This window comes from Anomaloglossus baeobatrachus, chromosome 5, assembly GCF_048569485.1.
Source record: "Anomaloglossus baeobatrachus isolate aAnoBae1 chromosome 5, aAnoBae1.hap1, whole genome shotgun sequence".
Lineage (NCBI taxonomy): Eukaryota > Metazoa > Chordata > Amphibia > Anura > Aromobatidae > Anomaloglossus > Anomaloglossus baeobatrachus.
In genome coordinates, this window is record NC_134357.1 from 525,322,922 (window position 1) to 525,461,935 (window position 139,014).

Genomic DNA, 139,014 nt, shown 5'->3' on the forward strand with positions numbered 1-139,014 from the left:
ATCACATTCCACGGGTGGCGTCACGAACATAACCCCCCCCTTTTATTGTGGAACCAGGGAGCACAGACCGGGTCACGACACCGTGATCCCCTTTCCAGAAGCGACCCCTTGGCCCGGTTCTGGGTATCTCCTTAACCCCTGGCGACACAACTTTGGCGTCACGAACAGGATGCGGACTGGACCCGGCTGCAACCCGGGTGACGTGTGCCTGTAAAGACTTATTGCATCGCATAAAAGACTTGCACTGTGAATTGTTGCAACAAAGAACGGACTTTAAACTTTGCAAAGATACCTGGAAAAATCCAAAAACATCATTGGTAACATTTTCCAGGCGCCATCTTTAATCGCGCCATTAGCTGCTACGCGCGGGAGAACAGCGCGCCTAAACTAAGACTCCGCCCACCGCTTGCAGAGGAGGTGCGCTCGGTGCTGCGACCTGAACGAAAACGCAGAAAAGTGTCCCAGGCTTGCTGTCAAGAAGACTGGTGAAATTAACTAAGGGGGCGCAAAGATGTCGCAGCAGGGAGACGCTGTTGTACCCGGCGGTGCAGCGGCACCTATCATGCCGTTCCTGATGCCGTACACCCCGGGTGCAGTGTGGCTGCCGCAGTACTCAGGCGAGCCCAACACACTTAATGACTTTATCGGAAAGCTAAAAATCTACTACAGCATGTACCCCCTGACAGAAGCTCAGCGTGTTGGTATGCTTATGGGACAGTTAACCGGCAATGCCCAGCGGGAGGCTACATCCTGGCTGGACGATGCAAAGGACACTGTAGAGCATATAATAGCTGGACTAAAAGCAGCTTTTGAATCCACTGCTGGCAGCCGGGCTAAAATGAGGTTCTTTGGATGCAAGCAAAAACCTAGAGAGAGCGCAAGAGACTTTGCCTTAAACTTACAGGAGGCGCTCAGAGCACTTAAATTAGCAGAACCTGCCTTAGCCCCTGGAGCAGATAAGCTGCTGATAGACCAATTCCTGGATGGACTCTCATCCCCTTCCCACCGGGGACAACTGAGCATGATGGTGATCCAGGATCCAGGGCTAACATTTGCCCAGCTAAAGGATAGAGCCATCCGCCTCCAGCAGGTGGAGGAGCCGCAGGATATAGACTCTGTTCAACACCTTACAGTGGCACCCCAGCAGCCAGTAGTGCCGGTGACATCGGCCATGTCAGCGGCTGTTGCTAACCACCTGGAGCCGATCACTAATGAGGCTCTACATCAAAAGCTTGAAGCCCTTACAGACACCGTTGCTTCCATGGCTAGAATCGTCCAGGAGCTGCGTGGATCCAAGTCTGCACCCAAGATTGAGCTGGCGACCAGCAAGGAGGATGTCCCATGGATGAGGCCTAGGAGATACCAAGCGACGAGAGGACGACCCAGCGACCGCTACCAGCCGGATGGACAGCCCATTTGCCGCCGTTGCAATGAGCCAGGTCACTTTGCCCGTGAATGTGCTTTAAATGGGGATGCCCTGGGGAGGCGGGCCGCTCCTCAGGAATGAACTCTCAAGGTCCTTCACCCTGGCACGACAAGTATGTGGGGGGACGTCCAGTCATCCCCATCGTGCTGGATGGCATTCCGCTCAACGCCTTGCTGGACACTGGTTCCCAAATATCATCAATTCCGCATGTCCTTTATAAGAGGTACTGGGCTGATTCAGACGTTAGCAGTGGTCCATCTAATGTTGCATTGAATATATGGGCTAGCAATGGTGAATTAGTACCACAGGTTGGTTTTAGAGAAATGACCATTAAGATTGGGAGAGTAGAATTGCAGAATCAGGGTATTATCATTGTTGATGTTGACCGACGAGAACGTGAACCAACTATGCTGCTAGGAATGAATGTAATTGAAAATTGTTTTGCAGAGGTAATTACTGTCTTGCAGCAGATCGTCGAGACTGCCAAACCTGGGCAACAGAGACTCCTGCAGAAGGAAATTAAAGCCTTGATGCTGAAGCAGCAGGTAGAAATGTCAGGAGGTGAAATTGGCAGTGCAAGGGTAAGTGACCCAATACCTATTGTAATTCCTCCCAAAACAGAAATGCTGGTCTGGTGTAGAGCCGCAATAGGCATCAGAGGGCGAGACTATCAGGCCCTGGTAGAACCCGTGTACTCAGACAGTAGGCCCACTGTACTGACGGCCAGAGGAATAGTTGAGGTACATCGGGGAAGAGTGCCAATACGCCTTCTAAATTGTGGGGAAGATGAGGTCACCCTACCTAAGTATGCTACCATGGCTAAGCTATATACGGTTGATAACAACGCCATCACCACCGTTGAGCCCTTGAAGCCGTCAAATCAGGCGGAGGACAATGGCTCAGAGGGAAAGCTGGAGGATTGGTGCCAAAAGCTACATGTAGGTACCGATTCTACACCCTCCCATCAAAAGCATGGAGTATACCGAGTAGTGAAAGAATATGAACAAATATTCAGCAAACACCCATTAGACTTTGGGCAGATCAAAGGGGTAGAGCACACTATACCCACAGGTAACCATCCACCCATAAAGGAGAGGTATAGACCAGTACCACCAGCTCACTACCAATGCGCCAAAGACATGCTCAAAGAAATGAAAGAAGCAGGGGTAATAAGAGACAGTTGTAGCCCCTGGGCAGCCCCACTAGTGCTAGTTAAGAAAAAAGATGGGACCATGAGGATGTGTGTAGACTACCGACAGATCAACCGCATTACACACAAGGATGCATACCCATTACCTAGGATAGAAGAGTCATTGGCTGCATTAAAATCCGCTACTTACTTTTCCACCCTAGATCTGACTAGTGGGTATTGGCAAGTTCCTGTGGCAGAGGCTGACAAGGAGAAGACAGCATTCACCACGCCGATGGGCCTCTGTGAGTTCAATTGTATGCCGTTTGGACTCTGCAACGCACCTGGTACCTTCCAGCGAATGATGGAGTGCTGCCTAGGACATAAGAACTTTGAAACTGTCCTCCTGTACCTGGATGACGTCATAGTCTACTCCAAGACCTATGAACAGCATCTACAAGACCTGGCAGAAGTGTTTGAAGCCTTATCCGGATACGGCATGAAAATCAAGCCATCCAAGTGTCACCTTCTAAAGCCAAGGGTACAGTACCTGGGACATGTCGTGAGCTCAGAAGGGGTAGCACCAGATCCTGAAAAAGTTACCGTGATCAGAGATTGGCCGAGACCCACCAGCGTGAAAGAGGTGAGGCAATTCCTGGGACTGGTAGGCTACTATAGAAGATTTATAAAAGGGTTCACGAAGCTAGCAGCTCCCCTACAAGACATCCTGGTAGGACAGTCAAAGAAGTCTGCAGCCCGAAATCCTCCTTTCCAGTGGAGTGATGAGAGAGAAGAGTCCTTTAAGAAGTTGAAGTGGGCACTGACAGGAGAAGAGATCCTGGCATATCCAGATTACCATCAACCCTTCATTTTGTACACGGATGCCAGCAACGTAGGACTGGGAGCAGTATTGTCTCAAAAGCAGGAAGGCAAAGAGAAAGTTATTGCCTTTGCAAGCAGGAAGCTCCGGCCTACAGAAAGAAACCCAGAGAATTACAGCTCCTTCAAGTTAGAACTACTGGCAGTAGTTTGGGCTGTAACAGAGCGTTTCAAACACTACCTGGCAGCTGCAGAATTTACCATCTTTACTGACAACAATCCGTTGACCCACCTGGACTCTGCAAAATTAGGTGCGCTGGAACAGCGATGGATAGCCCGACTGTCAAACTACAACTTTGTCATCAAAGAGAAACCAAGGGAAAAATTGTGAAAACATACCCTGTTGTAACTAAATAAAAGCATAGTGCATATAAACATAGGGTACTTAGTAAACACTGTTTTTGATCAAAAAAAGCATAAAGCTATCCCACCAACGCCAAGGTGTACCCAGTTGGGATAGTACCTACACTCTCTAATATTAAAACCTTACCATGGGTCTAAAATAGGCCTCAATGTGGCTAAGGGCTGAGAGCGACCGGGTCCCAACAGGACACACACAGTCAGGGGGATTCACAGAATGAAATGTCCAGCTCACCAAGAGGGAGGGCCACACCCCATTTGTACTGAATACCTCTTGGTGAGCTGGACATTTCATTCTGTGAATCCCCCTGACTGTGTGTGTCCTGTTGGGACCCGGTCGCTCTCAGCCCTTAGCCACATTGAGGCCTATTTTAGACCCATGGTAAGGTTTTAATATTAGAGAGTGTAGGTACTATCCCAACTGGGTACACCTTGGCGTTGGTGGGATAGCTTTATGCTTTTTTTGATCAAAAACAGTGTTTACTAAGTACCCTATGTTTATATGCACTATGCTTTTATTTAGTTACAACAGGGTATGTTTTCACAATTTTTCCCTTGGTTTCTCTTTGTCTAATGGCCAGTGTGAACATGAGCTCACAAGCTCCATGTATACCATCTCATACTCCGGCTCATTTTTTTGTTTTTATGTAACTTTGTCATCAAGTACAGGGCAGGCCACAAGAATGGGAATGCAGATGCCTTATCCCGGATGCCACACTCGGGGAACGTGGAAGAGGAACCGGAGGGACTGGAAGAAATTGAGCTGCCGGCCTTTCACCGTCCTAAGGTGGGACAGTATCAACCAAGTGTCTACCAAAAACAACAGCAGGCAACTCTCAACCCATTAGCACACCACGGATGGGCTGACACACAAGACAGCGATCCAGCTGTGAAGCTAGTGAAAGAACTGCTTACACAACAAGGTGCATACCCTAATCAGAATGCCCCAGCTGAGACACAACATCTCTGGAAGGAGAGAGGTAAATTGTTCCTGTACCAAGGGAAGCTCTGTAGAAGGCACACCAATCCAAAAACACATGAGTTGGTCTGGCAGATCATCGTGCCTAAGAGAGACGTCAAGATGGTTCTGGAAGCTTACCACGACGGTGCTGGTCATTTTGGTTGGAAAAAGTTGGAAGTGCTCTTAAGAGAAAGATTCTACTGGGTTGGCATGAGAAAATCAATTGAAGATTGGTGTAGAAAATGCGGACCATGCAACCTCAGAAGAAAGGATCAACAGAACCAGAGAGCTCCACTCCAGTCCATAGTAACCAAGCAACCACTCGAGCTAGTCGCATTAGACCACGTCAAGTTGTCACCAAGCCGGTCCGGCTATGTCTATGCCTTAACCATCGTGGACCATTACTCACGCTTCTTAGTGGTGGTACCCGTGAAAGACCTTACAGCTAGAACAGCAGCTAAAGCATTCCAGACGTACTTTTGCAGACCCCATGGTTACCCAGAACAAGTCCTTGCAGATCAAGGTCCAGCTTTTGAATCACAGATTTTCCAAGAATTCTGCAACATGTATGGCTGTAAAAAGATCCGCACAACAGCATACCATCCCCAAACAAATGGCTTATGTGAGAAGATGAACCATATTGTGATTGACCTGTTGAAGACCTTACCAGAGTCAGAAAGAAATCAATGGCCAGAGAAATTGCCAGACTTGGTGGACTTGTACAATCATGTCCCGGTGAGTTCTACAAACTGCACCCCCGCTTACCTTATGCGTGCAAGGCCCGGTAAACTGCCAATTGATTTAGATATGGGAATTCTGAAGCCAGATGCAGAAGTTCAAGAATCCAATTGGGATACCCTACGTCAGCAGCAGTATCGCCAAGTACAAGAGTGCGTAGAGAAAAGTCTCCAACAAGCTAGGGGAAGACAGGAGAGAAACTTCAACCAGCATGCTCTAGCAACCCCATTAAAACCTGGTGACCAAGTTCTCAAGAGGAAACGGCGCACAAACAAATTGGATAATCAGTGGGAAACCACCCCATATACAGTCTTACCATCCAGTATGGATAATCCCAAAGTGTGTCTCATCAGTAAGGATGAAGGAAGGACATCAGCTGTCGTGTCAAGAGATCAACTCAAACCATGTCCTGAAACCCTGAAGACACCAGAAGTCACCTTACCCATACAGGTACAACCTGTCAAGAAGGAAGAAGATGTATTCCATACAGTCTTAGGAGATTTCCCAAAAACATGGCCAAATTACTATGGAGCAGTAGTAGTCCCAATGATCGCCTTCCCTCAAGTGGTGGAACCACCATCAGAACTCGTACCACAAGAAGTCCCAAGACAAGAAGAACTGGAAGTTGAAACCGTAGAGGAAGAACAGATTCCTGGTCCCAGTGAGCTTGCCAGTCCTACAGTCAGCCCCCCATCCTCACAAGTACCAGAAACACCAAATAGGTACACTTCCACCCACACCATTATGCTAAGTACACCCAGTACAACAGCAGTACGCAGGTCACAGCGTAGTACTCAGGGTCAGATACCAGCAAGATATAAAAACTAATGTGGAATTGCATATAAAATGTACATATGTTATAATGTTTATATGAAAAACCGTAACAGTTTAGTGTACAGAAAAGGTGAGAGAAGAGTGGTATAAGGTGGCAGCGCGGAGAGTTACAACTTGATCACATTGTTGGTGGCCCGAGGGCCGTGAGGCCTACTGCACTTATGACCAGAGTAGAGACACCTTTAAGAAGCGTTTGGTTGTTTAAATGTTTTATATAATTGCAACGTTAAGACCAATAAGCCCAGTACCTACAGAGACTATACTGTATGAACACTTATATATTTTTGAACATTTTGGACTCTTTTTGAGCTTTAAGGTTTTTGTACTTTTTCCTTTTGAGACTCTGTATATATATAATTGTTGTGATAACTTGTTTGTTTGTTTCACAGTCCCGGAGTACTGTTCTTCACTAAGGGGGAATGTGGCACCCCAGGGTTGCCACAGTAACAACACAAAGGGTTAACTCCCCACACACAACACCAAGACCTCCTGGCCAGAAGGGGGAGACCAAGCTGCTTCCCTGTACATTCTGGTGGGGGGAGGAAATGGTCGGTAGTAGTTTCAGTTTGTGAGTTCAGTGCAGAGCACTGAGGAGAAAGGATCTGTAGGTTGGAAGCTGGCTTTAGCTCACCTCAGGATCCACTGACCAATTCCAGGCCTAGCTGAGGGTCTGAGGAAAGGAGAAAGCGTACACAGAGGAACATTCCTGGGAGACAGAGCATTGCTGAGTTCATCCCAGTGGAGCACACAGAACGGATGCTGGATCCGAGACTGCAGGTTACATACTGCATAGTTACCACCAGAGAAGTGAAGATTCCAGATCTTTCACCTGTACCACAGACACAAGCAACATAGGAGAGTTCAGGAACATACAAGTAAGGACTCGAGTTGCCTGTCAGGTCGGTACCTAGGAGCAGAGCAGAAGCAGAGCCGGCTGCATAGTTCACACATCAGCAGGGCCACAAACACACAGTGCAGGCAAGGAAGCCAAAACGGCCCGGCTGGGTGGGAGAAACCCTGAACCCCTCACAGACTCCGTGGACAGTACTCTGCTGAATGCCATCTACAGTAAAGGACAAAGAAACTGCAAAACCGTGAGTCTGCCTGTTTATTGTGCTCGTGTCCTGCTCCCCCCCCATAGACTAACATACTGCCCCGGGGAAAAGGCTCTACCCGTGGGGAGCCGTCCCATCTCAAGCTGCCTTCCATCACCCCGGAGGTTCTGCAGCAGCGGTGGTCATCTCTGATCACATTCCACGGGTGGCGTCACGAACATAACCCCCCCCTTTTATTGTGGAACCAGGGAGCACAGACCGGGTCACGACACCGTGATCCCCTTTCCAGAAGCGACCCCTTGGCCCGATTCTGGGTATCTCCTTAACCCCTGGCGACACATAAGAAATGTGTGAAGGAATGTGTGTAAAGAGCATGACTAAGAAGAGGGGAGGGTGAAAGGGTAGAAAATAGTGTGGGCATGTGGCACTCATAGGTATATGTGCAGGGAAGGGGAAATTAGGCGGTAAATTAGTTTGCAGGAGGTAGTGTGTATGTGTGAGGTATGGGAAGACGGAGAAGCAGGGGGGGAAACGATGTGAAGGAAAGGGAGAGAAGGGGGGTGAGAAGGGGAGAAGGGTAAGGGGGGGAGAGAGAGAGAAAAAAAAAAAAAGGGAGGGGGGAGGTAGGAAAGTAAGTAAGGGGGAAAAAGATACTGATAACGTTATGTGACGCCCTGGACAAGCCAGGTAGTCACAGATAGAGCCCCGCATTACACCAGGCCCCTAACAAGGTGTCAGCAGCCAACCATTTAAACCCTAGTCACCCCCCCTCAGGGCTTGATGGACACACCAGGGGGCGGACCCAGGTGGTTGGCCACGCCCACCGAGGAGTTCAGAAAGCCTGAGGCGGGAAAAACGGTAGTTCAGTTTAGGAGGTGAAGTAGAGTGGAAGCAGGCTGTGTATCAGGTCTGCAACGTACTGACAGGTGCCAGGGTTGGAGCCCGGGCACCTTTGGCTAGGAGACATACGGAGGCCTCTGTCTGCAGGAGCTGGGAAGACGGCTCGGTGGAACCGTGGTGGACTGGGAGAGGGTAGTGGCCCGCCGGTACCAACCCGGGGAACCGACGACTCGGAAACTAGAGCACAAAGGGGGGTACTCAGACCCTGAAGCTAGGTCCAGAAGCTACTGGGGCTAGTTAATTCACTGATTGCGGCCAAGACTATAGGTTCTGTCCCACCCAAAGTCCCGACTGAAGACAAAAGCCCAACGAGGGGGATAGAAAGCCACCGCTATGGCAGAGAGATTCCATGGGCCAGCGTCTACGGGCAAAGGGCTCCTTAGGCAGCAACAAGCCGGGGAGCGGACTCCTTACGCTGCAGGTGCAGGTAGTCCACCATCACACAAATGGTGCAGGAGAAAGGCAGAGACCACCAACCGGATGGGGGGACCAGACTGCAGCCGGCTGCGGGCACCGACCACCATCACCTTGGTTTACCAGAGACTTGTGTGTGTTACTAATCGTGAGTACATCAGAGCCCTCCGGCTGCCCATCTCCCTGCACCACCCAACTAACTACTCCCCCAAAGGGTCCCGGGGCCACCATCCCTACCCACGGAGGGGTTAACAACTTGCTGCGCAACATCTCCCCCGGGTGCCCCGTACCGGGGGTTTCCTGGATCCTCACTCCACGACTCAGGTATATGTTATATTATTACTGAATTTGAGTGTTTTTTTGCTTTTTTCAATTGCACCTGCTTGATGTCCTCCAAATACCACAATTTTTTTACCTTGGATACCTAATCTCTATGGTATGTTGCAGTAGCCTTTTACATTTAACTTTGTAAGTGGTGGCTGGTGGACATTTTTGTATGGTGCTTGTGTCTAGCTGCAATTTTATGTCTCTTTCACTCTATTTCTTCTTACAATACTACTGAGCTGTGGAGCGAGTACGCCACCTGCTGGTCCTCTCACCAAGGTCTCTTTTAATCCTTTTATGCAATTTTCCTGTTTATATTAAATACTCAATAAACTTATTTTCTAATTTCACAAAATTGCCGTTGTACAGTTTTTCTTCCTTTTTTCTGCATTTATGTTCTGTATATGGCTCTATCCATGTACACATTATGGCACGGCTCGATAACCCGTGTATGTTGTTTGTTCTTACTTCTAAGCTGATCATAGGCAGTTCAAAAGTCCCTAAGAAGTTGGGAAGATCTCCCAAGGACCGGAAGACCGCCGACTTCCCATTTTTCTTTGCTATGAGTTGGAAAGGATATCCCCAGCGATATGGAACATCTTTATCTTTAAGGGACTGGAGTAGTGGTCTTAAGGCCTTGCATAGTTGCAGTGTCCTCCGTGCTAGGTCTGGTAGGACAATCAAGGGTGTCCCTTTATATGTACCCGCTCCTTTCTCTCTGCATCTTTGTAGTATGGCCTCCTTTTTTTATAGAAGTGGACCAGACATATCACATCTTTTGGTCTGGCCGGATCGGGGGATTTGGGACCCAGGGATCTGTGGATGCGGTCCAGTTCTATGCGTTGTTCTGAATCACGTTGGAGGAGACAGGTGAAGAATTTTTGTGTCCATTCTTCCAGCTGTGATGGTTCCACTGCCTCTGTAAGGCCTCTGATCCTTAGGTTATTGCGGCGGTGGCGGTTCTCGATGTCATCTAAATGGGTCAGGATGTCCTGTATCTGGGCTGTGTGCTCTGATAGGACTTGTTGATGTGATTCTATATGGGAAAATATCTGTTCCTGTACTTCTTCTGTAGCTGCTACACGCTGGCCAATTTGTTTGATCTCTGATTGTATAGAGGCCATGTCTTGCTTATGGGATTCCCTCAGTTTCATCAGTAAGGAGTCCATTTCCTGCCTGGTTGGAATTGATCTGATATGTGCTTTCCAATCCCAATCTTCCTCTTGTTCCTGTGTCTGGTCTGGTTTATACTTTTCTCCCTTGTTTCTGCGGGTGGTGGTATTTGAATTGGGGGGTCTTTGCTCTTTAGGTGATGAATGTTGTTGTGGTGGCATTATAGGCTCCTCTCCGGGTGCTGCAGGTCTGTTCCCTATGGCTGCCGGGGTCTGTTGTAATATTGGGCTGGGGCCTTGATCTGCCTGTGACTCATCTAGGGATCGTTGTTGTGGCTGGGGCAAGGGGTTCTCAATATTCCCCTCTGTGGTGCCCTGCTGTGATGCGTCTGTGTTTAAGGCTGTGCTGGCTGCTGCCACGTGTGGAGGCGGTGAGGCCGCTCCGCTGTATGTTTGCTGAGCGTTACCTCCTGCCTCAGTGTCTGCCGGCGCCACCTTGGGGAGAGCAGCGGTGTCAGGCTGGGAGGCTGTGGCCCCGAAAAGCGGGCGATATCGGCACCTTCTCCCTCTGGGATCTGTGTGCCCGTCCTCTCCTGCGCGCCATTACCGACCTGGGACCCGGTGAATGCCTTTGGAATGAGGGAATCCGCCGCAGGTGTGTGGGAGCTTCGTCTCTCAGCGTCTTAACGAGCCATCGGCTAGCTCCGCTCCCCTTGGCATTAAACTTTGATGAATTGGGACCAGAGTGTCTTAACTTTCACATATCTAGGTGTCGCGGGTGACAGACAGTCATGTGGTTTCTTGCCATCGACAATCAGTGTCTGGCTGTGCAGAACGCTCCCTGACTTTCCATTGTTCCTGCTGTCAGTATTTATTGGTATAGGTAGCTTTCCTGCTGGATTCATCTCTCTCCCTTTTGGAGCCAGCAGGAGCTTGACTTTCACCCAGCTGTTGATTATCAGTATTTCCTTGGTGTTTAAATAGTTCCTTCCTTCCTTTGGATTGTGCTGGTGATATTTTCAGTTCTTTCAAGCCGAGGTTGCAAGCAGGTGGTTTGTGGTATTGTTGCTGAAAGCTCTGATGAACTTCTTTCTACCTGAGTTATCTAATGATAAGTAGTTCATGCTTTTCCCCGTGTCCCCTTTGTGTTTCTATAGTTGTTTATTAGTGGGGTTGACGAAGAGCTCATCCCACCAGTTCCCTATTCATGGCCCAGCACTAGAGATACCTAGGGTCAAGTATCTAGCACGGCGCATAGGTACGGAACCTATTTAGGGTGTTGATGGACTGCAAGGACCAGCATTAAATTAAGTCAGGGGTCACCATTTTCCTAGACACAGGGTTTCCCTCCCATTCCCTTTCGCCATGCGCTTGGTACTTCCCCGTACCTAGCGTGACACTAGGATGCAGTGTGATTCAATTCTCCCCTCACTATTTTTGTGTGAAAGGTCTACAGCTATGCCTCAACTCGAGGTTCTGAGGCTAAATCATCACATCTAAACAATAGCTAAAACAGGCGTGAAGAATATATATTTACAAGCATTTATTAACAAAACAACAAGCTATGAAATACAATTATATACAATGTGATATACCTAACAGTTCCTATCTCCAATCTGGGGCTGCGCTTTTTAGTAAATAAAGCAGTGGGCAACCTGAGATTAGTGAATTATCTAAATATAATCCAGTATCAAAACCTTTCACAAATGTTCCTAAAGGCTCTCGAAATACCCAACTTACTAGCAAAGTTGAGCCTGAATTTCCATTTTGTGGGATCTCAGTGTGCAGAGCGGGATCCCACAAATCTCTGCAGCTGCTCTAAGCACGAGACATTGCTCTCTCAACTAGTCCAGCGCGGTCACATACTTTAAGATTTTAATGAACTGCTTAAGAAGGATGCGGCAGAGCTGGGGTCGTAGAGCTCACTCTTTCACTGTGAGACTGATCGCTGAGGGTTGTGGGATCTCATACCCTGGAAGTTTCTTTTGGGGGACATTAGGGACACTTCTAAAAATTGGCAAAGAAGTTTAGTGAAAGAGGGTGGTGCCTGAAACGGTCAGACAGATTCAAGATAATTTGTGCCCTTTTATGATATGTGATTTTGACTATTGTACTTTTACTACTTTTACTATTTGTTAACCAATTACCATATTTTTCAGACTTAAAGAGACATTCCCCCCCCCCAAAAAAAATGTGTAGGAAGTGCGGGGTGATGTCTCATAGTCCGAATGCTCCCGAATAAGGCTGAAGGGGTAGTGGTGGAGGAGTGAGTCACAGGAGGCAGGAACCAGCACCAGGGCCAACAATGCGCCCGCTAATAGCGAAAGTGAATATTCACTGCTGCTCACTCCTATAATCCTGTCTACCTCTAGACACTGAAGCTGGCATCAAGGGGTGGGCGGAATTATGGGCGTAGGGAGCACTGACTATTCATTCTCTTTAATAACAGGAACATGATCACCCAGCTGCCAACTTAATGCTGTGGCTGGGTGATCACGAGTGTCTGCTATTAGAGAATGAATATTCACTGCTCCCCAAGCCCATAATCCTGGGTGTGGGGAGCAGTGAATATTCCGGCAGCCGACGTCCGCGTGTACCTGTAGGTGCATGGCAGTGACGTCATGCGATGTGCCGCTTATACACTGAAGTCACTTGCCAGCATCAAAGACAACATCGCACACTGGGGGAGCAGCGGGATGGTGAGTATAATCAGTTGGTTTTTTTATGTCTGCAGCGTGATGAGAAACATATATACTAGAATGACGGCAGGGGCAGACATATCATTGGTGCAACTTGCAGTCCAAGAGGTAAGGGGGCAGATTTCCACCTCTAAATTAGGTATAATTGTGCATTATGATGAGCTATTGGACTTCAAAAGGGCCCAATTACTATTCTCACACAGGGACCCTCTTCTGTCTCCACAAGTTGATGAAGGACATATATAGAACAGGATTGATTTATATATACCAGGATGGGAATCAAATCTACCAAGATGAAAGACATAAATTCCACAATGGGCCCAGGGTGAGATCATATATACCAGAATGGGCCCACGATGATATATACAAGGATTTGGCAATATATATATATATACACATATATATACAGTGCCTACAGGTAGTATTCAACCCCCTGCAGATTTAGCAGGTTTGATAAGATGCAGATAAGTTAGAGCCTGCAAACTTCAAACAAGAGCAGGATTTATTAACAGGTGCATAAATCTTACAAACCAACAAGTTATGTTGCTCAGTTAAATTTTAATAAATTTTCAACATAAAAGTGTGGGTCAATTATTATTCAACCCCTAGGTTTAATATTTTGTGGAATAACCCTTGTTTGCAATTACAGCTAATAATCGTCTTTTATAAGACCTGATCAGGCCGGCACAGGTCTCTGGAGATATCTTGGCCCACTTCTCCATGCAGATCTTCTCCAAGTTATCTAGGTTCTTTGGGTGTCTCATGTGGACTTTAATCTTGAGCTCCTTCCACAAGTTTTCAATTGGGTTAAGGTCAGGAGACTGACTAGGCCACTGCAACACCTTGATTTTTTCCCTCTTGAACCAGGCCTTGGTTTTCTTGGCTGTGTGCTTTGGGTCGTTGTCTTGTTGGAAGATGAAATGACGACCCATCTTAAGATCATTGATGGAGGAGCGCAGGTTCTTGGCCAAAATCTCCAGGTAGGCCGTGCTATCCATCTTCCCATGGATGCGGACCAGATGGCCAGGCCCCTTGACTGAGAAACAGCCCCACAGCATGATGCTGCCACCACCATGCTTGACTGTAGGGATGGTATTCTTGGGGTCGTATGCAGTGCCATGCAGTCTCCAAACGTCACGTGTGTGGTTGGCACCAAAGATCTCGATCTTGGTCTCATCAGACCAGAGAACCTTGAACCAGTCTGTCTCAGAGTCCTCCAAGTGATCATGAGCAAACTGTAGATGAGCCTTGACATGACGCTTTGAAAGTAAAGGTACCTTACGAGCTCGTCTGGAACGGAGACCATTGCGGTGGAGTACGTTACTTATGGTATTGACTGAAACCAATGTCCCCACTGCCATGAGATCTTCCCGGAGCTCCTTCCTTGTTGTCCTTGGGATAGCCTTGACTCTTCGGACAAGCCTGGCCTCGGCACGGGTGGAAACTATCAAAGGCTGTCCAGGCCATGGAAGGCTAACAGTAGTTCCATAAGCCTTCCACTTCCGGATGATGCTCCCAACAGTGGAGACAGGTAGGCCCAACTCCTTGGAAAGGGTTTTGTACCCCTTGCCAGCCTTGTGACCCTCCACGATCTTGTCTCTGATGGCCTTGGAATGCTCCTTTGTCTTTCCCATGTTGACCAAGTATGAGTGCTGTTCACAAGTTTGGGGAGGGTCTTAATTAGTCAGAAAAGGCTGGAAAAAGAGATAATTAATCCAGACATGTGAAGCTCATTGTTCTTTGTGCCTGAAATACTTCTTAATACTTTAGGGGAACCAAACAGAATTCTGGTGGTTTGAGGGGTTGAATAATAAATGACCCTCTGAATAAACTTTTCACAATTTAAAAAAAAATAAATAAAAAAAGAAATAACATTCTTTTTTGCTGCAGTGCATTTCACACTTCCAGGCTGATCTACAGTCCAAATGTCACAATGCCAAGTTAATTCCGAATGTGTAAACCTGCTAAATCTGCAGGGGGTTGAATACTACTTGTAGGCACTGTATATATACCATATATAAGCTATATATACCAGGATGAAGATCATGTATACCAGGATGGGACAAAGATGGGGAACATACAGTATATACCAGGATGAAAGACATATACACAAGGATGAAAGAAACACTTAACTAAAAGGGGCCAAAAATGGGGGACATTAGTACAGAATTGGGAATATATTACTCCCATAACCATGTCAGCAGCAGATTCCCCCATAACAGTGCATCATGACTACATGTTTTGCTTCAATTTTTTTCCTATTTTCCTCCTCTAAAACCTAGGTGCGTCTTATAGTCATAATAATACAGTAAGCTTAAAAAGAAAGAAAATGGTGCTTTCCCTGACCAATTCTTACTTGAGCAATTGATTTTTGGATAAAACCCTTTGACTCACGGTACATCATGATGCCTTCTCCCATATGACTCATCTGACAACAAGACATGATTAACGATAAAAACATTTGCCAAATTCTGAATGCAATAATGGCTCCTCTACTGTGTGGGTTTTCTCATGGTTGACAAGATTTTATTTACCAGTTAAACATTTCAAATGTTCACAAAATGAAAAAGGTTCCTTCCCTGTGCGGCTTTTTCAGATGTTTAATGAGATCTGATTTCTGAGAATAACATTTTCCACATTCAGAACATAAAAATGGTTTATCCCCTGTATGAAGTTTTCCATGGTCAACAAGAGTTGATTTCTTAGTAAAACATTTACCACATTCCAGGCATGAAAATGGATTCTCCCCTGTATGAGATCTTTGATGACTAACAAGATCTGATTTCTGAATAAAACATTTCCCACACTCTGAACATGAAAATGGCTTCTCCCCTGTGTGAGATCTTTGATGCCTAACAAAACCTGATTTCTGAATAAAACATTTCCCACACTCTGAACATGAAAATGGCTTCTCCCCTGTGTGAGATCTTTGATGCCTAACAAAACCTGATTTCTGAATAAAACATTTCCCACACGCTGAACATGAAAATGGCTTCTCCCCTGTGTGAGATCTTTGATGCCTAACAAGTTCTGATTGCCGAGTAAAACATTTCCCACATTCCAAGCATGAAAATGGCTTCTCCCCTGTGTGAGATCTTTGATGACTAACAAAACTTGATTTCTGAATAAAACATTTCCCACACTCTGAACATGAAAATGGCTTCTCCCCTGTGTGAATTTTTTGATGTCTAACAAGGTCTGACATCTGAATAAAATATTTACCACACTCAGAACATGAAAATGGCTTCTCCCCTGTATGAGATCTTTGATGACTAACAAGATTTGATTTCCGAGCAAAACATTTCCCACATTCTGAACATAAAAATGGCTTCTCCCCTGTATGAGATCTTTGATGACTAACAAGATCTGATTTCTGAATAAAACATTTCCCACACTCTGAACATGAAAATGGCTTCTCCCCTGTGTGAGATCTTTGATGCCTAACAAGTTCTGATTGCCGAGTAAAACATTTCCCACATTCCAAGCATGAAAATGGCTTCTCCCCTGTGTGAGATCTTTGATGACTAACAAGAGCTGTTTTCTGAATAAAACATTTCCCACACTCTGAACATGAAAATGGCTTCTCTCCTGTGGAAGCAGTTTCATGTTCCACATCCCTTCTGTAACTTTGATTTTGCTTACAATTCTGTTGGGCTTGCTCTTCATATGTATCATGTGTGATACTTTCATCATCTCTTATAAATTCTGAAGATATTAGATTTCCATCTGAACTCCCAATACAGTCATCTGCTAAAATTAAACACAATGTTATTATTTTTTTAATGATATTATCTTGAAAGTACATTTATTTTTTTTAAACAATATCAAATATTAAATTAGGAGAAAATGTATTCTGAATCTGTTGTCCAATTTCAACATCTAAAGGCCGCTTTACACACGAGATCGCTAGCGATCTCGTTAGCGATGTGACACGCCCAGATCGTTGCTACGATTTGCTGAGATCACTCATAGGTCGTTTTGTAGCGGTCACACGTACCCATCTCACAAAAGACGCAACATCGTTCAGCGATATGTTGTTTGACCAAGGCAGTCGTGTGGATACCGTCACACAGCATTCCTCCCAACGATTCTGGCAACGACGGAGGCGTATAATTTTCCATAGCATACACCCTGGCGTGTGATTGGCAGGAGTATGATGGAAACACAGATTAAGACAGACGAGACAAATTGCAAACACACAGAAATAAACAGTGAGAGACTAATGAGAAAAGCAAGAGCAGGAAGGCAGCAACAAAAAGACAACAAGAGTTAACACCACAACAGTTCACAGTAATAATGCACAGCAACCACTCGTAAGTCTGGATCACAACACCTCACCAGACCAGTATAGGTAAACTATAGCTGGCATTAATGTAATAGCCCAGCCAGCATATACAGGAGGGGAGAGAATGATACTGGCTTCCCGCAGCATTTGATCAAATACACTAACTAGCAACTCAGCAGTGGTTAACTCTTGCTAGCCTGCCTAAATCTGTGGTTTGATGCCTGTGTCTCCCTGCACTGCTCAGAGACATAAGAGAAGTTAGCAGGCAGAGTGTAGTTTCCACAGATCCTGACACCGCCTTGACAGTGGAATAACCTGCAAACATCTCTGTGACATTGATCCATAACATAAACAATTTTAAAGAGTTTTTTCCCAAGACGAAAATAAAATAGTTAAAGACAGATGGTGGAAATTTAACAGGGATGTCCAGGACTGTAACGTTTATGGCCTATCCTTAGGCTTTGTAACCAAAGCAGGTAGCAGGGTCTTGCTGTCTGTGCAGATAAACATTTGTGCTCCAATTTATCAAGACCGGCTATGTACACTGAAAAATGACATCAGGGACTGGAGTGAGATTTCTGGCATAGGGAACGCCGCAATTGAAATGAATTAAAGAAGCAGTGGCATCACACCCTTGTTCTGGCCAAGCTCTGCCCATTTTGACAAAGCTCGATAGAATTGGCGTGAACACTATTGATGGGAAATCTAGTTCATTTTGGTGATTAGTTCACTGAAAAGATTAGTTCAAAAGATGAGTTCATTTAGTTCAGTATTTCTCTCCACCCTATCCTGAGGAGCTGACAGGAAATGCATCATGTGACCTGTGAACTAAATGAACTGCTGAACTAAATGTTCTACTGAGAATGAATCAGGACGGCCTTGTTCAGTCTGATGCATCTCACTGAGCCCAGCAGCGCCCCCTGTGGTAGTGTAGAGTACTGACTCATAATGAATGTGTATGAGGGAGCCCAGCAGCGCCCCCTGTGGTAGTGTAGAGTACTGACTCATAATGAATGTGTATGAGGGAGCCCAGCAGCGCCCCCTGTGGTAGTGTAGAGTACTGACTCATAATGAATGTGTATAATGGAGCCCAGCAGCGCCCCCTGTGGTAGTGTAGAGTACTGACTCATAATGAATGTGTATGAGGGAGCCCTGCAGCGCCACCTGTGGTAGTGTAGAGTACTGACTCATAATGAATGTGTATGAGGGAGCCCAGCAGCGCCACCTGTGGTAGTGTAGAGTACTGACCCATAATGAATGTGTATGAGGGAGCCCAGCAGCGCCCCCTGTGGTAGTGTAGAGTACTGGCTCATAATGAATGTGTATGAGGGAGCCCAGCAGCGCCCCCTGTGGTAGTGTAGAGTACTGACCCATAATGAATGTGTATGAGGGAGCCCAGCAGCGCCCCCTGTGGTAGTGTAGAGTACTGACTCATAATGAATGTGTATGAGGGAGCCCAGCAGCGCCACCTGTGGTAGTGTAGAGTACTGACTCGTAATGAATGTGTATGAGGGAGCCCTGCAGCGTCCCCTGTGGTAGTGTAGAGTACTGACTCATAATGAATGTGTATGAGGGAGCCCAGCAGCGCCACCTGTGGTAGTGTAGAGTATTGACTTGTAATGAATGTGTATGAGGGAGCCCAGCAGCGCCCCCTGTGGTAGTGTAGAGTACTGACTCGTAATGAATGTGTATAAGGGAGCCCAGCAGCGCCCCCTGTGGTAGTGTAGAGTACTGATTCATAATGAATGTGTATGATGGAGCCCAGCAGCGCCCCCTGTGGTAGTGTAGAGTACTGACTCATAATGAATGTGTATGAGGGAGCCCAGCAGCGCCACCTGTGGTAGTGTAGAGCACTGACTCATAATGAATGTGTATGAGGGAGCCCAGCAGCGCCCCCTGTGGTAGTGTAGAGTACTGACTCATAATGAATGTGTATGAGGGAGCCCAGCAGCGCCCCCTGTGGTAGTGTAGAGTACTGACTCATAATGAATGTGTATGATGGAGCCCAGCAGCTCCACCTGTGGTAGTGTAGAGTACTGACTCATAATGAATGTGTATGATGGAGCCCAGCAGCGCCACCTGTGGTAGTGTAGAGTACTGACTCATAATGAATGTGTATGAGGGAGCCCAGCAGCTCCACCTGTGGTAGTGTAGAGTACTGACTCATAATGAATGTGTATGATGGAGCCCAGCAGCGCCACCTGTGGTAGTGTAGAGTACTGACTCATAATGAATGTGTATGAGGGAGCCCAGCAGCGCCACCTGTGGTAGTGTAGAGTACTGACTTGTAATGAATGTGTATGAGGGAGCCCAGCAGCGCCCCCTGTGGTAGTGTAGAGTACTGACTCGTAATGAATGTGTATAAGGGAGCCCAGCAGCGCCCCCTGTGGTAGTGTAGAGTACTGACTCATAATGAATGTGTATGATGGAGCCCAGCAGCTCCACCTGTGGTAGTGTAGAGTACTGACTCATAATGAATGTGTATGATGGAGCCCAGCAGCGCCACCTGTGGTAATGTAGAGTATTGACTCATAATGAATGTGTATGAGGGAGCTCAGCAGCGCCACCTGTGGTAGTGTAGAGTACTGACTCGTAATTAATGTGTATGATGGAGCCCAGCAGCGCCCCCTGTGGTAGTGTAGAGTACTGACTCATAATGAATGTGTATGAGGGAGCCCAGCAGCGCCCCCTGTGGTAGTGTAGAGTACTGACTCATAATGAATGTGTATGATGGAGCCCAGCAGTGCCTCCTGTGGTAGTGTAGAGTACTGACTCATAATGAATGTGTATGATGGAGCCCAGCAGCTCCACCTGTGGTAGTGTAGAGTACTGACTCATAATGAATGTGTATGATGGAGCCCAGCAGCGCCCCCTGTGGTAGTGTAGAGTACTGACTCATAATGAATGTGTATGATGGAGCCCAGCAGCGCCACCTATGGTAATGTAGAGTATTGACTCATAATGAATGTGTATGAGGGAGCCCAGCAGCGCCACCTGTGGTAGTGTAGAGTACTGACTCGTAATTAATGTGTATGATGGAGCCCAGCAGCGCCCCCTGTGGTAGTGTAGAGTACTGACTCATAATGAATGTGTATGAGGGAGCCCAGCAGCGCCCCCTGTGGTAGTGTAGAGTACTGACTCATAATGAATGTGTATGATGGAGCCCAGCAGTGCCTCCTGTGGTAGTGTAGAGTACTGACTCATAATGAATGTGTATGATGGAGCCCAGCAGCGCCACCTGTGGTAGTGTAGAGTACTGACTCATAATGAATGTGTATGAGGGAGCCCAGCAGCTCCACCTGTGGTAGTGTAGAGTACTGACTCATAATGAATGTGTATGATGGAGCCCAGCAGGGCCACCTGTGATAGTGTAGAGTACTGACTCGTATTGAATGTGTATGAGGGAGCCCAGCAGTGCCACCTGTGGTAGTGTAGAGTACTGACTCATAATGAATGTGTATGAGGGAGCCCAGCAGCGCCACCTGTGGTAGTGTAGAGTACTGACTCATAATGAATTTGTATGAGGAAGCTGAGGAGCAGTTCAGCATCCACCATTTTGAGAACAGAACAGGAGCCAGTGGTAAAGATTTTAGCAAGACTGATCTTCTAAGCTACAGGAGGCTGATCCTCTACAGGAGGCTGATCCTCTACAGGAGGCTGATCCTCTGCAGGAGGCTGATCTTATCACAAAGACAGGTGAGGGGCATGAACCACACACACAAACTCTCTCTCTCATACACACATATGAGCTGTGTCTGTCTACTGTTCAATTTCAGTTTTTATTAATATTATTATTATATTTGTATTTGATGTGTAATATAGTGTTACTACCTTCTTTTCCAGCATCAGGAGCTATAAAGAGCCAGTGTGAGAGCAGGAGCTCCTGGAGCTGTAGAGGATCACTCTCTGTCTCCTCCCACTGCTGTTTAGTTCATAATGAAGTAATCTCTGTCAGGATGGTGACTAGATGAACTAGTTCACTCTGAGGAGTAGTTCATTTTGAACTACTTATTCACGAACTACCCATCACTAGTGAACACCCACAGATCACACACACACACACACACACACACACACACACACCAGCCTGTCTCCTCTTCTGCTTGAAACTCCTGCAACTGAGACATTTGGTCACATGACGTGATGCCAAAAAGGTCCTTAAGCAGTCCTATAATTGGCATCAGGGTGGATAAAGATCAATGTTTTTTTTTAAAAAAAAATCAAAAAAATCGGATTTTTTTTATTTAAATCAGATTTTTTTGATTTAAATCGGATTTTTTTGATTTAAATCGGATTTTTTTCAATAAACTGCTTTTTGAGGAAAATATTTTACCATCCAAAGTTCTTCCATCATGAGATAAAGCTGAGTTGTTTAACTCAGTAGAATAAAGGCTGTATATGTGTAACATTCACAATGCCATGCTCTTCCAGAGGTTTCTGTAGGATTAGTGGGCAGTTTCTCTCCTATATTATCACAGACGCTCGCTTTACTTACGCAGTTCTCAAAACTGAATTAGACTCCGCAGAGGTCCCAGCCTCTTCTTCACGGCAAAAATATTACAACATGAACAGAGTTGAGAAAAAGACCTTAATCCTATTGTTCTACAAACCTATGAATACAGAATCAACCCCTTCAGTGCCAAGTCCAAGAAGTTAGACAATATGTTTCTGATTGTTTGGAGTGGAATAGATCTGCACAACACAAGAAGAATGTGAATCTAAGTGTGAGGAGGAAGGGCAAGCAGACAAGAAAATGAAAGTGAAACTTTGAGCACAATACTGCAGCATAGCCACAGACAGACAAGTCTGGATCTGTTTGTGTGTACGATCTGAGGTTTATTACATTATTTCCTTATAATGGCAGCAGGCTGTAAAAGAGACCCAGTTTGGGAATATTTTAATGAAGCTCCTTCGCCTATCGGTATGGCAGGCATGCGTGCAAAATGCAAATGATGCAACAAAGAGATGCAAGGCCTGGTGGCGCGAATGAGGCAAAATCATGAGAAGTGCGGTGATGAAGATGACCAAAGAAACACTTCTGAACAGGCAGGATCTTCAGGTTGGTAAACATTTTTATTGAATCCTATTTCTAAAGACTGAACTGTCATGTGTGAGAAAAATTATATTTCTTATTATTACTGCATGTTACTGTCATTTGGTACAGTTATGAAGAAAAACAAATATTCCTTTTGGGGCAGGGGCAGTGATGTGTTGTGTACAATAAGCAGAAATTGTATAATAAACAATAAAATAACAGCATTGACTTTTTTTGTTTAGGGGAATTCATGGATTCTGGAAACTATCCACCTCCAAGATCACCATCATCCTGTTCTAAAGTTTCAGAGTTATCCATCCAGGATAGTGCTTCATTAGCAGCATCATCATCATCAGACACCCACAGCCACATATCACCATCACCCAAAAGGAAGAAAAAACCTTTACCTCCTGGAACCACCATAGATAGGTTTGTGATAAGAACTAGCAGATTAGAAAAAGAGTTGATTGATGAAAAAATTGCCCAGTTTATTTATGCAATGAACTCTTCTTTCCGTCTGACTGAGAACCCACATTTGATTAATATGGTTCAGTCACTGAGACCAGGATACAGTCCACCCAGCAGAGCTGATGTTGCAGGGAAACTGCTGGATCAAGTGTATGACAGAGAAATGGAGCAATGTGCAACAGCTCTGGAGGGTAAAATTGTTAACCTAAGTATTGATGGGTGGAGTAATGTCCACAATGATCCTATTGTATGTGCTTGTAAAACAACAGAAGAAGGTAAAGTCTTCCTTGCACAAACAACTGATACGGAAGGAAATCGGAAGGAGACCTTTCCAAAGATCTTTTTACACCTAGGCCTGCGACTGGAACACGTGGGCATCCGCTACGTCTTGAGGAAAGAAGGTTTAATCATAATCACAGACGAGGATTCTTTACTGTACGAGCAGTGAGACTATGGAACTCTCTGCCGCATGATGTTGTAATGAGTGATTCACTACTAACATTTAAGCAGAGCCTGGATGCCTTTCTTGAAAAATTTAATATTACCAGTTATGTATATTAGATTTTATGACAGGGTATTGATCCAGGGAACTAGTCTGATTGCCGGATGTGGAGTCAGGAAGGAAATTTTTTCCCCATTGGAACTTGTTTGCCACATTGGGGTTTTTTGCCTTCCTCTGGATCAACATGTTAGGCTACGGGTTGAACTAGATGGACTTAGAGTCTCCCTTCAACCTTAAAAACTATGATACTATGAAACTATGATACTATGAAATGCAAACACAGCAGAATACTTACAAGAAGTGGCAGTAAAAGCTATAACGACATGTGAACACAAATTCAAATGTCTAGTACGCAGTTTGGTCACTGACAATGCTGCAAACGTATCCAAGATGAGAAGAGATTTAGAAGAGCAGGGAGGGAATACAAACCTGCTAATAACATATGGTTGCAGTGCTCATTTGCTGCACCTCTTAGCCAAAGACTTAAGTGTTCCAGAAATAAAGGCTAATGTTGTTGGAATTGCTAAATACTTCCGTAATAATCATTTTGCTGCAGCAGCTCTGAAAAGGATGGGTGGAACCAAGCTAACGCTCCCACAAGATGTTAGATGGAACATGGTGGACTGTTTTGAGCAGTATATCAAAAACTGGCCTATTCTGATGACACTTTGTGAAGAAAATCGAGATAAAATAGATGGCACTGTCACGGCCAAAATCCTCAACATTGGGCTTAAGAGAAATGTTGAACATATGCTGAGCTTCCTGAAACCCATCTCTCAAGTTTTAAACAAAATACAGAAAAATAGCTGTTTTCTTGCAGATGCTGTTGATATTTGGAAGGAACTGAGTGAACACATAAAAACAGAACTACACATGGACAGAATTAAATTACAAGCAGTAAACAAACGAATGGGACAAGCACTGACTCCAGCTCATTTTTTGGCAAATATTGTCAATATCCAATATCAGGGTCAAAACCTAAGTGCTGAGGAAGAGGAGTTAGCTATGACATGGGTATCCAGCAATCATCCATCTTTAATGCCAACTATAATAAACTTCAGAGCTAAGGGGGAACCATTCAAGAAATATATGTTTGCTGAAGATATTTTAAGGAAGGTCACACCAGTAAACTGGTGGAAGTCACTTAAGCGCTTGGATTTAGAGACTGTTCAAGTAATGATTTCACTTTTAACAGCAGTAGCTTCTTCTGCAGGCGTTGAAAGAATATTCTCTTCCTTTGGACTCATTCATTCTAAATTGAGAAATCGGTTGGGACCCAATAAAGCAGGAAAGCTTGTTTTTCTTTTCCAGATTATGAATAGGAACAAAGAAGAAGATGATGATGAAGATGACGACAAGTGAGCTACAGAGGACAGCAGGGACAGTAGTATTTAAGTTTTTCATGTGTCGGCTGGGCTGACAGTCTAAGTTTCTTAAAATATATATATATTTTGTTAAGCCAAATTAGTTAACAAACATGGATGTTTGTTTAAGCAAATAACTTATGCTGTAATGTTGTTATTGTTTCAGTTGAATAAATCTATTTAAATTGTTATTAAGGTCAGGATTATTTTTCTCCTTCCTAAGTACAACAGAACAGTGGTGTCCAAATATGAATGATTAACCCATTAAACTGGGGAGAAAAAAGTAATATAAAAAGTGATTCTAAAAATCTTCATCTACTTGCATGTTAAAGTAGCAAGAACTAGTTTAGGTAGAAACTTTGATTTAAATCACTGATTTAAATCAAGCCTTACTGACTAGTGATTTAAATCATGATTTAAATCGTGATTTAAATCAGTTAGATTTAAATCAAATCAACCCTGATTGGCATATAAACACTGGGGCCACTAGGAGAATGGGAGCCCTCTGAATTTGCCCAGTTTGCTCTCCCTTTCCCCTAATACCAGTCCTGCATGCCAGCCTCTGTCCTGTTCAGTTCAATTAGACTCCTGCAATTAAAAGACCTTTCACAGAGGACTGCATCCATCTTCCAGGTGCAGGACTCACTCCTCCTTGGCCTTCCAACACAACCCAACACAGGTACACAACACCAGCCATCAAACCCTAGTCAACCCCTTAGGACAATAGGGACACACCAGTGGGCGGGGCCAGGCAGATGGTGACGCCCACCTAGGGGTTCTGAGGTGTCAGGGGAGGGAAACACATAGAACAGTGCTAGACAGTTGAAGTGAGAGGACCGTGAAGTAGTGGTCAGGTGTTGGAGCCCCGGACTACTTAACCTGACTAGGTGGCAGACGGCAGAGCAGGGCCACAGGCGACGGAGATCTGGTCGCGGGAGACCTTAAGTGGACCGGGGCAGGAATGTAGCCCGCCGGTGCCTACAGCGGGAATCTGGTCCGGAGGCAGTGCACAGTCGGGGTGCATGGACCCTAGGGCGAGGACAGCTTCAAGCACCTTTCTGATTAACCAGCAGGGGACAAGATTCCAAGTCTTGTCCCACCGACAGTCCAGATAGAGCGAGACAGAAGCCCAACGAGGGGGATAGGGCGTCTGCAAATGCCTGTTAAGATCCCACGGGTCAGTTCTCGCAGGCCATAGCTCCCACAGAAAAGACACAGGGAGTGGACTTCCCCGTTTCATGCGGACTAGTCAACAAACAAGACACAAACCAAAAGTGCAAGAGGAAGGGCCCCTGTTCTGTCAACCAGTGTGCAGGACCCGAGCACACCCCTCCGGAAGCTACCGATTACCGGCAGTTGGTTTACTATCTGGACTCTGTGTGACTTTATTCAAACAGTGAGTACACCGGTATCATTCGGTCCAACCCCGCAGACTGTGCCCCATCACTCCATCCCACCAACACCTGGGCCCCGAAACAACACCTCCCCTACCCGTAGAGGGGATACCATCCTGCTGCCCCGTTCCATCAGCCCCGGGCATCCCATACCAAGGCAGCGGCGGTGTCACAAACCATCACCGCAACCAATGGGTGGCGTCACTGACAAACCTCCCCTGTATAATAACTACCCCCTTTTCACTTGCGGGCGACGGACAGCTGTGCGCACCCGGGTCCGGCTGCCACTCGAGCCACATCAACCACCCGGATCCGAGCGTCTTGAGCAGCCCCCCTGCTGAAGGTCAATTTCCCGCCCGCAACATCATCAAAGGTCCTTAAACAATCAACCTTAGAATACAACTGATGGGGTCCCAAGAGACTCGGGTTCCTAAGAAATAGCGCAGTTTGACTCCTCCCGAAGCTGGCCCTGACTGTAACTAGGACTTATTTTCAGGGAAACAGGGTATTCATGAACCCGCTGTAGGTCTTTGAGTTCCCTTTATATTGACATAGAGAAGGCACTAGAAACAAACAGCAGAAGAAGCAGAAGCAAAGAAAACACAGCTAAAAAAAAAAAAAAGCAGAAAGTCTAAAATAATCTCTTACTGGATAGAGCTGGAGGAAACACATCCTGAGGAACATTGGGAGCTTCTTGTTTACAGTCCTGTGGGAGAAGAGGACGGGGACATCTCTCTGGTGTTGTCCTCTTACTGGACAGAACTGGAGGAGACACATACAGGGACTGAATTCATTCCTTACATACAGATAATTATAGGCCGTGTGTATTTAGTCCTGTCTATTACCTGGTGATGTGAGGGGCTGGGGAACCTCCATCATGACGTCCTTGTACAGATCTTTGTGTCCTTCTAAATACTCCCACTCCTCCATGGAGAAATAGACGGTGACGTCCTGACACCTTATAGGAACCTGACACATACAATGATACCGTCACCCCCCGATCCCTTCATAGCGTTACTGTATAATGTCCCAGCATTCCCAGCAGTGTCACCTCTCCAGTCAGCAGCTCAATCATCTTGTAGGTGAGTTCTAGGATCTTCTGGTCATTGATGTCCTCATGTATCGGGGGGTGAGGTGGAGGCCCCGTGATTGGGCTCAGGGGTCTTCCCCATCCCTCAGACAGAGGGGCCTGACAGCGCTCACTAGAGGTCTTCTTCACTACTGTGTAATCCTGGTTATGGAGAGACACAGTAATAAATCTCACTACAGACATTTCCAGAGTCCTCACCTCTCCAGTTCTGTCCATCTGTTATTCCCATAGATAAGAATGATGTAATGTGACGTCATCAGAATCTCTCACCTCTCCAGTAAGCCGGAAGAGGATCTCTAGGGTGAGGTGTAATATCCTCTCCGCCATCTTGTCCCTGTCCATATCCATCCTTGATGGGTCAATCAGGAGAATTCTCTTATATAGAAGATCTCCACTGAGAGGATCCGATATTATAAGGACCTGAATGGGAAGGAGATGAGCCCATATGTAACATTAATGGAGATAAGGGAGGTGAGATATCATTTGAGTACTTACAAATATTCAACATGAAATGTGCTATGTAATTACAGTAGGAAAATAAGAAAGTGCAAAAACAAATAATTTCCCAGTTTTTCGGTTAAGAACAGGGCAATGGAATTAGGATTTGATGTATTCTTGTTTCAAACGAAGAGGATGAAGAAGAGGAGCCACAGATGGTGTACGGATCTGTGCACTCGCTGAGGCACAATTTACCACCCATTTCTTGTATGAATGCAGCAAAATAGTGAAAATTACTGTATTTTTCGCTTTATAAGACGCACCTGATTATAAAACGCACCCCCAAATTTGGTGAAGGAATAGAGAATTTTTTAATAAATGGGGTCCGTCTTATAATGCCAGTGTCCGTCTAACAAATAATAGGGTATATGTCCCTCATAGCCCCCTCATCCTAAAATTAGCCCCCTTAATCTGGATATGGCCACCTTATATTGAACACATCCCCCAGTGATGCCACATTTCCCCTATGGCTGGCACACATCCTCTATGGCTGGCACACGGCCCCTGTGGCTGGCACACAGGCCCACTGTGGCAGGCACACAGGCCCACTGTGGCAGGCACACAGGCCCACTGTGGCTGGCATACAGGCCCACTGTGGCAGGCACACAGGCCCACTGTGGCTGGCACACAGGCCCACTGTGGCAGGCACACAGGCCCACTGTGGCAGGCACACATCACCCTCTGTTAGATATCGCCCCCATGTTGCTGCTTTTAGTAAAATAAACTCTTTCCTTACCTTCTGCAGCACTGTCCTGTCTCGTGTCTCCCTCCTCGGGGTTGAGCTCCTCCTGTCTCCTGCACTTCCTACTTCCTGGTTCTAGTCCTGGTCGTGTGATCGGGACAGCAGAGAGATATCTCTGCGTGCATGATCACAGCACCAGGAGGGAGACCGGGCAGACACGCTGGAGGAGGTGAGTAAAGAGTTTATTATTTTACTATGGGCAGCAGCATGGGGGCCATATCTAACACAGGGGTGCATGTGCGATCAAAGGTAAGCACAGGCAGATATAATATGCCCCGCTGCCCCAGGCCATCAGCGCGATGCATTTTCAGCACCACGCTGCTGATGGACAGCGGCTGTGCATATTATATGAGCGGGAGCAGGAGATCTAACGCAGCCGCCGCAGCTTCACCTGCCCCCACCAGCCCCCAGCACCGCTCCAGAGCGGCCCGCACCTCCACTGGACTCTGTATATATATACACACACCCCCTCCCGTATATTCGGATTATAAGACGCACCCCCTACTTTCCCCCAAAATTTGGGGGAACAAAAGTGCGTCTTATAAAGCGAAAAATACGGTAACCCAATTACAAAATGTGCCCACATTATATTTCACTCCTAAACTAGAGAAATTATGTAAATAAAAAAGTTTACATATTCTAAACTGGTTTCGGAGCTCCGGGAATGCCCACAAATATGAAACATTTGGACAGAAGCTGCTAATTTGATAAATAAAATTACTCATTCTAAAATTAAAATAACACCACAAATGGCTCTACTCTCAATGGACCTAGAATCCATTAACCCATGTCATACTCTAATTATTATACATATTCTCCTCATAAAAAAATTCCATTGCAGCAAATTGGAATAGTGACAATATACCAACTATAATGGAAATTAACAAGCTGATACTACATCACAAATTTGAAAGGAAACATGCTATATTTAATAACTCATTCGGCTCTTACCAGAAAAGATGGGGAGTATGGTTAGACAATTCAATAGATACTGGATGACTATTGAATCCCAAATATATAGGTTGACTTCTACTACTCTCTGACAGCCTTATATATTTATAGATTTTCTCAAAGACACTGTACTCCAAAGATACAAAAACCTCTGTTCCTCCCTACCAAACCCTCTCTCTTTTTCTATCTTTTCTCCTTTCCTTCTTTTCTTTACTCTTATACATTTTTTTCCCCTCCTTCTTTACTTAAGGTTAATTCTCCCTTTTACTACTTACCCTTCCCACCTTTTTCCTCGATCTTTCCCAGGTTTGCCCCAATAAAGTTGTTCTTTCCTAATTTATCCTCCCTAACCCCTCCTTTCTTACCCATTATATATACTAAATGGTTAATGTAAGTATACTTATTCATAACGCAGTCAAACAAATTAATCAATGAAATTAATTCTGTTTTATTTGTTCAAACTTAAAATACAGTAAAATTGATTGAAAATCTGGTTTCGGAGCTCGTAGACTTTAACCCCTTAAATACTGCAGGCAGTAAAATTATGTCCTAGCGGTCAGTGTTAATCCCCTCCCGCTGCTGCCGGCAAGCAATAAAGAAATCAAGTGTATACCGCCCCGCAGCATCGGAAAATTTCCGTGGTTTCAGCTTCCAAGTGTAGCTCAGACCCACCCTGAAGATCACAATTCGGGCCGAAAAAAAAGATTTATCTCCCACCATCAATCATGTCAAATGTGAGATAAGTCGCCTACCCCGCTCCCCCGATGTGGCCAAAATGCCTCCCCACCCGATCATCTAAAATGGATCATCCTTCTCCTCTGAGTTCTGTCGTATCTGTCAGATGCGACATCAAAGTTCTCCCCAGGTCCAACCAGGTCACCCCATGTGCAGAGCGGCTCTCAGCCGGCTCCCTGCTAGTAGTGACACTGAGTTCACTGCAGCTCACACTGCCATGCTGTGGACCCGGGGAGTGCGAGTGCAGTATCACTGCAACCAGACTCCTCACATGGAGGATTTGCACTTCCAGAAAATGGGGGATACGTTCTCTGAGTGTGCCCCCCATATTCTGGAAGGCCCAGAGTCGTCATAAGACCTCCAAAATGGATTACGTCGGACCGGATTTTTTTTCTTTTCAATAAATTAATGAAAGACCCGGGAATGTGTTGGGGAGTGTTTTTTTTCAAATACATTTTTTTTTGTCTTTTTTTTATTACTGACCAGGTTAGTGATGTCAAGTATCTGATAGATGCCGTGACATCATTAACTCTAACCCCAACAACCCCATTTACAGCACAGACCAAAAGTTTGGACACACCTTCTCATTCAAAGAGTTTTCTTTATTTTCATGACTCTACACTGTATATATATACAGTTAGGTCCAGAAATATTTGGACAGTGACACAAGTTTTGTTATTTTAGCTGTTTACAAAAACATGTTCAGAAATACAATTATATGTATAATATGGGCTGAAAGTGCACACTCCCAGCTGCAATATGAGAGTTTTCACATCCAAATCGGAGAAAGGGTTTAGGAATCATAGCTCTGTAATGCATAGCCTCCTCTTTTTCAAGGGACCAAAAGTAATTGGACAAGGGACTCTAAGGGCTGCAATTAACTCTGAAGGCATCTCCCTCATTAACCTGTAATCAATGAAGTAGTTAAAAGGTCTGGGGTTGATTACAGGTATGTGGTTTTGCATTTGGAAGCTGTTGCTGTGACCAGACAACATGCGGTCTAAGGAACTCTCAATTGAGGTGAAGCAGAACATCCTGAGGCTGAAAAAAAAAGAAAAAAACATCAAAGAGATAGCAGACATGCTTGGAGTAGCAAAATCAACAGTCGGGTACATTCTGAGAAAAAAGGAATTGACTGTTGAGCTTGGGAACTCAAAAAGGCCTGGGCGTCCACGGATGACAACAGTGGTGGATGATCGCCGCATACTTTCTTTGGTGAAGAAGAACCCGTTCACAACATCAACTGAAGTCCAGAACACTCTCAGTGAAGTAGGTGTATCTGTCTCTAAGTCAACTGTAAAGAGAAGACTCCATGAAAGTAAATACAAAGGGTTCACATCTAGATGCAAACCATTCATCAATTCCAAAAATAGACAGGCCAGAGTTAAATTTGCTGAAAAACACCTCATGAAGCCAGCTCAGTTCTGGAAAAGTATTCTATGGACAGATGAGACAAAGATCAACCTGTACCAGAATGATGGGAAGAAAAAAGTTTGGAGAAGAAAGGGAACGGCACATGATCCAAGGCACACCACTTCCTCTGTAAAACATGGTGGAGGCAACGTGATGGCATGGGCATGCATGGCTTTCAATGGCACTGGGTCACTTGTGTTTATTGATGACATAACAGCAGACAAGAGTAGCCGGATGAATTCTGAAGTGTACCGGGATATACTTTCAGCCCAGATTCAGCCAAATGCCGCAAAGTTGATCGGACGGCGCTTCATAGTACAGATGGACAATGACCCCAAGCATACAGCCAAAGCTACCCAGGAGTTCATGAGTGCAAAAAAGTGGAACATTCTGCAATGGCCAAGTCAATCACCAGATCTTAACCCAATTGAGCATGCATTTCACTTGCTCAAATCCAGACTTAAGACGGAAAGACCCACAAACAAGCAAGACCTGAAGGCTGCGGCTGTAAAGGCCTGGCAAAGCATTAAGAAGGAGGAAACCCAGCGTTTGGTGATGTCCATGGGTTCCAGACTTAAGGCAGTGATTGCCTCCAAAGGATTCGCAACAAAATATTGAAAATAAAAATATTTTGTTTGGGTTTGGTTTATTTGTCCAATTACTTTTGACCTCCTAAAATGTGGAGTGTTTGTAAAGAAATGTGTACAATTCCTACAATTTCTATCAGATATTTTTGTTCAAACCTTCAAATTAAACGTTACAATCTGCACTTGAATTCTGTTGTAGAGGTTTCATTTCAAATCCAATGTGGTGGCATGCAGAGCCCAACTCGCGAAAATTGTGTCACTGTCCAAATATTTCTGGACCTAACTGTATGTGTATATGTCCGGGATTGGCATCTGCACCGTCGCAGCTACAGCCATAAAATTTTGCACACTCACAAGTCTGGACCCCGAGAGCGTCATAGGCTATGTTGTGAGGCGAAATTTTGACCCCGCGTGTTCCAATTTACCAATCAATTTTGCCCCTATCTACATAATGGGGAAAAAGGGAAATGAAAAGTGTATCCGCACCGTCACATTTACAATCACAAAATTTTGCACAGACACCTCATGTGACCCAGGGAACGTCAAAGACTATGTTTTGACAGGAAAATTTAACCCCGCGCTTTACAGTTACTCTCCAAAAAACATGCCTCTATTAAAGTAAATGGAGCCTGGAACTACAGGTTATTAGTAGGAGCTGTGATTGGTTGCTATAGGAACAAAAGACATACATAGTATAAGAAGCTTATATGTGAGGTAATAAGATGTCGGTGGGGAGCCGTATATAGAGAGAGACAGAGAGAGACAGACGGGGAAAGAGAAAGATCTGGAATGAGACAGACGGGGCACATTACTTGGCCAATTTAGTTAAATCTGTGTGGAATATTTGTGGTGTTGAAATATATGTTGTGAAATGCTTCTATTAGCTTAGTTTTTGCCTTTTAATAATTACATTTCTATCTATTTGTTTTGTGGTTTACGTGTGCAGAATACATTTTTGTTAATACATTCCATTTTGTTAAGAGCAGTTATTAACCCAGGTGTATGTGTGTGTATATATACAGTATATATATATACACACACACACACACACAGTGCAGACCAAAAGTTTGGACACACCTTATTCAAAGAGTTTTCTTTATTTTCAGGACTCTGAAAATTGTAGATTCACATTGAAGGAATCAAAACTATGAATTAACACATGTGGAATGAAAAACTTAACAAACAAGTGTGAAACAACTGAAAATATGTCATATTCTAGGTTCTTCAACGTAGCCACCTTTTACTTTAATTACTGCTTTGCACACTCTTGGCATTCTCTTGATGAGCTTCAAGAGGTAGTCACCGGAAATGGTCTCCCAACAGTGTCACCAGCAAAGGACCCCCACACCATCACACCTCCTTCTCCATTCTTCACGGTGGGAACCAGGCAAGTAGAGTCCATCCGTTCACCTTTTCTGTGTCGCACAAAGACACGGTGGTTGGATCCAAAGATCTCAAATTTGGACTCATCAGACCAAAGCACAGATTTCCACTGGTTTAATGTCCATTCCTTGTGTTCTTTAGCCCAAACAAGTCTCTTCTGCTTGTTGCCTGTCCTTAGCAGTGGTTTCCTAGCAGCTATCTTACCATGAAGGCGTGCTGCACAAAGTCTCCTCTTAACAGCTGTATTAGGGCTCATTCACATGACCGTTCCGTTTGTCCTGGTCAGTTCCTGTTTTTTTTCAGACCCACGGACAGGACCATCTTTTCAATGTCTTTTGTGTAGGATCGGATGCCACACGGAAGAACTTCCGTGTGCATCCGATCCTAAAAAAAACACATCGGATGCTGTATGTCCGTTCCGTTATTATGGAACATGTCCTATTCTGTTCCATAATAACAGACCGTGACTGATTAGAAGTCAATCGGCCAGTAAAATCCCTGGAAGCCGTAAGGAAGCAGTTCCATGTGACCTCCGTCGGGTGCTCGTGCAGTCTGTGCAGGCAGCCGCGGGGATGACGATTGCTGCTGTCAGGAGGTTAGATGAGATCCTTACCTGCTGTGATGATCCCCTGCTCTCCCGACATCAGCACTGTCACTGCCTTCTATGCCCGCCGCATTCTCACGTCACGCTTCGCGGGCCGCCCGAGACTGTCACTAGCGGTGACATCACGGTATCCCGCGATTATTCGCTGTGAACGCGGCGGGCATAAAAGGCAGTGACAGCGCTGACGTCAGGAGAGCAGGGTAACCATCACAGCAGGTAATGATCTCATCTAACCTACTGACGTCGGCGCTCGTCATCCCCTGCAGTGGCCTGGGCTGACCTATTGATGTTAACTCAGGTCACTGCACTGCTCACCCAGCCAATGGGGAACATTCTGTTCTTCATTGACTGGGATATTGACTATGGTATGGATCGTCGTGGGACCTCCTTATTGGATTACGCCGGACCCGGATTTGATTGTTCTTTCCAATAAATTGGTGAAAGAGGGAATGGTTTGGGAAGTGTTTTTTCAAATAAAACTTTTTTTTTTGTTGTCAATTTTTTGTTTATTACTGACTGGGTTAGTGATGTAGGGTATCTGATAGATTCTTGACATCACTAACCCCAGGGCTTGATGCCAGGTGTCATTACACATCTGGCACCAACTCCCTTTTATTACCCTGTTTGCCACTGCACCAGGGCAACGGGATGAGTTGGGGCGAAGCGCCAGGATTGGCACATCTAATGGATGTGCCACTTCTGGGGCAGCTGTAGCCTGCTATTTTTAGGCTGGGGAGTGTCCAATAACAGTGGACCTCCCTAGTCTGAGAATACCAGACCCCAGCTATCTGCTTTACCTTGGCTGGTGATCCAATTTGGGGGGGACCCCATGTTTTTTGTTTTAAATTATTTATTTAATTTAAAATAACAGCGTGGGGTGCTCTCTGTTTTGTATTACCAGACAAGTTGAAGCTGCCAGCTGTGGTTTACAGGCTGCAGCTGTTTGCTTTACCCTAGCTGGCTACAAAAGATAGGGGGGACCCCACGTCATTTTTTTAAATTATTTATTTATTTTTTGGCTAAATTCAAGGCTAAGCACCCTTTAGTGCCACATGAAAGTCACTAAAGGGTGCCAGCTTAGAATATGCAGGGGGGTGGGACATTATACATGTCTTTCTCATCTATCTATCTATCTATCTATCTATCCATCTATCTATCCCTCCATTCATTCATTCATTCCTCTATCTCTATATCTATCTATCCATCTCTATATCTACTCATCTATTTATCTTTCTGGCTGCTTCAGTTTTTTTGCGGTCCGCAAAAAAAACGGAAAGCACACGGATGACACATGGACCGTATACGGAACAGAACGGATGTCACACGGATGCATCCATGAAAAAAACGGACCGTTTTTTGGGGCCCGTAAAAACAGAACGGTCATGTGAATGTAGCCTTAAAGATGTGTCTGCTGCTAGAACTCTGTGTGGCATTGACCTGGTCTCTAATCTGAGCTGCTGTTAACCTACGATTTCTGAGGCTGGTGACTCGGATAAACTTATCCTCCGCAGCAGAGGTGACTCTTGGTCTTCCTTTCCTGTGGTGGTCCTCATGTGAGCCAGTTTCTTTGTAGCGTTTGATGGTTTTTGCAACTGCACTTGGGGACACTTTCAAAGTTTTCCCAATTTTTCAGACTGACTGATCTTCATTTCCTTAAGTAATGATGGCCACTCGTTTTTCTTTACTTAACTGCTTTTTTCTTGCCATAATACAAATTCTAACAGTCTATTCAGTAGGATTATCAGCTGTGTATCCACCAGGCTTCTGCACAACACAACTGATGGCCTCAACCCCATTTATAAGGCAAGAAATCCCACTTATTAAACCTGACAGGGCACACCTGTGAAGTGAAAAGCATTTCCGGTGACTACCTCTTGAAGCTCATCAAGAGAATGCCAAGAGTGTGCAAAGCAGTAATCAAAGCAAAAAGGTGGCTACTTTGAAGAACCTAGAATATAAGACATATTTTCTGTTCACACTTTCTTTTCACACTTTTTTGTTAAGTATTTCATTCCACATGTGTTAATTCAGAGTTTTGATGCCTTCAATGTGAATCTACAATTTTCAGAATCATGAAAATAAAGAAAACTCTTTGAATGAGAAGGTGTGTACAAAAATTTTTTTTCTGTACTGTATGTCCCCATTTGCCACCGCATTATGGCAATGGGAAGAGTCGAGGCGAAGCGCCAGGATTAGAGCATCTAATGGATGCGCCACTTCTCGGTGGCTGCGGCCTGCTATTTTTAGGCTAGGAAGGGCCAAATAACCATGGGTCTTTCCACCCTGAGAATAGCAGACCACAGCTGTCCACTTTACCTTGGCTGGAAATCCAATTTGTGGGGTGTCATGGTGTGATATTGTGGGTTATGTACCATTTTGTGTGGGTTCATGTTTTGGGCACGGTGTTCTGTCTATTTGATATATTGTTTGTCCTGTTAAGTCAAGTTATATCCCCTTGAAGTGCTTCTGTGCCTAGGTGTGGAGGGGGGGGGGGGGCTGGAATCCACCTAAACTCTTTTTACCTGAGAGATTAGTGATTCTGGGTGAGACTTACAAGAGAGATGAAGCTAGATTGAACCTCTGAGGGAGACGTAGAGGCTGCGGCCAGCACCCCAAAGACACTGTGAGAAACCCCGATTTCCCTGGAGAAGGACTGCTGGAGGAGTGTGACTGAACTCCGTGACATTTATGCCATTTCTGGACTAGTTTTACCCTCTGTGTGGTGAATTATTTGATGGTCATTCTATGTTGCAAGGAATAAATATGCTTTGGATTGTTCACTCATCTCTCGCTCTGTTGAATATGTGATATGGGAGAAGGACCCCTTCACAGGGGGACCCCACTTTTTTAATTATTTATAAATTAAAAAAACAGCATGGGGAGAAGTGCCAGCTGTGGTCTGCAGCCATCTGCTTTACCCTAGCTGATTTTTTTTTTGTTGTTTTTTTAATTATTTATTTAATTTATTCTTTTTCTGGGCTAAATACAAGGTTAAACACTCTTTAGTGCCACATGAAAGTCACTAAATGGTGGCAGCTTAGAATATGCAGGGGGGTGGGACATTATATATGTGTTTGACATCTATTTATCCAGCCATCTATCTATCCATCCTAGCTTTTTAGGCTGTGTCCACGATCAGTATTTGCAGCGGTTTGGGTGCAGAGTGTTTTGACTGTGATGTTGTGCAGTACCAGTGCAGTAGCGGGAAGTTTAGAAATCTCCTGCCCACTGTGCTTCTTTTATCTGCAGCATAAACTGACCAGCGGCGCGGCTTCCTGAGACGCAGGATGTCAGTTTATGCTGTGGAGATGAGAGTGTTCTTCGCAGGGAAAATAGAGTCTGCAGCGGCCTGAACCCGGATCGTGGGCACAGGCAGCTGCGTTCTCATGTGGACAACACTCACATCTCTGCAGAAGGGCTGACACTGCGTCCTAGATGCTGTGTTGCCGGATTGTGGGCACACAGCCTAAGAGTGAGAAATTTGGCACTACAGCAACATTTCTGTGAACTACGTGTGGAGTCAAAATGCTCACTGTAACCCTGAATAAAATTCTTGATTGGTCTAGTGTCCAAAATGGGGTTACTTGGGGGGGTTATGCTGTATAGGTACCTTAGGAGCCCTGCAAATGCAACATGGTGCCCACAATTTATTTAAACTTTTCCAAAATTCACATGGTGCTCCTTCCGTTCTGAGCCCTCCTGTTTGTCCAAACAGAAGTTTTGGCCACATATCAATGAGCTGATTAAAAATTTGTATAACAAACTGTGGTGTCCACTTTTTGGTGTTTCCTCTTGAAAAAGTGAGAAATTTGGTGCTAAAGCAACATTTTTGTTAAAATGAACATTTTCAATATGACGACCTAAAGTTATCAAATTCTGTGAAGTAAGTGTGGGTTCAAAATGCTCAATATACCCCTGGATAAAATCCTTGAGGGGTCTAATTTCCAAAATGGGATTACTTTTGGGGGAGGTCCACTGTTTAGGCACCTTCGGGGCTCTCCAAACGCGACATGACATTCGCTAATGATTCCAGCCAATTTTACAGTCAAATGGCGCTCCTTCCCTTTTGAGCCCTGCCGTGCGTCCCAAACAGTTGATTTCCACCACATGAGGTATCTGTGTACTCAGGAGAATTTGCACAATAAATTGTATGGTACATTTTTTATTGATTCCCTTATGAATAAAAGCTATCTGGTTGAAGTAACAATTTTGTGGCTAAAATGTTTTTTTTTTATTTTCACGGCTCAACATTATAAAATCCTGTGAAGCCTATGATGGTTCCTGGTGCTCACTAGACATTTAGATAAAATCCTTGAGGGGTCTAGTTTCAAAAATGGGGTCACTTGTGGGGGGTTTATGCTGTTTAGGTACCTTAGGGGCCCTACAAATGTTACATGGGGCTCGCAATCTATTTCAGCCAAATTTGTGTTCCAAGATTCAAATATTTCAAGCCTACAACCTACAATAGCCCTCAGTCCAGTACACCACTGCGCAACCAGCTCTGTCCTCACCTATTGTATCCTCACCCATTCCCTGTAGACTGTGAGCCCTCGTGGGCAGCTTCCTCTCTCCTCCTATACCAGTCTGTTTTGTACTGTTAATGACTGTTGTACGTATACGCTCTTTCACTTGTAAAACGCCATGGAATAAATGGCGCTATAATAAATAATAATAATAATATTGCTCCTTTTGTTCTGGCTCCTCCCATTTGTCCAAACAGAGGTTTCTGACAACACGTGGGGTATCACCGCGCTCAGGAGAAACTGGGGAATAAATCGTGGTGTCTACTTTTTGGTGTTACCTCTCTAAACCTGTCAAAGTGACACTGGTCAGAATTGCAAAAAATGGCCGAGTCATAAAGGGCTTCATCCTTAAGGGGTTAAACGGAATGTAAATGAGCCGGTCAGGAATAGCGGGAAATTGGTCCTGAACTGGTTAAAGTTGAAAATAGTTGCGAAATGAAGGAGTTAATGAGAATGATGATCCCAAAATAACAGAGACCATGCACCTACTTCCACCTGCAGAGCCGCACACTAGATATATGGCTGCTCTGTGCTTCCAGGACCTGTGATGATGTCACATGGAGGGGAGGAGTCAGGGGTCACATGATCAGCTCCTCAGTGTATGCAGGACTATGCTGTGTTGGGTGTCATGGGGCTGGATGAGGGGAAGGTTATGGGCTGCTTCTCACTTGCGAGTTTCTCGCAGTAGAAAATCTCGCATTGGAATCGGACACATGTTAGTGAATGATTCAGCTCTCATTTGCGATTTTTTTCTCAGTCCAAATCGAACTGAGAAAAAAATCGCAGCATGCTGCTTTTTTGCGAGTTTCTACTGCGAGCCTCTCCAATGCAAGTCTATGGGAGCGTGTAAAAAATCGGATGTCACGGGCCGGCACTCACACCATCCTAGTGACATGCGATTTTCTAAATACATTTCTCGCATGTTTCCTAAAACACTGGAAACGAGTGGTGTCTCCCAATGTCTGTCAATCACTATTCTCTGTCAGTCGGTCTCTCCCTCTCGGTCTCTATTCTCTCTCTGTCGGTCCGTCACTATCTCTGTCCCTCTCTCACAGTCTGTCGGTCATTTTCCCCTCCTCTCTCATATACTCACCGATCCCCGATCCCCGGCGCTGCACGGCATTCACACTGCTGCGGCGACTTTTACTATTTTGAAAAAGCCGGCCGCTCATTAAAGAATCTCGTATTCCCTGCTTTCCCCGCCCACAGGCGCCTATGATTGGTTGCAGTGAGACACGCCCCCACGCTGAGTGACAGGTGTCACACTGCACCCAATCACAGCAGCCAGTGGGCGGGTCTATACTGTGCAGTGAAATAAATAATTAAATAATTTAAAAAAAACGGCGTGCGGTCCCCCCCAATTTTAATACCAGCGAGATAAAGCCATACGGCTGAAGGCTGGTATTCTCAGGATGGGGAGCTCCACGTTATGGGGAGCCCCCCAGCCTAATAATATCAGTCAGCAGCCGCCCAGAATTGCCGCATACATTATATGCGACAGTTCTGGGACTGTACCCGGCTCTTCCCGATTTGCCCTGGTGCGTTGGCAAATCGGGGTAATAAGGAGTTAATGGCAGCCCATAGCTGCCACAAAATCCTAGATTAATCATGTCAGGCATCTCCACGAGAAACCTTCCATGATTAATCTGTATATTACAGTAAATACACACACAACTGAAAAATCCTTTATTTGAAATAAAAAACACAAACATATACCCTCATCACCAATTTAATAAGCCCCAAAAAGCCTTCCATGTCCGGCGTAATCCACGGACCTCCAGCGTCGCTTCCAGCATGAAGGTGACAGGAACTGCAGCAGACACCGCCGCTCCTGTCACTTCCACGCAGCAACTGAGGTGAGGAGCGCGATCAGCTGAGCTGTCACTGAGGTTAATCGCGGCCACCGCTGGATCCAGTGGCGGCCACCGGGTAACCTCAGTGGCAGCTCAGCTGATCGCGCTACTCACCTCAGTTGCTGCGTGGAGGTGACAGGAGCGGCGGTGTCTTCTGCAGCTCCTGTCACCTTCATGCTGGAAGCGACGCTGGAGGTCCGTGGATTACGCCGGACATGGAGGGCTTTTTGGGGCTTATTAAATTGGTAATGAGGGAATTTGTTTGTGTTTTTTATTTCTAATAAATGATTTTTTCATGTGTGTGTGTGTGTGATTATTTACTGTAACTTACAGATTAATCATGGAGGGTGTCTCATAATCACGTGACCGCGATCTCTCTGCCTCCAGTGTTCTGCGCAAGCGCTGGAAGATGACCCGACTTCACCTCCTTCCCATCCTACCCTGCAGCAGGTGATGGGAGGAGCGGAGCAGCACAGCACAGGAGACGAGGAGACGCGGAGAGGATCTGAGCGATGTACACAGTAAAAACCATGTAAAATCAAACAAAGACACATTGACTTCTGAAAAGTGAAAAGCACTAAACGTTTTTTTTTGTAACCTGTGCTGTGCTGCTCCGCTCCTCCCATCTATTTCCTGCTGCAGGGCAGGATGGGAAGAAGGTGACGTCGGGTCATCTTCCAGCGCTTGCGCAGAACACTGGAGGCAGAGAGGAGATCGCAGTCACGTGATTATGGGCGGGCACTTGCGATACAATCACAGCGCCGCCCATATTCTCGTGCCTGCGACCACGTCACTAGCGGTCCTCGTGTGCACAGGACCTCGGGCGCAGTGGGCAGCATCCAGGGATATGAAATGGAGCAATGGGGGACGGCGTCAATCTGCAGGAGGGACAGTAACTGACACCAGTCGGCCCGCCCCTATGGAGAATTTACAAGAATTGCAGACAAAAAGGTACAACTTTATAAAGTGTTTAATTTGGTTTCAAAGGGGGCACAAAAAGTACAGGAACCTTGCTAGAATGCAACCCAGGAGCTGCAGAGGGGGAAACTTTTAGGTTTAAAGCTAAATTTCTGATGACAGGTTCCCTATAACCCTTACAGCACTAGAAGTAAGTAAATTCACTCAAATCAAGTTGTAGACCTGTGAACAATAAGGCGCTGTGACCTTCTGATCCCAGACTCGCCAGAGGCCTACCCAGAGCGGGACACACTCATGACACATTATCCATAAATACATTCATATTCAAGTTCATTTTTTCTTGTTCTGTATTGGAGATCTTTTCATATCCTTCTTATTGGTTCTCCTTCCTCCTCTTCATTTTCTGATTCTGAAATTCTCTGAATGACGTATTAGAATGAACATTTTCTCTTTGATAATCACTTACATTTATCAGGATTACAGTCGGAAGATTCCAGATCTGTAGATTTTTGCAGCGTCCGTGCAATAGTTATTGTGAGGGGTTTTCTATAAGACTTACAGAACTTTTGTGAAAGAAGGTGTTTGCCCGACATTGCGCTATGGGCCAAATGTCTATCATGGTGCAAAGAAAGGCAGCAATCGATGTCCCCTAGAAGTGGGACTCCTGGGACAAACAGGGGACAAATTTGGAGTTTGAAAATGTGTGATCAGTGTTGGACAGAAATAAACTCCATTTTAGTATAGGTTATTACTTATGTTGTGCTCTGATCTGGAAGAACAGGAATTGTGAGCACTTAGGGAATTTCATAGAATCTATATATATAATTGCCTTATTCTGTCTGTCTGTCTATCTGTCTTGCTCCAAAATTGTGTCCTTACGGTGACACAAAGCTGATTGGCCGCTGGGCTCGCCATGGCCCCGCCCCCCCGCACGGATTGGCTGCTCACCCAGGCTCCGCCCCCACACGGATTGGCCGGCCGCTCGCCCAGGCTCCGCCCCGCACACGGATTGGCCTCTCGCCCCGGCACCCTGCACGCATTGGCAACTCGGCCACGCCCCGCCCCCTCACGCAATGCACGCTCGCTCTGGACCCGCCCCCCGCACGCATTCCCCGAACCGACACGGAGCCACGACTCCCAGGTGAGTACTGTACCCCCGGGAGCCCACATCAGCGTACGCCGCCAACCCAGCCGACACATACCCTCGCATTGCTGGGGTTGCCGCCGTATGCTGGTGTGGGCACCCGTGCGAGCGGGGGATGGGATACGCTGGCAACCATGGTAGCATAGTTACCAGCGCATCAAGGTCCTGCAGCGGCGGAACATACATACACGCACACACATAACAACACACACACACATCAGATCACACTCGCTCTCACACACACCTCACACACACATCACATCGCATCCACACACTCACAACATCCTGGGATATCGCTTGCTTCTCGGCGGCGATACTGTGCAGTGACCTTCCAGGACCTGCCGGAGGATCACATGGCCAGAAGCATGTGGTATCTCCGGATGTTGTGTGAGCGCGTATGTGCGATATCGTCAGTGTGTGTGTGAGTGTATGCGATCGGATGTGTGTGAGTGTGTTCTGATGTGTGAGTGTGAGTGTGTGTGTGTGTGAGTGTATGCGATCGGATCTGTGAGTGTCGGCAGAGGAGCACGGCGTTCTGGGGGAGGCTGAGAGGAGAGAGGCTGATCCTGGGGAAGGCTGGGAGGGGGAGGCTGATGCTGGGGGAGGAGAGAGGCTGATGCTGGGGGAGGCTGATGCTGGGGGAGGCTGATGCTGGGGGAGGCTGAGAGGAGAGAGGCTGATGCTGGGGGAGGCTGGGAGGAGGGAGGCTGGGAGTAGAGAGGCTGATGCTGGGGGATGCTGGGAGGGGGAGGCTGATGCTGGGGGAGGCTGGTTGGAGAGAGGCTGATGCTGGAGGAGGCTGGGAGGAGAGAGGCTGATGCTGGGGGAGGCTGGGAGGAGAGAGGCTGATGCTGGGGGAGGCTGGGAGGCGAGAGGCTGATGCTGGGGGAGGCTGGGAGGGGGAGGCAGATGCTGTGGGAGGCTGGGAGGGGGAGGCTGATACTGGGGGAGGCTGGGAGGAGGGAGGCTAAGAGAAGAGAGGCTGATGCTGGGGGAGGCTGAGGCTGGGAGGGGAAAGGCTGATGCTGGGGACAGAGAGGCTGATGCTGGGGACAGAGAGGCTGATGCTGGGGACAGAGAGGCTGATGCTGGGGACAGAGAGGCTGATGCTGGGAGGAGAGAGGCTGATGCTGGGAGGAGAGAGGCTGATGCTGGGAGGAGAGAGGCTGATGCTGGGGGCAGAGAGGCTGATGCTGGGGGCAGAGAGGCTGATGCTGGGGGCAGAGAGGCTGATACTAGTGCAGCATGGGGGATGGAGCACCATGGGGAGTGCGCAGCATGGGGGATGGAGCACGTTTGGGAGTGCGCAGCATGGCGGATGGAGCACGTTTGGGAGTGCGCAGCATGGCGGATGGACCACGTTTGGGAATGCGCAGCATGGCGGATGGACCACATTTGGGAGTGCGCAGCATGGCGGATGGAGCACGTTTGGGAGTGCGCAGCATGGCGGATGGAGCACGTTTGGGAGTGCGCAGCATGGCGGATGGAGCACGTTTGGGAGTGCGCAGCATGGCGGATGGAGCACGTTTGGGAGTGCGCAGCATGGCGGATGGAGCACGTTTGGGAGTGCGCAGCATGGCGGATGGAGCACGTTTGGGAGTGCGCAGCATGGCGGATGGAGCACGTTTGGGAGTGCGCAGCATGGCGGATGGAGCACGTTTGGGAGTACGCAGCATGGCGGATGGAGCATGTTTGGGAGTGCGCAGCATGGCGGATGGAGCACGTTTGGGAGTGCGCAGCATGGGGGATGCAGCACGATGGGGAGTGCGCGGTATGGCGGATGGAGCACGTTTGGGAGTGCGCAGCATGGCGGATGGAGCACGTTTGGGAGTGCGCAGCATGGCGGATGGACCACGTTTGGGAGTGCGCAGCATGGCGGATGGAGCACGTTTGGGAGTGCGCAGCATGGCGGATGGAGCACGTTTGGGAGTGCGCAGCATGGCGGATGGAGCACGTTTGGGAGTGCGCAGCATAGCGGATGGACCACGTTTTGGAATGCGCAGCATGGCGGATGGACCACGTTTGGGAGTGCGCAGCATGGCGGATGGAGCACGTTTGGGAGTGCGCAGCATGGCGGATGGAGCACGTTTGGGAGTGCGCAGCATGGCGGATGGAGCACGCATGGGGGATGCAGCACAATGGGTAGTGCGCAGCATAGCGGATGGAGCACGTTTGGGAGTGCGCAGCATAGCGGATGGAGCACGTTTGGGAGTGCGCAGCATGGCGGATGGAGCACGTTTGGGAGTGCGCAGCATGGCGGATGGAGCACGTTTGGGAGTGCGCAGCATGGCGGATGGAGCACGCATGGGGGATGCAGCACAATGGGTAGTGCGCAGCATGGCGGATGGAGCACGTTTGGGAGTGCGCAGCATGGCGGATGGAGCACGTTTGGGAGTGCGCAGCATGGCGGATGGAGCACGTTGGGGAATGCGCAGCATAGGGGATGGAGCACGATGGGGAGTGCGCAGCATGGGGGATGGAGCACGATGGGGAGTGCGCAGCATGGGGGATGGAGCACGATGGGGAGTGCGCAGCATGGGGGATGGAGCACAATGGGAGGTGCACACCTCCCCCCAACACACACACACAACACACCACACACACACTGGGAACCACAAACACCGCCCTACACAGACACCCACACACACAGACAACGCTGCACACACACAACACCCAACACACAAACACCGCGGCATACATAAATATACGCACATACCGCGCAACACACACACACAACGCTACAGACACACAGCGCTCCACAAACAACGCAACACACATACAACACCGCTCTCACCCCCCGCAACACCCAGACAACACCCAGAACATGTACAGCGCCCTACACAAACACTTGGTAACTACACACAACAACATCTATATATATATATATATATATAACAAAAATCATACATGAACTACACAATACGTAAATTCTAGAATACCCGATGCGTAGAATCAGGCCACCTTCTAGTGGATTGATAAAGGTATAACTAGATTGTGCCCATTATTTAGAGGAATGTGATATGTACATTGCGTAATGTTCAGCAGAGATTTGGGTAACAGAAGAATGACTTTCACTATCTGCAATTATTATTTTACTTGATAAAGGATAAAAATAAATGATATTCACTGATAAAGGGGAGAATAGATCAATAGAGAATTAATCAATAGATGTAAGGGGAAGGGAAATTCAGAGTTGTCTCAATTGTATCGATCATTGTTGGATATTTGGCTGACAACATACACTTGTTACACGTCTGTCCTGTGTCTGGGATCTGCCCCTTCCCCCGGTCTGCTAAACTTTCCTGTGCTCCATGTTGGGCTTTGTAAGTAGCCGGACACGCTCCATGTGCTGAGCTTAACTGGCCTATATAAGGCTACCAAGATACACACCTGTGTCCTGGTATTAGGACTATTAGCTTGTGTGTGCACAGCGACCTGTCTGCAGTCTCCAGAACATCTCCAGACTATCTGTGGCCTCCAGCACCTCAGCTACCAATCTGCCTGTGGCTTCCAGTATGTCTGCACCTGTCTGAGGTCTCCAGGACGTCTGCGGCTTCCAATACCTCAGTTACCTGTCTGCCTGTGGTGTCAGTACCTCTGCAGCCTGTCTGCAGTCTTCAGGACTTCTGCTGTATGCCTGTGACTGGTAGTGCCTCTGCTACTCGTCCCAGGTTTTCCAGGATATCTGCTCCATGTCCGTCCACGGCTTTCAGTCTCCTGTCTGCCTACAGCCTCCATTACCTCACTGTGACCCCCTGACAGAATCCAAGACCATGGTTCCCAATGGTGCAGTTACACAAACTTTTGGAAGAGTCTCTACATGGCTCCGCTCCGTACACCTCGTACACACACGGCTCCGCTCCGTACACCTCGTACACACACGGCTCCGCTCCGTACACCTCGTACACACACGGCTCCGCTCCGTACACCTCGTACACACACGACTCCGCTCCGTACACACGCGGCTCCGCTCCGTACACCTCGTACACACGCGGCTCCGTTCCATACACCCTGTACACACGCGGCTCCGCTCCGTACACCTCGTACACACGCGGCTCTACTCTGTACACCTCGTACACACGCGGCTCCGCTCCGTACACCTCGTACACACACGGCTCCGCTCCGTACACCTCGTACACACACGGCTCCGCTCCGTACACCTCGTACACACACGGCTCCGCTCCGTACACCTCGTACACACACGGCTCCGCTCCGTACACCTCGTACACACACGACTCCGCTCCGTACACACGCGGCTCCGCTCCGTACACCTCGTACACACGCGGCTCCGTTCCATACACCCTGTACACACGCGGCTCCGCTCCGTACACCTCGTACACACGCGGCTCTACTCTGTACACCTCGTACACACGCGGCTCCGCTCCGTACACCTCGTACACACACGGCTCCGCTCCGTACACCTCGTACACACACGGCTCCGCTCCGTACACCTCGTACACACACGGCTCCGCTCCGTACACCTCGTACACACACGGCTCCGCTCCGTACACCTCGTACACACACGGCTCCGCTCCGTACACCTCGTACACACACGACTCCGCTCCGTACACACGCGGCTCCGCTCCGTACACCTCGTACACACGCGGCTCCGTTCCATACACCCTGTACACACGCGGCTCCGCTCCGTACACCTCGTACACACGCGGCTCTACTCTGTACACCTCGTACACACGCGGCTCCGCTCCGTACACCTCGTACACACACGGCTCCGCTCCGTACACCTCGTACACACACGGCTCCGCTCCGTACACCTCGTACACACACGGCTCCGCTCCGTACACCTCGTACACACACGGCTCCGCTCCGTACACACGCGGCTCCGCTCCGTACACCTCATACACACGCGGCTCCGCTCCGTACACCTCGTACACACACGGCTCCGCTCCGTACACCTCGTACACACACGACTCCGCTCCGTACACACGCGGCTCCGCTCCGTACACCTCGTACACACGCGGCTCCGTTCCATACACCCTGTACACACGCGGCTCCGCTCCGTACACCTCGTACACACGCGGCTCTACTCTGTACACCTCGTACACACGCGGCTCCGCTCCGTACACCTCGTACACACACGGCTCCGCTCCGTACACCTCGTACACACACGGCTCCGCTCCGTACACCTCGTACACACACGGCTCCGCTCCATACACCTCGTACACACACGACTCCGCTCCTTACACACGCGGCTCCGCTCCGTACACCTCATACACACGCGGCTCCGCTCCGTACACCTCGTACACACGCGGCTCCGCTCCGTACACCTCGTACACACGGCTCCGCTCCGTACACCTCGTACACACGCGTCTCCGCTCCGTGCACCTCGTAAACACTCGGCTCCGCTCCGTACATATTGTGCACACACGGCTCCGCTCCGTACACCTCGTACACACACGGCTCTGCTCCATACACCTCGTACACACGCGGCTCCGTTCCATACACCCTGTACACACGCGGCTCCGCTCCGTACACCTCGTACACACGCGGCTCTACTCTGTACACCTCGTACACACGCGGCTCCGCTCCGTACACCTCGTACACACACGGCTCCGCTCCGTACACCTCGTACACACACGGCTCCGCTCCGTACACCTCGTACACACACGGCTCCGCTCCATACACCTCGTACACACACGACTCCGCTCCTTACACACGCGGCTCCGCTCCGTACACCTCATACACACGCGGCTCCGCTCCGTACACCTCGTACACACGCGGCTCCGCTCCGTACACCTCGTACACACGGCTCCGCTCCGTACACCTCGTACACACGCGTCTCCGCTCCGTGCACCTCGTAAACACTCGGCTCCGCTCCGTACATATTGTGCACACACGGCTCCGCTCCGTACACCTCGTACACACACGGCTCCGCTCTGTACACCTCGTACACACACGGCTCCGCTCTGTACACCTCGTACACACACGGCTCCGCTCCGTACACCTCGTACACACGCGGCTCCGCTCCGTACACCTCGTACACACGCGGCTCCGCTCCGTACACCTCGTACACACACGGCTCCGCTCCGTACACCTCGTACACACACGGCTCTGCTCTGTACACCTCATACACACACGGCTCTGCTCTGTACACCTCGTACACACACGGCTCTGCTCTGTACACCTCGTACACACACGGCTCTGCTCCGTACACCTCGTACATACACAGCTTTGCTACATCCACACTGTAAACCCCTCCTGACCCCACACATAACCTTCCCCTCATCCAGCACCATGACACCCAGCACAGCAGAGTCCTGCATACACTGAGGAGCTGACCATGTGACCCCTGACTCCTCCCCTCCATGTGACATCATCACAGGCCCTGTAAGCACAGAGCAGCCATATATCTAGTGTGCGGCTCTGCAGGTGGAGGTAGGTGCAGGGTCTCTAGTATTTTGGAGGTCATCATTATCATTAACCCCTTAATGTCTTGACTATTTTCAACTTAAACCAGTTCAGGACCAGTTTCCCGCTATTCCTGACCCGGCTCATTTACATTCAGTTTAACCCCTTAGGGATAAAGCCAGTTTTGTATCTCATGACTCGGCCATTTTTTGCAATTCTGACCAGTGTCACTTTGACACCAAAAAGTGGACCTCACGGTTTGTTCCCCACTTTCTTCTGAGTGTGATGATACCCCACATGTGATCACAAACCTCTGTTTGGACAAATGGGAGGAGCCGGAACAGAAGAAGCAGTATTTAAATTTTGGAAAGCAAATTTGGCTGAAATAGATTGCGGGCATCATGTAACATTTGCAGGGCCCCTAAAGTACCTAAACAGCAGAAACCCCCACAAGTGACCCCAGTTAGGAAATCTATATCCTTCAATTTATCTAGGGGTATATTGAGCATTTTGAACTCACAGGCACTTCACAGAATTTGATAACATTAGGTCGTCATATTGAAAATTTTCAATTTTCAAATTTCTCACTTTTTCAAGAGGAAACACCAAAAAGTGGACCCCACAGTTTATCCAAATTTTTATGAGCTCAGTGAAACCCCATATGTGGCCAAAAACCTCTATTTGGATAAACAGGAGGGCTCAGGATGGAAGAAGCAGCATGTGAATTTTGGAAAAGTTTAAATAAATTGCAGGCACCATGTCCCATTTGCAGGGCCTCTAAAGTACCTATACAGTAGAAAACCCCCACAAGTGACCCCATTTTGGACACTAGACCCCTCAAGGATTTTATTCAAGGGTTTAGTGAGCAGGTATTTCACAAAAATGTTGTTGTAGTGGCAAATTTTACTTTTAGGCTAAGTGCCCACTTCCAATTCAGTAACACTGCATCTAGGACGCAGTGTCAGCCCTTCTGCAGAGATGCGAGTGTTGTCCACCGGAGAATGCAGCTGCCCGTGCCCACGATCTGGGTTCAGGCCACTGCGGACTTTATTCTCCCTGCGAAGAACACTCTCATCTCCACAGCATAAACTGACATCCTGCGTCTCAGGAAGCTGGTCAGTTTAAGCTGCAGATAAAAGAAGCAGAGTGGGCAGGAGATTTCTAAACTTCCCTCCACTGCGCTTGTACTGCACAACATTGCAGTCAAAACACTCTGCATCCAAACCACTGCAAATCCTGATCGTGGGCACACAGTTTTGAAAGCTAGAATGGATAGATGGATGGATAAATAGATGTCAAACACATATATAATGTCCCACCCCCCTGCATATTCTAAGCTGGCACCCTTTAGTAACTTTCATGTGGCATTAAAGGGTGTTTAACCTTGTATTTAGCCCCAAAAAATAAATAATTAAAACAAAAAAACCAACAGAACAGCTAGCGTAAAGCAGACGGCTGGCAGACCACAGCTGGCAGCTTCATCTTGGCTGGTAATCCAAAATGGAGGTCTCCCCATGCTGTTTTTTTTTTAATTATTTATAAATAATTAAAAAAAAAGTGTGGTCCCGCCCAAAATGGATTTCCAGCCAAGGTAAAGCGGACAGCTGTGGTCTGGTATTCTCAGGGTGGAAAAATGCATGGTTATTTGGCCCTTCCCAGCCTAAAAATAGCAGGCCGTAGCTATCCAGAAGTGGCGCATCCGTTAGATGCGCTAATCCTGGCACTTTGCACAGCTCTTCCCTGGTATGATGGCAAATGGGGATGTTGGGGTTAGGGTTAATGATGTCAATGGCGTCTTTTAGATACCCGACAGCATGAACCTAGTCAGTAGTAAAAAAAAAGATTCTCTCACATTCCCTCCTTCATCAATTTTTTTAAAAGAAAAAAAATCCGGTCCACCGTAATCCATTTTGGAGGTCCCACGACGACTCTGGACCTTGCACAATATAGGGGCACACTCAGAGAACGTATCCCCCATTTTCTGGAAGTGCAAACCCTCCATGTGAGGAGTGTGGTTGCAGAAATGCTGCACTCACACTCCTCGGGTCCACAGCACGGCGGTGTGATCTGCAGTAAGCTCAGTTTCACTACTAGCAGGGAGCCAGCTGAGAGCCGCTCTGCACATGTGGCCAGGATCTTCTGAGAAGGAAGAGGAGGGATCGTGGGGGATCGTCACTGCAGGAGGTAACGGGAGATCGGGGATTGACAGGGGGTGACCTGGCAGAACCTGGGGAGAACTTTGATGTTGCATCTAACATGTCAGATGCGACAGAACTCAGAGGAGGAGGATGAGCGCAGCGTGCACGTCGGCCATTTTAGATGAGCGGGTGGGACTGGAGGGGCACTTTGGCCACACCAGAGAACCGAGGGAGGTGACTTATCTCCCTACTGACATGATTGACTATGCGAGGTGGAAGATAAATCATTTTTTTCGGCCTCAATCGTGATCTTCAGGGTTTGCGTTATCCCCGGTAGCTGAAACCATGGAGATTTTCCGATGCTGGGGGGCGGTAAACACGTTATTTCTTGCTGCCGTTTTAAAACGGTAGATCAGAATAAGTACCTTTCTCTGCCGCCGTTTTAATCCATAAGGCTGTCATAAAGGGGTTAAAGATCTGTGAAAATCTTATTCCTTGTTCGGACATTCAAGTAAATGTTGCATTATTTCTCGTGATTTCCTCGGCTTCATTCTCTGTTGTCGTCTTTATTGTTTTTGCTTTCATGATGAGGCTGAAGTCTGTTTCTTATTCGGCAATTTTTTTTTTTTTTTATCGTTTTTTAGCAACAAAAATAAAAAATGAGAACAATATAATCCCCTGCAGTGCGGAGCCCGGATGTGAATACACTGAAAAGCAGCAACAAAAATGATAAAACGGGCACAAAAATGGGCATCAAAGTGTCACCGAAGGGCGTTGTGGAAAGGGTTAAATGACGTTGGGCCACTGATCTATATAGGTAAAACCATAATAATATGAGAATAGACTGAAATCAGAGAACAATGGCGGCTTTACCTTTGTGATTACAAATTAATGCCAGAAACCCATTTACATCAGCCGGAAGTGAACTTTACAGAACACCAGTTACTTATTCACATCTGTAAAATTGGCTATTTGCTCATTTTGGTGCCAGTTCTGATGCCCAGAACCCATTTGGGCCGGGCTGGAGTGACCTGAATCTGATGCGAGACATCACTATATAATGGAGGTGTCAGATTAGTGACCCAAGGTCATTTAACCCTTTCAAAAATACCCTCCGGTGCCCACTTTGATGGCCATTTTGTGCCCGTTTTATAGTTTTTGTTGCTGCTTTTAAGTGTATTCACATCTGGGCTCCTCGCTGTATGGTACTTTATAATTGGGATTATTTTACGTTTGTTGTTAAACCTGTAAAAAGAAAAACAGAAAAAATATCCAAATAAGAAACCAACTTCAGCATCGAGTTTTTATTGCTGATGTCGAGCGATACTGGTGGGGAAATGTCTGTTATTACCACATATATACCCTCCCCCCGCAGTGACTGACAGCCGCTCAGCATTAGAACCTGCTGTCAGTCAATGCTGAGAGAGCGTATACAACCACTGATCACTGTGTACTGAGCAATGACTAAACCTCATCGGGGCCATCCCTATGACTGAAAGCCGGACACTGTCATATTATATGTCTATGACCACATGTAACTATTTCTTAGCTATTTTGTAACACTTATTATTTTGTATATATGGCTGATTTTTACCTGGTTGGGGCTAATAACAGAGATTCGGATTCACAGTGGTATTTTCCTGTATTTCACATATTCCAAGGTCAGTTCCGTATTTAAGTATTTTTAATTTACTTCTTAGCAGTGACCTCATGACCTCTGTGTATAGGGGGAGGAAGCACAGTCAGCTCTTTCTAGCTTGAAAATAAACCCTACCTGGAAAATAAGCTCTAGTAGGGTTTTTGGGGCTTTTTTGACTATACTGTAATTAGCATATAAGCCCTACTCTAAAAATAACCCTTAGTTGCGTTTCCATAGGGAAGTGTCCAAGCATCTAAAAAAGTTAAAGAATACAGCAGGACTCTTGATAAAAGAAAGCAGACCAACCCCCCAAAACAAAAGTCGCACTTACCAGACCCCAAACAATTACAGTTGGCAAGTACCGATGGTGGATGGGCTCTCACACAGAGATCTGTGTCACTGTCAGGTCCCTCCCTGTTCCCGCTGCATTGCACCGCAGAGCTGTGTATACACTGACAGAGAAGGCAGAGGCAGTAATAAACCGTCTCTGCCTTATGTAGAGATGGACGGATTTCATCTCCATTGCTACATGTTTGTGTATAGATGCACTGCTATGTAATGACATTGTAGAACATCACTACAGAGTAGGAGTCAGATGGCCCGGATGTTTAACCCCTTCACCCCCGGCCAATTTTTTCGGGGGTTTTTATTGTTTTTTTCGCTCCCCTGCTTCTGAGAGCCGTAACTTTTTTATTTTTCAGTTAATTTTGCCATGTGGGGCTTGATTTTTGCGGAACAAGTTGTACTCCTGATACCATGAGTTTTACCATATAGTGTACTGGGAAATGGCAAAAAAATTCCAAATGCAGAAAAATTGCAAAAAAAGTGTGATTGCACGATTGTTTTTGAGATATTTTATTCTCTGTGTTTAGTATATAGAAAAACTGATGTGTCGCTGTGATGCCTCAGGTCGGTATAAGGTCGTAGACATCAAACATGGATAGGTTTACTTTTAAGTCAGGGGTTAAAATAAATCAGAAGTTTTTCCAAAAAAGTGGCGCACATTTTGCATCATTTTCCGCATCCCGTAGCGTTTTTGAAAACTTTTTTTTATTTTACTAGTTCCCCTAGGGAGCTATAAGGATCAGCAGTCTGATCGCTCATTCATTTCTCCCGATCAGAGCAGCAACGGTCAGATCGGGAAAAATGCTCATCTCCTGTATCCTGCAGTACTTGGCTGCTTGTTACAGGACCTAAGTCATGTGAGCTACAGGAGTCATCATATGTACCACCATGACAACCATCAGATCCACGTGATCACGTCACGTGAGTTCCGGTGGAGGCCTGTGAGTAAAGTTTTATGGCGATTGCGATTATACTGTCACATTTTGACAGCACAATTTAAGAATTGACAGGCACGGGCAGATCACGGATCTGCTCGTACCTGCTAGCACACATCTCAGCTGTACAAATCAGCTGAGATGTGCGCCTATCTCCGCTGGCTGCCGGCAGCAGCGGGAGGGAGTTAACACTATGACCGCTAGGACATAATTTTACTGCCCGCGGTCATTAAGGGGTTAAAGTCTACGAGCTCCAAAACCAGTTTAGAATATCTAAACTTTATTTACATAATTTTTCTGGTTTAAGAGTGAAATATAATGTGGGCACATTTTGTAATTGGGTTAATTTTCACTATTTTGCTGCCTTCATACAAGAAATGGGTGGTAAATTGTGCGCGTCAGTGAGTGCACAGATCTGTACGCCATGTGTGGCCCCTCTTCTTCTGTTAGAAACAAGAAAACATCGAATCCTTATTCCATTGCCCTGTTCTTAACCGAAAAACTGGGAAATGTTTAGTTTTTTGCTCTTTTGTATTTTCCTACTCTTATTCCGGGAGCAATTACTCTTTTATTTTTCCGTTCACATTACCGTGTGAAGGATTGTGGTTTTTTTTTTATAATGTGCTACTTTTACAGTTATACTACTTACATAGCACATTTCATGTTGAATTTTTTTTCCTACTCAAATGATATCTCACCTCCCTTATCTCCATTAATGTTACATATGGGCTCATCTCCTTCCCATTCAGGTCCTTATAATATCGGATCCTCTCAGTGGAGATCTTCTATATAAGAGAATTCTCCTGATTGCCCCGTGAAGGATGGATAGAGACAGAGACAAGATGGCGGAGAGGATATTACACCTCACCCTAGAGATCCTCTTCCGGCTTACTGGAGAGGTGAGAGATTCTGATGACGTCACATTACATCATTATTATCTATTGGAATAACAGATGGACAGAACTGGAGAGGTGAGGACTCTGGAAATGTCTGTAGTGAGATTTATTAATGTGTCTCTCCATAACCAGGATTACACAGTAGTGAAGAAGACCTCTAGTGAGCGCTGTCAGGCCCCTGTGTCTGAGGGATGGGGAAGACCCCTGAGCCCAATCACGGGGCCTCCACCTCACACCCTGATACATGAGGACATCAATGACCAGAAGATCCTAGAACTCACCTACAAGATGATTGAGCTGCTGACTGGAGAGGTGACACTGCTGGGAATGCTGGGACATTATACAGTAACGCTATGAAGGGATCGGGGGTGACGGTATCATTGTATGTGTCAGGTTCCTATAAGGTGTCAGGACGTCACCATCTATTTCTCCATGGAGGAGTGGGAGTATTTAGAAGGACACAAAGATCTGTACAAGGACGTCATGATGGAGGTTCCCCAGCCCCTCACATCACCAGGTAATAAACAGGACTAAATACACACGGCCTATAATTATCTGTATGTAAGGAATGAATTCAGTCCCTGTATGTGTTTCCTCCAGTTCTATCCAGTGAGAGGACAACACCAGAGAGATGTCCCCGTCCTCTTCTCCCACAGGACTATAAACAAGAAGATCCCGATGTTCCTCAGGATGATCAGGTAGATGGAGAGAAGGTGTCATGAACTCTCCCTATGATGTGTAGACGGCTGTGAAGGTCTTGTGCTCAGTCTTGTTTTATCCTCCAGTATTATATGTGTTATACTTGTGTAATGAGAGCGGTGGAGATGGCAGGATTAGGAGAGATGAGAGCTTTGATTCCTTTTAAGGGTGCTTTATACGCTTCGACATCGCTAGCGATCTCGTTAGCGATGTGACACGCCAGATCGTAGATGCGATCTGCCGAGATCGCACATGTGATCGGCGCTATAAAAACGACCTATGTGCAATCTCGGTAGATCGCATCTGCAATCTGGCGTGTCACATCGCTAACGAGATCACTAGCGATGTCGCAGCGTGTAAAGCACCCTTTAGTTCTCGTTCACACTACTGTATTTTCATTGCTGTCCATAAAATAACACAACGTCTCGCCCTCAGACCATTGTTATTGGATGTGGCAGTGCAGATGGGGGATTTTTCTTTCTCACTGACTGAATCTGTGTGAGAATAATCCCAGCATCCTCTAGTGCCTTCCATAAATCGGAGGAGACTCGTCCATTCAGGTCTGTGTCTGCACAAACCATCAGATTCCCACCAGCTCCACCATACAGCAGACATTGTGTTACGGATACATTGCAGTTCTGTAATGGAGGAAGCTGTAAATGGTCTTGTAAATTATTAATAGCGGCTGTAAATACCGGATTGTATATGGATGACAAATAAGAAAAGACTTGTCCTAGTTTTCTGGAGGAAGCTGTGATGATTCTTTATCCGGCCGTGTGATCCCGGCATTAGAGGCCGTTACATCCCGGGAAGAGAGGATTTATCTAGAAAGTGTAAAATCTTTCCCTTCCCTGAATATTTCTGCCTCCGGTCACACCCCGTCTGCCGGTATAACGTGCTCCGCACCACAAAACTTACATCCAACTCATCAATTGTGGTGTTTTCTAAGTCACTTTTTTTTGTCTCCCCTTTATTATTTTTTTTGTTCCAAATTCTTCAAAATGATGCAAGAAAAACTATTCACACCCGGTGAACTTTTCCACTTTTATTCACATTACATTCACAAAAAATGGATTTTATTGGGGTTTTATGTGATACCAAGAAAAGTAGCAAACATTTGTGAAGTATCACGGAAATTATACATGAATTTCTAAATATGTTAAGAAATTTAACTCTCAAAATTGTGATGTGCATTAGTATTCAGCCCCTGAGTGAATACTTTGCAGGACCTCCTTTCACTGGAATTACTGGTGCCAGTCTCTTGGAGGATGTGTCTTCCAGCTTTACACATCTTTTTTTAAGTCAATGTTTTTATTAAAGTTTTACAAGTTACAACCAAATAAACATTGGAGGCTACCCAGCCTCTACTCCCTTCCCATCCCTCCCCTCCCCAACAAACATTAAACAAACAGACTTGTAGAAAGGAGAGATAATGTCAGATCTGCAGCTCCACACATTCCTAGACAAAAGTTCTTAAGTACCATTATTACGTTTATCAATTAATCCAATTAGACTTTTGTTTTTCTTTTGAGTTTTTGCTTTTTTTGGCATTGTACACAGTTAAATGTCATTTTTGATAGAGAATCTAACCTGTTCCCATGCTACTCTCTTCTCCCCAAACCTCCGTCATCATTATAGATAAGTTCTGCAGAAATTTCTCGACCTTTGCCCTTTGTTATCAATTTAGAGTAAGCCCAATCTAAACCTAATCAGTTCCCTCGAAGCCATCCCTGACCCGTCTATCCATCGTGCCCATATTTTTTCAAATTTGATGACGCCATTTCTTTTCCGGTATATACTTTTCTCCACATTTATCACCCAATTAACTTTTTTGACGTATTCAAATATTGTAGGACTGTGGTCCGAGATCCAGTGTTGAGCGATTAGTTTCCTGGCAATATATAATAGTCTAGATACGGCCACTTTGCCCTCCTCCTCCAAAGGTAAATCCTCCACGTATCCCAGAATACATACAAAGGGAGTTAAGCACGTCTCTATCGTATATACTCTATCGATTATCTCTGTCACCTCCCTCCAGTAATGTTCAATATGAGGACACGACCACATCATATGTAATAGATCTGCGGAACATATTTTGCATCGCGGGCAGAAGGGGTCAGTTCTAACTCCAATATCAAACAGGAATCTAGGAGTGCGATATACTTGGTGAATTATGTACAGGTGTGACAGTCTGTATGCCTTCCCCAATGATAGACTAGGAATTCTTTCTAAAATGTCTACTCATTGGTTGTCCTCAATAGGTCCTATAGCTCGTTCCCATTTTTCTTTTGCGTTTACTGGACAATTCCGGTGCACCAGATATAATAGATCCCAATATAAACGAGAGATCACTCCCGCTGAGCCTCTAGATGTTGCATGACTTTGTTCTGCTCCAATGATCTACCCGTAATAGAGATTTCTGTCTGATAGGCATGTCTCCGTTGCAAGTACTTATAAAACTCCGAATTCTGGATCCCAAACTCCGCTTGCAACTGAGGGAAGCCTCTGATTTGGCCCCCTCCACAATATGTGTGAATCTATTTATTCCTCTCAAAGCCCAGCTCCCAAACCCCTCTAAACGATGCAAGTTAGGTAACCATGGAGTTTTCCATATAGAGGTGTATTGTGAAATTTCCTGAATGTCTTGTAGTTTTTTAGTTTTATCCCAAAGTTTTTGGATTAGTAGTAGGGTTGGGCAACTATTAGCAGCAGCTCCGAAGCCTCCTGCCTCTAGAACCTCGTATAGACTAGTGGAGTGAAAATATTGTTGTAGAATCATATACTGTGCCCCCCCTCCAGGGTCCTCCCATCCCCTAATGTGCTGAAGCTACGCCGCCAGATAGTAAACCCATGGATTGGGTACCGCCAGACCTCCACTACTTTTATCCCTCTGCAGGGTCTGGAGCCTAATGCGCGGCATCTTTCCGCTCCAGATCAATTCCCGGAATAATGCATTTACCTTATGGAAAAATCTTTGTGGGATCCATTGTGGAGAGTTGTGTAGCTTGTATAATAGTTCGGGCATCCAGATCATTTTGATCAAGTTAGTGCGGCCAACTGCTGAGAAGGGCAGGCGAGACCAGACTTCCTTCTTATCCTTAAATTTCGACAGAATAGGGGTTGGGTTGAGATTCTCATCCTCAACACGAGTGGTGACTATTATCCCCAAATATTTAAACTGGGCAACAACCTGTAGGCCCGACTGTATGTAGTTAAGTGAGTTTGTGGTTCCATCCGCCGGAAGTAATACAGACTTTTCCCAGTTAATTGATAGACCTGAGTACTTCCCAAATTCTTGTATAACCCCCATTGCTCTTGGCAGTGATGATTTTGCATTGGCCAGAAAAAGGAGTGTGTCGTCTGCGTATAACGCTATTTTTTCCTCCTGACCACCCCTCCTGAACCCTGTTATGTCTGGATTGGATCTAACCATTGCCGCCATAGGCTTAACGGCCAGAGCAAATGGTAAGGGGGATAGCGGGCATCCCTGGCGGGTGCCGCTACCTAGGTGGAAAGGAGAAGTAAGGCATCCATTAACTTTAATCCTAGCAGTAGGGTTATTATATAGAAGTCTTACCCAGGAAATAAAGTCCCTCCCCAGTCCAAATCTGTCAAGTACTGCCCAGAGAAACTCCCACTCAATAGAGTCGAAAGCCTTAGCAGCGTCTAGGGAGCAAATTACTCTATCCCCTATGTTATCAACTGGCAATTGTAGGTTGAGGTGTAACCGTCGTATATTCACTGCCGTTGATCTGGAAGGCATGAACCCCGACTGGTCCGAATGGATTAGTGAAAGTATAACCTTATTAAGTCTGGAAGCTAGTACTTTACCTATTATTTTGATATCTGTAGGTAACAGAGAGATAGGTCTATAAGAGTCAGGGATGAGGGGATCCTTACCTGGTTTAGGTATGACAACTATCACTGCATCTCGCATTGACTGGGTCAAGGAGCCATTTTTGTCTGCTTGCTGGAAGGTCGACAGCAGCTGGGGGAGCAGGATGTCTCCAAACTTTTTGTAAATCTCTGTGGGGATCCCATCTGAACCCGGTGACTTATTATTGGGCATGGAGGACACTGCTAAATGCAACTCTTCCAGTGTGAGTGGACTGTTTAGGTATACCCGGTCCTCATCTGAAAGTGGGGGCAAGGGGATGTCTTTCAGGTAAGAAGCTATCTGTTAGCTATCATATTGCAGTTTAGTACTGTAAAGTTGTTCGTAGAATTCAGAGAAGGTAGCCAAAATTTGGTCAGGTTGATTGACTATGGTCCCGGTTTTGTCCCTTAGCGCCCCCACAAATGTCTTCCCCCTTTGTGCTTTAGCAATCACCGCTAATAAATGACCCGCTTTTTCGCCCTCTTCAAACAATCTCTGTTGTGAAAAAAGTCTTTTGTTAGTGGCCCGTTCTTTAATGTGAGAGTCATATGCTTCTTGTGCCTCCCTCCATTCCAGTAAGTCCCGTGTATCCCCTGAAAGAATATATTTCTGTTCTGTCGTCTGGACCCGTTCTTTAAGAAAAATTTCAAATTGTGCCGACTTAATTTTAGATCTACTGACCCCCTGTATCAGTGACCCCCTTAGATAGGCCTTCATGGCATCCCAAACAGCGTTAAGCGACATCTCCCCAGTACAGTTGTCCTGAAAATAGTATTCAAGGGCTAGTTCAACCGGGTCCACATCTATAATCTGTAGCCAAAAAGGATTAAAAGGACCACAAGCTCAAGATCAAGCCCAGGTAAAATATTAAGTCATGTCAACCATGGGGAATGGTCTGATAAACCTCTAGGAAGGTATTCTGTGTTTTCCACCTTTGGTAGTATACCCTCCGAGCCCAAGATCAGGTCTATTCTGGACAAAGTGTTGTGTGTTTTGGAATAGCACGAGAATTGCTTGATTCCAGGGTTTCTGATTCGCCACAGATCTGAAAGTGCCAGTTCAGCCACCGTGTCCCCAAATTTGGAGTTATGATAGTGTTCTAAGTGTGTACCTGCATTGTGTTTGTCCCAATATGGGTGAATGATATTGTTGAAATCCCCCGTGCACACCACCTGTACATTGGTGGTCTTGCTAATCATTTCTGCAATTTTGTTCATAACAGTATTATTATATGGAGGCGGTATATAAACTGTTATCAGAAGGAGCTCCTTGTTAAATATTTTACAGTGCACGCAAATGAATCTACCTTCCTGATCTACTGTGGATGAAATGATCTCAAATGGGATTGCTTTGTGGACTAAGATACTGACACCTCTGGAATAAGCTGTGTAGGTTGAGTGGAAACAATGGCCCACCCATGAGCGATTCATGTATGCTATTTTGTCGCCCTCAGCTTTACACATCTAGAGGTGACATTATTGTCCCTTCTACTTTATAAAACAGCTCTATCTCAGGTAAATTGGATGAAGACGTCTGTGAAGCAATTTTCAATTCTTATTCTTTTGCTTTTAAAAATATTCATTATTCAATAAAGACCAAATATGTGGAGTTTATGACTTATAGTTGTCCTGTGGACAAATTCTACCCCTGAGCTCTGGATCTATCCTGCTTTGCCTCCGACCATAGGCCTCTTGGCTGCTTCCCTATAATTACTGCTCTTTTTGCTTGGAATGTCAGTTTAAGTGGACGACCATGTCTTTGTCGTTTTGCAGTTGTGCTATATCTGACAACTAAGCATCTGGAGATTTGTGAGAGGGGTGAACTGTTCTTAATTAGGGCAGACCCTTTGTTTCTTTGATTGCCAAATCAAGAGATGTTAGCCATTGTTTAATGTCAGAGTGACCGGAGCCCTATTGCCTGTTAAATATGGATTGCGTCAGCCTCTTTGACTACGTCAATTAGAGGAATATTATGCAGTCAAATTGAACTGAACCAATGAGAGAACAGCCATCTCCCACCAATCCTGTAAGATACAATACTCTGAAATGAGAACTGAGTGATATAAAAAGAGCTTTGCTCCTGTTTCCACATTCATTTTGCAGGACTTCAGCCTAAAATACACATTTTTAGCTAGAAGATCATAGATCTGCTACACTGCTCAATGCTGAGCCCACAATTGTGCCTGGAGAACCCAGGTTAGGACAATTCAGTAAAGTCTGTGTTTTGCTGTGTTCTCCAGGCTGCTCTACACTGGTTATTCACAGGCGCGGTCCCACTACTGATCTGCACGGCAGTTTTGACCTGCTCCGTTTCCGACCTGGGCCGATTCACCCCTACTTAAGACAACCTGGTAGCTCTGAGCTCCCCCAAAGTCACCATATTGACACCGAACTTAGTGTGGACACTCAATCTACATAGCACACGGTAGCCCAGAACTCCCGGACTCAAGCAATCCACCAGACTCAGCCTCCCAGGAAGCTGGGATCACAGGTGCGCGCCACTACACCCAGCTGGGTGTAGATTGAGTGTCCACAGTAAGTTCGGTGTCAATATGGTGACTTTGGGGGAGCTCAGAGCTACCAGGTTGTCTTAAGTAGGGGTGAATCGGCCCAGGTCGGAAACGGAGCAGGTCAAAACTGCAGTGCAGATCAGTAGTGGGACCGCGCCTGTGAATAACCAGTGTAGAGCAGCCTGGAGAACACAGCAAAACACAGACTTTAAGCTCGGTATAGTGGCGCGCACCTGTGATCCCAGCTTCCTGGGAGGCTGAGGCTGGTGGATTGCTTGAGTCCGGGAGTTCTGGGCTACCGTGTGCTATGTAGATTGAGTGTCCACACTAAGGGGTGCTTCACACATAGCGAGATCGCTACCGAAATCGCTGCTACGGCACGGTTTTGGTGACGCAACAGTGACCTCATTAGCGATCTCGCTGTGTGTGACACTGAGCAGCGATCTGGCCCCTGCTGCGAGATCGCTGCTCGTTACACACAGCCCTGGTTCGTTTTCTTCAAAGGCGCTCTCCCGCTGTGACACACAGATCGCTGTGTGTGACAGCGAGAGAGCGACGAAATGAAGCGAGCAGGGAGCAGGAGCCGGCATCTGGCAGCTGCGGTAAGCTGTAACCAGGGTAAACATCGGGTAACCAAGGTGGTTACCCGATATTTACCTTAGTTACCAGCCTCCGCAGCTCTCACGCTGCCTGTGCTGCCGGCTCCGGCTCTCTGCACATGTAGCTGCAGTACACATCGGGTTAATTAACCCGATGTGTACTGTAGCTAGGAGAGCAAGGAGTCAGCGCTAAGCAGTGTGCGCGGCTCCCTGCTCCCGCGGTTATGATCGCTGCTTCGGCTGCTGTGTTTGACAGCTAAACAGCGATCATAACAGCGACTTACAAGGTCGCTGTTACGTCACAGAAAATGGTGACGTAACAGCGACCTCGCTGTCGCTTAGTGTGAACCAGCCCTAAGTTCGGTGTCAATATAGGACAATTCAGTAGCCTGGCTTCATATCTTGCTGTGCTAAGTTATCTTTCTAAGCTTGCCGCTATCTCCTCTCAGCGGGTGCTCATCAAAAGCGAGGTGCTGCTGGCTGGGATAGTTGGCCCAGGAAGCCCCGAAGTCACAAAGATTCTAATCCCTCGCGAGCCAACAGATGGGAGAGACTCTGTCGCTTGTACCATCTTGGGATCTTCCTGGAAATGTACAATATGATTTTTCCTGTTGATGAACCAGTAACGTCCTACCAAGCTGTGGATCCCTCACCCTGTGTTGTCTGAGTAGTGTTCTGCCCACAAGGAAAGAGTAAAGGCGTTCAGTGGGATGATCCCTGGTCCGAGCAGTCTTTCTGAAGACAGCTAGGCCAGCAGACGACCGTAGCCACTGACCCTCTTGTCTCCACACTATACTCCTGCTATTTTTTGATGATGGATTGAATAGTGCTTAGTGAGATGTTCAGAGCTTTGGCTATTTTTTTTTTTTTTTAAAACTGAACCCTTCTTTACTCTTCTCCACAACTTTATACCTGACCTGTCTGATGGGTTCCTTGGTTTACAAGATGCTGTTTGATCCCTAATGTTCTGAAATAAAACTCGTGAAATCTTCACAAAACAGCTGTAGTTATACTGAGAATAAATGATACAGGTGACTGAATTTACTAATTATGTGACTTCTGGAGGCAATTAGTCACTCAGGGGCATCATACTACAAGGGACTGAATACAAATGCACGTCACAATATTCAAATTTATAGTTTTAAATATTTAGAAAATCATCTATCATTTCCTTTACACTTCACAAATGCTTGTTACTTAATGCTGGTATATCACATAAAATCACAATAAAATGCATTTACATTTGTGGGTATGACATTAAAATAAGCGGAAACTTTCTGGGGGTGTGAATACCTTTACAAGGGGCAAAATTCCTTCATGACTTTAAAAATATCAGACTAGTCCCCTGGATCAATGTCCCATCACAAAATCTAGTCCTGACAACCTGCGATAATAAACTTTTCATGGAAGGCATCCAAGCCCACCTTGAATTTTTGTAGTCTATCAACATTTATCACATCATGTGTCGGAGAGTTCCATATTCTCACTGCTCTTACAGTAAAGAATCCCCATCTGTGATTATGATTGATTCTTTTGTCATCATTGCAGGCCTCAGTTGTAAAAAGCTCATTAGAAATATCTCAGTAATGCCCCTAATATACTTATACATTGTAATAAAATCGCCCCGTATCCTTTGTGTTTCCAAAATGAATAACCCCAGGCTTGCTAACCTGTCCTCCTATTGCAGACCTTCCATTCCTTTAATGTTCGCTCTTCTCTGCACCCGCTCTAGTTCAGTTATGTCCTCCTCATTCACTGGAGCCCGAAATTGTGCAGAATATTGTAAGTGTGGCCGCACTAGTGACTTGTATAGAGGCAAAACTGTTCTTATATAGAGCATCTGTGCCTCGTTCACTACATCCTATTATGTTATGTGCCTTGGCAGCAGTTTCCTGGAACTGGTTGTTTTTCTCGTCCACCCACACACCCAAATTTTTTTCAGTACCAATTTTCCACAGTAACTATAAAAAAAATTGCAGTTTAAGAATCAGCCAAAAAAATCAGGAAATCTAAAACCCCACAAACAAAACAAAAACCCAACAGGTGAAAACCTATGAATACTTATAAATTAGTCACATGCCATACATGTGGAAGAAAAGCCACTTCTCAATATTATTGGTTCAAGAATCTTCATTTTGGTTCCCATACCCCAAACTATGAATTGTCTTCTCCTTCATGCCATACATGTTAGCGTTATTTCTGCAGCCAGTGATCGGATATAAAGTCTCCAGTAATTATGTTACTATACAGGATTCTTTATGATGTCACATCGTCATCTTCTCCCCATTCAGGTCTCTACAAAATCGGATCCTCTCAGTGGAGCTCTTCTATATAAGAGTATTCTCCTGATTGATCCATCAAGGATGGAAATGGACAGGGACAAGATGGCGGAGAGGATATTACACCTCACCCTAGAGATCCTCTTCCGGCTTACTGGAGAGGTGAGAGATTCTGATGACGTCACATTACATCATTCTTATCTATGGGAATAACAGATGGACAGAACTGGAGAGGTGAGGACTCTGGAAATGTCTGGAGTGAGATTTATTACTGTGTCTCTCCATAACCAGGATTACACAGTAGTGAAGAAGACCTCTTGTGAGCACTGTCAGGCCCCTGTGTCTGAGGGATGGGGAAGACCCCTGAGCCCAATCACGGGGCCTCCACCTCACCCCCCGATACATGAGGACATCAATGACCAGAAGATCCTAGAACTCACCTACAAGATGATTGAGCTGCTGACTGGAGAGGTGACACTGCTGGGAATGCTGGGACATTATACAGTAACGCTATGAAGGGATCGGGGGGTGACGGTATCATTGTATGTGTCAGGTTCCTATAAGGTGTCAGGATGTCACTATCTATTTCTCCATGGAGGAGTGGGAGTATTTAGAAGGACACAAAGATCTGTACAAGGACGTCATGATGGCGGTTCCCCAGCCCCTCACATCACCAGGTAATAGACAGGACTAAATACACACGGCCTATAATTATCTGTATGTAAGAAATGAATTCAGTCCCTGTATGTGTCTCCTCCAGGTCTATCCAGTGAGAGGATAACACCAGAGAGATGTCCCCGTCCTCTTCTCCCACAGGACTGTAAACAAGAAGATCCCGATGTTCCTCAGGATCATCAGGTAGATGGAGAGAAGGTGCCATGAAATCTCCCTATGATGTGTAGACGGCTGTGAAGGGCTTGTGCTCAGTCTTGTTTTATCCTCCAGTATTATATGTGTTATACTTGTGTAATGAGAACGGTGGAGATGGCAGGATTAGAGCTGATCATAGATGGGACTTCTTCATCTGTCTGTGTCTTTTACAATATTTGTTTCAGGGGGAAGATCTGACCCATATTAATACTACAGAGACATATGTGAGGGGTGATGAGCGGAGTAAAGAGGAGATTCCTACAGATGACCGCCCATGTAAGTAGTGACCACTAAATGCAGAGAAGTCACAGATTCTTCTCAGTCCCCGGCTGTGGCTGCTTTATCAGGGTTGTAGTCCGGCCATATCAAATTGTCACCATTCTGCTGCTAGACCACCACATTCTCCTCTACCCCAAGCTGTCCCCATTATTTTGGGCATTGGACGCCCTTCTGTTGGAGTGAGATCTGTATCAGCCAGATCTTACAGGTAGGATCCACTCTATCCCCTGAAATTAAAAGATGTTAACCCTTAGCTGCCCAGATCTCTAATCTGTAAAGCCAAATGACAGCGTACGTAGAATGTGCAGACAATTCAGAAAATCATGGGAAGAAAAATCTAATCTGTATGGTGGACCCCTAAGAGAAAGCGGAGGGTAATGATGCTGGTGACTTCCTAGAATCTTGGAATCTTATTGCTGAATCTTCCTTCTTTCCCTTCTGCTGAATGTGCTGATCGGGTCGTTAGAAAGGTCCAGTCTTTCTTGCTAAACTTCCCTTTTATGACGAGACACCATTCCATGAGCAGTGTAATTCCTACTTTTCGGGCAATCGCAATACATGTGAAATAGATCTGCAGCCTCTGAGTTACACATGGGACATAAAGAAAATGTAATATTTCCAATCTGTTATTACTGCTGAGACTCTATGATGACGAGAGGAGGGAGTAGCTAGAGGCAGAGGGAGGAACTTGAGGTTGAGGGAGAAGCTGGAAACAGGGAGGAGGGAGAGGGAGGAGCTAGAGGCAGAGCCCATCCCTCTTGTATCTACATAGTATCTCATCAGAATGATAGAGGCACCCCCGGTGAACTCAGCCAATGACTGCAAAACTTTGACTCCAAATGGTCTTTGTTCTGTGTTGAGGAAATAAATGTTATAATACACACTATAAGGAAAATGTATCTACCGTCCGGATCAACTCGCAACTCCAAAATCTGGTGGGGAAGGGATTTGTGGAAAGCAATAGAAACACCCTTCGGTTTATTATTTGGGTTAGTAGAAAGGGAACAGGCATTGTAGTATCTATTTGAATACTTGAACTAAAGAGCCCTTAAAGTATGTTTCCTGAAGCATAGCTATTGAGACCCTTTGTATGTAGATAATATATCTGACTCCTTTTCAAAGAACTATTTACAATAGAAGATGTAAATGTCACAATTAGAGAAAGGGAGGGAGAACGACTAAGGCTAAGTTCACACTTCCGTTGTTTTGCATCAGTCACATGCGTTGCTTGACGCATGTGACTGATGCGTTGTACAACGGATGACAACGGATGACAAAGAATTTAATTGTTGGACTCTGTTGTGTGCTGGGGGCGGAGTTCGGGGTGCTGGAGTTCGGAGGGCGGAGTTCGGGAGCGGAGCTGAGGACGTCAGTGCCGCGGTCTGCATGGCTGGAGACAGGTGAGTGAGAGTGTGTGTGTGTGTGTGTGTGTGTATACATGCGGAGCGCGAGGGGGCGGAGCCGAGCGGGGCCGTGGAGCTGAGGACTTCGGTGCCGCGGGGACTGCAGGGCTGGGGACAAGTGAGCGTGAGTGTGTGTGTGTGAGTGTGTACACATGCAGAGTGCGGGAGGGGGCGGAGCCGAGTGGTGAAGTGTCGGCCTCCTTGCACACTGTATCCAGGCTAAATATCGGGTATAAGCAAAGCACTTTTTGCTTGGTTACCCGATATTTATCTTGGATACCAGCTTAGCGCTGGCTCCCTGCACCCGTAACCACTGTAAATATCGGGTAACTAACCAAAGCGCATTGCTTGGTTACCCGATGTTTATCCTGGTTACGGGGGCAGGGAGCCAGAGAGAGCATGCGCAGCAAAATCCTACGGATCGCGCTGCTCAAAAAACGTTACAGGCTGCGTTGCTCCCGCCCGGCGGTCAGTTAAAAAACGACTGACCGCGACGCAGCGGATGCAACGCAGCATCATCAGTCGCAATACGTCACTAATAGAAGTCTATGGGAAAAAACAGGATTCCTGCAAAATATTTTGCAGGATACCGTAATTCCTCAAGGCTACGGATTGTGACTGATGCAAAACAACGGAAGTGTGAACTTAGCCTAAGATAGGATATAGACGAGACGAACCTGGGGAGAAATGCGAAACTGGAAGAGACAACTTCCATAGGCCACACTAAACTATTACCTCCTAGTAGGAGAAAAGTGGACCTTATCAACAGGTCCCAAAATCTAAGTGGGGTTGAGGAAGCCAAGACAGGGATAATCTCCACAAGAGACCCGTATTACTCAAATATCCAAAACATGTATAGTATACCCACCAATATAGAAAGAATAAAGGTGAAAGAGAGAAAGCAGAAAAAAAGATAATAGAAGTCGGAAAAGGAAGTGACAATGATAGATTAGGTGTAAAAAAAAAAATAAAAAAATATTTCCTGATACAATTTCTCAAACCAAACTCCTGGCCACCATTTAAAGGCATCAATAATGACCAAATTGTAAATCTAGTGATGGTAATAAGTACAGATCAGTCATCCTGGAGAAGACCTCATGTCTTAAGAGGCCCATCACTGAGGGATAAGTGTTGCGATTTTGGTGACAGCTCTGTCTCACAATTAGCATGTGGATCAAAGAAGGTAGAGTATGAAGTGCAGGCCATTCTGGCAGATGGATCTGAGGCAAGTTGAAGGTAGATAAGTTGGTCGGAAGGTCCCCCAAATTCTTGAATTCTGTGGAGCGGCTATCTTTTTTTGCAAAAAATTGAAATGAGAAAACCTCCAGTGGTAGGAGATCCCTTGGGTCTCGAAGAAACTGAGTGAGTGATCATTAGGCTTTACGAAGTTATAGTGTGCTCCTGGCCAGATCTGGAAGGATAGCCATGCCTCAGTCTTCCAGTTGTGTATTCTATTTAGATCTTGCAGCTTGTGAAAGAATTTACTTCTCCTTGTAATAATGAATGCAGGATACAACATCACGTGGTCTTCAGGCCACGGTGGACTTGGGACCAATATCTCTGTGAAGTATATCCATTTCCATACGCGAGTCCTCTTTCTTCCCAAGTAAATCATAGGATAAAGTATTAATGTTTTTCTCCTACATATGGCAAGAGATTCCTTCAGACAGGCAACAAATAGAGAGATGGTTTAGTCGGTAATGGTTCTCTATATCATCTATATATGTTAGAATGTCTGAGATCTGAGATGTATGTTCAGACATAAGATATTGGTTCTCTATTGTTAAATGTAAAGACGTTGTGTCAGACTCTAAAGCCTGCTTTACACCTTTCAATTCTGCATACGATATCATATGCGATGAGACACGCCCCCATCGTCTGTGCGACACGTTCAATTTGTTGACCGTGTCGCACAAACGATTAATTGCTGTCACACGTACTTACCCTTCCATACGACCTCGATATGGGCGGCGAACATCCACTTCCTGGAGTGGGAGGAACGTTCGGCGTCACAGCGACGTCATACGGCAGCCGGCCAATAGAAGCGGAGGGGCGGAGATGAGCGGGACGTAAACATCCCGCCCACCTCCTTCCTTCCCCATTGCCGGCGAGAGACGCTGGACGCAGGTAAGATCTGTTCATCGTTCCCGGGGTGTCAAAAAATGCGATGTGTGCTACCTCGGGAACATTGAACAACCCGATGTGCAATTTTTAGGAAATGAACGACGCGTATGCGATGAACGGTTTTACGTTCAATCACAGTCGCACGTAGCTGTCACACGCTACAACACCACTAACGATGCCGGATGTGCGTCACCTACGACGTGACCCTGCCGACACATCGTTAGATATGTTGTAGCGTGTAAAGCCTGCTTTAGTCATACACTCTGATGCCTATTGAGTCTCCTCTAGTCTATTAAAGGGAACCTGTCACCTAGAATATGTGTTCTGACCTATCAGCAGATGCATGTGTGCCCTAATTACACCTCCCTACCCATCCCTGTGCTGTAAAATTGTATAATATGAAAGTAATAAAAAACGTTTTATTACCTTCATATTTCGAATGTAAATAGCAGGGAATGTGGTCACAGGGGCAGCGCCTTGCCCTATGGACGTCTCCATACTTTCCGTGGTATCACGCCCCTGTGGGCGTGATACCATGGAGTGACGTCCCCGTCGCTCATTCTATCCTGCGCGCATTGCAGCAGGCTTCTTTTCCGGGTGTTCAATATTCTAGGTGACAGGTTCCCTTTAAACATGGTCTCCAGGTCCTGCTTTGTGGGGATAGAGCACAGATGTTCTTTCCAATCCCACTTGTCTCCTTCAAAGAGGATTGTGATTAACTACACAAGAACATGACACCTCCGCCATGATAAATTGCTAAGCTGTGCGTGGTTGATGGCTCTAAAATACAGTTACTCACATCTATAGGATCATCATGAATTCTATTTTGTTTCCGATCCTAAGGAATTCAGATTACTGCACAATCGCTCCTGAAATGGGGAGCACTAATACTTCCTCTACTTTTCTGGCCAAAACTCATAGTAGCGCCAATGGTCCATCGTAAATGAGTACAACTCTGATTTACTGGACTAGGTTAACGTTCTCTCTAAATGTCTAATGTCTTCAAGAAACTCATCTGACAGAAGATTTTGGCCCCTACAATAGTTTGGATTGCCGAGAGCCCCCGAGCCACATACTGTAATTACTCCAGAAGTGTCACCTGTAGTTACTAAATCACTGACGGTGAAGGCTGTCGGGGTGGAGGGCGATCATTTCAGTAGATGAGTTATTGTCTATAGTCACAGTGTTTCTCTATAGTAGTTAGTAGCAAAGCCGCTCTTATTTCATGGCTTTCCACTGCAGCCAGTTTTCTGCTCCTATCCAGGCCCCATTTCTCCAATCTGACATGTCACTTTACATGATAACACCTTTGTAAGGCCCGTTTCACACGTCAGTGAAAAACACTGATGTTCTTCACTGACGTGAAAAACACGCACATGTCCCTCCGTGTTCCTTGATTCACGGCACACGTGTGTTGTCCATGTGCAATCCGTGATCCGTGATTGCATATGGACATTACTCACCTGCCTTCACTACTGCTGTCCATGGTGCTGAACTCCTCGGCTCTGCAGTGTCCGCCCACCGCTCTCAGCAGCTACTTCCTGGTCGGCTATTCCTGGTCTCATGAATATTCATGAGCCAGGCAGGAGCTGCCGAGAGCGGAGGCTGCAGAGCGAATCGCAGGCAAGGTAAGTTGAAAATATTTAATATGTCAGTGATTTTTTGTTACGTGTTCCACGGATCACACACGGATCACACCATAGTGTGGTCTGTGGGTTATCAGTGATGCCAGAAAACAACTGACTTGTCTCCATGCAGAAACACGGCCACGGGTGTACGCTGCACGGAGACATGTTCAGTGAAAAATCACTGATGTGTGATCAGACCCATTGATTATAATGGGTCTGCGTATGTCAGTGATTCTGGTACGTATAAGGCCCGTTTCACACATCAGTGAAAAACACAGACGTTTTTCACTGGCGTGTAAAACACGCACATGTCCCTGCGTGTGCCGACAATCACGGCACACGTGGGTTGTCTAAGTGCAATCCGGGCTCCGTTCTCCGTTCTCCGTGGCCCGTGATTGCACTTAGAGATTCACTCACCTGCGCCCGCTCCCGCTGTCCGTGGTGCTGAATCCTCCCGCGACGTAGCATCCGGCCGGCGGTGATCCCTGCAGGAGCTGCTTCCGGGTCGGCTGTGTCGCGCATAATAAATATGCGCGACAGTAATCAGCCGGCACAGAAGAGCAGGGAGAACGGGCTTCAGAGGACATCGCTGGACGCCGGGTGAGTTAAAATGTTTATTATTTTAAATGCACGTTTTTTTCTGGCACGTGTTTCACGGACCACACCACTGCGTGGTCCGTGGAACATCAGTGATGCCAGAAAAAAATGGACTTGTCTCCGTGCAGCAATCACGCACACGCGGGTACGCTGCACGGAGACACGTGCAGTGACAAATCACTGACGTGTGAGCAGACCCATTCATTAGAATGGGTCTGCGTATGTCAGTGATTCTGGTACGTTTAAAAAAAAGCACAAACGTACCAGAATCACTGACATGTGAAAGGGGCCTAAATAAAAGCACATACGTACCAGAATCACTGACGTGTGAAGGGGGCCTAATGCTGAGTCTGATCCCAGTGTCTGAGATTTTTTTTTTGTTACACATTGTACTGTATTTTTCGCTTTATAAGACGCACCTGATTATAAGACGCACCCCCAAATTTGGTGAAGGAAAAGAGAATTTTTTTTTTTAATGTTAAATGGGGTCCATCTTATAATGCCAGTGTCTCTCTAACAAATCATATAGGGTAAATGTCCCTCATAGCCCCCCATCCTAAAATTAGCCCCCCTTAATCTGGATATGGCCCCCTCATATTGAATATAGCCCACGTTCCCCTGTGCTGCCCATGGCCCCTATAGATCGCACAAGTCCCCCTGTGTTAGATATCGCCCCCATAGTGCTGCCCTTGGCCCCTATATAGATCGCACAAGTCCCCCTGTGTTAGATATCGCCCCCATAGTGCTGCCCATTGCCCCTATATAGATCGCACAAGTCCCCCTGTGTTAGATATCGCCCCCATAGTGCTGCCCTTGGCCCCTATATAGATCGCACAAGTCCCCCTGTGTTAAATATCGCCCCCAGGCTGCTGCCCATAGTAAAATAAAACACTCTTTCCATACCTCCTCCAGCACTGAGCTCCCTCCTGTCTCCCTCCGTGCTTCTCTTCCTTACTTCCTGGTTCTCAGCCGGTCATGTGATCGGCACAGCAGACTGAGATCTTTGCGTGCCTGATCACAGTGGAAGCAGGGACACCGGGGAGAAACGCTGGAGGGGGTAAGTAAAGCTTTTTTATTTTAGAATGAGTAGCAGCACGGGGGCCATATCTAACACAGGGGGGGCATGTGCGATCACAGGGGGGCGCAGAGACATATAATATGCACCGCTCCCTCAGCCCGTCACTGCGGTGCGATTTCAGCACCACCGGAGATGGACAGCGGCCGTGCATATTATATCAGCGGGAGCAGCGTTCACCTGCCCCCAGCAGCGCCCCCACCTCCCCTGGACCCTGCAGTGTATATTTATATATATATATATATATATATATATATATATATATATATATATATATATATAGTAGACTGTAAGCCCTCGCGGGCAGGGTCCTCTCTCCTCCTGTACCAGTCTGTTATGTACTGTTAATGATTGTTGTACGTATACCCTTTCACTTGTAAAGCACCATGGAATAAATGGCGCTATAATAATAAAAATAATAATATATATATATATTTATATATATATATATATATACACCCCCCCCCGTATATTCGGCTTATAAGACGCACCCCCTACTTTTCCCCAAAATTTGGGGGAAGAAAAGTGCGTCTTATAAAGCGAAAAATACGGTAAGTTCTTATTTGTAATTTAAGATTGATTTGTTCACAAAATCGTAGAAGGAAGAGCGGCACTCACCGAAAATAAAATGCAGTGTCCTTTATTTCATGTAGACATGAAACCAAGCTGGGTGCTATGTTTTGGGCAGTATAATGGCATATTTGTAATTTTCCCTCTAAAACATCCACTCTGCTAATTTCCAGAGACTGCCTCTGGAGTCAAAAATAGTAATTTAGGCTAAAGCAGAATACGTATAGTCAGTAAATAGCATTTACCGTATTCTGCTTTAGCCTAAATTACTATTTTTGGTTTCCAGGAAACACACCGTAAATGTTTGTGGGTTCTTCCTTGTGGCAATGCCAAACATGGATAGTAACAGTCTTTGGGCCACTGCAACGCTGAGAAGAATTGAGGACATTTGGTTTTGGGATTTTTTTTTTATTGAATTATGGAGCCATATTGCTTTTCAAGAGTTTTTCAGCTAGAACTAATGTGGAAACCCTCCATTTTTCCACTGACCGAATAAAAGGTTTTTGGTATAATTTTGGCCAGAAAACATTGTTTGGTGGATTATTATTCAAATATTTGGGATGCAAAATGAGCAAAGAGGGTTGAACATCATGGTCTACTGGTTCCTGCTCTGAGGTCTACTGTTAGATTATGAAAATTTTTTGTTTCGGTAAATATTCTAATTATAGATTGCTACATAACTTACAATTTCTTTAGCTATTTCATAAATCGTATACTTTCATTTCTATATATATTATTAAAAATTATTTTTATTCTTGGCAGATGACTGTACCAGGAGATCAGAGGCACAAATGACATCTTCAGTTTTTAAATCAAATCACCTTGTTATCACACAAGATGTAACTGAAGTGAATGCCATTGCTCCAGATATAGCATCATCTCTTCAAAGCAAAGATATATCCTCTCATTCTTTTGAACAGGTCCTAAATTCTGATTTATCACAGACTATTAAGAAAAATAAAAGTCACAAAACAAGCATTCAAAATAAAAATGCTCTTACAGTAAAGACATCATCTTCTACTTTAGAATCTGAAAAAATACTTAAAAAAATTCACACAGGGGAGAAAAGATTTTCTTCAGAGTCTTTTAGTTACCAGAGAACTCACATGGGGGAGAAGCCATTTTCATGTTCAGAATGTGGGAAATGTTTTGCATATAAATCTCATTTTGTTAGACATCAGAATACTCACACAGGGGAGAAGCCATTTTCATGTCCAGAATGTGGGAAATGTTTTATACAAAAATCACTTCTTGTTATACATCAGAGAACTCACACAGGGGAGAAGCCTTTTTCATGTTCAGAATGTGGGAAATGTTTTGCACATAAACAACATTTTGTTGCACATCAGAGAACTCACACAGGGGATAAGTCATTTTCATGTTCAGAATGTGGGAAATATTTTACACAGAAATCAATTCTTGTTGCACATCAGAGAACTCACACAGGGGAGAAGCCATTTTCATGTTCAGAATGTGGGAAATGTTATGCACGGAAAGCACATCTTATTATACACCATAGAACTCACACAGGGCAGAAGCCTTTTTCATGTTTAGAATGTGGGAAATATTTTACACAGAAATCAATTCTTGTTACACATCAGATAACTCACACACAGGAGAAGCCATATTCCTGTTCTGAATGTGGGAAATGTTTTATCCAAAAATCACATCTTGTTGGACACCAGAGAACTCACACAGGGGAAAAGCCATTTTCATGTTTAGAATGTGGGAAATGTTATGCATGGAAATCAGATCTTGTTGCACATCAAAGAACTCACACAAGAGAGAAGCCATATTCCTGTTCTGAATGTGGGAAATGTTTTATCCAAAAATCACATCTTGATGGACACCAGAGAACTCACACAGAGAAGTCTTTTTCATGATAGAATGTGGGAAATATTTTACATTAATAATAAGGGACCATGTAGAAGTCGCACATACGCCGAAACGCGTAGTCTGAGACTACTACCCTATCCGACATACCATTTTTTTGCTCCATGTGTGGATCTATTTTTAATGGAATTATCTAATAAAATTTGCTTTGCAAGAATATTTTAAGAAAATAATCTGTCTTGGAATTTGTTCCCTGGAGTTTTTTGGTTATATATTTCTATATTACATTAAAAATGCAATCTTTTTGAATATCCCATAAATCACACGGGTGGAAGCTATTATCATACCTAGAAGTTTTAGAAATGTTTTACTTTAAAATTATAATTTGTTGAGCATTAAGAAAAATTCACACAGGGAGATGCAATATACAGGTTATCTCAATAACTTAGAATATCATCAAAAAGTTAATTTATTTCAGTAAATCGATACAAAAATTGAAACATTTATATAGAGTCATTACAAACACGGTGATATATTTCAATTGCGTATTTCTGTTAATGTTGCTGATTATGGCTTACAGCCAATGAAACCACAAAAGTCATTCTCTCAGAAAATTAGAACAATTATCCCAAAATACCTGCAAAGGCTTCCTAAGCATTCAAAATGATTCCTTAATCTGGTTCAGTAGGGAAATCATGGGTAAGACTACTGACTTGACAGATGTCCGGAAGCCAGTCATTGACACACTCCATAAGGAGGGTAAGGCATAAAAGGTCATTGCTACTGAAGCTGGCTGTTCACAGAGTGCTGTATCCAAGCATATTAATGGATAGTTTAGTGATAGTAAAAATTGTAGTAGAAAAAGGTGCACAAGCAACCGAGATAACTGCAGCCATGATAGGATTGTTAAGGAAAGGCCATTCAAAAATTTGGGTGAGATTCACAAGGAGTGGACTGCTGCTAGAGTCAGCGCCACCACACATAGACGTACCCAGGACATGGGCTACAACTGCAGATTCCTTGTGTCAAGCCACTCATGACTATGGCTGATCGAATCCGCCAAAATTCGGAATCAGCGGATCCCTGCCGAATTGAAAAAAAATTCAGATCCGCTCCAGATTCTGGTTCCCAAATAAGTCTATGGGGACCAGAATCCTGAAATTAAAACAGATGGTGGAAGGGATAGGGGGGCAGGAGCGAGCGCGATATACTCACCCGAGTCTATGTCATGGCAGCAAACTCCTTCTGGGTCACACTTTTCCCTTCCGGAGCCGACAATTCAATATTCATTTTTTTGCCCGCCCACTGGCGCGTGTAATTGGTTGCAGTTAGTTGCACCCCCATAACGAGTGTCAACATGTCAGCTGACTGCAACCAATCACAGGCGGCAGGACAGCCGGTGGGCGGGGAAAGCAGTGCAAGTTCAAAAAGAAGGAGCCAGCACGATTTCTATACTGTATTTGTTGATAAATTAGAGATTTTTGGCAAAAAATTGCAATATCTTGAGCCACCCCGCCAATGTCACGGCAAATCCCATGGGGCAGTCCTACACTAAATATTGTATTTTATTTGGGGTGCCATATGGCCTCACACATCAAATGCAGAACTGCTTGAGGCAGCACTTACCTGGTGCTTTTCATTCCCGTACCTGTGACTGAGTCACAGCTGTGGGCGGGACAGGCCCAGGCAAGTGCTGGTAAGATTAAAAGGCCTGTGGACAGGGCCGGTGGCTGTGTGTGAACAGTCACCAATAGCTAAACCAGTTTACAGATAGAACAACCAAAAAAGGGATCACGGCCTGGTGGAGGCTAACCACCTGCCAAAAAAATTCAAAAAGAAGGAGCCAGCACGATTTCTATACTGTATTTGTTGATAAATTAGAGATTTTTTGCAAAACATTGCAATATTTGTTGTGCTGGCTCCTTCTCTTTAAAGCAGTGCAAGTGTTTGCCGGTCAGTATGGTGAACGTGCATGTGTTTCACAAACACATGCAAGTTCCCGTCAAAAGTGTGTGGCTGTCCCAGTGATGTGCTGTCAAACTCGTACAAGTCTGACATGACATCAGCCGGCACAGTCTGCCGCGCTCTGAACATGAGTGTGCATGTACCTAGAAACACATGCACTCTCCTGTCAGAAGTGTGCGAGGCTGTGCTGCGATGTCAGACTTGCGGGAGTCCCTCACAAGTGTGACTCCGGCCTAAAAGAAACCGCATGGGGCTTTTTTTTTTAATTATTTAAATAAATAAAAAAAACAGACGTGCGGTCCCCCCCAATTTTGATACCCAGCTATGATAAAGCCGGATGGGGCCTGGTATTGTCAGCCCATATCCGCCCGGTATTGCCGCATCTATTAGATGTGACAATCCCGGTGCAATACTGGCTCTTTCCGAATGCCCTGATGCGGTGGCAATCGGGGTAATGAGAAGTTAATAACAGCGCACAGCTGCTACTAAACCCTAGGTTAGTGATGGCACAGGCATTTGAGATTCCTACATTACTAATCTATAAGCGACAGTAAATAAACACAGACAGAGAAAAATCATTTATTTGGAATAAAATACAAAACACACACCCTCCTTCACCACTTTATTAACCCCAACACCTTGCAGCTTCGGCGTAATCCACACGAGGTCCCACGACGCTTCAGCTCTGCTACATAGCCAGCAGCTATAGAGCATGACCGCTGGCTGTGTAGCCAATGACAGCCGCGATGACTGCACGGCAGGCAGATACTTTCACAGGCTGGGGGCGCGGTCTGCCTGCAACCAATCACAGACGAGAGGACGGCCGGTGGGCGGGGAAAACACGGAAAGCTGGGTGTATAGATGCACAGTACAGGAAGTGAATGCGCGACCCGGAAGTAGTGTGCCGCCATGACACAGAGTCTTGGTAAGTATGAAACGCTGTTTTTTTCTGTTTTTCTTTATTTTTCAATTATTTTCTCTAGTTCCGGATTGTGCACCCGGAATTCTGGACCCGGCACCCAGAAATCTTTGAACTCGCGCGGATCCGGAGTTTTACAATCTGGATCTGATCAGTCCTACTCATGACCAATAGACAATGCCAGAAGTGTCTTACCTGGGCCAAGGAGAAAAAGAGCTGGACTGTTGCTCAGTGGTCCAAGGTGTTGTTTTCAGATGAAAGTAAATTTTGCATTTCATTTGGAAATCAAGGTCCCAGAGTCTGGAGGAAGAGTGGAGAGGCCACAAGCCAAGCTTTTTAAAGCCTAGTGTGAGTTTACACAATCAGTGATGGTTTGGGGAGCCATGTCATCTTCTGGTGTAGGTCCACTGTGTTTTATCAAGACCAAAGTCAGTGCAACTGTCTACCAGGAAATTTTAGAGCACTTCATGTTTCCCTCTGCCGACAAGCTTTTTGGAGATGGAAATTTAATTTTCCAGCAGGACTTGGCATCTGTCCACACTGCCAAAAGTACCAATACCTGGCTTACTAACCACAGTATCACTGTGCTTGATTGGCCATTGTTTCAGGACATCGCAAAACCAGGGATTGGAGAAGCAGGAAGCTCATCTGCATATTTCCAGTGCATTCTGGGAAGAGGAGAAGAGTCGCCTTAAGCTAATCGATTGCTGACTTTCCACCCATCATACACTGCATCAAGCAATATGGAAGAGAAGAAAATCTACATGGTCACCTGCAACACATGCCACATGTTTACGGATCTGCCGCACCAAGAATCCAACTTCACATGTCAAAAATGCAAACTTGTTGCCCTTTTAGAGGAAAAGGTGCAGGGACTGGAAGAAAGAATAGCAACGCTACAGCTAATTAAAGAACATGAAGACTTCTTGGATGAAGCAGAAGCAACAATTCAGGATACGGAAAGTGAAAAAAGCTTCAGAACACATACAGAGGCTGAAAAGTGGACATGTGACCAAAAGAAGCCAGCGGATCAAGTGGTCGACACCACCCACACAGCTTAGCAACCAATATGAAGCCCTCATGCAGGAGAAAGAAAATGGCACAGCTCAGGATGATACTGTCTCTACAAGAGAAGACACACTATCAACAAAAGAAGTTAATTTGTCAACAAAAGCAGAAAGAAAAGACACTCAAAGACACTCAGGAGCAACAAGCAGTGCATCCAGAAAGAAAAGAAGAGTGGTTGTTATGGGCGACTCACTACTAAGAGGCACGGAGGCAACTATCTGCAGGCCGGACATAACCGCAAGAGAAGTATGCTGCCTCCCAGGAGCAAAAATCAAGGATGTGTCCAACAGGATACCAACTATCCTCGGATCCAAGGATGACTACCCATTCCTATTGACACACGTAGGCACAAACGACACGGCAAGAAATGACCTACCTACTATTTGCGAAGACTTTGAAATTCTGGGGAAGAAAATAAAGGAACGGAACGTACAGGTTGTTTTTTCATCAATCCTCCCAGTCGATGGTCATGGCATCAGAAGATGGAATAAGATACTGGAGGTGAACAACTAGCTACGACGGTGGTGCAGGCAGCAAGGATTTGGATTCTTGGACCACGGAGTGAATTACCTCTACGATGGACTTCTCGCAAGAGACGGGATACACCTCACAAAACCTGGGAAACACACGTTCGCCAGAAGGCTTGCCACACTCATCAGGAGGGCTTTAAACTAGAAGAAGAGGGGATGGGAGAAAAAACAGCAGACAAGAACATGCAGCAGAAGGACAAACTAATCAAGGATACTAGATGCCGTAAAGAGACAGGGTACTCAGAAGGAAGCTAATAAAAGGGGAGCAAAACTTCTTTCCTGCATGCTGACCAATGCAAGAAGCCTGACCAATAAGATGGAAGACCTGGAGCTGGTAATGTATGAGGAAAAATACGACATAGTAGGAATAACTGAGACATGGTTAGATGACACTTATGACTAGGCGGCTAACCTGCAAAGATATGAATTGTTTAGGAGGGATCGTAAAAATAGGAAAGGGGTTGGAGTCTGTCTATATATAATGTCCAGTTTAAAGCCCAGACTAAGAGAAGATATACAAGAGGGGAATGAAGAGGTGGAGTCTCTATGGGTGGAGATACAAGAAGGGAAACCTAATAATAAAATCCTCATAGGGGTTTGTTATAAGCCACCAAATATAACAGAAACCACTGAAAATGTATTATTGAAACAAATAGACAAAGCAGCAAATCACAATGAGGTGATTATTATGGGGGACTTCAACTACCCCGATATAGACTGGGAAACTGAAACCTGCGTATCTCAGAAAGGAAACCGGCTTCTGTCAGTAACCAAGGATAATTATCTGTCCCAACTTGTGCCGGGCCCAACTAGAGGGACAGCCCTTCTGGACTTAATTTTAAGCAACAGGCCAGATAGAATAACAGACGTACGAGTGGATGGGCACCTAGGGAATAGTGACCACAATATAATACAATTCCACTTGTCCTTCAGTAAGGTGCTTTGGAGGGGGGTTACAAAAACGCTGAATTTCAGGAAAGGAAAGTTTGATCAGCTTAGAGAAGACCTTCGCCGAATTGATTGGGACAATGTCCTCAAAAATAAGAGCACAGAAAATAAATGGGACATTTTTAAATCCGTATTAAACACCCACTGCGAGCGAGCCATACCATACGGAAATAAAAGGGCTAGGAACAGGAGAAAACCAATGTGGCTAAATAAGGATGTGAAAGGGGCAATAAATAATGAGAACAAGGCATTTAAGAAGCTAAAACAAGAAGGCAGCGAAGAAGCATTAAAATAATATAGAGAAAAAAATAAAATGTGTAAAAAACAAATACATTTAGCAAAAGTAGAAACTGAGAGACTCATTGCTAAGGAAAGCAAAACAAATCCCAAACTATTCTTTAATTATATAAACAGCAAAAAGATTAAAATTGATGGTCTCGGCCCTTTAAAGAACAATGAGGGTAAAATCATAGAAAGCGATGTGGGAAAAGCAAATGTTTTAAATGCTTTTTTCTCAACTGTGTTCACACAGGAAAAGCATATGCCAGGGGAAATGCAGAGTGATCATGTAAATGCCCCATTAAGTATGACCGGCCTAACCCAGGAAGTGCAGAATCGACTTAGTAACATTAAAATTGACAAATCACCAGGCCCTGATGGAATTCACCCTCGGGTATTAAGGGAGTTAAGTAATGTGCTGGACAGGCCTCTATTCCTTATATTTAAAGGCTCTATAGAAACTGGGTCTGTTCCACTGGATTGGCGGCTAGCAAATGTGGTACCAATATTCAAAAAGGGATCTAAAAGGGAACCTGGAAATTATAGGCCGGTAAGCTTAACATCTGTTGTGGGTAAAATATTTGAAGGGTTTTTAAGGGATGCTATTATGGAATGTCTCAATGTTAATAAATGTTTAACTCCATATCAGCATGGATTTATGAAGGATCGCTCCTGTCAAACTAACCTGATCAGCTTCTATGAGGATGTAAGCTCTCACATGGACCGAGGAGAATCATTGGATGTCATTTATCTTGACTTTAGTAAAGCATTTGACACTGTCCCACATAAAAGATTGATAAGTAAAATGAGAAAGCTTGGGCTCGGGGAAAATGTGTGTAGATGGGTAGGTAACTGGCTTAGTGATAGAAAACAAAGAGTGGTTATTAATGGTGCATTCTCAAATTGGGCCAGGGTTACTACTGGGGTACCACAAGGGTCTGTACTGGGACCTCTACTTTTTAATATATTTATTAATGATCTGCTGGATGGCTTACAGAGTAAAATATCAGTATTTGCAGATGATACAAAACTATGTAAGGTAGTTAAAACAAAGGAGGACAGCTTGCAACTACAGATGGATTTGTGTAAATTGGAGAATTGGGCTGAAAAATGCAAATGAGGTTTAATACTGATAAATGTAAGGTTATGCACATGGGAAGCAGAAACAGATGTTACGATTACTTACTAAATGGGAAACTGCTGGGGAAATCAGACATGGAAAAAGACTTAGGCATCTTAGTCAATAAGAAGCTAAATTGGAGTGCCCAGTGTCAGGCAGCTGCCACCAAAGCAAATAGGGTGATGGGATGCATTAGAAGAGGTCTGGGGGCACGAGATGAAAGCATCATTCTCCCTCTGTACAAATCACTCGTCAGACCACACTTGGAGTATTGTGTGCAATTTTGGGCGCCAGTGCTCAAGAAAGACATTACTGAACTTGAAATGGTTCAGAGGCGGGCAACTAAAATAATAAGTGGAGTGGGTGCATTACAATACCCAGAAAGGTTATCAAAATTAGGTCTATTTACTCTAGAAAAGAGAAGACTTAGGGAAGACCTAATAAATATGTACACATATATCAGAGGGCAATATAGAGATCTCTCCCATGATCTGTTTCTACCAAGGACTATGACAAGAACAAGGGGGCATTCTCTTCGATTGGAGGAAAGAAAATTTCTACATCAGCATAGAAGAGGGTTCTTCACGGTAAGAGCAGTGAGGCTCTGGAACTCTCTTCCTGGGGAAGTGGTGACGGCCAACTCACTGAATGAATTTAAGAGAGGAATGGATGCTTTTCTTGAAAGCAACAGTATAGAAGGTTATGAATAACATAATATTACAGGTAGATAGTTGACCCAGATTAGGAGTCGGGAAAGAATATTTTTCCCTATGAAGAAAATTGGCTCATACTCTATGGGTTTTACTTTCCCCTGGTTCAACACTGCAGAACAGCTGCACTAAAAATAGGCTAAAATAGATGGACATAATGTCTTCCTTCCGCCTTAGAAATTATTACCTCCCCCTCAGACTTTACTGCCCCTCACAAGCTCAGTGACCCTCGCTTACTGTGGCTGAGGTAAATAGTTCTGTAACAATCTAGAAACAGCTGTGGCTACTGCCCCCTCAGACTTCACTGCTCATCCCTGGATTTCCAGGATATCTGCTCCATGTCCGTCCACGGCTTCCAGGATGTGTCCTGTCTACATACAGCCTCCATTACCTCACTGTGACCCCCTGACATAACCCCACCTCACCCAGCACCATGACACCCAGCACAGCAGAGTCCTGCATACACTGAGGAGCTGACCATGTGACCCCTGACTCCTCCCCTCCATGTGACATCATCACAGGTCCTGTAAGCACAGAGCAGCCATATATCTAGTGTGGGTTGAGCCTAGAATGTACAGGCTGTAGTCATGCCCAGGAAGGAGCCCGTACATTCTAGCTTCTTCAGTAGTGAAGCAGCTAGAATGTACAGGCTGCAGTCATGATCTGGAAGGAGCCCGTACATTCTAGCTGGCTCACTACTGAAGAAGCTAGAATGTACGGGCTCCTTCCTGGGCCTGACTGTAGCCTGTATATTCTAGCTGTTTCACTACTGAAGACACTAGAACGTACGGGCTCCTTCCAGGTGTATATTACTGAGGATTTCAGATATACAGGCTCCTTCCCGGACCTGACTGCAACCCGTACATTGTAATACACTCTTTACTGAAGAAACTAGAATATATGGGCTCCTTCCAGGTGTATATTACTGAGGATTTCAGATATACAGGCTCCTTCCCGGACCTTACTGCAGCCCGTACATTGTAATACACTCTTTACTGAAGAAACTAGAATGTACAGGCTCCTTCCAGGTGTATATTATTATTATTTATTATTATAGCACCATTTATTCCATGGCCATTTACACGTGGAAAGGGTATACATAAAAACAAGCACTATAATCATGAACATTACAAGACACAGACTGGTACAGGAGGAGAGAGCACCCTGCCTGCGAGGGCTCACAGTCTAATTACTGAGAATTTCAGATATATGGGCTCCTTCCAGGTCCTGACTGCAGCCCGTACATTCTAGCTGACTCACTACTGAAGACGCTAGAATGTACAGGCTCTTTCCAGGTGTATATTATTATTAGTTATTATTATAGCATCATTTATTCCATGGCCATTTACACGTGGAAAGGGTATACATAAAAACAAGCACTATAATCATGAACAATACAAGACACAGACTGGTACAGGAGGAGAGAGCACCATGCCTGCGAGGGTTCACAGTCTAATTACTGAGAATTTCAGATATATGGGCTCCTTCCAGGGCCTGACTGCAGCCCGTACATTCTAGCTGACTCACTACTGAAGAAGCTAGAATGTATAGGCTCCTTCCAGGTGTATATTACTGAGGATTTCAGATATACAGGCTCCTTTTCTGACCTTACTGCAGCTCGTACATTGCAATACACTCTTTACTGAAAAAACTAAAGTGTACAGGCTCCTTCCAGGTGTATATTATTATTATTTATTATTATAGCACCATTTATTCCATGGCCATTTACACGTAGAAAGGGTATACATAAAAACAAGCACTATAATCATAAACATTACAAGACACAGACTGGTACAGGAGGAGAGAGCACCATGCCTGCGAGGGTTCACAGTCTAATTACTGAGAATTTCAGATATATGGGCTCCTTCCAGGGCCTGACTGCAGCCCGTACATTCTAGCTGACTCACTACTGAAGAAGCTAGAATGTACGGACTCCTTCCAGGTCCTGACTGCAGCCCGTACATTCTAGCTGTTTCACTACTGAAGACGCTAGAATGTACAGACTCCTTCCAGGTGTATATTACTGAGGATTTCAGATATACAGGCTCCTTCCCGGACCTTACTGCAGCCCGTACATTATAATACGATCTTTACCGAAGAAACTAAAATGTACAGGCTCCGTCCAGGTGTATATTATTATTATTTATTATTATAGCACCATTTATTCCATGGCCATTTACATGTGGAAAGGGTATACATAAAAACAAGCACTATAATCATGAACATTACAAGACACAGACTGGTACAGGAGGAGAGAGCACCATGCCTGCGAGGGTTCACAGTCTAATTACTGAGAATTTCAGATATACGGGCTCCTTCCAGGTCCTGACTGCAGCCCGTACATTCTAGCTGACTCACTACTGAAGAAGCTAGAATGTACGGACTCCTTCCAGGTGTATATTACTGAGGATTTCAGATATACAGGCTCCTTCCCGGACCTTACTGCATCCCGTACATTGTAATACACTCTTTACTGAAGAAACTAGAATATATGGGCTCCTTCCAGGTGTATATTACTGAGGATTTCAGATATATGGACTCCTTCCTGGGCCTGACTGCAGCCTGTACATTGTAGCTGTTTCACTACTGAAGACACTAGAATGTACAGGCTCCTTCCAGGTGTATATTACTGAGGATTTCAGATATACAGGCTCCTTCCCTGACCTTACTGCAGCCCGTACATTGCAATACACTGTTTACTGAAAAAACTAAAGTGTACAGGCTCCTTCCAGGTGTATATTATTATTATTTATTATTATAGCACCATTTATTCCATGGCCATTTACACGTGGAAAGGGTATACATAAAAACAAGCACTATAATCATGAACATTACAAGACACAGACTGGTACAGGAGGAGAGAGCACCATGCCTGCGAGGGTTCACAGTCTAATTACTGAGAATTTCAGATATATGGGCTTCTTCCAGGTCCTGACTGCAGCCCGTACATTCTAGCTGACTCACTACTGAAGAAGCTAGAATGTATGGACTCCTTCCAGGTCCTGACTGCAGCCCGTACATTCTAGCTGTTTCACTACTGAAGACGCTAGAATGTACAGGCTCCATCCAGGTGTATGTTACTGAGGATTTCAGATATACAGGCTCCTTCCCGGACCTTACTGCAGCCCGTACATTATAATACGATCTTAACTGAAGAAACTAAAATGTACAGGCTCCGTCCAGGTGTATATTATTTATTATTATAGAACCATTTATTCCATGGCCATTTACATGTGGAAAGGGTATACATAAAAACAAGCACTATAATCATGAACATTACAAGACACAGACTGGTACAGGAGGAGAGAGCACCCTGCCTGCGAGGGTTCACAGTCTAATTACTGAGAATTTCAGATATATGGGCTTCTTCCAGGTCCTGACTGCAGCCCGTACATTCTAGCTGACTCACTACTGAAGAAGCTAGAATGTACGGACTCCTTCCTGGGCCTGACTGCAGCCTGTACATTCTAGCTGTTTGACTAATGAAGACGCTAGAATGTACAGGCTCCTTCCAGGTGTATATTACTGAGGATTTCAGATATACAGGCTCCTTCCTTTACCTTACTGCAGCCCGTACATTGCAATACACTCTTTACTGAAAAAACTAAAGTGTACAGGCTCCTTCCAGGTGTATATTATTATTATTTATTATTATAGCACCATTTTTTCCATGGCCATTTACATGTGAAAGGGGTATACATAAAAACCAAGTACAATAATCATGAACAGTACCAGACACAGACAGGTACAGGAGGAGAGAGGACCCTGCCTGCGAGGGCTCACAGTCTAATTACTGAGGATTTCAGATATACGGGCTCCTTCCAGGTCCTGACTGCAGCCTGTACATTCTAGCTAATTCACTATTGAAGACACTAGAATGTATGTGCTCCTTCCAGGTACAGTTGTGCTCAAAATAATAATGTGTTTAAAAACATGAGTTAAGGCCAAAATTGTTATAATAGTTTTTATTTCCATGCATTGGGAATGTTGCACACTGTTTTCTAAATGAAAACATGCCGAGAAATTTATAGATTGTTTAACTACTTTACAGAAAATATAAAAAAAATGAACATTGGCTGTTAAAAAAAAATACCAGTGTGTTAAAATATATCCCTTAAATATATTTTTCTTCAAATACGTGATAAGGCGCATGAAAGACAAACTTAAAAAAATGTAAAAATAAATAGATGTATTTTATATTTAGTAAAAGGTTTGCCAAAAAATAAAGTTACAGTTCAGTTACAGAAAGGAAAAAAAATAGTATTCTTTCTTAGCTTACGTAAAGAGTTCAATAATAGTCCAATTCTTACAAAATCAATAGAAATCTTCATTCATCTCTCCTTGGTTCCTGAATGGTTAGGCAAGCCTTAGATACTGTAGGCCTGACAGCATGTGTTACTTCATCATGCATGGGCTGGATAGATTCTGGCTCAGCTTCGACATGTGCAAGAGTGACCCCCCCTCCCCCTCCTCCCATGTGTCATGTTATTTATGCAGCTGTCCAAACCATATAGGGTTATTCTGCTGAGCGCATGAGGTCACTCACTAGCAGCTTCCAAAGAGCCTATATCTAATATATAAAGCTGAATGTGTGTGTATGTGTGTGTGTATGTATGTATGTATGTCCGGGATTGGCATCCGCACCGTCGCAGCTACAACCACAAAATTTTCCACACTCACACTTCTGGACCCCAAGAGCGTCATAGGCTATGTTTTGAGGGGAAATTTTAACCCTGCTCTTTACAGTTATTCACCAAAAAACCTGCCTCCATTAAAGCGAATGGAGCTGGGAGCCACAGTGCAGCCAGAACTTCAGAAGAATGCGCAGCCACGCCTTTATATGGAATGTTGGCGTGTCACAATGCAGCCAGGGAAAGTGACAGACACAGACAGGGAAAGAGGCAGACACAGACAGGGTAAGAAACAGACATAGACAGGGAAAGAGACAGACACAAAGAGACAGACACAGACAAAGAGACAGACTGACAGGGAAAGAGACAGACAGGGAAAGAGAGGGAAAGAGACAGACAGGGAAAGTGACAGAGATAGATAGACAGACAAGGAAAGAGATAGAAAGACAGACAGGGACAGAGATTGAGACATACGGAGAAAGAGACAGAGACAGACAGGGAAAGAGACAGACAGACAAAGAGAAAGAGAGAGACAGAGAGAGATATCAGAGGGGGAGACAGACAGAGAATGGGTGAGAAACAGAGAGACAGTTACTATCCCGGGCGTTAATATATTCTATTTATACATTCTATCCCGGGAATGTTAATACATTCTATTTTGTTAACAGCAGTTATTAACCCGGGCATTTACTGTGAATCACTAACGTAATATTTAGCTACATAACCATTTTTTTAGAACTGCTTGACATCTATGTTGCATAGTCACCAAATTCTGATGTGGCGCCCCTGCGGCTTCAGGCACCACAGTGTACTGCACTTCACTTAAGGTCCAGTATTCATCATGGATACGGAGGAGTTCGTCACCAGTAACAACCACCATCACACTCAACCAACACATATACACGTGAGTCCTGCCACTGGGATCGGACTAGGGTAGGTGCTGGGGTGGCCATAACGAGGTATGGGACCTCATGCCTGCTAGTTCAGGGACCCGGGAGTCAAGGCAACCACAGGGGAAGTGAGGAGCCATCCAACACACAATAGGCAGTCAGCACCAGACACTGTCCATGTGAGGTCACACTTAGGAGCAGACACCCCCAGGAAGCAGAGACACGAACAGACAGGGGCCCGTGGTCTGGAGCTGGAGGCTCGACCTGGGTTCTTAGGAAAGAAGGGGAATCTCAGGGTACGCGGGGAGGGCGGAAGGCACCCGTGACCCGTTCCAAGGCCCAGGAGCTGGGGTGGAGGGAAAGCATTGACAGGTGACGCACAGAAGGAAACACCGGCCTCATCCTTCGAAGTATCCGGGATCGGCTGAAGCCTATCACAGCGTAGCCTGGTGCTCCAAAAGCGGTGTGCTACTACAGAGTAAAGACCTTGAACTGCATCATCTGTGTCGTCCATTTTCTGCCGGAATTTCCAGCATCGCGCTACTACATCGACAGAGACTACTACCACCATCATCCTCCCTGGGGCATAGCTCTGCCTGTAGAGAGCTGTACCATCTGAGCTGCGTAGTCATCTGCCCCAGAAGAGAGAAGCAATCCCGCAGCGGCGGCTAATAACTGGCCGCACACCACAGGTGGCTTCACAAACTACTACTCCCATCATCCCCATCCCAAAGCTTTATTGACAACGCCGGGGTCACGGAGCCGGGCGAGGCATCCCAGGAGAAGAACCGTGGCCTGGTGACGAGTAAGCACCCGACCCCACGGGTGCGTCACTGGCAACTGTCAACTCTTTTTCCAGCCAGAAAGTGTCGCGGGCGAAGGGGACACGCTCGCCATGCTCGGGTACGGGGCTTCTGCTGCTGCTGCTCAGTGACTCGAGAGGTGGGCCGGACCCGGGGACTCGAGCAGCGCTCCTCACCCGTGAGTGAAAAGGGATGGTTTGGTTGGGGAGATTGTTCGTGACGACACACACGGGACGTGGTGATGATGGCACCACCGCTGCTGGTGACGGGGATCCCGGGAGAGATGGTAAGGAGCAGCTAGGATGTTGTCCCCTCCGTGGGTAGGGGGGTTGGTGATCCCGGGGCCCGGTGGTGTAACGGGGAGGCTGGATGGCCGGGGTGCAGGGTTGCAGGGACAGCGCGGCGCGGTGCCGGACAGCACTGGTGTACTCACTCAGACAATCACTGACAGAGTCTCTGGTAAACCAAAACGGCCGGATGGACGGGTCCCGCAGCCGGCTGCAGTGTTGTTGTGCTCTCCCCGGACGGCTGATGGTGGCTGTCTTTCCCTGCACCTGTTAGAATGTTCTGACTCCTGTGGTTGCCCACCGGTAGTCCGCTCCCCGGCGTATAGGTGCCATAGGAGCCCGTTTTGTCCGCAGGCGCTGGCCCTTGGATCTCTAGCCTGTGGCGGTGGCTGTATATCCTCAAGGTGTGGACTGTTGCCTTCTGTCAGGACTTGGTTGTTGGGGAACCCCTGTCACACTCGGATTTGACTATTGACGGCGGCTCCAAGCTTGGTCGGGATCCGACGGCCCTGCCTGTGTGCTTACCCTCACTCCGCTCCCCGGTTCGGTACCGGCGGGCCAACGCCCGACCCCGATCCTTACGGCTTTGCAGAGTTCCACCAACTCCTGCAGATGGCCACCACCGTCTACCAACCTTGCTGTCAGTGCCTGGGCTCCTACCCAGGAACACGCAGACGTTTTACTCCTCTCACTTTCACCTCCAAAACGAATCTGTCTCTTTTCCCGCCTCCAGGCCTGTGAACTCCCCGGTGGGTGGGGCCAACTGCCTGGCTCCACCCCACCTGGTGTGGACATCAGACCCTGGAGGGAGGCAACAAGGGTTTTTGTCTGACTGTTGTAACTGCCTAGGGTGGGGGTGTGTATGTTGTTATGTCTTTGACTACCTAGCTAGTCCAGGGCGTCACAAAAGCTTTGACTACATACCACAAGTTATCTCCATTTGTTGGCTTTGCCTCAGAAACACCATTTTTGATGTTACCTCACAAGTGTTCTATTGGCTCATGGGCTCATTCAGACGACCATTCCGTTTGTCCTGCTCAGTTCCTATTTTTGCGGACCTACTGACAAGACCATCTTTTCAATGTGTTTTGTGTAGGATCGAATGCGATATAGAAGCACTGTGCCATCAGTTCGATAAAAATACACATCGGTGTCCGTATGTCGGGAAGGGCCCCCGAATCTGTTTTACGTGGACTTATCGTGTGCTGTTCCAGTGTTCTTGTGAATAAACCTGTTGGATCGTTCCTCGGCCTGTTGTCTCTCCTTGCTCTGCTGTACACCCCGTCACAGTGTCCGTATGTCCATTCCATTACTATGGAATATGTCCAATTCTGTTCTGCAAATGCGCTTGAGTAATTCGTCTAAGGGGTTTAGTGAGCATTTTAAACCCACAGATGATTCACAGAATTGTGAATTGGGCAGTCGAGATTTTTTTTTTGCAATAAAATGTTGGTTTAGTTTCAAGTTTGTAAGTTGCAAAAGCGCTATTATGAGTAATGGACCATATAATTTGTTACACAATTTCTGTGTGGTTACAAACTACTTTTCAGGCTTTGTGCATGGGAAATTGGTGCCAGATCCTCTAGCACGGCATCAACCAGAATAATAGAAATGGAGGAGTGAAGGAGCGGCATCTTCCAAGGAGCGATGCGTAAAATCCCAAAATCTTTATTCAAAGCATTTTAAAAACACTAAAAAAAACTGCAGCATGTTAACACCAACGCGTTTCTGGTACACATAGACGTCCTTAGTCATAAGAAAAGTCATTCCTATGACAAAGGACGTCTTTTTGTGATCCAGAAACGTATCAGATGTTAACACATGGTGCAGGTTTTTTTTAGTGTTCTGAAAATGCTTTGAATAAAGATTTTTGTATTATACTCATCGCTCCTTGGAAGACGCTGTTCCTTCACGCCTTCATTTCTAACTGTGGTTCAGTCACATTTCTGTGGGTCAGAAGAGATAGGGACATTTGCGTTTAGTAGCGCATATTTAAATAGATTTTTTGGGTGAGACGCATGTTGCTATTCCTGAACCTTTGTGATACCAGTAATGTGGACACCTCTTATATTTCTTTGACAAGATTACATACCTGAGTGGTGACTTTTTTGGGAGTGGGTTGAGTTGAAGGTGTGATTGGTGGCATTTTTGGGTACAAACATTTTGTATCAATTTACAAGTATCTTGTGCTCTACACTGAGTAATTACATCGGGGTTTCCATCTAAAAATCTGAAACGCGTGGTTGAGATAAAAATCACGACAGATCCATTTACTAATGAGGCAGCAGAGTTACTCTGTGGTGTACTAACCTGTGTCCGATTGTGCTATTATGCATGCCTAAAAAAAAGGGACAGTACTGGATCATAAGCCAGTGTCTCCATCTGCCTCATTATAGTGAATTTTCAGTCAGGGGGTCTGTCTGAAGCCCGTGTTTCAGAGATTTTCACGGATTATCCTGTGTAAGAGCTCAGCTCTGAGTTCAGGATAAATGTGTGCAGAGCCCTTCTGCGATTTTCGGGAGGAACAATGAACAAATCGACAGTAGGTCAATAATTTCTTTTATTTAGTTTTTACACAGGTCACTGTGCGGTATACATGATTAGACGTTGCAATTACACCAGTTTCAGATTTATATTGTGTCTTTTTAGGTTTGGGTGCCATCACACACAGAAAACACCGTTTCTTAAACAAAAAAAACCTTTTTGCATCAAACTATTTTGAGAGCTTTCATTTTTCTTTGTTTTAACAGTCATCTAAGATGGTGTTTTCTGCAGCACTAGTTTACGTTTTTATTGTTAACATTTACGTGCACATACCATTTTTTAATTGCTTTATAGTAATATTTTTAGTAGGCAGGATGAACAAAAAAAACATTAATTCAGGACTTTCACACCATTCCGCGTGTGTTACAAGTGAGAAAATGGCTTTATTCTTTGGGTCAGTACGATTACACTGATACCGGATTTGTATTGTTTTTGGTGATTTTGCACAATAAAAAATATCTAATATGAAAATACCGTATTTTTCGGACTATAAGATGCACCGGACAATAAGACGCACCCTGGTTTTTAGAGAAGGAAAATTTCCTCGCTCCACGCAGCATCGCTCGTCCTCCTGTCTGTGCTGGCCGCGCTGTGTGGAGCCGGCCACGATCCCTGCAGCATCACGATGTCCTCCTGACTGTGCCGGCGCGGCTGTGGGGACACGTGTGCACAGCGATGACACAGCCGCGGCCGGCAGACAGGAGATCGCGGTGCTGCAGGGGAACGGTGACGGGTGAGTATACTTATTCACTGCACCCCTGCACATAATCACTCCAGGCTGTAGTTTCCAGGGGTGATCATGCTGCCAGCTGTTTAGTAAGCGCGCATCCCCGCCCACCTGTCAACGCCGGCTTCAGTGCTGAGAGATTGGCGGGAGGATGGGCGTGCATACGTAATGAGCGGGTCCACGTGGTCACGGCAGGTGCTGCTGCAACCTGCTCATGCCCCCGATGACCCGCTCCACCCTCATTCCCCGCAGCCACATTCAGACCAACATTTGGGGGGAAAAAAAAGTGCGCCTTATAGTCTGAAAAATACGGTAATTATTTTGTTATTGTCATTCTATGAGATGTATATTTAGTATTTTTCTCATGAGAGAGTTGTTTGGTATCTTTATTTTTGCAGGACAATTCAATTTCTAGTGATACCTTTTTATTTCCACTCGTCTTTTCGATCATGTTTTAGTCCAATTTTTGTTTGACGCTTTGAGTAAAAAGTATAATATACCGTATTTTTCGCTTTATAAGACACACCCAAGTTTGGTGAAGGAAAAAAGATTTTTTTTTTTATATTAAAGTTAAATGGGGTCCTTCTTATGCCAGTGTCCGTCTAACAAATCATATAGGGCAGAGGTTCCCAACTCCAGTCCTCAAGGCACACCAACAGTGCATGTTTTCAGGATTTCTTTAGCATTGCATGGGTGTTGGATTCAGCACCTTTGCAGGTGATTAAATTATCACCTGTGCAATACTAAGGAAATCCTGAAAACATGCACTGTTGGTGTGCCTTGAGGACTGGAGTTGGGAACCTCTGATATAGGGTATCATAGCCCCCATCCTAAAATTACCCCCCTTATTCAATATAAGGGGGCCATATCCAGATTATGGCCCCCTATGGATGGCACGCGTCCCCCTGTGCTGCCCATGGCCCCCTATGGATGGCACACGTCCCCCTGTGCTGCCCATGGCCCCTATGGATGGCACACGTCTCCCTGTGCTGCCCATGGCCCCCTATGGCTGGCACACGTTCCCCTGTGTTTGATATGGCCCCCCATGCTGCTGCCCATAGTAAAATAAATTCTCTATTTTCTCCAGCGCTGTCCTCCCTAGTGTCTCCCTCTGTGCTGCTGAGCTCCTGCGCTTCCTGGTTCTCTGTGCTGGTCATGTCATCAGCACAGCAGAGTGACATCATCTGTGTGCCTAATCACAGCGGCAGCAGGGAAACCGGGGAGACACGCTGGAGGCAAGTAGTTTTTTTTATTTTATTATGGGCAGCAGCATGGGGGCCATATCCAACACATCTGCCTCCTGCAGCCTTCACCAGTCTGCCTCACCCTCCATCACCGTTCCAGAGCTGCCCCCACCTCCCCTGGGCCCTGCAGCAATATAATCCGATTATAAACGAACCCACTACGTTCCCCAAAAATTTGGGGGAACAAAAGTGCGTCTTATAAAGCGAAAAATACGGTATTTTTTTTGTTGTGTTCACTGAAGGGGTTAAATCATTTTCCATAAGCTTCTGCTTTGAAATACATTATATCTGAGTTCTTCAATGACAAGCCTCTCAATCCATGCTCTTGGACAGAGAGGATTTCCATAGGCTGGTAACGTGGTGGTTGTCAAGAGGTCTCTTGAGGAGCGGCCAAAATACCCGTCGAGAGGCGCAGAAGTCTCATTAACAGTTAAAGGAATCGTTTGTTTGCCTCGAAAGGTTGTGCAACAAAATATTAGGTTAAGGGATCATCATTTCTGTCCAGGCATGTATCACTAGTTTCATTATTTAAAATAATTCTGTGGAAGCAGAAAAGCAGCAATGTCCAACTTTCATTTGTTCATTTTCATAGATTTTTATATTATTACTTTTGTCAGGTTCAAGTTATTTCTGTGACCATTGTGGATTTTCTTTAATTAACCCCTTCACGACCGGCCGATTTTTCGCTTTCCGTTTTTTTTCCGTCATTCTTTTTCTGAGAGACGTAATTTTTTTTATTTTTCAGTCAATATGGTCATGTGAGGGCTCATTTTTTGCAGAACGAGCTATACTTTTAAATGAAACCCTCAGTTTTATCATATAGTGTACTGGAAAACGGCAAAAAAATTCCAAATGCAGAAAAATTGCAAAAAAAGTGCAATAGCACTATGGTTTTTGAGATATTTTATTCACTGTGTTCACTATATGGTAAAACTGATGTGTGGGTGTGATGCCTCAGGTCAGTGCGAGTTCGTAGACACCAAACATGTATAGGTTTACTTTTATATAAGGGGTTAAAAAAAAAAATCGGACGTTTGTCGGAAAAAAGTGGCGCACGTTTTATGCCATATTTTATGACCCGTAGCGTTCTCATTTTTCGGGATCTATGGCTCAGTGACGGCTTATTTTTTGCATCTCGAGCTGACGTTTTTAACGGTACCATTTTTGCGCAGATGCTACGTTTTGATCGCCTCTTATTGCATTTTGCGCAAAAGTTGTGGCGACAAAAAAACGTTGTTTTGGCGTTTGGTATTTTTTTTCCGCTATGCCGTATACTGATCAGATTAATTGATTTTATATATTGATAGATCGGGCGTTTCTGAACGCGGCGATACCAAGTGTGTATATTTTTTTTTTTTTTAACCCTTTATTTTTCAATGGGGCGAATGGGGGGGTGATTTGAACTTTTAGGTTCTTGTTTTTTTTTTTTAATTTTTTAAAACTTTTTTTTAACTTTTTTTTATTTTACTAGTCCCCCTAGGGGGCTATTGCGATCAGCAATCCGATCGCTCTGCAGTATCTGCTGATCACAGCTACAAGGCTGTAAACAGCAGATACGCTCTTTTGCTGTGCCGCTGGCACAGCGAAAGTGAAAGCAAGTCAGGTGTAGTACAGGAGTCATCACATGACCCTGTGCTACCATGACAACTATCGGGAGTCACGTGATCGCGTCACGTGACTTCCGGTATCGGGCGGTAAGTAAATTTTTACCGCGATCGCGCTTATGGCGCTGTCACATATTGACAGCGCCATATAAGGGGTTAAACGGCACGAGCAGATAACGATTCTGCTCGTGCCTAGCAGGCACACATCTCAGCTGTGAAAATCAGCTGAGATGTGTGCCGATCGCAGCATGATGCTGCCGGCAGACCGCGGGCAGTAAGGTTATGACCGCTAGGACGTAATTTTACTGCCCGCGGTCATTAAGGGGTTAATTCGAGGGGGACCAACAATTTTGACCATGGATGTAGCTTGTGAAGATTTTCAAATTTCTAAAAATTTAGTTTCTCCTTATTGTGACTGTCCCAGGGACTTTAAACCACCTTTACAATTGCAGAACGCACCTAAACCTATGATCTACATGTTCTAAAGATGTCACTGGGAGAATATTTAAGGCCGGTTTCACACATCCGGCTTTTCGCTTGTTTGCCGGATCCGGCGCTCTCCCGTACAGACAATACAGTACAGTGACAGCGCTGTAACTTCTGGGTCACATGCGCCGGTCACATGACAGCATGTGACTGGTGCTTGTTGCGCTGTCACTGTACTGTAGTCACTGTATGGGAGAGCGCCGGATCCGGCAAACAAGCGAAAAGCCGGATGTGTGAAACCGGCCTTAGTCTTCAAGCTGCAGTACAGGCCGACTCCACAGGCATGATATACTGGTACATAGAAATACATTGGACATAGAAGAGGATTTCCATGTTCCCGTATCCTAGACTGAGAACATTTTTCATCTTTTTCTTTCGGTGTGTGGGGGGGGGGTCAGAAATTATAAAATGTACTATATAATCTGTTTTAAAAAACCCCCGTAAAGAACAAAATTTTTAATACGCTTTGAAAGTAGCTGCAAAGGTGAGAGACAGCGGCCGGATGCTGCATCGTGGGACTCTTCAGCACCACAGACAGCAGGAACGGGAGAGGTGAGTTTATCTCCATGTGCAATCATGTATAACGGAGGGACATATGCGTGTTTTACACGTCTGTGAAAAACGTCTGTTTTTCACTGACGCGTGAAACAGTCCTTAGGTCTGTGTCACACCTGCGATTGCCTTGTGTGTATCTCGTGGTGCGTCACCCGTCACGGACTCTCACTTTCCTCACAGGAGTGGGCCGGTTGCATGTATCTCTATGCAGCTAAGACACTCCTGTGAGGAAAGTGTGAGTCCGTGAAGGGTGATGCACCGCGAGACTCGCTCGAGATACACGCGAGGCAATCGCAAACGTGACACCGGCCTTAAGGATATTTTCATCCATGCAGCTTGTGCAAGTGAACATCATTGTTACAAAAGTATTTTTCTTGTCCAAGTCATGTTCGTATTAGGACCTTATGCTTTACACAGATGCATCATAAACTTTTCCTGCATATGCATGTAACTAAAATGTAAATTTCAATATGGAAACTGACCAATTTTATAACTACATACTGAAGATGTGTTAAAAGGGAAAAAAAAAACCAAAAAAAAACCAAAAACAACCAAAACATTCCCATTACTCATCGAAATTTAGTAATTTTACTGTGAAAAATAAATTGGCATAAACACATTTTCACAAATATTTAAATAAAATGAACAGATTTAAATACAAATAACAGGACTAAATATTGTACAAATACAACTTTATTATATTTATCACAAATTAAACTTTTGTACAAATACATTTTGTTTTTACAGTGGCTACAGCTGTGCATTGCCTCTGCATCAATGTGTCGCCCTGGACAAGCCAGGGGACACAGGTAACAACACACACACACCCCCACCCCCAGCAGTTCACAGCAGACATCCCCAAAGTGACCTGCTTTCTGCCCCGGGCTGACACACCAGGTGAGCGGAGGGAGGAGATGGAGACGCCCACCCAGGAGTGAGCTGGCTTGAGGCAGGAAACAAGCCCAGTCTAGTCCTAGGAGAGGAGGAGTGAAGGTCTGCAGAGAGGCAGACAGAGCCAGGGGCCTAGGTTGGAGCCTAGGGCCTCGTAGAGATAGTCCGGCAGACGCTAAGTGCCGTCTGCAGGGAGCCGGGGAGACAGCTGGTGGAACCGCAGGTAGCCGGGGCTGGGCAGTGGCCCCCCGGTACGGAGTCGGGGAGCCAGCTGGAAGCCGGAGTGCAGGAGAAGGGTGCACAGAAGTAGAAGAAAGGACTTACACCATCAAACTGGGTCAGGGGAGAAACAACAACCGCAGCCGTCTGAGGGTACCCGTCCATCCAGCCGAGTGTTTTACTAAGAACTGTGTCAGTGTCTCAGGCTGAGTGAGTACCACAGTGCCGCAAGGCACAGCGCTGCCCCCGCATCCCTGCACCCACCAGGCCCTGCATCTAACCCCATCACCGGGCCCCGGGATCACCAACCCCTACCCACGGAGGGGCAACACAACACCTGGCTGCTCCGCATCCCAACCCCGGGACCCCCGTATTGAGCAGCGGTGGTGAAATCACCACAACCGTGGGTGGCGTCACGGACAATAACCAATTCCCACACCCAACAAACCCCTTTTCACTCACGGGCGAGGAGCGCCGCTCGAGAACCCCCGGGATCCGGCCTACAGCTCGAGCCACCACTGAGCAGCGGCCGCCGGACCCGAGCAGAAGGGGGTGAGCGTAGTGTGCTGACACCCTCCTCCCCGCCCGCGACAACTTGGCGTCATGAACAGGATCTTACCGCTCTGCCGTTTGGTAGAGGTGCGCCTTGTTACCGCCGGAGATATCCGGCAGGAAAATTTCAGAAGTCGCCATCTTTGGCGCGAAAAGTTCCCGCTCGAGCGTCTTCTCGAGTAGCAGAGGCGCGAAGGCCAAAACCCCGCCCCGAGAGAGGAGGGGCCGGAAAGAGCTAAGGGGGACGGGAGGGCGTCCGGCCGCATGTGAACCGCGGCTGTGGAAGCAGGGACGCCAGGACTCTGCCAGCATTTGGTTCCTGGAAGAGGCCGCCGCAGCGATGCACCGAGCCGTTACCCCTGTTACCGGTAGCGGAGCCCGCAGCGTCTGTGGGGGAGGACCCAGACCTGGGGTCCCCAGGCCTCACCTTTGTCACCACCCTGCCACCGGCCCCGGCAGTCCGCCCGTCCGCGACGGAGATGACGACGGCTCCGGCAGTCCGCCCGGCCGCAACGGCAGCGAAGTACCGGTCCCGTTGACCAATCTGGAGCCGTTCCTGGACTGGGGTCAAGGGGTGCTGCCTGGGCTTTAGGGGCAGCACCAAGGCTAGGTTGTTTGGGTGGGTGACTGAAGGACCCGTTACACAGTTATTATTAAAAGTGTTTGACTGTTATTGCAACGTTAAAGTAATGTGCATCCCGTTGTGGGAGGATTGAACATGCTTGAGTTTGATGTTTTTATCTTTTGTAGTTTAAAAGAAAAATAAAACCGGTGATGATTGGGCAGCCCGAGGACGGTCTGCATTTTGCTAAGGGGGAATGTGTCGCCCTGGACAAGCCAGGGGACACAGGTAACAACACACACACACCCCCACCCCCAGCAGTTCACAGCAGACATCCCCAAAGTGACCTGCTTTCTGCCCCGGGCTGACACACCAGGTGAGCGGAGGGAGGAGATGGAGACGCCCACCCAGGAGTGAGCTGGCTTGAGGCAGGAAACAAGCCCAGTCTAGTCCTAGGAGAAGAGGAGTGAAGGTCTGCAGAGAGGCAGACGGAGCCAGGGGCCTAGGTTGGAGCCTAGGGCCTCGTAGAGAAAGTCCGTCAGACGCTAAGTGCCGTCTGCAGGGAGCCGGGGAGACAGCTGGTGGAACCGCAGGTAGCCGGGGCTGGGCAGTGGCCCCCCGGTACGGAGTCGGGGAGCCAGCTGGAAGCCGGAGTGCAGGAGAAGGGTGCACAGAAGTAGAAGAAAGGACTTACACCATCAAACTGGGTCAGGGGAGAAACAACAACCGCAGCCGTCTGAGGGTACCCGTCCATCCAGCCGAGTGTTTTACTAAGAACTGTGTCAGTGTCTCAGGCTGAGTGAGTACCACAGTGCCGCAAGGCACAGCGCTGCCCCCGCATCCCTGCACCCACCAGGCCCTGCATCTAACCCCATCACCGGGCCCCGGGATCACCAACCCCTACCCACGGAGGGGCAACACAACACCTGGCTGCTCCGCATCCCAACCCCGGGACCCCCGTATTGAGCAGCGGTGGTGAAATCACCACAACCGTGGGTGGCGTCACGGACAATAACCAATTCCCACACCCAACAAACCCCTTTTCACTCACGGGCGAGGAGCGCCGCTCGAGAACCCCCGGGATCCGGCCTACAGCTCGAGCCACCACTGAGCAGCGGCCGCCGGACCCGAGCAGAAGGGGGTGAGCGTAGTGTGCTGACACCCTCCTCCCCGCCCGCGACAACTTGGCGTCATGAACAGGATCTTACCGCTCTGCCGTTTGGTAGAGGTGCGCCTTGTTACCGCCGGAGATATCCGGCAGGAAAATTTCAGAAGTCGCCATCTTTGGCGCGAAAAGTTCCCGCTCGAGCGTCTTCTCGAGTAGCAGAGGCGCGAAGGCCAAAACCCCGCCCCGAGAGAGGAGGGGCCGGAAAGAGCTAAGGGGGACGGGAGGGCGTCCGGCCGCATGTGAACCGCGGCTGTGGAAGCAGGGACGCCAGGACTCTGCCAGCATTTGGTTCCTGGAAGAGGCCGCCGCAGCGATGCACCGAGCCGTTACCCCTGTTACCGGTAGCGGAGCCCGCAGCGTCTGTGGGGGAGGACCCAGACCTGGGGTCCCCAGGCCTCACCTTTGTCACCACCCTGCCACCGGCCCCGGCAGTCCGCCCGTCCGCGACGGAGATGACGACGGCTCCGGCAGTCCGCCCGGCCGCAACGGCAGCGAAGTACCGGTCCCGTTGACCAATCTGGAGCCGTTCCTGGACTGGGGTCAAGGGGTGCTGCCTGGGCTTTAGGGGCAGCACCAAGGCTAGGTTGTTTGGGTGGGTGACTGAAGGACCCGTTACACAGTTATTATTAAAAGTGTTTGACTGTTATTGCAACGTTAAAGTAATGTGCATCCCGTTGTGGGAGGATTGAACATGCTTGAGTTTGATGTTTTTATCTTTTGTAGTTTAAAAGAAAAATAAAACCGGTGATGATTGGGCAGCCCGAGGACGGTCTGCATTTTGCTAAGGGGGAATGTGTCGCCCTGGACAAGCCAGGGGACACAGGTAACAACACACACACACCCCCACCCCCAGCAGTTCACAGCAGACATCCCCAAAGTGACCTGCTTTCTGCCCCGGGCTGACACACCAGGTGAGCGGAGGGAGGAGATGGAGACGCCCACCCAGGAGTGAGCTGGCTTGAGGCAGGAAACAAGCCCAGTCTAGTCCTAGGAGAAGAGGAGTGAAGGTCTGCAGAGAGGCAGACGGAGCCAGGGGCCTAGGTTGGAGCCTAGGGCCTCGTAGAGAATGTCCGTCAGACGCTAAGTGCCGTCTGCAGGGAGCCGGGGAGACAGCTGGTGGAACCGCAGGTAGCCGGGGCTGGGCAGTGGCCCCCCGGTACGGAGTCGGGGAGCCAGCTGGAAGCCGGAGTGCAGGAGAAGGGTGCACAGAAGTAGAAGAAAGGACTTACACCATCAAACTGGGTCAGGGGAGAAACAACAACCGCAGCCGTCTGAGGGTACCCGTCCATCCAGCCGAGTGTTTTACTAAGAACTGTGTCAGTGTCTCAGGCTGAGTGAGTACCACAGTGCCGCAAGGCACAGCGCTGCCCCCGCGTCCCTGCACCCACCAGGCCCTGCATCTAACCCCATCACCGGGCCCCGGGATCACCAACCCCTACCCACGGAGGGGCAACACAACACCTGGCTGCTCCGCATCACCATCCCCGGGACCCCCGTATTGAGCAGCGGTGGTGAAATCACCACAACCGTGGGTGGCGTCACGGACAATAACCAATTCCCACACCCAACAAACCCCTTTTCACTCACGGGCGAGGAGCGCCGCTCGAGAACCCCCGGGATCCGGCCTACAGCTCGAGCCACCACTGAGCAGCGGCCGCCGGACCCGAGCAGAAGGGGGTGAGCGTAGTGTGCTGACACCCTCCTCCCCGCCCGCGACACATGTGTTCACCCCTGGAGAATATGTGGAGGGGTTGGGCTTTGGATTCTCACTCATCTGATATCTAGGACCTATCCTTGTGACCATAAAATCCTTTTAATGGAGGAGAGAAAAAAAAAAAACAAAAAACAAAACAACAACTTATTTGGTGGTAACAGTTATAATTAAAAGAAAATCTATGGATTGAAAGACACAAGCCATAAGACCATGACATGAAGCTTCCATCATCAATTCTCCAGCAGATTGTGTCAAAACCTGAAAAAAATAAATAAAAAAAATTAGAAGTGCATTTAATTAATTATGTAATTATGGGTTTCTGGTGACTGCAGGGGAGCAAGAAAGGAAAACAAAAGTTGTATTATGAAGCAACTTATAACCCAAAATTGAATTTACCCCCCAATAAACCTCTGAAGTCTCTTGAATGCAGCAGTCAGCATCATAGCACACTCAAAACGCTAAACCGATGCCTCTACCCTGTGCCAGCTGCTGCCCATCCACTACAGAGTACAATCTAAAGTGCTCTCTCAACCACAAAGCAATCCACAAATCTGCACCACCTACATCCCCTCCCCATCTCTGTCCATCACCTACCCATCCTCTCCACAGTGCTGCACCACCCTACATCCCCTCCTCATCTCTGTCCATCACCTACCCATCCTCTCCACAGTGCTGCACCACCCTACATCCCCCTCCCCATCTCTGTCCATCACCTATCCATCCTCTCCACAGATCTGCACCACCCTACATCCCCCTCCCCATCTCTGTCCATCACCTATCCATCCTCTCCACAGATCTGCACCACCCTACATCCCCTCCCCATCTGTCCATCACCTACCCATCCTCTCCACAGATCCGCACCACCTACATCCCCTCCCCATCTGTCCATCACCTACCCATCCTCTCCACAGATCTGCACCACCCTACATCCCCTCCCCATCTGTCCATCACCTACCCATCCTCTCCACAGATCTGCACCACCCTACATCCCCCTCCCCATCTCTGTCCATCACCTATCCATCCTCTCCACAGATCTGCACCACCCTACATCCCCCTCCCCATCTGTCCATCACCTACCCATCCTCTCCACAGATCTGCACCACCTACATCCCCTCCCCATCTGTCCATCACCTACCCATCCTCTCCACAGATCTGCACCACCTACATCCCCTCCCCATCTGTCCATCACCTACCCATCCTCTCCACAGATCTGCACCACCTACATCCCCTCCCCATCTCTGTCCATCACCTACCCATCCTCTCCACAGATCTGCACCACCCTACATCATCTACCCGTCCTCCCCACAGTGCTGCACCACCTACATCCCCTCCCCATCTCTGTCCATCACCTACCCATCCTCTCCACAGATCTACACCACCTACATCCCCTCCCCATCTCTGTCCATCACCTACCCATCCTCTCCACAGATCTGCACCACCCTACATCATCTACCCATCCTCTCCACAGATCTGCACCACCTACATCCCCTCCCCATCTCTGTCCATCACCTACCCATCCTCTCCACAGATCTGCACCACCCTACATCCCCCTCCCCATCTCTGTCCATCACCTACCCATCCTCTCCACAGATCTGCACCACCTATATCCCCTCCCCATCTCTGTCCATCACCTACCCATCCTCTCCACAGATCTGCACCACCTACATCCCCTCCCCATCTCTGTCCATCACCTACCCATCCTCTCCACAGATCTGCACCACCCTACATCCCCCTCCCCATCTCTGTCCACCTACCCATCCTCTCCACAGATCTGCACTAACCTACATTCCCTCCCCATCTCTGTCTATCACCTACCGCCCTCCCCACAGTGCTGCACCACCCTACATCTCATCCTCATCAGTCTGTCACGCCCCAGGGCTATGGGGTACTCGGTTCTGGTTTAACTGGGGAGGTGTCACGGGTCTAGTAGCCGGTACCCGGAGGGGGGGGGGGGTCGCTTTTAAAAATGGGTATGTACAGGGAGTAAGAATAACAGTTTGTCGTGACGCCACTTGCGGGTTGCGGCCATAGAGGGAGCCGCCGCTGCACAGTCTCTCACTGTGGCTGAGGTTAATGGCAGCCAAGATGTTGCTGTCCCCCGCAAGTATGTCTTGGTCTCAGGGGATAAATAATGGAAAGTACTTGTCTGCCAGTGACGCCGGGGTGCAGAAAGAAGGTAGACCACACAGAGGGGCTGCAGTGTAATTGGTGTTTTACTCACACTGTGTTGCTGGCAACCAGATGGCGGCTGGTCCTCACCACTAGTCCCCTTAGTTCCCAGTGCCGTATGGTGACCTGGTGGCTTACTTCCCCTACACCTGTCTCTGGTTGGTGGGTCCCTGTGGCTTGGAGCGTCTGGGGGTCCCCTCCTGACTGTCATTCAGTCTTCGTCAATATGACAGGTAGCTTGAACCCTGTGGGGTCGGTTCCTCTGGTCCTGTTCCCCGGTTCTCCCGTTGCTACTGTGTCCCGAAATTTACGGTTGGTGAGGTCCTTGATGGTCTACTCACCGTGCAGATTTTATCAGGTCTGCCTGAAGCGTTTTCCAGACCTAGGGCTCTCCATCGTTGCTATGGTTCCGGGAGTACTCCACCGGCAACCACACGCCTGAGCCCTCAGGTCACTGCTACACTCCCCTTCAGTACTCTGCGTCCGTCCTCTTTCACGTCCACTTACTGACTGCCCTGGCCCCTCCTCCCTGGTCAGTCTACTGGACTGGATCGGTTTCACCTCTAAGTGGCCATCCATTGGGTCCAACCCTAGCCAGTCACCAACTCTTGGGGGTAAAAGAGGGATTAAATGTTTTGATGTTACCGGCACTAGTTTTTAGGTCCCTGGGAAAGGACCTGCATCTTTGGCAAAGATGCCGTTCCCTGTAGCTCCTGATGGCTTCAGGGGCGCTACATATCTTATCACCCACTCGTGGTCTCCACAGATCTGTAACGCCCTACATCTCCTCCCCCATCTCTGTCCTACCCATGCATTACGTTATACTAATGACCCAAGACTGACATCAAAATAATCCTAACCTCCCATTACAGTCTACAAGACTTCACGAACATTTTCAGGAACGCAATACCCATTACTTACAGCAAGATGGGCTGCAGTGTGTACATCGCCCTGGCCAAAAACTAGTACTCTAGCAGGATACAGCTAAACCCCCACTGAAGTGGAAGCATCACGGGTGCAGGAGGAGCGAATCACACACACACCTCCATGGAATGTAGGGGGGCGACTGCTAGATGATAAAACTGCACACTAGTGGCTTGCATAGAGCGCTGTTCACACATGCAGATAACACAGTCACCGGAGCCCCAGTGACTGCGATCGGTTCACACAAACCGCAGATTCGGGAAGGAGAGGACCTGTGCCTGACATCAGGAGGGGTGGTGCCTCCTCCCCGGACATACGGAGGCTGTGATTGGCTGACGAACGCCGCTCAGCCAATCACAGCCAGTATAATGTTTAGCCATTGAAAATGGCTGAAACATTGAAATCCAGCCATGGTCAGTACAGCTGTAGCACTGACCATTGGCTGGAGCTGGGTGACCTCACTGGGGTCCCCCAGCAGCTCTGATTGGAGAGACCGCCCTTGTGACCGATCTCTCCAATCACCGTGGACCTGTTGCCGGTGACCGCCCCCCTCAGCTTCACTTCTCGGTCCTGAGCACGCCAGTACAGTGAGTGTATACAGTACAATGGCAGGGCGACAAGCTCCAGGCACATAACGGTATGGGACCCGGAAGTTACCGTGCTGCCATTGTATTATATCAAACCGGCGAAAAGCCCCCTCTCCCCTCGCGATCCGCTGCCCCCTCTCTCTCTCTCCTCACCCCTCTCCCCTCGCGATCCGCTTCCCCCTCTCTCTCCTCACCCCTCTCCCCTCGCGATTCGCTGCCCCCTCTCTCTCCTCACCCCTCTCCCCTCGCGATCCGCTGCCCCCTCTCTCTCCTCATCCCTCGCCCCCGCGATCCGCTGCCCCCTCTCTCTCTCTCTCTCCTCACCCCTCGCGATCCGCTGCCCCCTCTCTCTCTCCCCTCGCCCCCGTGATCCGCTGCCCCCTCTCTCCCCTCGCCCCCGTGATCCGCTGCCCCCCCTCTCTCTCCTCGCCCCCGCTGCCCCCTCTCCTCTCTCCTCGCCCCCGCTGCCCCCCTCTCTCTCTCTCCTCGCCCCCGCTGCCCCCCTCTCTCTCTCTCCCCTCGCCCCCGTGATCTGCTGCCCCCCCCTCTCCCCTCGCCCCCGTGATCCGCTGCCTCCCCTCTCCCCTCGCCCCCGTGATCCGCTGCCCCCCTCTCCCCTCGCCCCTGTGATCCGCTGCCCCCCCTCTCCCCTCGCCCCCGTGATCCGCTGCCCCCCCTCTCCCCTCGCCCCCCGTGATCCGCTGCCCCCCCTCGCCCCCGTGATCCGCTGCCCCCCCTCGCCCCCGTGATCCGCTGCCCCCCCTCGCCCCCGTGATCCGCTGCCCCCCCTCTCCCCTCGCCCCCCGTGATCCGCTGCCCCCCCCTCTCTCCTCGCCCCCGTGATCCGCTGCCCCCCCCTCTCTCCTCGCCCCCGTTATCCGCTGCCCCCCCCTCTCTCCTCGCCCCCGTGATCCGCTGCCCCCCCTCTCTCCTCGCCCCCGTGATCCGCTGCCCCCTCTCTCTCCTCGCCCCCGTGATCCGCTGCCCCCTCTCTCTCCTCGCCCCCGTGATCCGCTGCCCCCTCTCTCTCCTCGCCCCCGTGATCCGCTGCCCCCTCTCTCTCCTCACCCCTCGCCCCCGTGATCCGCTGCCCCCTCTCTCTCCTCGCCCCCGTGATCCGCTGCCCCCTCTCTCTCCTCGCCCCTCGCCCCCGTGATCCGCTGCCCCCTCTCTCTCCTCGCCCCCGTGATCCGCTGCCCCCTCTCTCTCCTCGCCCCTCGCCCCGTGATCCGCTGCCCCCTCTCTCTCCTCGCCCCCGTGATCCGCTGCCCCCTCTCTCTCCTCGCCCCCGTGATCCGCTGCCCCCTCTCTCTCCTCGCCCCCGTGATCCGCTGCCCCCTCTCTCTCCTCACCCCTCGCCCCCATGATCCGCTGCCCCCTCTCTCCTCACCCCTCGCCCCCGTGATCCGCTGCCAACTCTCTCTCCTCACCCCTCGCCCCCGTGATCCGCTGCCCCCTCTCTCTCCTCACCCCCGTGATCCGCTGCCCCCCTCTCTCTCTCCTCACCCCTCGCCCCCGTGATCCGCTGCCCCCTCTCTCTCTCCTCACCCCCGTGATCCGCTGCCCCCCTCTCTCTCTACTCACCCCCGTGATCCGCTGCCCCCTCTCTCCTCACCTCTCACCTTCCCCGATCTACTGCCTCCATCATCTGCTGCCTAGATCCATCCTGTAAGGTAACTATCCCCAATTTCACCTCCCCTACCCCCTGTCCCCCCATCCTTTGCTGCTCCTGCATCCACTGCGCCCTCTCCCAGCTGCCGCCGTCTCACTTCCACCGATGCTCCCTTTATCTGCCACTGCCCCCCCCCCATCTGCTGCCATCTCTTCTGTGATCCTGCTGCTGTTCTGATCCATCCTGTAAGTATTGTTCGTGGTTCTTTTCTAACTATCCCCAATCCCAACTCCCTATTTCAACCCCCCCAACACCACCAATTCCCCCCTACCCCCACCAACGATTCCCCCCCCCACCGATTCCCACCCCCCGACGATTCCCACCCCTCCCCCACCACCCCCGACGATTCCCACCCCCACCCCCGACGATTCCCCCCCCACCGACGATTCCCACCGTTCCCCCACCACCCCCGACGATTCCCACCCCCACCCCCGATTCCCCCCCCACCGATTCCCACCACCCCCGACGATTCCCCCCCACCGATTCCCACCACCCCCGACGATTCCCCCCCACCGATTCCCACCACCCCCGACGATTCCCCCCCACCGATTCCCACCACCCTCGACGATTCCCCCCCACCGATTCCCACCACCCCCGACGATTCCCCCCCACCGATTCCCACCACTCCCGACGATCCCCCCCACCCCTGACGATTCCCCCCCACCGATTCCCATCACCCCGACTATTCCCCCACCGATTCCCATCACCCCCGACGATTCCCACCCCTCTCCCCACCACCCCCGACGATTCCCCCCACCCCGACGATTCCATCCCCCCCCCACCCCCGACGATTCCCCCCCCCACCACCCCCGACGATTTTCATTCCCCCCCACCCCCGACGATTCCCCCCCCACCCCACCCCCGACGATTCCCCCCCACGATTCCCACCCCTCCCCCACCACCCCCGACGATTTCCCCCCACCGATTCCCACCACCCCCGACGATTCCCACCCCTCCCCCACCACCCCCGACGATTCCCCCCCCCACCGATTCCCACCACCCCCGACGATTCCCACCCCTCCCCCACCACCCGACGATTCCCCCCCCACCGATTCCCACCACCCCCGACGATTCCCACCCCTCCTCCACCACCCCCGACGATTCCCACCACCCCTGACGATTCCCCCTCCACCCCCGACGATCCCCCCCCCCACCGATTCCCACCACCCCCACCACCCCCGACGATTCCCACCCCCAACGATCCCCCCCCCACCGATTCCCCCATTCCCCCACTCCCCCCACCAATTCCCCCCCCCACCACCACCACTGGCCACCGTCCCCAGCAGAGGACCGACCCCCCCCTGACCCCAGCACTGGCCACCGTCCCCAGCAGAGGACCGACCCCCCCCTGACCCCAGCACTGGCCACCGTCCCCAGCAGAGGACCGACCCCCCCCTGACCCCAGCACTGGCCACCGTCCCCAGCAGAGGACCGACCCCCCCCTGACCCCAGCACTGGCCACCGTCCCCAGCAGAGGACCGACCCCCCCCTGACCCAGCACTGGCCACCGTCCCCAGCAGACGACCGACCCCCCCTGACCCCAGCACTGGCCACCGTCCCCAGCAGAGGACCGACCCCCCCCTGACCCCAGCACTGGCCACCGTCCCCAGCAGAGGACCGACCCCCCCCTGACCCCAGCACTGGCCACCGTCCCCAGCAGAGGACCGACCCCCCCTGACCCCAGCACTGGCCACCGTCCCCAGCAGAGGACCGACCCCCCCCTGACCCCAGCACTGGCCACCGTCCCCAGCAGAGGACCGACCCCCCCCTGACCCCAGCACTGGCCACCGTCCCCAGCAGAGGACCGACCCCCCCCTGACCCCAGCACTGGCCACCGTCCCCAGCAGAGGACCGACCCCCCCTGACCCCAGCACTGGCCACCGTCCCCAGCAGAGGACCGACCCCCCCCTGACCCCAGCACTGGCCACCGTCCCCAGCAGAGGACCGACCCCCCCCCTGACCCCAGCACTGGCCACCATCCCCAGCAGAGGACCGACACCCCCCCTGACCCCAGCACTGGCCACCGTCCCCAGCAGAGGACCGACCCCCCCCTGACCCCAGCACTGGCCACCGTCCCCAGCAGAGGACCGACCCCCCCCCTGACCCCAGCACTGGCCACCGTCCCCAGCAGAGGACCGACCCCCCCTGACCCCAGCACTGGCCACCGTCTCCAGCAGAGGACCGACCCCCCCCTGACCCCAGCACTGGCCACCGTCCCCAGCAGAGGACCGACCCCCCCTGACCCCAGCACTGGCCACCGTCCCCAGCAGAGGACCGACCCCCCCTGACCCCAGCACTGGCCACCGTCCCCAGCAGAGGACCGACCCCCCCTGACCCCAGCACTGGCCACCGTCCCCACCAGAGGACCGACCCCCCCCTGACCCCAGCACTGGCCACCGTCCCCAGCAGAGGACCGACCCCCCCCTGACCCCAGCACTGGCCACCGTCCCCACCAGAGGACCGACCCCCCCCCCTGACCCCAGCACTGGCCACCGTCCCCACCAGAGGACCGACCCCCCCCTGACCCCAGCACTGGCCACCGTCCCCACCAGAGGACCGACCCCCCCCTGACCCCAGCACTGGCCACCGTCCCCACCAGAGGACCGACCCCCCCCTGACCCCAGCACTGGCCACCGTCCCCACCAGAGGACCGACCCCCCCCTGACCCCAGCACTGGCCACCGTCCCCACCAGAGGACCGACCCACCCCTGACCCCAGCACTGGCCACCGTCCCCACCAGAGGACCGACCCCCCCCTGACCCCAGCACTGGCCACCGTCCACACCAGAGGACAGACCCCCCCTGACCCCAGCACTGGCCACCGTCCCCACCAGAGGACCCGCCCCCCCCTGACCCCAGCACTGGCCCACCGTCCCCAGCACAGGACCGGCCCCCCCTGACCCCAGCACTGACCACCGTCCCCAGCAGAGGACCGGCCCCCCCTGATCCCAGCACTGACCACCGTCCCCAGCAGAGGACCGGCCCCCCCTGATCCCAGCACTTACCACCGTCCCCAGCAGAGGACCGGCCCCCCCCTGACCCCAGCAGCACTGAGCCTCCCGCAAAAAAGTTCCAGAACAGGCACACAGCATGAAACGTACCCACACAGTAATGAAAGAACTCCCGTTTATAACTATGAAGACACTGACCTTGGTCTGTGCAGGAAAGAGTCATCCATAGCGCGGAGTCCTGAGGTAGAGGCTGCAGCAGAAACCAGCGTCCACACATGCCGAGAAGCAGGAGGAAGTGGCGTCTCCTCGTGCATTGTGACATTAGACCACGCCTCTAACACGTGACGGTAGTGACGTCATGCCGGGAAGGAGCCTGTACACTCTAGCGTCTACCATATATCTAGTGTGCGGCTCTGCAGGTGGAGGTATGTGGAGAGTCCCCATTACTGGGCGCAGGGGGCAATAACTGTAGATTGCCTAAAGAGAACTTCCATCAGGATCAGACATGATAAGCTAAAGGTATGGGCATAAATGTGCTGTTCTGTTAAAGGGGGTTTCCACTACTAACGAGACCCCCTTTCTTTTATCCTAATTCATTCCTAATATACTCTTAAGCGGGCTTTACACGCTACGATTTTGCTACAGTGATCTCGTTGGGGTCACGGAGTTTGTGACGCACATCCGGTCGCTGTAGCGATCTCGTTGTGTGTGACGACTAGGAGCGATTTTGGATCGTTGCAAAAACGTCCAAAATCGCTCCTCGTTGACATGGGGGTCCGCTCCCAAGTATCGATGCTATCGCTTCGCCGAAGTTGTTCCTCATTCCTGCGGCAGTGCACATCGCTGTGTGTGACCCCCGTAGGAACGAGGAACATCTCCTTACCTACCGCCGGCCACAATACGGAAGGAAGGAGATGGGCGGGATGTTTGTCCCGCTCATCTCTGTCCCTCCGCTTTCATTGGGTGGCCGCTTAGTGACGTCGCTGTGACGCCGAACGGACCGCCCCCTTAGCAAGGAGGCGGAACGCCGGTCACAGCGACGACGCTATGCAGGTAAGTATGTGTGACGGGGGTGCCGGATTTTGTGCGCGATAGGCAGCGATATGCCCGTTTCGCACAAACGATGGGGGCGGGTCTCATGCTAGCGATATCGGTACCTATATCGTAGCATGTAAAGCCACCCTTAGGGACATACTAAAAAGAATGATGAAAAGTAATAAATAAAAAGAATGAGGATAATAACTTAATAGGTGTATATTATGTAGATGTATAAAAGGTTTCTTGGGCAAGTTAGACATGGAATGAACATGAAATATCTGTAGATAATAATAGAATGAACACATATCCAATATAACCAGGTGTATATTACAGTGCTGGCCAAAAGTATTGGCACCCCTGCAATTCTGTCATAGAATACTCAGTTTCTTCATGAAAATGATTGCAATCACAAATTATTTGGTATTATTATCTTCATTTATTTTGTCTTCAATGAAGAAAAAAAAATTGTCATAAAGCCAAATTGGATATAATTCCACACCAAACATAAAAAAGGGGGTGGACAAAAGTATTGGCACTGTTTGAAAAATCATGAGATGCTTCTCTAATTTGTGTAATTAACAGCACCTGTAACTTACCTGTGGCACCTAACAGGTGTTGGCAATAACTAAATCACACTTGCAGCCAGTTGATATGGATTAAAGTTGACTCAACCTCTGTCCTGTGTCCTTGTGTGTACCACATTGAGCATGGAGAAAAGAAAGAAGACCAAAGAACTGTCTGAGGACTTGAGAATCCAAATTGTGAGGAAGCATGAGCAATCTCAAGGCTACAAGTCCATCTCCAAAGACCTGAAAGTTCCTGTGTCTACGGTGCGCAGTGTCATCAAGAAGTTTAAAGCCCATGGCACTGTAGCTAAACTCCCTAGATGTGGAAGGAAAAGAAAAATTGACGAGAGATTTCAATGCAAGATTGTGCCGATGGTGGATAAAGAACCTCGACTAACATCCAAACAAGTTCAAGCTGCCCTGCAGTCTGAGGGTACAACCGTGTCAACCCGTACTATCCCTTGGCGTCTGAATGAAAAGGAACTGTATGGTAGGATACCCAGGAAGACCCCACTTCTTACCCCGAGATAAAAAAAGCCAGGCTGGAGTTTGCCAAAACATACCTGAGAGAGCCTAAAATGTTTTGGAAGAATGTTCTCTGGTCAGATGGGACGAAAGTAGAGCTTTTTGGGAAAAGCCATCAACATAGAGTTTACAGGAAAAAAAAAGAGGCATTCAAAGAAAAGAACACGGTCCCTACAGTCAAGCATGGCGGAGGTTCCCTGATGTTTTTGGGTTTCTTTGGTGCCTCTGGCACTGGACTGCTTGACCGTGTGCATGGCATTATGAAGTCTGAAGACTACCAACAAATTTTTCAGCATAATGTAGGGTCCAGTGTGAGAAAGCTAAGGCTCCCTCAGAGGTCATGAGTCTTCCAGCAGGACAATGACCCAAAACACACTTCAAAAAGCACTAGAAAATGGTTTGAGAGAAAGCACTGGAGACTACTAAAGTGGCCAGCAATGAGTCCAGACCTGAATCCCATAGAACACATGTGGAGAGATCTCAAAATGGCAGTTTGGAGAAGGCACCCTTCAAATCTCAGGGACCTGGAGCAGTTTGCCAAAGAAGAATGGTCTAAAATTCCAGCAGAGCATTGTAAGAAACTCATTGATGGTTACCGGAAGCGGTTGTTCGCAGTTATTTTGGCTAAAGGTTGTGCAACCAAGTATTAGGCTAAGGGTGCCAATACTTTTGTCTGGCCCATTTTTGGAGTTTTGTGTGAAATGATCAATGATTTAGATTTTTGCTTCATTCTCTTTTGTGTTTTTTTTTCATTGCAAGCAAAATAAATGAAGATAATAATACCAAAGAATTTGTGATGGCAATCATTTTCAGGAAGAAACTGAGTATTATCTGACAGAATTGCAGAGGTGCCAATACTTTTGGCCAGCACTGTACGTTACCTGAGCATTATAGGTGTGGAATGATCATGAAATATCAGTAGATTACAGGAAAATGAAGGCATATGGCATATAACCAGGTGTATATTATGTTACCTGAGTATTATAGGTGTGGAATGATCTTTCTCTCTCTCTCTCTCTCTGTCTGTCTGTGTGTCTCTCTCTCTCTGTCTGTCTGTCTGTCTGTCTGTCTCTGTCTCTGTGACAAGAGCTGCGATGTGATCTACTATCTAATGATCTGTACATCACAAGCTCTTGTCACTATAGAGCAGGCTGAGAGGAGAGTGAAGCTAACACCGCGGTACTCACCGGCGCTCCCTCTCTGCCCTCGGGCGGTCTCCTTGGCACTCCCTCTCTGCCCGCGAACGGTCTCCTTGGCGCGCTCTCTCTGCCCTCGGGCCATCTCCTCGGCGTTCATGTTTGCTCTCAAACCATTTCAGTGCTTATTTACTCTTAAATAGTTACCTCATTGTTCATTTCTGAACTTCCTGTCCTATGCTTTTACAATTCCCAGTCCTCAGTACCAGTCATTGTTTCTTTTAATGTTTCTCTGGTAAGATATTATTAATTATTATTATTATTATTGCGTCATTTATTCCATGGCGTTTTATATGTGATAGGGGTATACATAGTAGGGACAAGTACAATAATCATAAACAATACAAGACACAGACAGGTACAGGAGGATAGAGGCCCCTGCCCGCGGGGTCTCACAGTCTACATAAGACAGGTGAGGGATTAGGACAGGTGAGCATTGTTTTATGATTTGTCAAGTCCTTCCATAACTCTTTTGTTATTTGGGTTCTGAAGACAGTAATAAATGTATTCTCGTAATAATTGGGACACTTTCAATTTTTACTTTTTTTTTTTACCAAATTGAATCTATCGAAAACACATTTCAGGAGACTTGCTCTTCTCCAAAGTGATCCAATAAGGCTATGTTGACATTGCATTTCACCCTACCATCACTGGCTACGCCAGGGTTTACTTTATAAGGGCCTGAAAGTTTCACCTGACGGAGCAATTAACTTAAATAATTTCTGCCATTCATGTTGTCAACCCATTTGTGGCCAGAAATTGACTGTAGCATCTGAAGACAAAGCTATGTCAGAGCCTGAGACACTTTCACATAAAGGAAATTCCTTCATGTCCCAGTTCATGACAATAGAGAGAATATAATATCTACATTTTATATTTCATTATATGTTCCCTTATTATCTCCAGTAATTTTTTTATAACTATTATTATTATTACTACATGTTATTCCTTATAATTTTAGATGCCATTCAGACACCTACATTATTGGATTTTCTCAGTTTAGATCATCTATATAACATTTTCCTGATTCCTGATTAACCGGTGAAGGATGAATAGGATCAGGGACAAGATGGCGGAGAGGATATTACACCTCACCCTAGAAATCCTCTTCCAGCTTAATGGAGAGGTGAGAGATTCTGATGATGTCACATTACATCATTCTTATCTATGGGAATAACAGATGGACAGAACTGGAGAGGTGAGGACTCTGGAAATGTCTGTAGTGAGATTTATTAATGTGTCTCTCCATAACCAGGATTACACAGTAGTGAAGAAGACCTCTAGTGACCGCTGTAAGGCTCCTGTGTCTGAGGGATGGAGAAGACCTCTGAGCCCAATCACGGGGCCTTCACTTCACCCCTTGATACATGAGGACATCAATGACCAGAAGATTCTAGAACTCACCTACAAGATGATTGAGCTGCTGACTGGAGAGGTGACACTGCTGGGAATGCTGGGACATTATACAGTAATGCTATGAAGAGATCGGGGGATGACGGTATCATTGTATGTGTCAGGTTCCTATAAGGTGTCAGGATGTCGCCATCTATTTCTCCATGGAGGAGTGGGAGTATTTAGAAGGACACAAAGATCTGTACAAGGACGTAATGATGGAGGATCCGCAGCCCCTCACATCACCAGGTAATAGACAGGACTAAATAAATAATCTATATATATATAATTGCCTTATTCTGTCTGTCTGTCTGTCTGTCTGTCTGTCTTGCTCCAAAATTGTGTCCTTACAGTGACAACCGTCTGATTGGCCCCGCCTCTCCACACGGATTGGCCGCCCCCCGCATGGATTAACCGTTTGGCTAGGCCACGTCCCCCGCACGCGATGCCCGCTAGGCCACGCCCCCGCACGCAATGCCCGCTAGGCCACGCCCCTGCATGTGATGCCCGCTAGGCCACGCCCCCTCACACTATGCCCACTAGGCCACGCCCCCTCACACTATGCCTGCTAGGCCACGCCCTCCCTCACACTATGCCCGCTCGGCCACGCCCCACACACACGTTGGACACCTGTACACCTCCCCCCCAGGACAACTCCTCCCATTATACTCCTCTTTCCCTAGGACTACTCCCATTATACTCCTCCTATTATAATCCTCCTATTATACTCCTCTCTGAGGTGTTCACAGCATGCGGGATGGAGCACGCTGGGGAGTGCAGCATGGGGGATGGAGCACGATCGGGGGGTGCAGCATGGGGGGTGGACCACGATGGAGGGTGCCCAGAATGGGGGGATGAAACACGATAGGGGGTGCGCAGCATGGGGGATGGAGCACGATGGGGGGTGCCCAGAATGGGGGGATGAAACATGATGGGGGGTGCGCAGCATGGGGGATGGAGCACGATGGGGGGTGCAGCATGGGGGATGGAGCACGATGGGGGGTGCCCAGAATGGGGGGATGAAACACGATGGGGGGTGCGCAGCATGGGGGATGGAGTACGATGGGGGGTGCGCAGCATGGGGGATGGTGCACGATGGGGAGTGCAGCATGGGGGATGGAGCACGCAGGGGGGTGCAGCATGGGGGGTGGACCACGATGGGGGGTGCCCAGAATGGGGGGATGAAACACGATGGGGGGTGCACAGCATGGGGGATGGAGCACGATGGGGGATGCGCAGCATGGAGGAAGGAGCACGATGGGGGATGCGCAGCATGGGGGAAGGAGCACGATGGGGGGGTGGACCACGATAATGCTGCATGAACTGTTCACTAGCACAAAGTGCTATTAACTGCATGGACTGTGTGTAAACCAGGCTTGGGGGACCTTTTTTCTGCCGTAGGCCATTTGGAATTTTCTACCGACCTTCCAGAGCCACAAAGAATTATCAGCTTGAAAATCACACTAAAATATTTGGTGAAACAATTAATTAACTCACCACTACACCTCCTACTGTGGCGGGTGGAGCTGCTTCTCTTTGGTGTGGCTGTTATGTTCGGTGATATTGATCATGTTGCTTCTCACAACTATTTTTCCAGAGTTGCCTCGATCTGGAGCACAGTCAATAGATTGGTAAATCATATACATCACATAGGAGACGCTGGTGACACATCACAGGAGGGGCTGGGGGCATATATACATTACAGAAGGGGCTGGGGACATGTACCCATCACAGGAGGGGCTGGGGACATCTATACATCACAGGAAGAGCTGGGGGCATATACACATCACAGGAGAGGCTGGGTCTCGGACATTACTGGGGGGACATGGACAGTACTGGACGTGGCAAGAACAGGACTGGGGAACATGAACAGGACTGAGGGAGCACAGACATCACCAGGGGGACACAGACAGCACTTGGGTGGTGGCACAGAGCACTGGGGGGGTGGCACAGAGCACTTGGGGGATGTCACAATATTAGGGGGGTATTCAGTACTGGGTGGAGGGCTTACACCAGCGGGAGGCAGGCAGGAGGCTCACAGCAGCGGGAGCCAGGCAGGAGGTTCGCAGCAATGCAAGAAAGTTCCAAGGTATCCAGCTCACCTGTTCCTCCAAGTGCATGGCATTTGTCCAAGAGAATCCAAGAAAAACTTTGTTCCAGCACATACGGAGTATAAATACAGGGGGACAGACAGCACTGTTGGTGGGGTGGCACAATATTAGGGGGGTATTCAGTACTGCATGGAGGGCTCACAGCAGCAGGAGGCAGGCAGGAGGTTTGCAACAGCGGGAGGCAGGCAGGAGGTTTGCAGCAGCGGGAGGCAGGCAGGAGGTTTGCAGCAGCGGGAGGCAGGCAGGAGGTTTGCAGCAGCGGGAGACAGGCAGGAGGTTTGCAGCAGCGGGAGACAGGCAGGAGGTTTGCAGCAGCGGGAGACAGGCAGGAGGTTTTCAGCAGCGGGAGACAGGCAGGAGGTTTTCAGCAGCGGGAGACAGGCAGGAGGTTTTCAGCAGCGGGAGACAGGCAGGAGGTTTTCAGCAGCGGGAGGCAGGCAGGAGGTTTGCAGCAGCGGGAGGCAGGCAGCAGGTTTGCAGCAGCGGGAGGCAGGCAGCAGGTTTGCAGCAGCGGGAGGCAGGCAGCAGGTTTGCAGCAGCGGGAGGCAGGCAGCAGGTTTGCAGCAGCGGGAGGCAGGCAGCAGGTTTGCAGCAGCGGGAGGCAGGCAGCAGGTTTGCAGCAGCGGGAGGCAGGCAGGAGGTTTGCAGCAGCAAGAGGCAGGCAGGGGGTTTGCAGCAGTGGGAGGCAGGCTGGGGGTTTGCAGCAGCGGGAGGCAGGCAGGGGGTTTGCAGCAGCGGGAGGCAGGCAGGAGGTTTTCAGCAGCGGGAGGCAGGCAGGAGGTTTTCAGCAGCGGGAGGCAGGCAGGAGGTTTTCAGCAGCGGGAGGCAGGCAGGAGGTTTTCAGCAGCGGGAGGCAGGCAGGAGGTTTGCAGCAGCGGGAGGCAGGCAGGAGATTCGCAGCAGCGGGAAGCAGGCATGAGGCTCGCTGCACCGGGAGGAGGGAGGGAGGTTCACAGCATTGGGAATAGGGAGGTTCACAGCAGCGTGAGGCAGAAGGTTCACTGCATCGGTAGACGGGTACAACAGGGATCCCGGTAAACCTACTGCTCCTGTTCGTCTGTGGGACGGAAGCGCAGTGATCTCATGCTTACCTTACCCACAAAGTGCGTCCTCATCACTCTGGCACAGGACAGCCAACAAACTGAGAATTTAATTGTATGCTCACCACATACACATGATTTAAAGGGCCGGCAACCGACAACAGCAGCTGCCATCTGAGCACTGCGGTCCCCCGGAATGTGCCCAGGGGCCACATAAAAAGTCATAAGGGGCCGGAGGTTCCCCACCCCTGGCGTAAACAGAAGATATGAGGGACCAGATGAGGAAATGGTTAGATTAATTAGGTGTAATGCACATACCGGTGTCTCCTCGCTGTCCTGTCCCCCTCCCCCAGCGGGGATGCCGGTATAGGTGTTACATCAGGTATAATCGTGGGACGGTGTAAAAAAAAAACAACGCATATTTAAAACTGGGATTACTGGGAATTAATCAAATTGTCTGGAGTAGTGCATTCCAAAGAACTAGGGCAGCGCGAGAGAAGTCTTGGAAATAGTAGTGGAAGGTTCAGATTATTAAGGTTGTTAGTCTTAGGCAATTCGTGAAACAGAGAGGGCGGTAGACAAAGATGAGACAGGAGATGTAGAAAGGTGCTGAACTGTGTAGAGCTTAATGGGAGAGAGTAATAATGTATTGGGAAATAAGAGATATATTTAGCAGCGGAGTTCTGGCTGACAGATGTTCAGATGGTTTTTTAAGTAATGGGTGTATAATGGCATGTTTGAAGCCGGAGAGCAAGATACCAGATGAAAGGGAGAGGATAAATATTTTAGCTAGGTGGGTGGCGATAGAGAAAGGGACTGGAAGAGGTAAGAGGCAGTGGCATAACTAGAGATTGATGGGCCCTGTTGCAAAAGTTGGACCTGGGCCCCCCTCCAACATGTTGGTCAGATCTAAATCCTATAAAGACATACAAGTAGTGCTCCTCCCCCATTATGTAGTAATGTCCCCTATCCTGTTGTAATGTATCCCAGCTTGGGCTCCTTCCTTGTAAATATGTCCCCTTTCCTGGTATATATGCCCACATATTGGTATATACTGTCCCCCTCCTTTGCCCATCCTGGTATATACTGTCCCTTCCTGGTATATACTGCCCCCCTCCTGGCATATGCTGTCTCTCTGGTATATACTGTCCCTGTCCGGGTCCCATCCTGGTAAATACTGTCCCCCTCCTGGTATATACTCTCTCCCTCCTGGTATTTACTGTCCCACTCCTGGGGCCCTCCTGGTATATACTGTCTTCTTCCTGGTATATATTGTCCGGCTCCTGGGGCCCTCCTGGTATATACTGTCCCTATCCTGGTAAATATGTATTTGTTCTAACGCAAAACCCCCCCATTGTACTCCACCTCCCCGTCTCCCAAGTCGTGTGGTGTCCTCCTGTGTAGCCAGCAATCAGAAGCCGGCACCTTTCATTGGCGTCTGTGGTGTGGTAATGCATGACGTCATTGTCGTGCGCCGCCTTCAGTCACTGGGACTCCGATAAAAGCTACTGGATTCTGTTTGGGCGGCAGTGTGCATTTCAGTTAGATCTGAACTCTCAGACATACATTCAGCTAGGGCCGACGGGACCGCCGGACCCGGTCACAATCAAGATCCCTATGACCGCGATCGTTCCGACCCTGGTGAGAGGGAATAGTTTGGAGGAGGTTGATAGCTGCGGGCCCTGTGGTGCCGATGTGCTAGTTGTGTGGAGCAGGGTGGTGTGGTGGGTGTCCCAGATGCTCTGTCAGCAGTGCGGTCTTCAAATAATGGCACCCGGAGTCTGCGCATGTGCAGATAGAACTCTCGCCTCAAGATTTCATCTGCACACACGCTGCCTTCGGCCCACTGATTTCCCAGCAGCGGTCTTGAGGAAAATAGCGCCTTACGGTGCCATGTGCGCGGATGAGATCTCGGTTTGTCATTGGGCCAAGAGCTCAATCTGCGCCTCTGCCGACTTACGGCACCATTTCTTTGAAGCCCGCACTGCCAACTGAGCATCTGGCACACCTGCCGCATGGCCTGCATCGCCCTACTCCAGCACTGCCCCTGCCTCTTGTGACCCCGCTCCACCACCGCTGCTGCCTCCCCTCCTGTAAGACACCACCAGAGTTTGTCAGACCCCCTTTTTCTTTCACCTATTTTTTTTTTCTCTAAATTTGGGTGCGTCTTATAATCCTGTGCGTCTTGTAAGACAAAAAATATGGTAACTGTTATAAAATACTAATATATTTAAATTATATAACCAAAATTAAAAGAAAATATAAATTTTATTATTGGTAGGTGATCGTTTCGGAAGCTCAAAAAAACATGAAATATCTACAGATTTTACAGCGGATGACCGTGGTATTGCACAGAATACACATGAACAGCCTGTCATTGTCCCATCTATTCCCTTAGTACCTCACAGTGTATATAAAGTATGTTACCCTGTCCAACTGCTTTTTGTTCCTGATTCATTACAGACTAAGCAAATTCAAAATGAAAGTAAGGATGATGAACATCAAAGGATTGAAATGGGAGAGACTTCATATTCATTTTCTCAAAATAGGATATTTGTTCCAGACAGAAGTTCTGTTGTTATAAATGAGAAAGAGGAGAAATCATTCTCATGTTCCGAATGTGGGAAATGTTTTAAACAGAGATCAGATCTTGCTAACCATCAGAGAGTTCACACAGGAGAAAAGCCATATTCATGTTCAGAATGTGAGAAATCTTTCAACCAAAAGACACATCTTAATAGACACCAGAAATGTCACACAGGAGTGAAGCCATATACATGTTCAGAATGTGAGAAATCTTTCAACCAAAAGATACATCTTAATAGACACCAGACACGTCACACAGGGGTGAAGCCGTACTCCTGCTCTAAATGTGGGAAATGTTTTGTTCAGAAATCAGAACTTGAATCACATGAAAGAAAGCACACAGGGGAGAAACCATTTTCATGTTCAGAATGTGGCAAATGTTTTGCCGCAAAATCAGGTCTTAATGTACATCTGAGCGATCACACCGGGATGAAGCCATATTCATGCTGTATATGTGGGAAATGTTTTGTTCATAAATCAATGCTTGATTTACATGAGAGAAGGCACAGAGGGGAGAAACCATATTCATGTTCAGAATGTGGCAAATGTTTTATTGCAAAATCAGACCTTAATAAGCATCTGAGAGTTCACATGAGGAAGTAGTAATTACCTTTTTGCTTCTTTACTTGTCAATAACACAAATTTGTAATAAAGCATACAGCAATTATAGTCAAGTAATATTCCATACATTAGAATGGGAGAGAAATTTAAAACCCTAAATAATTATTTAAAAATTATTTGCAATTGCCAATAAATGTTTTTATTCTAAAATATAAATTGCACTCAAAAAACATCTATAAATCAGCCAGGTGTCAAGCCTTATTAACATTTGTAGGTATAACTGCATTTCAAACTTCTGTTTGCCAATCATTAAGAAATGTTTATTGGAATAACTTTGGTCTATCTTAGTTTTTACATGCATAACCCAGGCTGACTGGCTCTGGAAATCTTACAACTTAGAAATTGTCTGAATCTTATTTATTGGGATTTACACGGAGACCCTGTTTTAAGCGGTCAGTGTAGAGCACAGGATAAATGTGAACCAAGGATTATTACGATTTTCACGAGGGTTAACGAACCAATAATAGTTCTTATTTTTATTTTTGTGTGGTTCATCAAGACTGCTTTATTCTTAATTGTTGCACTATGCATTGAATATTTATTTTAGTACTATTTTTGGGTTAATAACTTATTTTTTTTCACTTTTTTTCAGATGGACAATGAAAAAAATAGTAATTCAGATGTTGTTTTTATATTTTATTTTGCATCTTTCAAAATAAGACAGCTTTATTCTTCAAATCAGTAAAATTACAGCTATACCAGATTTATACATTTTTTATGCTTTGCTGCTTTTACACACTAAAAACAATACTTTTCAAAAATGAATTTGTTTTTGCATTGCCATATTCTGAGAGCTGTAACCTTTTATTTTTTTGCCAAATAAGCCAGATTATAGCTTGTTTTTTGTAAAACTATTTGACATTTCATTTCTACAATTTTTTTTTTTTACATGTCTTTTTTATCACTTTTTATAAAATGCTTGTGTGTCAGTTTGATGCGGCGATACCAATTATGTCAACTTTGCTTATTTTTGTTTAAACGCAAATTCTGCATTTTTAGTGGCAAAAAGTTTTTTTTGTGATTTGAGTGCGTTTCTTTTCCTGCGTTTTTGAACTTTTTTTATGTATTTTAACTTTTTTTTTTACTTTTCCACTTTGTCCCATGCAGTAACATGGATATTTGTTACTTTCTTGGTCTCATGCATTGCAGTACTGTCACATTCCCCCTCCGACCCCGCACCCTAACCCCTGGGGTCCCCGCTCCCCGCCGAGCCTGCTCTCCTGCTACCTCATCCATATTTTTTCCCCCGTCTGTCTCGACCCCGCGCTGCACACTGACTGCAGCCACCTGCGCTCTAGCGTCCTGCGTCTCATCCTGTGGTCTCAGCTCTGACTTCCGGGTTGCGGTCCTCACACATGCACAGGAGAGGGCGCACACTCACTTAGACTTAAAGGGCAAGCACAGCTGTCCGGGATATGACTACTAATTAACCTTAGGTATTTAAGACTTCTTATCCCCCATGGCCAGTGCTTGTTCAATGCGTCCCTGTAGCTTGTCTCTTGTACCAGTTGCTCAGGTCCTTCTATGCCTGTGCTTGGTGTAACTCTGTCTCTGCTTGCAGATCATGAGTACCGTTCTGAGCACACACTTCAGCCTGAACCCACTAACCTGCACCAGTCTCCGCTTCTGCACTTCAGCCTGATCCTGTTAACCTGCACCAGTCTCCACTTCTGGTCTTCAGCCTAATCCCGTTAACCTGCACCAGTCTCCTCTTCTGGACTTCAGCCTAATCCATGTGACCTGCACCAGTCTTCAGTTCTGGACTTCTGCCTGATCCCGTTAACCTGTACCTGGTTCAGATCGGATCCTGTATCCATAAGACTCTATCCGGTGACCCTTGCTGTTCCCGGCTTCCGTGCATCTATGCCTTCTGCGGTTACGCCCGACAGTCCCTGTATAGGGGTTCGCTCGAGGCGGTGTCCCAGGGAAGTCCGGTGCACGGTCCAGTGGGTCCACTCCCAGGACTATCGTTACAAGTACTCATGTACTGCAGTGCCTTAAACCTGTCAGTGTCTCACTGACTCTGACTGTTCACCTGTTCTAACAGGCCACCATATCTTGAGGTCATCTGATGGTCTCAGGGTGCTATGGCAACAATCGGCACATGCGATTACAATCATGAAGGGCTGATAGTGTTAAAAGGGGTGTTTTAACCCCATAGATCCTGCTGTCGTGACTCGGCATGCAGGAGACCAGCGCCACCCCCTCTAGAGATTGTCTCTGCCAGATATTGACACTGCTCTGTTGCCAGCTGATTATTACTGATAGTCGACAGCAGAGTGGACGCTGTCATTGTGCAGATCGCACATTTTGCAGGAAATGACGAGCACAGTAAATGAACAATAAATGGAACCAAAGGTTACATGCCAGTTTCCCATTCTATATTTGCCAGCTATGCAATTCCTGAAATCTAATGAGGCCTGGCACATCTAATGAGGCATTGACACATCTATTCCACATATGAAGACGTGAACCTCAAAGGGAGGAAATGAGAGTGCAGCAGCCATTGATTGTTTTGCCAATGTCATGTGAGCCCCGAGAGACCTGGCACCAGTACAGTTGATCAGAGTTCAGAGTTTTTAGTTTACAAGGGTGACTACTTTATTTAAAAAGAGCACAAAAACCTGAGCTGAAACAATGTTCAGTAAACATGCAACATTAAGCATGTGAATTGCAGCCTTAAGACTAGAAAAAACCAAGGAGAAAAATTGTATGAAAAATACCCTGAATATAAATAAATAAATTGCAAGTGCTTAATAACAGGGTACTTAGTGTATACATTTTTGCAAAAAGGTAAAAAGCTGTCTCACCTCGTCACGGTGTACCCATCTGAGACAGTCCCTAACCTACTGAAGTTAAAAACATTATCAATACCTGACTTGTGTCATGTCAGAACTCCAATATGGATGGTGGCAAGTGGTTAGCTGTGTCCCAGATAAAATACACAGCAAAGTGAGACGCAATCAGCTGTTCAGTCTCAGTACTAGGAGGGCTGCACCCCCAACTTGCAACCAAGCAAGAAAACATACAAAAAACACAAAAACCTGAGCTGAAACAATGTTCAGTAAACATGCAACATTAAGCATGTGAATTGCAGCCTTAAGACTAGAAAAAACCAAGGAGAAAAATTGTATGAAAAATACCCTGAATATAAATAAATAAATTGCAAGTGCTTAATAACAGGGTACTTAGTGTATACATTTTTGCAAAAAGGTAAAAAGCTGTCTCACCTCGTCACGGTGTACCCATCTGAGACAGTCCCTAACCTACTGAAGTTAAAAACATTATCAATACCTGACTTGTGTCATGTCAGAACTCCAATATGGATGGTGGCAAGTGGTTAGCTGTGTCCCAGATAAAATACACAGCAAAGTGAGACGCAATCAGCTGTTCAGTCTCAGTACTAGGAGGGCTGCACCCCCAACTTGCAACCAAGCAAGAAAACATACAAAAAACACAAAAACCTGAGCTGAAACAATGTTCAGTAAACATGCAACATTAAGCATGTGAATTGCAGCCTTAAGACTAGAAAAAACCAAGGAGAAAAATTGTATGAAAAATACCCTGAATATAAATAAATAAATTGCAAGTGCTTAATAACAGGGTACTTAGTGTATACATTTTTGCAAAAAGGTAAAAAGCTGTCTCACCTCGTCACGGTGTACCCATCTGAGACAGTCCCTAACCTACTGAAGTTAAAAACATTATCAATACCTGACTTGTGTCATGTCAGAACTCCAATATGGATGGTGGCAAGTGGTTAGCTGTGTCCCAGATAAAATACACAGCAAAGTGAGACGCAATCAGCTGTTCAGTCTCAGTACTAGGAGGGCTGCACCCCCAACTTGCAACCAAGCAAGAAAACATACAAAAAACACAAAAACCTGAGCTGAAACAATGTTCAGTAAACATGCAACATTAAGCATGTGAATTGCAGCCTTAAGACTAGAAAAAACCAAGGAGAAAAATTGTATGAAAAATACCCTGAATATAAATAAATAAATTGCAAGTGCTTAATAACAGGGTACTTAGTGTATACATTTTTGCAAAAAGGTAAAAAGCTGTCTCACCTCGTCACGGTGTACCCATCTGAGACAGTCCCTAACCTACTGAAGTTAAAAACATTATCAATACCTGACTTGTGTCATGTCAGAACTCCAATATGGATGGTGGCAAGTGGTTAGCTGTGTCCCAGATAAAATACACAGCAAAGTGAGACGCAATCAGCTGTTCAGTCTCAGTACTAGGAGGGCTGCACCCCCAACTTGCAACCAAGCAAGAAAACATACAAAAAACACAAAAACCTGAGCTGAAACAATGTTCAGTAAACATGCAACATTAAGCATGTGAATTGCAGCCTTAAGACTAGAAAAAACCAAGGAGAAAAATTGTATGAAAAATACCCTGAATATAAATAAATAAATTGCAAGTGCTTAATAACAGGGTACTTAGTGTATACATTTTTGCAAAAAGGTAAAAAGCTGTCTCACCTCGTCACGGTGTACCCATCTGAGACAGTCCCTAACCTACTGAAGTTAAAAACATTATCAATACCTGACTTGTGTCATGTCAGAACTCCAATATGGATGGTGGCAAGTGGTTAGCTGTGTCCCAGATAAAATACACAGCAAAGTGAGACGCAATCAGCTGTTCAGTCTCAGTACTAGGAGGGCTGCACCCCCAACTTGCAACCAAGCAAGAAAACATACAAAAACATTATCAATACCTGACTTGTGTCATGTCAGAACTCCAATTTATTTATTTATATTCAGGGTATTTTTCATACAATTTTTCTCCTTGGTTTTTTCTAGTCTTAAGGCTGCAATTCACATGCTTAATGTTGCATGTTTACTGAACATTGTTTCAGCTCAGGTTTTTGTGTTTTTTGTATGTTTTCTTGCTTGGTTGCAAGTTGGGGGTGCAGCCCTCCTAGTACTGAGACTGAACAGCTGATTGCGTCTCACTTTGCTGTGTATTTTATCTGGGACACAGCTAACCACTTGCCACCATCCATATTGGAGTTCTGACATGACACAAGTCAGGTATTGATAATGTTTTTAACTTCAGTAGGTTAGGGACTGTCTCAGATGGGTACACCGTGACGAGGTGAGACAGCTTTTTACCTTTTTGCAAAAATGTATACACTAAGTACCCTGTTATTAAGCACTTGCAATTTATTTATTTATATTCAGGGTATTTTTCATACAATTTTTCTCCTTGGTTTTTTCTAGTCTTAAGGCTGCAATTCACATGCTTAATGTTGCATGTTTACTGAACATTGTTTCAGCTCAGGTTTTTGTGTTTTTTGTATGTTTTCTTGCTTGGTTGCAAGTTGGGGGTGCAGCCCTCCTAGTACTGAGACTGAACAGCTGATTGCGTCTCACTTTGCTGTGTATTTTATCTGGGACACAGCTAACCACTTGCCACCATCCATATTGGAGTTCTGACATGACACAAGTCAGGTATTGATAATGTTTTTAACTTCAGTAGGTTAGGGACTGTCTCAGATGGGTACACCGTGACGAGGTGAGACAGCTTTTTACCTTTTTGCAAAAATGTATACACTAAGTACCCTGTTATTAAGCACTTGCAATTTATTTATTTATATTCAGGGTATTTTTCATACAATTTTTCTCCTTGGTTTTTTTTTATTTAAAAAGAGGTTGTCCAAGTAGTGGATAATCCCCTGTAAGCTTAATGGCTGTTGACTGAGCTAATCTGTATTTATATTATGTCCTAATAGATTGTTTTGTAGTGATTAATAATTGATTTCTCGCAGTTAATTAAGCCAACCTAGTTCTCAGTAATCATAATGCACATGACTCTGAAGGACCCTTTTAACCCATTTGACCCGGCAAGTATTTGTTCACCTACCAACCAGCAAGAATTCTGGCTCTCACAGACCTGTTATTTTTTCTTTAAGAAGCCCTCCTGCTCTGCACTCATTACCTGTATTAATTGCACATGTTTGAACATGTTACCTCTCCACACAGTCAATCAATCACACTCCAACCTCTCCACCATGGGCAAGACCAAAGACCTGTCTAAGGACACCAGGGACAAAATTGTAGACCTGCATAAGGCTGGGATGGGCTACAGCACAATAGGGAAGCAGCTTGGTGAAAAGGCAACAACTGTTGGTACAATTATTTGAAAATGGAAAAAACACAGGATGACTGTCAATCTTACTCGGTCTGGGGCTGCATACAAAATCTTACCTTGTTGGGTAAGGATGAATTCGAGGAATATCAGGAATCAACCTAGAACTACATGGCGTGACCTAGTCAATGACCTGAAGAGATCTGGGATCACTGTCTCAAAGATTACAATTTATAACACACTATGCCATCATGGATTAAAATTCTGCAGGGCATGTCCAGGCCTGTTTGAAGTTTGCCATTGACTATCTGGATGATCCAGAGGAGGCATGGGAGAAGGTCACGTGATCAGATGAGACTAAAATAGAACTTTTTGTATCAACTCCACTCGTGTTTGGAGAAACAAGGATGAGTACAACCTCAAGAACACATTCCCAATCGTGAAACTTTGAGGATGCTTTTCTGCAAAGGAGACAGGATGATTGCAACGTATTGAAGGGAGGATGGATGGGGTCATTTCAAAATTTGGGCCAAGAACCTCTTTCCCTCAGTAAGAGCATTGAAGACGGGTCATGGTTCTTCCAGCATGACAATGACCCAAAACACAAGGAAACTAAGGAGTGGCTCCGTAAGAAGCATTTCAAGGTCCTGGAGTGACCTAAACAGTCTCCAGACCTGTGGAGGGAGCTGAACCTCAAACTTGCCCAACGATAGCCCCGTAACCTGAAAGATCTGGAGAAAATCTGTATAGAGGAGTGAGTCAAAACCCCTGCTGCAGTTTGTGCAAACTTGGTCAAGAACTATTGGAAATGTCTGACCCCTGTGCAAACAAAGATTTCTGTACAAAATATTACGTTTTATTTATTAAGGGAGGATGGAAGGGGTCATTGCAAGATTTCAATAAGAGCATTGAAGATGGGTCATGGGTCTTCTAGCATGACAATAACATAGTAACATAGTTGCTAAGGCTGAAGGAAGAAAGAGAAACCTTATGTCCATCTAGTTCAGCCTTTTTTAGTGCTGCTGTTCCCCAGTGTTGAACCTGTTGATGGCAAAAACCCACAGAGTAGAAGCCAGTTTTTTTCATAGGGAAATGTGATACCAATGTGATATAACTGAAGAATGAATGTGATTAGATAGGAATTCTAATCAAAAGATAGTGATCACAGGTCTTATTGATCCATCCAAACTCAGTATCAGAGAGGTGTCCTTTGGTTGACCCGATGTCACCATGATGAAGAGTACGTGTTAGTAGGTCTTGAGCAAACCACTATTATGAGGAAGGAACGCTTACAGTGCAATATATGCAGGAAACCAGTGGTCAGCTAGCAACATGTGTAGGAAGCTACTGGTGCTCACAGCAGCGTGTGGTCAGGTTACATGACCATGACTCAGCAATCACATGCTGGTCACCAATTGCAATACTCAGTGCACACGACAGCCACAATGTACAAAGTTTGGTATAAAAATTCAGGGCTCGCTCAGTGAGATAGGAACATTTCCAGGACGCTGAAGTGGACGCACTGCACCTGTGATGCAGAGGCCGGATTGTCTTCCTTCTCACTAATCGAGTCCTTCCGATGAGGAAGGCATGCTACAACATACGGTAATGTTGATGCATATTTCTGTTATTGTATAAGATTCTATGACTATAAAGTAGTTCTAATGCCTATGTTCCATTGATTATTCATGTGCTATTAAAGTAAATAATATCTTGCTTTAAAGAATCTTGTTATTCGTGCCTGATTAGGATATCAGTTAGCGCTTCGTAAGTACGGGCTTTCAGTCCCTTTTTAGGAGAATTTAGCAAGACAGGAAAAAAAATTATTTCCTCTCTCCTAAGCTGGGTCAACTATCTACCTGTAATATTATGCTATTTATAACCTTTACTTTTGCTGTCAAGGAAAGCATCCATTCCCCTCTTAAATTCATTCAGTGAGTTGGCCATCACCACTTCTTCAGGAAGAGAGTTCCAGAGCCTTACTGCCCTTACTGTGAAGAACCCTCTTCTACGCTGGTGCAGAAATTTTCTTTCCTCCAAAGGAAGCGAATGCCCCCCTTGTTCTTGTCATAGTCCTTGGTACAAACAGATCATGGGAGAGATCTCTGTATTGCCCTCTGATATACTTGTACATATTTATTAGGTCTCACCTAAGTCTTCTCTTTTCTAGAGTAAATAGACCTAATTTTGATAACCTTTTTGGGTATTGTAATGCACCCACTACATTTCTTATTTTAGTTGCCCGCCTCTGAACCCTTTCAAGTTGAGTAATGTCTTTCTTGAGTACCGGCGCCCAAAATTGCACACAATACTCCAAGTGTGGTCTGACAAGTGATTTGTACAGAGGGAGAATGATGTTTTCATCTCGTGCCCCCAGACCTCTTCTAATGCATCCCATCACCCTATTTGCTTTGGTCGCAGCTGCCTGACACTGGGCACTCCAATTTAGCTTCTTATTGACTAAGATGCCTAAAGGCCACTTTACATGCAACAACATCGCTAACGAGATGTCGTTGGGGTCACGGAATTCGTGAAGCACATCCGGACTCGTTAGCGATGTTGTTGCGTGTGAAACGCACGATCAAAATTACTCACCATATCGTTGATCGTTGACATGTCGTTCTAATCCCAAATGTCGTTGCTGTTGCAGAACGCAGGTTGTTCGTCGTTCCTGAGGCAGCACACATCGCTATGTGTGACGCAACAGGAACAAGGAACAACAGCTTACCTGCGTCCAGCCAGCAACGAGGTGGGCGTGTCTTTCCTTCGGCTGCTCTCCGCCCCTCCGCTTCTATTGGCCGCCTGCCGTGGGACGCCGCATGAATCGCCCACTTAGAAAGGAAGTGGTTTGCCGACCACAGCGACGTCGCAGGGAAGGTAAGTATGTGTGACGGGGTCTAACGATATTGTGCACCACGGGCAGCGATTTGCCCGTGATGCAAAAACAACGGGGGCGGGTCGCTAGCGAGATCGCAGCATGTAAAGTGGCCTTATGTCTTTTTTCCATGTCTGATTTCCCCAGCAGTTTTCCATTTATTAAATAATCGTAGCATCTGTTTCTTCTTCCCATGTGCATAACCTTACACTTATCTGTGTTTTCATTTGCCATTTTTCAGCCCAATTCTCCAATTTACTCAAATCCATCTGTAGTTGCAAAGTGTCCTTCTTTGTGTTAACTACCTTACATAGTTTTGTATCATCTGCAAATACTGATATTTTACTCTGTAAGCCATCCACCAGATCATTAATAAATTTATTAAAAAGTAGGGGGCCCAATACAGACCCCTGTGGCACCCCACTTGTAACCCTGGCCCAATCTGAGTATGCACCATTAATAACCACTCTTTGTTTTTTATCACTAAGCCAGCTACCTACCCATCTGCACACATTTTCTCCTTAGCCCAAGCTTTCTCATTTTGCTTATCAATCTTTTATGTGGGACAGTGTGAAACGCTTTACCGAAGTCAAGATAAATGACATCCAATGATTCTCCTCGGTCCATGTGAGAACTTACATCCTTGTAGAAGCTGATCAGGTTAGTTTGACAGAAGCGATCCTTCATAAATCCATGCTGATATGGAGCTAAACATTTATTAACATTGAGACAGTCCATAATAGTATCCCTTAAAAAACGTTCAAACATTTTACCCACAACAGATGTTAAGCTTACCGGCCTATAGTTTCCAGGCTCCCTTTTACACCCCTTTTTGAATATTGGTACCACATTTGCTTGCCGCCAATCCAGTGGAACAGACCCGGTTTCTATAGAGTCTTTAAATATAAGGAATAGTGGCTTGTCTATCACATTACTTAACTCTCTTAATACCCGAGGGTGAATGCCATCAGGGCCTGGTGATTTGTCGATTTTAATGTTACTAATTCGGTTCTGCACTTCTTCCTGGGTTAGGCAGGTCATACGTAATGGGGCATTTACATGATCACTCTGCATTTCCCGTGGCATATCCTTTTCCTGTGTGAACACAGTTGAGAAAAAAGTATTTAAAACATTTGCTTTTCCCACATCGCTCTCTATGATTTTACCCTCATTGTTCTTTAAAGGGCTGGCACCATCAATTTTAATCATTTTACTGTTTATATAATTAAAGAATAGTTTGGGATTTCTTTTGCTCTCCTTAGTAATGAGTCTCTCAGTTTCTACTTTTGCTAAATTTATTTGTTTTTTTACACATTTTATTTTTTTTCTCTATAACTTTTTAATGCTTCTTCGCTGCCTTTTTGTTTTAGCTTCTTAAATGCCTTGTTCTTATTATGTATTGCCCCTTTTTCAACCTTATTTAGCCATATTGGTTTTCTCCTGTTCCTAGCCCTTTCCGTACGGTATGGCTAGCTCGCAGTGGGTGTTTAATTACGGATTTAAAAATTTCCCATTTATTTTCTGTGCTCCTGTTTTTGAGGACATTGTCCCAATCAATTCGGCGTAGGTCTTCTCTAAGTTGATCAAACTTTGCTTTCCTGAAATTCCGGGTTTTTGTAACCCCCCTCCAAGGCACCTTACTGAAGGACAAGTGGAATTGTTTAGAATATTCTGGTCACTATTCCCTAGGTGCCTATCCACTCGTACGCCTGTTATTCTATCTGGCCTGTTGCTTAAAATTAAGTCCAGAAGGGCTGTCCCTCTAGTTGGGCCCTGCACAATGACCCGAAACACACAGGGAAACTAAGGAGTGGCTCCATAAGAAGCATTTCAAGGTCCTGGTGTGACCTAAACCGTCTCCATGGGGAGATAAGGTATGCACACCAGTGACTATGTAAGGGGAATACATGAAATAGCAGAAACTGCTGTGTGAATACTGACTTGAAAAATCCAATAGCTATATGTAAGAGTGAAAATGTGAAAAATGGAATCTGCATTACTGCCATGAACATATGAATCAAGAGAAATTTAGCTACTGAATTGATCAATGCAATAGAGCCCCAACACTACGCCAAAGTATTTCTCTACGTTGGGGTCCCTAGCTTGTGTGTGTCCTCTCATGCAGTTAAAAAACTTACCGTGTATGGGAAGCTGAGACCCAGGCTATATATGCGTATGATATGGATTGGCAATAGGTGTGAGTGGGGAGGGTTCACAAACGAAAAACTACTAACAATAAGGAATAACGTTTGGAACACCATTCTAAGTCTGAACTGGGTGCAAAAACCTAAAAAAATCACTATGGGGAGATAAGGTATGCACACCAGTGACTATGTAAGGGGAATACATGAAATAGCAGAAACTGCTGTGTGAATACTGACTAAACCGTCTCCAGACCTGAACACAAGAGAAAGTCTATGGAGGGAGCTGAAACTCAAACTTGCCCAGCGACAGCCCCGAAACCTGAAAGATCTGGAGAAAATCTGTATGGAGGAGTGGGCCAAACCCCCTGCTGCAGTGTGTGCAAACCTGGTCAAGAACTATAGGAAACTTCTGACCTCTGTAATTGCAAAATAAAGATTTCTGTACAAAATATTAAGTTCTGTTTTTCTAATGTACTATTGTATCAAATACTTATTTGGTGCTTTTCTGTATTTATTTTTATTCTGTCACAGGTGAAGTGTACCTACGATAAAAATTACAGACTTCTCTATTCTCTGTAGGTGAAAAAACTTGCAAAATCAGCAGTGTATCAAATACTTATTTTCCTCACTGTAGCTGTATGAGGGTTTGGTTATTGCGGGCAGAGTTGTACTTTTCAATGAGACCATTAATTCTGCCACATAGTGTACTGGAAAAAAAATTCCAAATGCGGTGAAATTCCAAAAAACAAGTGCAATTCCACAATGGTTTTTTGTATTTCCCATGTTCAGTACATGGTAAAACTGACTGACAGTATGATTTGTACATAACAAACGTAAAGTTTTTGGGCTTTTCTTTTTTTAGGTGGTATAGAAAATTTTGAAACTTGTCAAAAATAGAATTGTCATTGCTTTTAGTGTCCTTTTCAGGGACCCATAACCTGTTCATTTTTCAGGATCTGGGGCTGTGTGAGGGCTTATCTTTGGCACCATGAGCTGACATTTTTTTTTTCCAAAACTTTTTATTAATTTTCCAATTTTTTATAAACATAACAAGATATTCAAGGTTACGCAAGGAAAAACATTTGTCTGACAATATGTGACATAATAGGGTGCAATGCCCCAACTTGATATTTTAAACTGATTATCTGATTGATATGGTCTCTATTAAACCAAGGCAAAAGTACTAAGAAATAACAGACGCGATACAAGTCAATTAGAGTCATTAAGCCCCTGAGCCAACCCCGAATGCTTCCAAATTTTCTGGCACGTCTTGTGGCTACCTTAGCGTCTCGTCTCCCTTTCCTCCGGAACCCACACCTCCGTGATTTTCAATTTACCCAGTTTGTCCTGGATATCATTCAGAAGGTACCATTCCGATTGTATAAAAGGTGTCATCAGATTATTTATTTCTCCCTGAGTAAATTGACTTTCAATGAAATTTCTCCATTTCCCAAAGAACTTGGGTGTCAACCTGTCTTTGTCCGTTTCCGCTTCCACTTTCTCCAGCCTCAATAAATTATGTAATTCCCCGATGACCTCTTTTATGGATGGTCCCTCCCATTGTATCCAATGCTTTAATATGGACCGTTTGGCTATCATGGCTATGTCATGTACTATTGTATATTTCTTCTTTCCCGGCATGTCCGATCCCCCTCTTACTCCTCCCTCAAAGGAATGAAAAATCCACACCATTAGCTCTAGATTTCCAGAAATTCCCCATGTTGCCTGGACAAATAATCTAACTTGATTCCAGAACCTGTGAATTTCCTTACACTCCCATAGTCCATGTAGCATATCTGTTTTTTCTCTTTGACATTTAGGACACCGCATATCTCTTCCCGGAATGTTGAAGCCCATAATAGCCCTGTGTAAAATTTTAAATTGGGTGTCTCTCCATCTCTCATTGGTAACATGTTTCCGCATCTGTACCCATCCCTTCAATATTTCCCCTACAACTTCCTGCCCTTTCAATTGTTTCCCCCACGCTGTTAGAGTACGGCTATCCTCCCCAGATATAAGCATTCCCCGAAATGTTCGGTAAATTTTGGAAACATTTACACTTGCTACATCACTTTCCATAAGCTCATCAATCAAACTCTTATTCAATTCCTTTCCAAGCTCCCCCAAATCTACAAATACTCCATGCTTCAGTTGTTCATACTGGATGATATGTGAGCTATTAAGTTCATACTTGTCAAGCACTTCCCATCCTGTCAGCCACCTTCTCTCCTCCACATTCATGACATCCTTCATTCTCTCGACGCCCTTCTCTTTCCATCTAGTAAATAGCTTATTTTCCCGTCCCATGGGAAAGTTCGGAGATGCCCAGGGATTTAAGTACTTAGATACTTTCCATGACAGTCCCAATTTCTTTCTTACCAGTTTCCATGTTAGCATAGTGTCTCGGAATAAGATTGAGTTCCTTATATGCCCATCCGCCCTGGACAATGGGGAGTGTAAAATGGACGCCAAATCCCACGGTGATGCATACTTGGCTTCCATGCCATAGTCTGAGTGCCTGCTTGTTCCTCTCAACCAATCAAACACATGTCTCATTATACACACCAGGTTATAACCCCGAACATCCGGGAAACTAAGACCTCCTTCCTCCGTTGACTTCATCAATGTTCGTAACTTTATTCTAGGTTTCCTTCCCCGCCATATAAAATCTGCATACGCTGAGTTGAGCCTATTTACGTCCCTCAGTTTTAGCAATATCGGGATCGTCTGGAATGGGTACAACAGTCTAGGAAAGCTCATCATTTTTATCAGGTGGCACCTTGCCAGTAGTGGTAGAGGCAGACCCTTCCAACCCTTTAGTTGTGCTATAATTTTCCTAATTAGTGGGCCATAATTCATCTCGTAAATTGATTCCACCGTTCTTCCTATATGAATTCCCAGATATTTAAGTGATGTCTGTGCTATAGGAATGCCACATATACAACCATCCCTTACATTCCCCCCTTTTAGGAACAGGATCTCACACTTTTTTTTATTCAATTTGAATCCTGAGACTAATCCAAATTTTTCAATTAGGGCTAGAGTCTGTGGCAAATCCACGCTAGGGTCCCCCATATATAGTATGACATCATCGGCAAAAAGTGCTGTCTTTATTTCAGTTCCCCTTACCTTAATCCCTTTAAAACTATTCGGGCCCTGCAATATTCTTGACAATGGTTCAATGGCCAAGTCGAATAGGAGGGGAGATAGCGGGCAGCCTTGTCTTGTTCCCTTCATCAAAGGGAACACGTCTGATAAAAAACCTGGAGTGTGTACCCTAGCTCCCGAGTTAGCGTAAAGATTCCTAATGTAAAGCCTCATTTTGCCTACAATCCCTGTGGCCTCTAGTACTTTGTCCAGCCAGCTCCAATTTACATTGTCAAACGCTTTTTCTGCGTCGAGTGTAACTAGAGCGGGTCTTGCCCCCCTCTCTATCTGTTCCAATCTCACCGCATCCACCACTAGTATTGTCTTCCGGATATTAGTGACAGCATTTCTCCCTTTAATAAACCCTACCTGATGCTCTGTAATGATCCTTGGAAGAATCATGGCCAATCTATTAGCCATAATCTTAGATATTATTTTTAAATCCTGGTTTATAAGTGATATGGGTCTATAACTAGTGGGATCATCCAGGTCTTTAGTTCCCTTAGGGAGTAATTTGATATATGCTACGTTTGAATTTTTAGGAATTTCCTCTCCTTCCAAAAATGCATTAAATACCGCAGTTAAATCTGGCGAGATCAGATCCCTCATAGCATTATAAAACTCGCTGTTAAAACCGTCGGGGCCTGGTGCCTTGTTGGTGTTAAGCTCCCCGATTGTTCTAGTCACCTCCTCAACTGTGATATCTGCATTTAGGTCACTCAGATCTTCCTCTGTTACGCTAGGCAAGTGCGCTTGTCTTAACCACTCTGCCTCGTCAGTCATGTCATTGTTTCCTGGCCCATATAGTTTTCTATAAAAATGTCCCAGCAATTTATTAATTTCCTTAGGATCTGTGGTCACCTCCCCCCCCTTTCTTTTTAGTTTGGAAATCACTGTCATTTTCCTGCTACCCCTTGCCAAATTTGCCAGCATCCTCCCCGCCTTGTTGCCAAATCTATGTAGCTCTGCTTCCCTGTGCGACCAAAATAATTGTTCCTTTTTTTTTGCCCATTCGTCGAACCCCCTTTTTGCCTCCAACCATCTGTCTTTCGTCGTGGGAGATCTATTAGCCAAATACTTTGTGTATGCTACCCGCACTGCTTCACTCTGGGCATTATAATTCTCATTGGTCTTCCTTTTGATCATGGCCGCATATCCAATCAGGCGACCCCTCAAGACCGCTTTTGCCGTTTCCCAGTATAGCACTGGGTTCCCTTTGTGTTCCTTGTTTTCCTCTGTGAATTCTCCCCACCACTCTCGTAATACCCTGTGGAAATTATCTTGTCTGAGAAGAAATGATGGAAATCTCCATATGATATCTGTACCTCTCTTGAACTGCTCTTTGATACCCAATCTCAACGGACTATGATCAGATATCACCATGTTTTCTATCACACATTCTTGTGCCCGATTAACTAGGCCTTGAGAAATCCAAAATTGATCAATACGCGACCAGCTATCATGAGGATGCGAGAAGTGTGTATATTCTCTATCATGCGGGTGAGCTAATCTCCAGATGTCCTTCAAACCCACGTCTTCTAATGTCACATCCCTATGGTCCGGCCTTCTGTCCACATCCCCTGTCCTCTCCTTCCCCCTCCTCCTGTCTTCAGCTGAGTCTGGAACTGTGTTAAAATCACCTCCTACTATGATGTTGGTCTCCCCATCTGCTAGTATGTTGGCCTTTATGCCATCATGAAATATGCTCTGTTGGGAGTTTGGACCGTAAACATTATAGATACTTAATTTACCCGCTGGACTAATGATTGTTAAATGCTGCCACCGTCCCTGGTCGTCTGCCTCGTGTGTCACTACTTCATGGCTGAGCTGTTTATGTATTAGAATCATTGTCCCCGCTTTCCTACCTTGTGCCTCTGCCCCATATACAGTACCCACCCAGTATTTCTTCATGCGGAAAAAGTCCTCCTTCCTCAAATGCGTTTCCTGTAATAATGCAATATCTGTTTTTAGTCTTTTCAGATGTCTTAGTATCATTGCTCGTTTGTTAGGAGATCTCAAGCCTTTCACATTCCATGTAGTTATTTGTACCATATTTGCCTTTGTATTTTGCTCTTACTACTTCCTCCCCTGTGGGCCCTGAACTCACAAGAGACGAGACAATTATTACCAGGTATAGAATTTGCCCCCCAGGCTTGATATATCTTTTCCCCACCTTGTATGTATAACAAATATAACAATAAACAAGTAACTGTAGAACACGTTTTCCCTTCTGGGAAATTTTTGGCTCTTTTCGCCATGCTGATGACTTCCCCTTTTCCTAGCCAAACTGTTGAGCTCCCTAGTCACCCCCCTTAGAGTATACGTTCTAGCCCCGGATTCACATGAGTCACATGAACAAGCCTTAAATAATGGCAAAAATAGTACAGTATGACAAAAACTCTATAAGGACTTCAAGTCCAACTTAGCTCTATTTTCTGGTGGTCATCCCCGCACTCAGAGCAGACAGATCCACTTCATTTACGCCTGGAAGTCGTTCCTGGACAAAGGCGAGTGAAAGTAAGAATGAAAGTGAATCTGGAAGTGGAACTGAAAGTAAGCGTGAGACTGAATATGCGAGAGAAAAAGAGTGAGACAGAGCGCGTGAGGTACTGAAAGTGAGCGTGAGACTGAAAATGAAACTGAGTATGAGAGTGAGTGTGAAACTGAAAGTAAGCGTGAAACTGAAAATGAGACTGAATATGTGAGGGAGGGAGAAAAAAAAAAAAAAAAAAAAAAGTGTGAGACTGAGAGTGAGTGTGAGAGTGTGAGACTGAACGTTAGGAGTAAGACTGAAAGTGAAACTGATAGCAAGCGTGAAAGCAAAACTGAACATGAGAGAGTGAAATCAAGAGAGTGAGAGAACAGGACCAGCAATATCTAGTTCAGTTCAGTTATCATGAACCATTTCCAACAGTTAGTCTCTGTGTTCCGAGCGAGGATTATTTTGTTGTTTTGGGCTCAATCTCCTTTCCTCTCTACTCTCCACCCGCGATTGCTCCTCAAAGCTCCTCGACTCTTTCCCTGGGCCTCTTGGAGATCCTCCTCTGCTGGTCCCTTCTCCATTGTTTCCTCTTTTTTGTCCATCAGCCCGATTCTTATCTTGTTCTGCCATGAGAGTATGCTCTGCTTCTTTAAAGTCTTTGTAATATGCAAACGAGCCATTAAGATTTCTGACTTTCAGTGTGGCAGGGTATAGCAGTTGGCATTTGACTTTTTTGTTATACAGGAATGAACATACTTTGCTGAATTCTTTTCTCTTTCTGGAGACTTCTGCTGAATAATCGCCGAAAATTAGCAGTCTGTTGCCTTGGTAATGCAATGGTCGCTGTCTGTCTCTAAAGGCCCTCAGTATTTCCTCTTTATGTTTATAATCAAGATATTTGACTATCACTTGTCTAGCCCTCAGCGGGGCTTTCTTGTTTGGGTTTGGATCCTCTCCCCTATTCGCTTCTTGTTGTCTCAGTGGTCCCACTCTGTGCGCTCTTTCCACTCTGAATTTAGCCTTAATGCCCAGGGCCTGAGGTAACTCCTGTTCACATATGTTATCCAGCTGTCCCAAAGATACCGATTCTGGCAGCCCCACAATGCGCAGATTATTTCGCCTCGATCGGTTCTCTAAGTCTTCCGCTTTATCTCTCAAATAATCGTTAGATTTCACTAGAGCTGCTATTTGCTCTTGCATAGCCATTATTTTCTCCTCTGAGTCAGATATTCTCTGCTCTGTTTCTGCCAGTCTAGATGCATGTCCACTAATCTGCTTTTGCATAGCTGCTAGGGATGTTTGTATGGCTGTTTCAATGGCCAATTTAATCTCTTTTGACAGCTGTGATGTCACTTCGGCAGCCAATTTTTTATAATCAACATTGAGCTCTTGTGCATGCTTGTCTTGGCCTGCAGGTGGTGCTGGTTTCTTAGTTCTCTTATTCTGAGCTGGGGATTTTCCACCCTCCCCCATTTGTTTACAGTATTTAGATA

The 139,014-nt window shown here is 46.8% G+C and overlaps 1 protein-coding gene across 1 annotated transcript; it reads left to right on the plus strand.

Annotated features, from left to right (window-relative positions):
- Positions 1-54,569: 54,569 nt before the first annotated feature.
- LOC142312097 (uncharacterized) lies at positions 54,570-120,782 on the plus strand. Its single transcript, XM_075350976.1, is given in 11 exon segments — positions 54,570-54,642; positions 54,772-54,951; positions 55,033-55,156; positions 55,240-55,337; positions 64,615-64,764; positions 64,894-65,073; positions 65,156-65,279; positions 65,363-65,460; positions 65,658-65,748; positions 73,911-75,037; positions 120,163-120,782. Coding segments are annotated over 11 exon segments (2,823 nt in total). The 5' UTR covers positions 54,570-54,585; the 3' UTR covers positions 120,757-120,782.
- Positions 120,783-139,014: the final 18,232 nt, after the last annotated feature.